This window comes from Podarcis cretensis (assembly GCF_951804945.1).
Source record: "Podarcis cretensis genome assembly, chromosome: 9".
Taxonomy (NCBI): domain Eukaryota; kingdom Metazoa; phylum Chordata; class Lepidosauria; order Squamata; family Lacertidae; genus Podarcis; species Podarcis cretensis.
In genome coordinates, this window is record NC_137178.1 from 68,094,129 (window position 1) to 68,222,590 (window position 128,462).

General features: G+C 43.1%; 1 protein-coding gene across 1 annotated transcript; it reads right to left on the reverse strand.

The window, feature by feature from the left end:
* Positions 1–25,003: 25,003 nt before the first annotated feature.
* On the reverse strand, positions 25,004–93,887 carry TBC1D19 (TBC1 domain family member 19). Its single transcript, XM_079989762.1, has 21 exons — positions 93,675–93,887; positions 88,530–88,602; positions 87,066–87,111; positions 85,676–85,751; positions 83,824–83,898; positions 83,589–83,652; positions 80,726–80,772; positions 78,120–78,230; positions 75,678–75,750; positions 73,820–73,858; positions 69,146–69,258; positions 56,420–56,494; positions 52,679–52,741; positions 44,361–44,445; positions 41,344–41,388; positions 39,189–39,221; positions 37,873–37,982; positions 35,772–35,863; positions 33,168–33,283; positions 32,229–32,299; positions 25,004–26,915 (listed from the first exon to the last, which is right to left on the reverse strand). The coding sequence occupies exons 1-21, from the start codon at positions 93,771–93,773 to the stop codon at positions 26,841–26,843; spliced, it is 1,581 nt and encodes a 526-aa protein (XP_079845888.1). The 5' UTR covers positions 93,774–93,887; the 3' UTR covers positions 25,004–26,840.
* Between the last annotated feature and the right edge of the window lie 34,575 nt (positions 93,888–128,462).

Genomic DNA, 128,462 nt, shown 5'->3' on the forward strand with positions numbered 1-128,462 from the left:
CTTCTATTTGCCAGGAGGTGATGGGCCCAGTGGCCATGATCTTAGTTTTTTTGATGTTAGCTTCAGACCATATTTTGCGCTCTCCTCTTTCACCCTCATTAAGAGGTTCTTTAATTCCTCTTCACTTTCTGCCATCAAAGTTGTGTCATCTGCATATCTGAGGTTGTTGATATTTCTTCCGGCAGTCTTAATTCCGGCTTGGGATTCATCCAGTCCAGCCTTTTGCATGATGAATTCTGCATATAAGTTAAATTAGCAGGGAGACAATATACAGCCTTGTCGTACTCCTTTCCCAATGTTGAACCAATCAGTTGTTCCATATACAGTGGTACCTCAGGTTACATACGCTTCAGGTTACATACGCTTCAGGTTACAGACTCTGCTAACCCAGAAATAGTGCTTCAGGTTAAGAACTTTGCTTCAGGATGAGAACAGAAATCGTGCTCCGGCGGTGCAGTGGCAGCAGGAAGGGCCATTAGCTAAAGTGGTGCTTCAGGTTAAGAACAGTTTCAGGTTAAGTACGGACCTCCAGAATGAATTAAGTACTTAACCGGTCATTCTGGAGGTCCGTACTTAACCTGAAACTGTTCTTAACCTGAAGCACCACTTTAGCTAATGGCCCTTCCTGCTGCCACTGCACCGCCGGAGCACGATTTCTGTTCTCATCAGAACAGAAATCGTGCTCCGGCGGTGCAGTGGCAGCAGGAAGGGCCATTAGCCCTTCTAAAATGTATAAAATTCTGTTGGAATGGCATACAATGGATGAGGAAGTAAAAGTGGTTATGATTCAATGGGCCAAAGATTTAGGATATAACATAGAAATAGATGATTGGCAAAGAATATGGAATGAAAATCTGAAGTTTACAGCATGTATCACATTGAAAGAAAATGTAATGAAGATGGTATACAGGTGGTATATGACACCAGTAAAATTAGCAAAAATGTACAAAACTTGTAATAAGTGTTGGAAATGCAAGGAGAAAGAAGGTACATTTATGCATATGTGGTGGGATTGTAAGAAAGTAAGGGGGTTCTGGGAGATGATACATAATGAATTAAAGAAAATGCTAAAATATAGCTTTGTTAAGAAACCAGAAACCTTTTTGCTGGGAATAACAAGAATGGACATAAATAGGAGAGACAGTAAACTTTTTCAGTATGCAATCACCGCAGCAAGAATACTGTTGGCCCAAAAATGGAAACAAGAAGAAGTGCCGACTTTGGAAGAATGGAGGACAAAACTAACAGACTATGCAGAACTGGATAAATTAACTGGGAAAATCAGATTTCAAAAGGATCACAGGTTTTTTGAGGACTGGGGGAAATTTACGGAGTATTTGAAAACTGTTTGTGAGGACTGTACAACGCTAGTGTGCTTTAAAGAAGCTTTGTGAAAATACAAGGAATATTGCTAGTAAGCAAACAAGGTCAGAAATATAGTGTTTAATGGCAATATTAAAATTAAGGAATGTGAAGATAGGATTTGAACTACGAATGATTGTCAGAGAAGTTGAGGGAGGTCCAATAAGCTAAAATATGTGATGTGTAATTTGATATGATTGGAGTTTTTCATGAAAATTTTATAATAAAAATTTAAAACCGAATTAAGTACTTAACCTGAGGTACCACTGTACAGTTCTAACTGTAGCTTCTTGTCCCACATAGATGATAGAAAACACTATTAAAGGAAATTACCCATAGCCTGATAGATATCTGATCACCCTGATTAAACTTCCATCCTGTGAGCAAAGTGAAATCAACTGTCCAAATCACATCAGAATTTTTATCCCTTGACAATTCTATATTATTCAACAAATATTTATAGAATTATGGGGAATGGGATACGTTGGAACAATCTGTGGCTGCATGATAGTTAAACACTGCTAATCCCCAAACATCTGCCTGGGGTTTCCTGCTTCAGTTTTCCTACTAGAACTGTAATCCTTTTACATTGTGAGCTCCTATGGGAAATTTTATTATTTGATTTACGCCAGACAACCTATAAAGGAGGCCTAGAATTATTTGCAAGCAGGGAAGAATTCCCACTTCAAAACATATAAAACCCACATCAGGGGGAGATGGGAAGCTGTTATTTTCAAATATGATATCTAAATCAACATGTTCTCTAGAAATAGGAAGAGGGTGCATGTATCTTAAAGAAGAAAATATTTGGAAATGTATAGAAAATGGAAAGAAGCAGAAGTCCCAGCAAAGGAAGAATGGATACAAAAACTTACGGAATATACAGAAATGGCGAAACTTACCGGAAGAATAAGAAATCAAACTTTTTATAAAAGAATGGAAATGGTTTATTGAATATTTGCAGATAAACAGATAAAAACATCGGTAGGATTATCACAATAACCTGCCGTTTTATAAGAGCATATATTTGTTCATTGAGTCATCTTCTTTAAATATTAAGTTTAATATTTAAATGTTAAGTTAATTTGGATATGCAGAAGATATTAAAAACAAATTTAAGGAACCGCAGAAAGAGGGGGAAGGAAGTCAAGTTTTGAAATGTCTAAATTATTGTAAAATCAGTGAAATGTATAAATTTGAAAAGTATAAAAAAAATTTAAGGGAATGCTTTCTGTGAGAATGTCATGCCTTGATCAACATCTCAGAAGCTGGTTGAGGGATAGGGTCAAACCAGACAAATCTGGAGAAAAACGACGTGGAGAATTGATATGCCGCAAAACAATAAGCTCTTTCTTGCAGTTTTCAGTGTCCAAATGCTTAAAATGTTATATGATTTCTGTCCAGGATATACCCTGGCCCCCAAATTGCTGCAGCATCTTAGAACATGAAGGGTGGCTCTCTGTCTCTCTATCTTGCACTATCATCTCATTCATTTCCTTGTACACTATGCACTCCATCTTAACTATGGGGTTTGGCACTCTGGCTTGTTCATCCCAGCAGTTTAAAGCAACTCAAACTGTCAGCCTAGCCTTCCAGAAAGCACTCTTGAAATGGATAAGATAAATGATGTTACAGTGGTACCTCAGGTTAAGTACTTAATTCATTCCGGAGGTCCGTACTTAACCTGAAACTGTTCTTAACCTGAGGTAACACTTTAGCTAATGGGGCCTCCCGCTGCCGCCGCACCGCCGGAGCCCAATTTCTGTTCTCATCCTGAAGCAAAGTTCTTAACCTGAAGCACTATTTCTGGGTTAGCGGAGTCTGTAACCTGAAGCGTATGTAACCTGAAGCGTATGTAACCTGAGGTACCACAGTATAAGAATTCTAAGGTCCCAAATATAAAATAAACGTTCATAAATGTACAAGGCAAACACACCCATAAGTATATAAGCCACGTGTCTGAAATAGTAAAGTAAAGGTAAAGGTACCCCTGCCCGTACAGGCCAGTCTTGACAGACTCTGGGGTTGTGCGCCCATCTCACTTAAGAGGCCAGGAGCCAGCGCTGTCCGGAGACACTTCCGGGTCACGTGGCCAGCGTGACATCGCTGCTCTGGCCAGAGCCAGAGCCAGAGCCAGAGCCGCACACGGAAACGCCGTTTACCTTCCCGCTGGTAAGCGGTCCCTATTTATCTACTTGCACCCGGAGGTGCTTTCGAACTGCTAGGTTGGCAGGCGCTGGGACCGAGCAGCGGGAGCGCACCCCGCCGCAGGGATTCGAACCGACCTTTCGATCGGCAAGCCCTAGGCGCTGAGGCTTTAACCCACAGCGCCACCTGCGTCCCCAAATATAAAATATAAAATAAACGTTCATAAATGTACAAGGCAAACACACCCATAAGTATATAAACCACGTGTCTGAAATAGTACAGGATAGCAAATCCTGAAGCAATTTTGACTCTCCCAAACCATTTTGACTCTCCCAAATTGACTTCAAATATTTCTCTACAAGGAGGAAGGAAATGGGAAAGCCTCTCCATTGTGTTTTGCTTACCTGTCTTAAGGGCGTCTTTGTGTATGAATAGGGTGAGCCTGTGACCTGGATTCAGGAATTAAAGTATTTACCATCACAAAAGAATGGCCAGGCTGCCCAATTAAGCAGTCACTGGCCATTGTCAGGTATCCTGGCAGACAGGATTTCTGCTGCAGAACACCTCCTGCGATGTATTTCTGCTGTAGACATACATCATCCTTCTGTGATGTATGTATGATGCTTTGAGGTGGTGGTCTTGAGCTACAGGGTGGGCAATTTTAAAAGTCTATATAAGGGCTTGCTCACCATTGTTCTGAGTTGCTCCTCCCTCCTGCGTGTGGTAAGTGAGGACCCTGTTGCAACAGTTTAATAAAGATCAGGCTTACTAGCTGCTTTGCTTCTCAATATTCTCTGGTTGGCCTCTGTTATTTCCTCCTACCGATAGGGAACCCACTTAAGGATTCTATACGGGCTCTTTGGTACCCCATAAGGGAAAAGGAGCAGGTTTTTTTCTGTAGCAATGATGAGCTAAAAATCCAGAGAAGTTTGGATGCTAGAAAGGGAGCCTTTCTCAATGGACAAAGCTAATGCTGTTTGGGCACAAACATATATAGCTGCATCTTTTGCAGTGGGCTAAACATTCAGGGACACAGGTGGCGCTGTGGGTTAAACCACAGAGCCTAGGGCTTGCCGATCAGAAGGTTGGCAGTTCGAATCCCCGCAACGGGGTGAGCTCCCATTGTTCGGTCCTAGCTCCTGCCAACCTAGCAGTTCGAAATCATGTCAAAGTGCAAGTACCAGTCTGGCGGGAAGGTAAACGGCGTTTCCGTGCGCTGCTCTGGTTTGCCAGAAGCGGCTTAGTCATGCTGGCCACATGACCCGGAAGCTGTACACCAGCTCCCTCGGCCAGTAAAGCGAGATGAGCGCCTCAACCCCAGAGTCGTCCGCAACTGCACCTAACGGTCAGGGGTCCCTTTACCTTTAAACATTCAGGAACACTGGCTCTCTGAAATCACTCGCTCCCATATTATTGTTTTGTTGCACTCATCTCCTAGATACAGGTCTAGGAATTATGGGGATGGAGGTGCCACAGTAAATGACCTGGCCTTTATGCCACAATTCTTAATGAATATAGCGGTACCTTGGTTCTCAAATGCCTTGGTACTCAAATGCCGAAAACCCAGACATAAGTGTTCTAGTTTTCTAACGTTTCTCAGAAGCTGAACGTCTGATGCAGCTGTCGGCTATTTTTTCCAGGGCGCCTGCGCCAATCAGAAGCTGCACTTTGGTTTTTGAACATTTTAAAATTCAAACAGACTTCTGGAACTGATGAAGTTTGGTGCTTTAGTTTTTGCTATTTATTTTGCATTTTTGTTTTTGAGGCTTTTTCAGTTCGTTTTTTGTGTGTGTGTGACTGTGTGGAACCCAGTTCAGCTACTGATTGATTGATTGATTGATTGATTGTGTGACTGCGGAAATGGATAAAAGCCCCCCATCCAAACAATGAGTATCATCAGTGCAGGTAAGAAAAAAAATGTAATTTTAATTTTTATCATCTTCACTACTGTCTTATTTATTTTATAGTAGAGTACATTGTTTATTAGGGGACGCGGGTAGCGCTGTGATCTAAACCACAGAGTCTAGGGCTTGCCGATCAGAAGGTCGGCAGTTCGAATCCCCGTGATGGGTTGAGCTCCCAATGTTCAGTCCCAGCTCCTGCCCACCTAGCAGTTTCAAAGCACGTCAAAGTGCAAGTAGATAAATAGTACTGTTCCGGCGGGAAGGTGAACGCCGTTTCCGTGCGCTGCTCTGGTTTGCCAGAAGCAGCTTAGTCATGCTGTCCACATGACCCGGAAAAACTGTCTGTGGACAAACATCGTCTCCCTTGACCAGAAAGTGAGATGAGCACCACAACCCCAGAGTCATCCACGACTGGACCTAACGGTCAGGGGTCCCTTTACCTTTACCTTACATTGTTTATTGCTTTCGTTTTATGGATCAATGGTCTCGTTAGAGAGTAAAATTCATGTTAAATTGCTGTTTTAGGGGTTGTTTTTAAAAGTCTGGAACGGATTAATCTGTTTTGCATTACTTTCAATGGGAAAGCACGCCTTGGTGTTGGAACGCTTTGGTTTTGGAATGGATTTCCAAAATGGGTTAAGTTTGAGAACCAAGGTACCACTGTATTGGCAACTAAAGCAAAAGGATATGCGCTTCTCTCTGTCAGTTCCTCAAAAGAAGATTGCATAACCCTCTGCAACACAATGGAATGGTTGATCCCATTTAACTCACAAATACCCACTGTGTCGTATCATGGGGAACTTGCGGGTATTCCCTGCTGACGTTATTGTGACATGAATTCTCAGAGAACTCTATGGAGGCAAAGGAACTGCTGTTGTCTTGTTTCACATTATTTCTTGCTTTTAGTTTAGTCCACGTAGGAGTTAGGAAGTGCCTGGCGCTAATAAACTTATCACCCTCTTACATTAGGTAAAAAGGTAAAGGGACCCCTGACCATTAGGTCCAGCCGTGACCGACTCTGGGGTTGTGGCACTCATCTTGCTTTATTGGCCGAGGGAGCCGAGAAAAAAACGAGAAAAAAATAATATAAAGAAGATAGAGAAATTTCTAAAAGAAAAAAAGGTGCAAAAGATCCCGCCAGAAAAGAAAGACAGACTGAATGCCCCAATAGAGAAGGAAGAGATAGTAGAAGTTATAAAAGAGATGAAAAAAGGGAAGGCACCAGGACCAGATGGATTTACAGCAACTTACTACAAAGAAATGAGGGACTCCTTGACAGTACCACTAAAAGAAGTTATGAATAATATTTTGAAACAACAGGATATACCGGAAACCTGGAAAGAAGCCTTTATTACACTCATACCAAAACAAGATTGCGATCTCACACAAGTTAAGAACTACAGACCGATATCTCTGCTAAACACAGATTACAAGATTTTTTCGGGTATTTTGGCAAAAAGATTAAAGAAGATACTGCAAGAACATATTCACGAAGATCAGGCAGGTTTCCTTCCTGGCAGACATATGAAGGACAATGTAAGAAATATAATAAATATTTTGGAATATTTGACTGCCAGTAATGAGAGACAAGCCGTACTAATGTTTGTGGATGCAGAGAAAGCGTTTCATAATGTTTCATGGGAATTTATGTTGAAAAATTTGGAAATGATGGAAGTGGGAGAGGATTTTTATAATGGTAGAAAGGCAATTTACTCAGAACAGAGAGCAAAATTGATTGTAAACAATGTAATTACAGAGGAAGTGAACATAAAGAAAGGTACAAGACAGGGATGCCCTCTCTCACCACTGTTATTCATTACGGTTCTGGAGGTCCTGCTTAGTTCAATCAGGCAAAACGAATTAATAAAGGGGGTCACAGTAGGTCGAAATCAATATAAAGTAAAAGCCTTTGCCGATGATCTGGTAATTACGGTAGAAGATCCGACAAGTAGTTTAAACAAAGTTATAAAAGAAATCGATCAATTTGGAAGGGTGGCCGGATTTGTATTAAACAAAAGGAAAACTAAATTAATGGTGAAGAATATGGATCAAAGTCTAACAGAAGAAGTGCAAAGAGAAACAGAGATGGAAGTGGCGAAGAAGGTAAAATATTTAGGAATATGGTTAACCCAAAAAAATATTGATTTATTTCAAAACAATTACGGGACAACCTGGAACAGTATAAAGAGAGACCTTGAAGTGTGGAGTAGGATGAAATTATCTTTCTGGGGCAGAATTTCTTCAATTAAGATGAGCGTGCTTCCAAAGATGTTGTTCTTATTTCAAATGATCCCAATAATCAAGGGGACAAAGATCTTCAAAGAGTGGCAAAGAATGATTTCAAGATATATCTGGCAGGGCAAAAAGCCAAGAATACAATTTAAGTTACTAACTGATGTGAAGGAAAGAGGTGGCTTCGCCCTGCCAGATCTGAAACTTTATTATGAAGCATCTTGTCTCTGTTGGATAAAGGACTGTATAACACTAAAAAACAATAAATTATTGGATTTGGAAGGGTTTGACAACAGGTTTGGTTGGCACGCATACTTATGGTGGGGGAAGAAGAAAGCTCATAAAGGTTTTGCCAATCACATTTTTAGAGGTGCCCTAATAGAAATATGGGATAGGTACCAAAATATTTTGGAACCGAATGTACCTCATTGGTTATCCCCACTGGAGGTCATGAGTGTCAAAAAGACAAATATGAGAGAGGATTGGATGACTTATGGAGACATTGTAATTAAAGAAGGGGGGAGTGGAAACTGAAGCCATATGAACAAGTCAAAAAATATGTATATGATTGGTTGCACTACTTCCAAACAAATGAAATGTTTAAAAAGGATTGTAAAGAGAGGAAATATATTGAAGGAGAGTCTAGATTTCAAAAAGAAATAATAAATAATTATTATAAGGTACTGTCAAAAATGTACAAAATGCTACTGGAATGGCAAACAAAAGACGAAGAAGTTAAATCGGTTATGATACATTGGGCCAGGGACTTTGGTTATAGTATACAGTTAGCAGATTGGGAGAAAGTATGGAAGGAAAATATGAAATTCACTGCATGTATGACGATAAAGGAAAACATTATGAAAATGGTATATAGATGGTATATCACTCCCGTTAAACTAGCAAAAATGTATAAAACCTGTAATAAATGTTGGAAATGTAAGGAAAGGGAAGGGTCGTTTTACCATATGTGGTGGGAGTGTAAGAAAGTAAAAGGTTTCTGGGAAATGATATATAATGAGTTGAAAAAGATGTTTAAATATACGTTTGTGAAGAAACCAGAAGCCTTTTTGTTGGGAATCACAGGAAGAGAAATCAATAGAAGTGACTATAAACTTTTTCAATATGCAGTGACTGCGGCAAGAATCTTAATGGCCCAAAAATGGAAACAAGAAGAACTACCGACACTGGAAGAATGGAGACGGAAACTGATAGACTTTGCTGAACTAGACAAATTGACAGGAAAAATTAGATACCAAAAAGACCACAAGTTCACTCAGGACTGGAGAAAGTTTACGATTTATCTGGAAAATATTTGTGATGAGCAGACAACGCTAGTTGGTTTTAAAGAGGCTTTGTGAATGAGAAAGGGTATTGTAAAAGGGAAAAGAGCCCTAAAGATTTACAAACTGGCAATACAGTTATAAAGGAAATGTGGAATAAATATAAAAGTATGAGGATTGCGGAGGGAGCAGGGGGAAGTCTAAAAAAATTGTTTATCATATTGAATAAGAGTGTGTTTATATAATTTGTAAAAGAAAAATTTTCTTTAAAAATTAATAAAAAAAAGAGAACAGTTTCAGGTTAAGAACGGACCTCCAGAACGAATTAAGTACTAAACCCGAGGTACCACTGTATTTGTAAGAATGGATTATATTTTTATAATGTATTTTAACGAGGCCAAAGAGATTAGTTGCACCCAAGTTATTTCTTAATGTTCATATTTCCAAAGCTTTTGTCATTCTTGCAAAGCTTTCTGTGCTCCAGAGTAAAAGCATAATCGCCGTCGTGGAAGACAGCTATCTCAGGTATTGTATCAGCTGAGATTCTGTAAGAATTTAGTAATCCAGTACTCACAATGGGAGTTATGAGCAGGGATGGCCCAAGACATTTTGGCGCTTGAGGTGGGCTCCAAAATAGCACCAGGGAAGAAGGGGTGAGGAAAGATCAACATCAGGAACAACAAGCAGTAGGGGGAGAGAAAGATTGACCTTGAAATCTGTTGCCCCAGTGGATCCTGCTGCCTCGGCCTAACTCATGAGTGGAGCAGTCCTGGTTAAAATAAAAACTGGAACATACAAATCTCTCCCCAGAGAGGCAAAAATGGGAAGAGAGACCTTGTTGCCGCTTGGTTAAAATGCTTGTAACCAAACCCCAGATGGACAGCAGAGGCAGAGGTTGGCTTGGTGGCAACATTTCTGCAGTGAAGGAACTTAAAAAGCAGGCTGCGCTACTCTGGTGGGTTGACCCAAAAGGGGTGACACCAGAGGGACATTGGCCCTTTAGGAGTCATCCCTCTAGAAGTCTTGATGAAAGTGAGGACACTTATGCTGAGATCTTGTTTATAGTCCACAGCCTTGAACAGTGTTTCTCCAGCTGTTTTTGGACTACATCATCGCTAGCTTGCGAGATCGGTGGTCAGGGATGATGAGGACTATAGTCCAAAAAGAAGCCGGAGATCTAAGTTTGGGAAAGACTGGCCTAGATGAATGGCGCTTGGTGAGAGAGCATGGAAAAAAGGCAATTGTCTGCCGCATGGGATGAGGACCATCGATATTGGTGGGCATTAGACCCGTTGGGGTGAGAGCTGGTAGCAATGTCTGTGTTGTTCTAGGTGAGAAATGAAGCCTGGTTCTTGGATGCTGGGAGATTCGAGTCTCTGATTGATACGATTGAATGACTTGGAAACTTTATGGCGTTTCGTATACCAGGCAGAGGGCCTTCTTGGTAGTGGTGCCCACCCTAGGGAACACCCTCCCATTAGATGTCAAGGAAATAAACAACTATCTAACTTTTAGAAGACATCTGAAGGCAGCCCTGTTTAGGGAAGTGTTATGTACTGAAGTTCTCATCCTGGGCCAGCAGGGGGATACTGTAGATAGTTATGCAAATAAGGGATCAAAAGTGACGTTCAGTGATTGGATAGTTTTAGAAAAAATTTACAGTTACGTTGTACTGGAGCTCTATATAAGCAGGCTGACTGAACCCTTCAGTTCAGTTCTGTTCTGGCCTGTGAATAAACAAGAGCTGTTTGAAGAATCGCTGTGTCGTCTGATATGTTCACCCACAACTTAACAGGAAGTTTTTAATGTTTGATGTTTTATCGTGTTTTTAATATTCTGTTGGGAGCCGCCCAGAGTGGCTGGGGAAACCCATTCAGATGGGCAGTGGATAAATTTATTATTATTATTATTATTATTATTATTATTATACAATGCTTTCCTTGTGTTTGTATGTTGGTATTACTCTCTCTTCTGTTTCATTTAAGCTATGAAACTAGGTGGGTTTACAGTGGTACCTCAGGTTAAGTACTTAACCTGAAACTGTTCTTAACCTGAAGCACCACTTTAGCTAATGGGGCCTCCTGCTGCTGCTGCGCCACCGGAGCCCGATTTCTGTTCTCCTCCTGAAGCAAAGTTCTTAACCTGAAGCACTATTTCTTGGTTAGCGGAGTCTGTAACCTGAAGCGTATGTAACCTGAAGCCTATGTAACCTGAGGTACCACTGTATATGTACCCTTTTGAACAATGTTGTATGGATTTATTTATTTATTTTGTATTCACTTACTGATATTATTTCTAATTGTTTTTAATAAGTTCTTTTCATTGTTGTTGTTTGTTTGATATACAGTATTGCGAACCGCTTTGGTCACAATATTGTGAAAAGGGGGTCTAAAAAATAAGCAAGGTGGAAAGCATCTGTTATGTACTGAGTCAAATAGGATCCAAACTGTAGCAGTCTGATTGGTCCTAGAACAATAGGATCCAAAAGGCAGCAGTCTGATTGGTCCTAGAACAATAGGATTCAGAATGCAGCAGTCTGATTGGTCCTAGAACAATGCAGCAGTATGATTGGTTGGCAGGAACCACCCAATCATGCTCCAGATTGAAGTGAATCCACAACCTGATTGGCTTACAGGAGAATTCCGGAATTAGCCAATCATGTGCAGCCCATTGTGTAAATAATGTATATAAAGCAGATACTTTGAGGGGACATTCATTCCTCCTCACCACTATGAGCTAAATAAAGAGCATAAAATCACTTGGCGACTCTGAGTATATTTCACTGGCGACGAAGGTGGGATCCCGCTGAGCTGACTGCCACACACAGCACCGCAGCACCGCCACCTGCCGCACCGCTGCCTCGCACCGTGTATCCAGGCTTCAGCTCCGGGACACAAGGAACTCAGAATGGCAACCGACAGCAGCTTCTCGCCGTTCAACCCAGCATCCGGAGACTGGGAAGCGTACGCCTCCCGTTTCACCTTCCTCCTAGAAGCCAAAGGGGTCACCGATGAAGAAGACGCCAAGAAGAGGGCAATATTCTTCAGCGTTTGCGGAGAGGAGACATTTGAAATCGCCCGGGCTCTCCTTGCGCCTGAAGACGTTGCTACTGTTCCATACAAAACAATAATGGAACAGCTGAAGGGGCACTTTTCACCACAGCCCTCAGTGGTGGCTCGTCGAAATGCCTTCTATGCAAAGCGGCAAGCCCCTGGGGAAACCATAACTGGGTTTGTGACCTCTCTCCGCCAAGCCGCCCGGTTCTGCAACTTCTCAGAGCTGGAGAACATGCTTCGTGACCGCCTCGTCGGTGGCCTTAGGGATGAGAAGCTGCAACGACGCCTCTACGCTAAGAAGAACCTAACGTTCCAGGTCGCTCTGGAGGAGGCCCTGGCAACGGAAGCTGCCGAGAGGTCGACGCAAGAGGCACGGCCGAGCCAGCCGTCCCAACCGAGGGTCCACCACGAAGACCTCACCGACGACTCAGGATCTGACAGGGAGGAGGTGCACCGAGTACAGCAGCGCACTCAAGCAGCCCACATACCACAGCTGCCTCGACGAGAAGGAGGGAACTGCGCAAGCTGTGGAGAAAGTCACGAGAGGAGGACCTGCCATTTCCGCAACGCAGTGTGCAGGCAGTGCAGAAAAGTGGGACACATCGCCCGGGTGTGTCGGGCTCGGCCCACCCGATGCCAGGCATCAGATGACCAATCCAAGAACCCCAGGTCCCGGGGCCCAACGCACCAAGGCAACTCGACGGAGCTCACGGACTTCCAGGTATACCAGTTGCCCCACCCCAACGTAGAGAAAATTTATGTAGAGGTACAGATAGAGGGGGCCCCATGCCGCATGGAGCTTGACACGGGTTCAACTCTATCCATAATCTCGGCAAGGACCTTAAGGAAACTGTGTCCTAGTGGGGGTCCCAAACTCAGGCCGGCCCCATTCACCCTCCGAGACTTCCAGAAACGTAAGGTCCCCACAATGGGGGTGGGGACCTTCAGGGTGCAATACCGAGGGCGGACACGGCAACTGGACTTACTTGTGGTCAAGGGCCCCTACATTAGCCTACTGGGATTGGCATGGTTTGGACCACTGGGGCTAGCTGTCACTGGGGTAAACCACACTAGCTTACAAGTGGACGTGGACGCCATATGCAAGGAATTTCCGGGGGTTTTCGATGGGAAATTGGGACAGTATACGGGCCCCCCCATTGCTCTACAGCTTGACCCCGCAGTACGACCGGTCAGGCTCAAGGCCCGCCGGGTCCCATTCGCCCTGAAACCCCGTATAGACGAGGAATTGGACCGGCTCATGGAGCAAGGAGTGCTGGAACCGGTGCCTAATGCCCCCTGGGAAACCCCAATCGTCACACCTGTCAAGCCTAATGGTTCAGTCCGCATCTGCGCAGACTACAAATGTACCATAAACAAGGCCCTCACGGCCCATGCATACCCAGTGCCAGTGGTCAGCCATGTCCTTGCCACCCTGGCTGGGTCGAAAATTTTTGGCAAGCTGGACTTGGCCCAAGCATATCAACAGCTGCCAGTAGATGAGACCACAGCAGAGGCACAGACGATTGTGACGCACAGAGGAGCATTCAGGGTAAAGCGGCTGCAATTCGGTGTCAGCGTGGCACCAGGCATATTCCAGAATCTAATGGACTCTCTCCTTAAAGGGATTCCTGGCGTCACCCCCTTCTTCGATGATGTGTTGATTGCCGGGCCCACACCAGAGGAGTTTGAGGACCGCCTCCGCACCGTTCTGCACCGTTTCCAGACAGCGGGTCTCAAGGTGAAGCGGGAAAAATGTCTACTAGGAGTGCCCCAGGTGGACTTTCTGGGATTTATGGTGGACGCAGAAGGGGTCCACCCGACTGGGGACAAGGTACGGGCCATTTGTGATGCCCCAGCGCCCAAGAACAAGACTGAACTTCAGGCCTTCTTGGGACTATTGAACTTTTACCATTCCTTCCTTCCCCACAAGGCGGCGGTAGCGGAGCCCCTACACAGACTCCTGGACAAGCGGGCCCCTTGGGTGTGGGGCCAGCGCCAGGAGGCCGCATTCCAGGCAGTCAAGGACTTGCTTGTCTCAAACTCGGTCTTGGCACACTTCGACGAGAGGCTGCCGGTGGTGCTAGCATGCGACGCCTCGCCCTATGGCATTGGCGCTGTCCTGGGACACCAACTCCCAGATGGAAGAGAGGTACCAGTGGCATACTTTTCCCAGACACTCAACGCAACTGAGCGGAACTACTCACAAATCGACAAGGAGGGTCTGGCAATCGTGAAGGGAGTTAAAAAATTCCATGATTTCTTGTACGGGCGGCCCTTCACCGTGGTGACTGACCACAAACCGTTGCTTGGCTTGTTTGCCCCCGAAAAGCAGACCCCCCAAGTGCTGTCTCCTCGCGTCCTCAGGTGGTCAATTTTCCTTGCCAGCTACCAGTATGCACTGATTCACCGCCCTGGGAAGGCGATGGGCCATGCGGACGCCCTCAGCAGGCTGCCACTACCGGAAACAGGCCCTGACCCAGCACCTGCACAAGAGGTTATGAGCCTGGAGCTGCTTCCTGACCGCCCCATTCAGGCACAAGAAGTTGCACACCATTCCAAGAAAGATAGGGTCATCTCCCGGGTCCTGGACTGGGTGTGGAGGGGATGGCCCAGCAGCAGCCCCGGGCCAGAATTCGCCGGCTACACAACCCGCAAACATGAACTGTCGGCCCACAAGGGGTGCCTGTTATGGGGAAGCAGGGTCGTTGTTCCCCAGCCCCTCCAAAAAAGGGTCCTCACAGCCCTACACGAGACACACCCAGGGGTAGTAAGAATGAAGGCCCTTGCCAGGAGTTATGTGTGGTGGCCGGGGATCGACGGAGAGATAGAGGCCTGGGTCAAACACTGCCAGGCCTGCCAAGAATCCCGCCCGGATCCCCCAAGGGCCCCAGTCCAGTCCTGGGAGTCCGCCCGAGCACCATGGTCACGACTGCATGTGGACTTCGCTGGCCCCTTTCAGGGGAAAACATTCTTCATAGTGGTGGACTCCTACACCAAATGGCTGGAAGTCGCACTGGTACCGTCCACTTCTACGTCCGCAGCCATCCGGGTACTACGCAGGCTGTTTGCTACCCACGGGCTCCCTGACACTCTCGTCTCAGACAACGGGACTGCATTTACGTCAGGAGAATTCCAAACCTTCACAGCGCAGAACGCCATCCGCCACATCCGTTCGGCGCCATTCCACCCTGCCACCAATGGCCAAGCAGAACGCATGGTGCGGACCACCAAGGAAACCCTTCGCCGCATGACGCAAGGGGATTGGGAGTACCGCCTTGCCGCATTCCTTCTAGCACAGCACAGCACCCCCAGCTCAACGACTGGCAGGAGCCCCGCTGAACTACTAATGGGTCGGCGCCTTGCAATCAGATTGGACCGCCTTCACCCCGATAGAGCTCAGGATGAGGTAGTGGTGGGGGAAGGCAGGAACCCTCGGACCTTCGAGGCCCAGGACCCAGTGTACGCAAAGAATTTTGGAGCAGGCCCTGCATGGGTACCCGCCACAGTCACCAGGGTCACTGGCCCCGTGTCGTACGAGGTGCTAACAGATGGGGGGCAATGCTGGCGCCGCCACTGCGACCAGATACGCCGACGATTCCCGGGAGAAAACCAGGAGGAGGAGGACAGGTCAGAGGAGTCCCAAGGGAACAGTGGGGCAGTGAGGCCCATAGAGCAGCAGGGGCCAGCAGGAGAGGCAGAATCAGTAAATACAGAGAGGACCCGTGAGGCCGAAAGGACACTGGAACCAGAACCACGACTGAGCGAGCCGGTTGCGCCAGACCAAACAGCCCCATCACAGCCAGCATCCTTGGAACATGAGCCAGAACCTGAACCCCGGACCAGGGAACACCCCAGGCCGCAACGCACACGTAGGCCGCCAGCATACCTTGAGGACTATGAATGCGACCTCCCGGGCAGGACTGGAACTTAGAGGGGAGGGGTGTTATGTACTGAGTCAAATAGGATCCAAACTGTAGCAGTCTGATTGGTCCTAGAACAATAGGATCCAAAAGGCAGCAGTCTGATTGGTCCTAGAACAATAGGATTCAGAATGCAGCAGTCTGATTGGTCCTAGAACAATGCAGCAGTATGATTGGTTGGCAGGAACCACCCAATCATGCTCCAGATTGAAGTGAATCCACAACCTGATTGGCTTACAGGAGAATTCCGGAATTAGCCAATCATGTGCAGCCCATTGTGTAAATAATGTATATAAAGCAGATACTTTGAGGGGACATTCATTCCTCCTCACCACTATGAGCTAAATAAAGAGCATGAAATCACTTGGCGACTCTGAGTATATTTCAGCATCAATGTCTTTTGGCTATAAATATTCTGATGGGCATGGGTTCTAATGTCATTTAGGAATGACAGCTGGAGCAGACAGGCCCCAACCCAATATCCTAGATTATATGCAATTATGGCTCGCAAGGAAGTGTATCTCTCGTATCTAGCCAGATGGAATGGCAATTATTTCATATTAACTGGGCCTCTGCTTCCATAAAAGAGGGTGTTCTGTTTGCCCCGTGTCAGCATTGCTATAGTTCTTATGGAGTACTTTAAAAATAAAATACCTACAACCGCTTTAAAATACCTTCCTTCCCCCCTTTTTGCAGTTTAATCTTTAAGGCACCCAGCTGGGCCCTGCTGCTAATTTGTATCTCAAAATAGTATGCAACTGTACACACGCAAAAAAACTGTGGTCTCTACCTGGAATTGGGAATGAAAATAAGGAGTTCCACAGAAATCGTGCAGCGGCGGCGCAGCAGCAGCAGGAGGCCCCAGTAGCTAAAGTGGTGTTTCAGGTTAAGAACAGTTTCAGGTTAAGAACAGACCTCCGGAATGAATTAAGTACTTAGCCCAAGGTACCACTGTATCGGGAAGTTTTTAACATCTAAAGTTTTTACAATTTTTTAATGTGCTCTGAGACACCCAGAGTGGCTGGGGAAACCCAGCCAGATGGACAGGGTATAAATAATAATAAATTATTATTATTATTATTACAGTGAGGAGGGAAAGTATTTGATCCCCTGCTAAATTTGCTTGTTTGCCCTCTGACCAAGAAATGACCAGTCCATAATTTTAATGGTAGGTTTATTGTAGCTGTGAGAGACAGAATAACAACAGGAAAACCCCCAGAAACCCAGAAGACAAAAGTCAGAGATTGATTTATTATTATTATTATTGTTATGCATTGAAGTTCTCACCCTGGCCACCAGGAGTATCGTGCATATAGTTTTCACTCAGGTCCACGTCAGTTATTTTAGGTGGGAAACCCTGGGTTGTTGTTGCTACAATGTTGACAGCCGGCTGCCTATAAAAGCAGGCCGGCTGAGCTGTTTGCTGTTCAGTTCTGTTCCAGCTTACAAATAAAGAGCTGCTTTGGAGAAATCGCTGCATTGTCTCCTATGTCTACCCACTATTTAACAATTATTATTAGCGGCTTTGATTTTTTTATTAAGCAGTATACAATTTGTGATAGCTTGCTTGTACAAATGAGTCCTCACGGGTCAAACATTTATAACATCTCACAAAGCTTTTGCAGCTCACACATTCAGCTTTGAGACATCAGGTGTTGAGGAAGCCAAGTGATGAGAAACCAAGTGATGTTATTTGCATGCATGATTGTATCTCCAGCCCCCAACTTCCATACGAAGATAGTACAGTGGTACCTCGGGTTAAGTACTTACCGTATTTTTCGCTCTATAACACGCACCCGACCATAACACGCACATAGTTTTTAGAGGAGGAAAACAAGAAAAAAATATTCTAAACGAAACAGTGGATGTATGATTTTTGTGGTTCATGCTGTGGCCACAGACATGTGATCCGATGGTGAGTTTGGGGTAGCCCAATGCAAAAATCTTGAGGATCCATGTGGATCCGTGCTTTGTAACCACGTTTTAAGTGGGGAGGGAAGGAAAAGCACTCAAAGGATAAGGAGCACACGTGGGGTGTGTGGAGAAGGATGCTGCTAATAATGCAGAAGAGGGGTATAAGAGGAGAAGGCTCCTCTCCTCTCCCACTTTGCTCCTTTAAAGAAAGCAGGCTCTGCTTCTCTCCCTCCTCCCCGGCTCGCTGAAAAACTTTGCTGCTATTTAGCCAGCTGAGTGGGGAGGAGAGAGGGACAGAGGGCCTGCTTGCTTTAAAGGAGCCAACCGGACAGGAGCCGCTTACACTCGTGTAAGCAGCTCCTCTCCTCTCCTGCTTTGCTCCTTTATTATTATTTCTTTCTTTTTTTCTTTTTTTTATAAATATTTATTAAGCATCTTTTAAAACAATCAAAGACATAGGTAATAACATAGTATTTTCAAATATCCATGTTTCATGCACCTCCTTGGACTTCCTCACAGCTCTTGCTCCTGCATTCTAGACTTATAAATTTTGCTAGCAAATTATTAAATTAGTTCCATTCATATGATAAACTTTCCCCAAATTAATTCTCAAATTTCGGAATTTAAAATCACACTTATAAAATACTTAATTATAAAATACTGTTTAACCAAAATTTATCTTTTCTTCCAATTACGCTTAAATTTATGTTTTTTTATGTTTGATTTGTTGAAGCCATGTTGTTACTAATCTTACATCTTTCTTAACATTCATACAATTTACAATATTTTTGTAAATAGTCCTTAAATTTGTTCCAATCCTCCTCCACCAGTTCTTCTCCCAGGTTTCAGATTCTGCCCGTCATTTCCGCCAATTCCATATAGTCCATCAGTTGCATCTGCCATTCTTCCAGTGTGGGCAAGTCTTGAGTTTTCCAGCATTTAGCGATGAGTATCCTTGCTGCTGTTGTAGCATACATAAAAAAAGTTCGATCCTTCTTTTGCACACTCTGGCCGACAACGCCTAAAAGAAAGGCCTCTGGTTTCTTAGCGAAGGTATACTTAAATACCTTTTTCAGCTCATTATATATCATTTCCCAGAAAGCCTTCACTCTAGGGCAAGTCCACCAGAGGTGAAAGAATGTTCCTTCCGCTTCTTTACACTTCCAACATTTATTATCAGACACATGGTATATCTTTGCAAGCTTGACTGGAGTCATGTACCACCTGTATATCATTTTCATAATGTTTTCTTTCAAGGCATTACATGCCGTAAATTTCAAACCTGTGGTCCATAACTTTTCCCAGTCAGCAAACATGATGTTATGCCCTATGTCCTGTGCCCATTTTATCATAGCTGATTTTACCGTTTCATCCTGTGTATTCCATTTTAACAGCAAGTTATACATTCTTGAAAGTGTCTTAGAGCTGGATTCTAACAGTTCTGTTTCTAACTTTGATTTTTCCACCTGGAATCCTATCTTTTTGTCCAACTTGAAAACTTCTTTAATCTGAGCATAATGTAACCAATCTTGCACTTTATCTTTTATTTTCTCCAAACTCTGCAACCTCCAATTATCTCCATCTTTTTCTATTATTTCCCAATATTTCGGCCATTTGGCCTCCATATTGAGTCTTTTCGGGGCCTTAGCCTCCATTGGTGATAACCACCTTGGGGTCTTGTTTTCCAATAAATCTTTATATTTCAACCAGACATTAAACACTGCTTTTCTGACAACATGATTCTTGAAGTTCTTATGTATTTTAACCTTGTCGTACCACAGATATGCATGCCAACCAAAAGCATTGTTGAATCCTTCCAAATCCATCAGTGTTTTCAAGAAGTAGCCAATCCTTCAACCAGCAGAAAGCTGCTGATTCATAGTACAATTTTAAGTCTGGCAGGGCAAAGCCCCCTCTTTCTTTAGCATCAGTTAGTATTTTAAACTTAATTCTGGGCTTTTTGCCCTGCCAGACAAATTTAGAGATATCTCTTTGCCACTTCCGGAAACTTTCCATTTTATCCACAATCTGCAAAGTTTGAAACAAAAACAACATTTTTGGCAATACATTCATCTTAATAGCAGCAATACGTCCTGACAAGGAAAGTTTCAATCTTGACCAAACATCTAGATCCCTTTTGATTTCAGACCAACATTTTTCATAGTTATCCTTAAACAAGTTTCTGTTCTTCGCTGTTATATTTACCCCTAGATATCTTACTTTTTTGACCACATTTAATTCTGTCTCTTTCTGAAACCTTTCTGATTCTGAAAAAGTCAAGTTTTTTTTTCTAAAACCTTGGTTTTTTGCTTATTAAGTTTAAATCCCGCCACTCGACCAAACTCATGAATCAATTGCAAAACCCTTTTAGTACTAGGCTCTGGCTCCTGTAAGGTCAATACTAGGTCATCTCTGCTTTGCTCCTTTAAAGCAAGCAGGCTCTCTGTCCCTCTCTCCTCCCCACTCAGCGGCTCTTCTCCCACTTCGCTGTTTCAAAGCGAGCCACGGAGGAGGGAAGGAAGGGGAACCATGGATCCTCTGCTCACGACTGCAGCAGATCCCCCCGCCATCCGTAGGCATTCGCTCCATAACACGCACTGACATTTCCCCTTACTTTCTAAGAGGAAAAAACTGAGTGTTCTGGAGCAAAAAATACGGTAATTCGTTCCGGAGGTCCGATGGATGCTGTAGTACAACAACATCCCAATTTAAAACCTGCTTGTATGCAGAACTGATTAGTTGTAGAGAGAGAGAAGAGAGAGAGATGTAATTTCACCATACAAACGAGGTTTTATCTATGGAAGGTGTAAAAATGGGGAATGCTTCACAGTGGTCTGTAAGTACAGTGGTACCTCAGGTTAAGTACTTAATTCGTTCTGGAGGTCCGTTCTTAACCTGAAACTATTCTTAACCTGAAGCACCACTTTAGCTAATGGGGCCTCCCGCAGCCGCCACACAATTTCTGTTCTCATCCTGAAGCAAAGTTCTTAACCTGAGGTACTATTTCTGGGTTAGTGGAGTTTGTAACCTGAAGCGGATTTAACCTGAAGCGTATGTAACCAGAGGTACCACTGTATGTGTGGCTGAGAAAACAGAGACAGGGCCTAAAATGGTTTGGAAATTTCTGCTTGCACCTGGGTCAGTAGCACCGTTCGGTTTCAAAGCAGAGACCCGGATCCAAAATACTCGATCCAAGAATGTGGGATGGGGTGGACAGAATGGTTAGGTGATGGGAAGTTTTGCTTTTACACATGACTCTGGCTAAACCATTTTAAGCTGAGACATTCCTTCATCACCCTAGAATGTTCAGTCCACATTGAGTTCATGAGACATTGCATCCTGACCTGTTCTTAGTGCTTGGTTGACCACATCTACGGATGAATGCTATATATTAATCACTAGTAATAGTTTAAGTCTTGCTATATCAATCACTAGTAATAGTTTAATAAGGAGGTTTTCACGCCTGTCCAATTCTGTGTTCCCTTTCCCAACCTTTAATCTATTGATGATTAATGCCTATATGCAACCTTTGCATTGTTTGCATTGTATTTGTGTTAACCAATCAGCAACAAGCACATATGTGACAATGCTGTAATATTCAATAAAAGGGACTCCCCGAGACATGCTCGAGAGATGCCTCCCATATGACACTTGTCATTCGTCTGTCGTTTATTTCAACCCAACAGTTAGGAAACTTGACTAGTGTAGAAGAAATTTTCTAGGGCAGGAGTGATGACGTCACCTGCCAGGGGGACTGACGGACCACCCATGCTTTGACAAGTGAATGAGGCGATTACAAAGTTTTCGAGTTTGCTCATGTTAGATTAGTGCCAATAAAAGGATAAAACAAAGAAAGTAATTAGGAGAAGGCTGGTTACTTCTTTGTCGGAGTTCCTACTTGAAGCTGCCGGTTTAAAAGGTTTAAAAGGTTACACCCCTTCTCGAGATATTTCGCATTTGTCAGAGCTGCCCAAGGTCCCAGCTCACAAAGGACCAACGCCATATACAAAAGTCTTTATTAAGGTTCAGTTTCCATTTCAAAGCTCTACGTCTCAACCCTAGACCACTGAAGCTCCATCTGAATCTCCTCCCCCTCGACACCAGTTCAAGACCCTAGCCTTGCTCCACCTCCTCCTTTGCTCCTTTCTCCTCTGGGTCCTTCTGCCCGCTGGGGTGTCGCCCTTTCTGGACTCTTCTGATGCTGATTCCCCGGATTCTTCCCCCTGCTTCCGGCGTGCTTTAGGACCTGGCTCCCAATCCGACCTCCCTGCTGTCCCGCGCTCCTGTACATTTGAACTTGGCGCGCGCGCCCAGCCGGCAACCTTCCTCCTGACCGTTACACTGCTCCTGTCACTGCTTCCCCCTTTGGGGGGGTTGGCTGGGTCTGACTTCCCCTCCGTTCCCTCACTCAGCGATAGGGGCGTGGTCAGCCCTGCCTCATCTTCTCTCCCCACTGGAGGGGAAGCCGGCCCTGACGCATGGGACTCTTCCCCCCTGCTACGCCCTGGTGGGGAAGCTGGTCCCGATCTCCAGCTGCTGCTTTGGGAGTCGCCGCTGGCCCCTTGCTTCTGGTGCGTCCTTCCCGGGACCCCCCTTGCCCTGGCCATCGGTGCCCCCTTCTGGGAATCTTCCGAATCGCTGGAGAAGTTCATGGAATCTCTCGGCCCACTGTCATACTCCCCTACGCTGCCCTCGGATTGTTCCCCTTTGCTCTCCGCTTCCTCTCTCCCCTGTGCCTCTGCTCCTGAACCCCTGACAGCATTCATCATTAAAACTAAACATTTGTGTTTGAGGTGGCTGAAGTTCTTTCATAAACAAGGTGTTAACTTTATTAAAGGTGGTTTATTTGTTACACTCTGGCCCTAGGACCTCAAGCCAACAACAAATGAGAAGGTGAGAGCCTGCTGAATAAAACGCCATTTACCTTCCCACCGGAGTGGTACCTATTTATCTACTTGCACTTTGACATGCTTTCGAACTGCTTGGTTGGCAGGAGCAGGGACCAAGCAACGGAAGCTCACCCCGTCGCGGGGATTCAAACCGCCGACCTTCTGATTGGCAAGTCCTAGGCTCAGTGGTTTAACCCACAGCGCCACCCGCATCCGGAGCTTACTTGAGGGTAAATGTAATGCTATACAGTGGTACCTCGGGTTAAGTACTTAATTCGTTCCGGAGGTCCGTACTTAACCTGAAACTGTTCTTAACCTGAAGCACCACTTTAGCTAATGGGGCCTCCCGCTGCCGCCACGCTGCCAGAGCACGATTTCTGTTCTCATCCTGAAGCAAAGTTCTTAACCTGAAGCACTATTTCTGGGTTAGCAGAGTCTGTAACCTGAAGCGTATGTAACCTGAAGCGTATGTAACCTGAGGTACCACTGTATTTCTATGCATGTTTATCCAGAAGCTAACCCAAGGAGGTTGAATAGAACCAGGGCTTTCCAGGCTCTGGTTTCTAGCTGTTTTTGGACTGCAGTTCCCATCATCCCTGACCACTGGTCCTGCTGCCTAGGGATGATGGCAGTTGTGGTTCAGGGGAAGCTGGGAGACCCAAGTTTGGGAAACCCTGAATTAGACTTATTCCAGGTTAAATCTATGTAGGACTGAAACCTGACCCACTGTTTGGGGCTACTTCATACAATGCAAACTGGCTCAATTTTTATTTATTTTTTTGGTTGTAAGTCGCTCTGAGTTGCCTTGGGCAAGATAAAGCAGCTAACAAATGTACATGAGCCCAGAGTGGCTGGGGAAATCCAGCCAGATGGGTGGGGTATGAATTAATAATAATAATAATAATAATAATAATAAATAAATAAATTCATACCCTGCCCATCTGGCTAGGTTCCCCCAGCCACTCTGGGCGGCTTCCAATAGAATATTAAAACATGATAAAACAACATTAAAAACTTCCCTAAACAGAGCTGTCTTCAGATGTCTTCTAAAAGTCAGGTGGTTGTTTATTTCATTGACGTCAGATGGGAGGGCGTTCCACAGGGCGGGTGCCACATCCGAGAAGGTCCTCTGCCTGGTTCCCTGTAACCTCACTTCTCGCAGTGAGGGAACCACCAGAAGGCCCTCGGTGCTGGACCTCAGTGTCTGGGCTGAGCGATGCGGGTGGAGATGCTCCTTCAGGTATACTGGGCCAAGGCCATTTAGGGCTTTAAAGGTCAGCACCAACACTCTGAATTGTGCTTGGAAACGTACTGGGAGCTAATGTAGGTCTTTCAGGACCGGTGTTATATGGTCTCGGGGGCCACTCACAATCACCAGTCTAGCTGCTGCATTCTGGATTAATTGCAGTTTCCAGGTCACCTTCAAAGGTAGCCCCATGTAGAGCGCACTGCAGTAGTCCAAGAATTGCAGTCAGGCTGCTTCTTATCTCTGGATTCTCCTTTGGGGTCTGTTGTGATGAGCTCCTGGACTTCAAACTTTGCCACTGCACCACTGGTGATATTGGCTAAAAAAAGTGCTATATGGCATATACACTTTTGGGACTGACTGCATTCTAACAGGATTTAAAGCAATGGTGTGGAACTTGTGCTGGTGTGGATCCCAACTCCCATTAGCCTTTGCTAGCCTGGACAACGGCTAGGGATGATGGATGCTGTAGTACAACAACATCTCAATTTAAAACCTGCTTGTATGCAGAACTGCTTAGTTGTAGAGAGAGAGGAGAGAGATGTATTTTCACCTCACAAACGAGGTTTTATCTATGGAAGGTGTAAGTGGTCTGTAAGGACAGTGGTACCTCAGGTTAAGTACCGTATTTTTCGCTCTATAACACGCACCCGACCATAACACGCATGTAGTTTTTAGAGGAGGAAAATCCGTAGGCATGCCACCCGTAGGCATTCCCTCCATAACACGCACAGACATTTCCCCTTACTTTCTAGGAGGAAAAAAGTGAGTGTTATGGTGCAAAAAATACGGTACTTAATTCGTTCCAGAGGTCTGTTCTTAATCTGAAACTGTTCTTAACTAGAAGCAGCACTTTAGCTAATGGGGCCTCCTGCTGCTGCTGCGCCGCCGGAACACAATTTCTGTTCTCATCCTGAAGAAAAGTTCTTAACCCGAGGTACTATTTCTGGGTTAGCGGAGTCTGTAACCTGAAGCATATGTAACCTGAAGCGTATGTAACCCGAGGTACCACTGTATCCCAAAACTGAACAACAGATTCTGCAGCCAGCATATATATTATGAAAGAAAACACCATTTTTATTATTTCAGTTAACAAAAGGAGGAATTAAGCTCCAAGGTCAATGCAATGGAAGCTTCACAACAACAGAAAGGCTGTGCACAGTACAATAAATAAAATACTTTTAAATTATTCAACTCAACCTTTAAAATACACTTTTGGAAAATGGGCAAATATCAGTGTAGGTTGCCACCATCTTACATGCAACAGAGCATAAATTTAAATTTGGACTTGTAGTCATTTTTCAGCTTTGCTGACAGCTCAAAATCTGGATGATGAGAGTACCACACGTATCAGGTGGACAAGTGACTCTCAAGTCCCTGGTGCAAGTTTCTCTGCAGTAAGGTCTATGCTGGGGGAAAAACACATTTTGTGGATCTGCTCAAAAGCCATGCTGTTCTCTTTTCTACAAAGATTTGAATACTGCAAATGACAGACAACAACTTGGAGCCGAGGAACGTTCATAAAACTTCCTTCCGATGGGGAAAAAAAGTATTACAAGTTACGTCTTGCAAGAGCAAAGTGGACCTCGTGAAACAAATTGGCCCACAGTAACGCAGCATATCAATGATACAGCTTTACCGCGAATGAGGTCTCGACATCCAATCTTGGCCAACAGCTGTATGTGGTTAAATTAGAACAACCTGGTAATCAATTAGGATTTTAGGGAGGCTTACTGGAATCCCTGGAGAAAAGGGGGGGGGGGCAAGGAATCATCATCGGTAAAAGACTGTCTGTCCCGACGGCAGCGCGACTCAAGTCATGCAGCAATACGAGCTTAGACTCAGCGAGTTGATACACAAGTTCCTGGACCAGCAGGGGCTAGGGAAATGGCAGATGCAGCACATTCAGCTCCTGAAGAGGAGGTGGGAGCTAGGGGGGAGAAAACTATTGACGTCATTCACAAGCAACTGCTTTGGCTCACGTTCAGAAAGGCTTTGATAGGTTCTGAAGAAAGCTGCGCCGAGGCATTTTTGTCTGTAATATAAAGCTTTGCAAAGCAGAATCACCACGGACCAAGGATAAAGGGTTGAAAATAAGTTGGTCAGGGCTAGTTTCTTTCACGGCACGGAAGGTTCTATGATAAGGACAATTGTTGCTGATCGGTCCTGCTGTCAGCTCCAAAACGAACAGGTTTTGGAGGTTTTTGGAGGTGTTTCAAAAACTTACAAGACCTGTTGGTCCAAAGAGAACAGCAGGGGAAAGGGAGTACGTCACAGAAAAAGGATGTCTCCATCATACCACCTTCAACTCTAAACTCGTCCTCGGCCTCCAGCCAAGAACAATAAAACAAGATGCTTCTTCCATCAGGAATGATATAGAAAGGTTGCAAAGAGAGGTATTGCTGCGATTTTTCAAAGGAAGTGTTATTATTACATTTTTAAAGTTAAATACTTTACAGAAATACTTTTTTTCAAGTATTGCAGGACTTAGAAGATGACTGGATAATAGATTATAACTGAAGACATCCTTCCCCCACTTTACAGCGTCAGAAGGCAGAATTGAACTCTAGAATGATTATACGCTATTTCCTTTTTGGTGCATTTAATTGTACATGCATTTGGGGGTTATCACTTAGGTGGATTGGCTGTTATGTGATTTGCATTACATCCAGGTACTGCAGTTTGGCTAAAATTCAGCAGCATGCAGCAGCGCTAACTTGATATGCAAAAAGCATTGGGGGGGGGGTTCCATATGAGAAGTGCAGTTTTAACTCTTGCAGAATTCCGCCCATAGAGCCCATAGAGCTCGATTTTAATGAAAGTGTTGCATAGTTTATTATTAGCGTCTGATGAAAGTCTAGCAGTGCAGCACAGCAGCTCTGAGGAACATCAAGTGCCGTTGGCGAACAGAAAAATCTGAAGAAGAGGCATAACTTTCAGAGTCGAAAGATCAGCAAGTACAGCCTGGAATAAAAGGGGAAAATGTCACGTTATGTTTATAACTAAGAAATAATTGTCGCTTTAAATTTTTTTTTGCAACATCTCCTTAATTTACCTGCTTTTGCTTTTATCTACAGAAATTCTCTTTAATTCTGAACCGTACTATGAGAGTCCTATACATAGTGGGATCAAGTACACTGAGGATTTAGGCCTCATTCAAATATATGTGGTATCATGGGTGCGGAAGACAGTCTAACATTTCACCTTGTCTCTAAAAATAATTGTACGTTCGGAACCCTTATCCTGCTTGCCTGGAGTAGTACTTGTGGAATAAGTCTTGATTTGTAAGAATGCTTCACAGTGAGCCTTCTCAGTGAGAGCGACATTTATTTTTTTAAATCTTATTTTAAAGTAAGAGTGCTTAGCATAATCATGTACAGATGACCCACTTTCATAAAGGCAGCAAAATGCAAAGATCACTCTCCCCAATCCAAATATTTTGAGGGACATTTTGTTCAGACGAAAATGATCCCTGGACAGAAAAGGTTATACCATGCAATCTATACAATATCATGAAACTGTTAAGAAGTGGGACGGGCTGGGGGGTAGGGATGAATGGAAGGATCATTTATGGAAACATAATAAATCATAGTTAATCTTCTCATGGCAACAAAGGTGTTAATCTTTAAAGCTTTAGAGCCCAAGTCTTGGATATTTAAGTAACCATATCCTCTGACATTTGTCTTCCATTTTTTTAGTTTTGGAATATGGCCTTTTCGCAGGTGGCATCACCATCTGAAATAGAGATGATCACTACTGATATTAGGGACTTTTCTGTGGTGGCTCCATGGTAATGATGTTTCCTTCCATTAGAAATATATGAGATCTGTATAGCCAAAGGTTGTAGGATGACCGTGGATCCCCCACAGCAGAACTTTAGATTGTCTGCCTTAGATAGGGAGTTTCTGTTTCTGTATTGATACCATGCCATTTTAATTTTTGGGGGACAACAGTTTTTTTCTAATCATAAACAAATGAAAAAAACCTGCTGTTTTAAAAAATGTTCTAATAAACCTAATCAAATGTGGACCACTTGGGGACTAAAAGGGCTTAAAAATGTATTAGTAACAACAACAAAAAAAGCAATAGTACAAAACTAGCAAGGGGAGGGGGGAGGAAGAACCAAACACCATGAGCATCTGTGGTTTCTGAAAATATATGACGATGCAAATACTGGAAAGTGTACTCATCAGCTCAAAGTTTTAAATTGCATAAGGGCACGACTTATGTCCTGCAGAATGAGTATGGATGAACCTTTTAAATATAGCTCCCTTAATTGATTTAGGCAAATAGCGGATGTGTGGATAACTCTTGAAGCATTGAACACAGAAAGAAGGTGATTGGTTATGAACTGGTTTTGCATTTTCTTTAATATTACCTTGCTCAGGGGTTCAGGACGATCCACTATTATTTAGTAATGTTTTAAAGAGTCTCTCTCCCCCCCCCCTCTCTCTCTCTCTCACACACACACACACACACAGAGGTTTTCTGGCTTATCACTGTTAACTGAGAACAAGAGCATTCCTGTGTACAGCCTGATCACTCCCATTTAATTTCCCCCCGCTTCTCAATATGAGTGGGATAAACCAGGGGTATTTCCAAAGCCCATATTGTGGATTTTTTTTTTGCTCCTTAATAAGTCATGAACAGCAAGCCAACAAAAAACCACGGCTGTAGCTTGGCTAGAAACTGTTGCCTGTTAAGAGAGCCTAGTATGATCCCTGGCTCAGAGATAACACAAAGCCAAGGTTTGTTTTGTTCTTACCAGGGGAGGAGCGAAGTGAGAGCCACCTGGCAGCCCATATAAACACAGAATGGATTCTCGGAAAACCACAGTAAGTTAGAAAAATGCCTTGTTATGTGTGAATGGGGCCGTAGTACAGTCGTACCTTGGAAGTCGAATGGAATCTGTTCCGGAAGTCCATTCGATTTCCAAAATGTTCAGAAAGCGCTGCTTCTGATTGGCTTCAGGAAGCTCCTGCAGCCAATCGGAAGCCACGGAAGCCCCATCGGACCTTCGGCTTCCAAAAATAGTTTGCAAACCTGATCACTTCCAGGTTTGCGGCGTTCGGGAGTCAAAACGTCTGAGTACCAAGGTGTTTGGATCCAAGGTACGACTGTATATGAAAATTTTCTTGCTGTCATTGCTCATTAGTTCATAAGGTAAAGGGGCCCCTGACCATTAGGTCCAGTCGTGGCCGACTCTGGGGTTGCGGTGCTCATCTCGCTTTATTGGCCGAGGGAGCCAGCGTACAGCTTCCGGGTCATGTGACAAGCATGACTAAGCCGCTTCTGGTGAACCAGAGCAGCGCACGGAAACGCCGTTTACCTTCCTGCCAGAGCGGTACCTATTTATCTACTTGCACTTCGTGCTTTCGAACTGCTAGGTTGGCAGGAGCTGGAACAGAGCAACAGGAGCTCACCCCGTCGCGGGGATTCGAACCACCAACCTTCTGATTGGCAAGTCCTAGGCTCTGTGGTTTAACCCACAGCGCCACCCATGTCCCTACCTCAAGTTATATTTATTTGTTTGTAATATCACAGCCCAAAGGCAAAATGTCAAGAAGGCAGCAAAGAGTTGGACAAGATAAGCACCTGTGCACATATTAAATTAAGCACAACCTACATTAAAGTTGATGTGGGTGGTGCTGTGGTCTAAACCACAGAGCATCCCCACGACTGGGTGAGCTCCCATTGTTCGGTCCCTGCTCCTGCCAACCTAGCAGTTCGAAAGCATGTCAAAATGCAAGAAGATAAATAGGTACCACTGCGGTAGGAAGGTAAACGGCGTTTCCGTGCGCTGCTGCTCTGGTTTCACCAGAAGCGGCTTAGTCATGCTGGCCACATGGCCCGGAAGCTGTACGCCGGCTCCCTCGGCCAGTAAAGCGAAATGAGCGCCGCAACCCCAGTGTCGATCGTGACTAGACCGAGCGGTCAGAGGTCCCTCTACTTTTACATTAAAGTTAAACCAGGGTTAGAACAGATTTAAGAACAAAGCCCTAAGAAGTTAATCCTGCAGCAATTTACAATTTTTTACCTCTACTCTAGCAATTAAGACAGATTAGGTACAGATAAGCCTTAACGGAAGCAAAGTCTGGAAAGAGTAAAGTTAGCATATTTGAAGTGAAAAGCTCCAAGTACAGATTTAGTTCAGCAGTAGAATATAGTTTAGCTGATTTCCTGGGAGATTTAAAAAACTGAAAACTAAAACTGTAAGTTTAGCCAAGGTGAAAGAGAGCCATGTTTCTGGGCTCTAACACAGGTGCAGTACAAACCTATGTATGTCTACTCTTAAGTCATAATCAATCAATTTATTGCATGTAGCCAAAGGCATTCACAATAAAATCTGCCCCATTCTTCCATGGGACTGAATGTGTTTGGATATGACCTTAATCATCTTTAGCTGTAATCTTGTTCATGCCTGTTGAGCTTCATAGCAGCCAAGCCACCTGAATAGCTTTGCGGCTGTAAACTAGCCAGGTAAAAGGACCCCTGACCATTAGGTCCAGTCATGATCGACTCTGGGGTTGCGGTGCTCATCTTGCTTTACTGGCCGAGGGAGCCGGCGTCCAGCTTCCGGGCCATGTGGCCAGCATAACTAAGCCGCTTCTGGTGAAACCAGAGCAGCAGCGCACGGAAACGCCGTTTACCTTCCTACCGCAGTGGTACCTATTTATCTACTTGCACTTTGACATGCTTTCGAACTGCTAGGTTGGCAGGAGCTAGGACCGAGCAACGGGAGCACACCCTGTCGCAGGGATTCGAACTGCCGACCTTCCGATTGGCAAGTCCTGGGCTCTGTGGTTTAACCCACAGCGCCACCCCTTTTTTGAAGGCCAGTCATTTTACCTAACTGGGGGAAAGCTAGCCATATTTAGTAAAAGTCTGGAGAGAGCTCTGCAGATGAGCTGGACCCCTAGAGATGAAGCATTGAATTAAGGAGTTGGGAAAGTTAAGAACTTTTGCAAGTTTGCCAACACAATGGGGCCAGGAAGCTTTTCAGTAAACCTCACCAAACCTCACAGCACTGGACTCAGCTTTAAAAAAAAAATCCCAAAAAGGAAAATCCGAAATTAGAATGTCACCCAGATTGCCACATGTACAACTATCTGCCTGTTGGGTACAACTTGTGTCGACATGATGCAATAACTGAAAAACTAGCTCTTCAGGACAAAGTTCATTCCTTTGAAGGCAAGGTGACTAATACAGGTAAGATGAGAGAAACAAAAAGGGAGACCTTTAATGATACAGTAAGGAAATGCCAGTTTCCTGTTGGTAGTTCTGCTGCTCTTAGAGAGAATTAGGGTTTGGACAAATGGGGAATAAAATGGGAAAATGTGATTCAGTGCAAGTATGTATAAAGTGTCATACATTGGGGCAAAATAATAATAATAATAATAATAATAATAATAATAATAATAATAATAATAATATATTTATACCCCGCCCCTCTGGCTGGGTTTCCCCAGCCACTCTGGGCGGCTTCTGGGCAGGAAGGCAAACGGTGTTTCCGTGTGCTGCTCTGGTTCGCCAGAAGCGGCTTAGTCATGCTGGCCACATGACCCGGAAGCTGTATGCCGGCTCCCTCGGCCAATAAAGCGAGATGAGCGCCACAACCCGAGTCGGCCACGACTGGACCTAATGGTCACGGGTCCCTTTACCATTTATTAAGGAAACTAACATGTCCCAAAATAGCCTTTATCAGGCTAGATGGTAAAACAAAGCAACGAGGGAGAAAGGCTTATTTGAATACTTGCTACTTCCTCCAATATTCTGGAAGTCTCTTAGCAGATGAAGATTCCGAGCTTCACCACCAGCCAATTTCTATCCTCTCCACTTGCCTTGTTCAGCCTCTGCCCTGACTGAAGTTCAGCAGCACTCGAAAACTTGCACGTTTTGATTGCCTAATAAAAGTATTGCCCTAAAGTAGATTTAGGAATTTCTCTAGATATTCTATCATTCTTCTCAGAACAGTGGTTGCACATTTTAAAAAGCGTACACTCAAAGTATATGAAAGGCCCTAAGTGTATTTGAAAAAAATAATTCAATTATTTCCTAATGTTTATAACCCAGTTTAAACATTCTTCTTTGTATTTGTCATAGGAGTATCATGAGCTTCATGCATATATTTTCATAACTTCCTTTGAATATTTAGCCGAGATAAGAATTTCAGCAGAGCCTCACATTGCATGCTATGTGCACACGAAGCTTAAATTACTGTGGTTGGCAAGATGTCACAAACTATTTCCATTTTCTCCCACTGAAACTTATCCTTACTTCAGCTGCAGCCAGTGATGTCACCTCCATTAGATTCACAGCTCGGAAAGCAAACACAGCAGCTGCCAGGACTGAAAAAGAATGCACAATATTTAGACTGGCGGCCTACTAATTAGTTGCTGCAGATATTTTGGTCTAGCTATTCTTTACATTCAATTCAGTAATCACTTAGTTTGGGAAATACTATATAACCAGCTTAAATGCGCCATTCTAGTCAATTTGTGACAGTTTCATTTTAAAGAAAAGACGTACGAGAAAGTCATTTAAAGTGCACAACAAAATAAATATATTAAGAATTTCTTAAGTTAAACGTGATCTTTGCCTTACTTGTAGTTCTATAAATCATGTGTCAACATGAATAGAAGTTATTAATATTGCAGCTGTTGTATAAGGGATTATTATTTTGACCAGAATATAATTGAAATGAATAAGCTTCTAAAACGCAGAAATAAAGAAAATCATCACACCATTAAAGCTAGCACGCGGGGGACTACCTAAATTATATAATGTACTATTTGAATGTTTGGTATTAGTATTTGTATTATAAATGGGACACAGGTGGCGTTGTGGTCTAAACCATAGAGCCTAGGGCTTGTTGATCAGAAGGTTGGCAATTCGAATCCCCGCAACGGGGTGAGCTCATTCTTTGGTCCCTGCTCCTGCCAACCAAACAGTTCAAAAGCATGTCAAAGTGCAAGTAGATAAATAGGTACCGCTCCGGTGGGAAGCTAAATGGCGTTTCCGTGTGCTGCTCTGGTTCGCCAGAAGCGGCTTAGTCATGCTGGCCACATGACCCGGAAGCTGAGTTGGAGGTCACACAATGACTAGCTACTGAAACCGTGCAATTGCACATGAGGAAACTGAAGCCTCTTGTGTTGGTATCATTTTTCTTTAAAAAGGGAGAATGTCAATACCATCAACAAAATATGTTTTCATTACCGGCAAGAATTTCCAGAGAGTTGTATCCCAGAACTCTGTCCCACAAAAGCAGAAGCTGATCTGTAGCTAAGTAGCCGGAGAATGCTCGTACCATCCATTTAAATGATATCCTTAGACTATGAGTGGGAAAAAACACACACTATTATATTTCCCCATAACATACAATCACAGTGGATTTGCCTTTTGCCTTAGATGTGCTTATGTGGATTTCTGAGCCTCAAATGGAAAGGAGTGCAGCTAAAGCCAAAGCCAACTAAAGAAATAATTCTTCTTAATGCTAAATCTGGCATGATACACTCAGTTCACTAATTCAGAATCTATTTGCTATCTGCTTCTTGAGCTTAACAGTATTTCAATATTCAAAATCGAAAAAGAAACTACTGTTTAGCATCCATTGTAAATGCATTCTCCTTAGGGTAACAGCAAATGTTATGTGTCTCCACGCAAAGATGTCAACCTTGATTTTTGTTATTCTGAGTTTGTACCTTGAAGCAGGAGTCTTTAACTTTTTCAGACCCGAAAAACATCTTCAACCCAAAAACATGTTTTGGGACCTGCTTCTTAATTTTTTAGCCTGTATTTGAATTGTGATATTTCTGGTGTTCCTACCCTCATTAGACTCTAATTCAGTAGTGTATCCCAACAAGTTAGACACCGCTGGGAGGAATGATATACTGTACTTTTCGATGTATAAGACTAGGTTTGTTTGTTTTTTTACTAAAAATAATGTTAATAAGAGGGATAGACTTACACATGGGGGCAATTTCCCCCCATTTTCTTAATTCTGAGTCTCCAAAAATAGGGGACATCTTATACACGGAAAAATATGGTTCAATATATCGTTTTTATTTGATTTTACAAGTTATAACAATACCAAATACATATCCATATAATGAGATTTCTCTGAATCTCAAGATTTCCCACCATCCCCTCCCTAGGTCCTATTGTCAACATTTTCAACTGCATATTATTTCACAAACTATATTTTGTATCTGTCTATAGTGTTTGTTACATTACAAGTGTTATTAGAATCCTGCCAATGTTTTCATCTGCTTACAGTGGTCTCCTAAATAAGGAAGGAGCGATCATTTTTAGGACATTCTGAATACAGTCAGAATATAAAATATTTACTTTTATGGACGTTTAAAATTTCAATACGTCTCATGGCCATCCATGAGTCCCGGGAGACCTTTTTCTTCCTGGCTTGACAGGACGGGGCTCCAAGTGCAATAGCTGAGGCTACTGAAGAGACTCTTGGGCTGGGATATTATTGCTACTATTTTTTCATCTTTATAATAATAATATTTTTTTATTTATACCCCGCCCTTCGCGGTTCAAAAACTGGGCTCAGGGCAGCTAACAACAAATTTAAAACACTTAATCGTAAAAGCAGCATAAAATACAGTATAAAAACATGAATAACAATAAAATTCAAAGTTCAGAAATCAATTTAGGGGAAATCTGAGCTTCTGTTTCTACCATTGCACTGCTAATTTGCGTCCCCCATTATAACTGAAACCTTACGTTTCTGTTTTTAACTGTTGCGCTGCTAATTTGTGTCCCCCTATTGTAATTCAAGCTATCTGTTTCCGACTGCAGTGTTCTGAGGTGGTATTTGGAGCTTATATTTGGTGCTTTTGTTTTTGCTATTTATTTTGCATTTTTTTTGTTTTTGAGGCTTTTTCGGTTCATTTGTTTTTGTGACTATGTGGAACCCAATTCAGATACTGAATGATTGATTGATTGATTGATTGTGCGACTGCAGAAATGGATAAAAGCCCCCCATCCAAACATTGACTAGCGTCTCCACCCCCATCGTTTTGCCCGAACACTGAGGTCCAGCACTGAGGGCCTTCTGGCGGTTCCCTCATTGCGAGAAGCAAAGCTACAGGGAACCAGGCAGAGGGCCTTCTCAGTAGTGGCGCCTGCTCTGTGGAATGCCCTCCCAGCAGATGTCAAAGAGATGAACAACTACCTGACATTCAGAAGACATCTTAAGGCAGCCCTGTTCAGGGAAGTTTTTAATGTGTGACATCTTAGTGTATTTTTGGTCTTTGTGGAAGCCGCCCAGAGTGGCTGGGGAAACCCAGCCAGATGGGCGGGATACAAATAATAATAAATTATTATTATTATTATTATTATTATTATTATTATTATCATCATCATCATCATCATCATCATCATCTTCAGTGCAGGTAAGGGAAAAAAATAATTTTAATTTTTATCATCTACAATACTGTCTTATTTATTTTATAGTACAGCACATTGATTATTGCTTTCATTTTATGGATCAATGGTCTTGTTAGATAGTAAAATTCCTGTTAAATTGCTGTTTTAGGGGTTCTTTTTAAAAGTTTGGAGCGGATTAATCCATTTTGCATTACATTCTATGGGAAAGCATGCCTTGGTATAGGAACGCTTTGGTTTTGGGACAGACTTACAGAACGGATTAAGTTTGAGAACCAAGGTACCACTGTATTTGTAATTTAGTATACCTTTTCAAGTTGTAAGCTGCCTTGAGCATGATTTTAACTACAGAAAGGTGGCATGAAAATACAATGATGACAATGGTGTCAGTTTTTAAATATAAGGGAAAATACTTACGGCTGCGCTCCAATTTCTCGAAGGTGATAAAACAGCTGTGGTAGATGGGTTTGGAGAAGGGTTTCAAACAGCAAACATAATGATACAATGCCCTTTAAAAAAGAAAGAACATAACAATTCACTTTTTAAAAAAGCACAACTATACAACAAGTGTACCTCTTACTACTGCTGAGTTTTAAATATAGATAGTGAAAAAATACCCAATGTATTTCATGCATAGATTGAAAACATACATATAACAAGTCAAAGGAGTACAGTAAGATTTGATAAATTGAGCTTGTGGAATTTTTCACATTAAAACATTGTCGGTTGCAGACACAGACAACAGATTCTTTCCTAGATACATGCAATGAAGGGCATTTAAGGCCAACAAAATTAGTGTCTAAAGATAATCTTGATTTCAGCATGAGTTTTCTTAAATATAGGTTTAAATCACAAAATCAGCACTTCGTGCACTCCACACTACAATACGAAAAATTGAATTCTGTGATGGATATTAGTTTTACAATATAGCAAAGCTTCCTTTTTTCCTGTTATGTTGCCATTTTTACTGTTTTACATACCGTAAGTTTTTCCGGTGTTGTCTGTCATGAGGAAGTTGGGATTCCACCCTACTTTCTAGCATTCAGTAGACACTACATCTTCCAGCATTTATTTGCAACCAAAAGCATGAGAACTATGTTTTTGTTTTGTTTTTTAAAATGAAAACTAAAGGATTCTTAGGAACCCAAATTTAGTACCTAATGCTTGTATACATGCTGAAAATTATATTATAATAAGCCTTGTAATGTAATATGATAATGTTTACCGATGTAACATAAGAACGTTAATAAATAAATAAAACTCAAAAATAAAATAAAACACATAACAAAAACAACTCAATAATCTCTCCCCCCCATAGGGCTTTCCCTCCCTATCCTCTCTCTGTGTACCCCATAAACCTGTGCTGGAAATTCTCCCAATGCTCCAGAGCAGATTTAGGGGTTGTGGCAACACCCAAAGGGAGGGGAGAATCTTGTTCCATGAATGCAAAAACTCATTTGAATCCCTCTCTGAGCCAACCTAAGTTAATCCCCTGGATAGAAAATATCAAACTTCTCCAGAACATTTAATGCGTGGAAAACACTCTGGCCCGATTCAGACATAACACCTTTCTCCCTGCCTAGATTTTAAGTTGCAAGCAACTCCTGTTAACCCTGGATAAAATTAACCTGGGTAATTTTGCATCAGGTAATTAAATTACAATCTCAAACTGAAAAGGATGTTGTCATTGAAGGCTCAGTATGTTAGCTACGGTTGAACATGACCCAAGGACTGCGAGACTTTGTTTCCAAACTCACTCCCATTTCTGAAATTCTTTTCTATCCCTGTACGTATACATCTGTCAAATTTTTTTACAATGCTTTACAAATCTCACAAAGAGGACCCTAGCTCAAAAAAAGCTCAGGCCGCAAGAAATGTGTTTGCCTTTTAAACCGACACATGGTAGCATAGTTTTGCATGCAAAATGACATGATAGATTGTATTTTAATTTTCTGCTGAAAACCACCCAGGGTGGCTGGGGAAACCCAGCCTGATGGGCGGGGTATAAATAAATTATTATTATTATTATTATTATTATTATTATTATTATTAGGTCCCAGGTTGAAACTCCAGATCTCTGGTTAAAGAATCTCAGCAGGATTGGAAAAGGCATCCAGCTGAGGCTTTAAACTGTTGCTTCTATAGCTCAGTTGGCTAGAGCATGGTTTACACCAAGGTTGCAGGTTCGATCCGTAAAAAGGACACCTGCATGTTCCTGCATTGTAGAGGGCTGGACTAGATGATCCTCAAGGTCTCTTCCAACACTTGTGATTCTTATCCCTATGAAACAAGCCAATAAACTGACAGTATAAAGCTGTCTTGTATGTTCATATTTAATACGCAAGAGATTTTATCAACACAGAGGTCTACATTTTAAAATATTTTTGTACAAGTCAAACAAAGCGAAGGTTTGCATAGACAGCTGTCCTGAGTTTTTAGAACAGGCACGGTAAAAAGAGACAGGCATATTTTAGTTCGTTGCGTTTTGCATGTTCAGATTTGTTCAAAGCAAACTTACGGACGGGTGAGAAGAGATGGAATGAAGTCGGAAGAAATAGCGCACGTATATTTCGCGAAACATCTGATACAGCTTGGAAGGTTCGTTATACAGGAAACAAAGCGGAGCGACTGAAAGGATAAAAGACATTTGTTACCACAACACCACTACTTGTTAAAATCACAAGATGCATGTCAAACAAAACCTGCATATTCTGAACAAACATCAGTTCTTTGTGGAGGTAGAAATAAGAACAATACGTATGTTAATGTAGCCGCAGCTATGGAATAATCATGGAATAACAGTCATTCAAGTATTGCCTTTTTATTGACAAGTGAAATAACAACAGGCCACTTTAAACATGTGATTACTTTGGGAATGCCAGCCTCACAGCTGAGACAGATTTGCTTGAAGGCACAATGCTGTTAATCAGGACCAATGCATGGGTTGCACATACAATTTTATTTATTTATTTGGTAAAATAACCAGTGAAGAAACTGGGGTAGCCACATAAATACTATTCCATAGGTAAGTACTTCCATGCAACCCCAACCTGGTTGCAAAATATGAACCAGCCCAGAACCTGCAATCATCACCTGAAGCCCTTCTTTGTGTACTCCCTCCATGAGAGATCCCAAGGGCGGCAACACAAGAATGGACTTTTTCTGTGGTGGCTCCCTGTTTGTGGACTGTTCTCTCCTGGGAGGCTTGCCTGACACCATCATTATATCTCTTTACACACCAGACAAGAACTTTCTTCTACAACTAGGCCTGTGGCCTTTAACGATCTGTGGCCTTTTAGAAGTTGGTTGGGTGTTTTAAATGTATTTTTTAACCTTCATTTTAATGTATCTATGGTTTGTTTGGTTACTTGTTTGGTTGTAAGTTGCTTTGAGTTATCTTGGGCAAAATAAAGTGACTAACGTTTAATTAATAATAATAAGAAGAACAGCAACAATAGAAAAATTAATAAAAAATCAGAATTAGCCTCCTGGGCAGGGGCAGAATGTGGAAGAAGAGTCGTCTTCCTCCAACAATGAACAAGAGGCCTCATTACTTGCCAAAGATTAACCGGGTCATAAGGCTATAAGATCCAAGCCAAACATAGGAGCCCGACAGCTCAAACAACTCCCTGGCCCCATTCTCCAGAAATCCCACCTATTGAAGTGCTGGAACTAAGACCAGCAATCCAACTTAATCCCCACCAAAGCTCCAGGTATGATAGCTATGATAAACACAGACAGATATTATATTGCAACAATATAAACTGACTTACTTATTCAATTAATCAAACTTCCAATTTTTAGCTCCAGTGCTAGTATTGAAGAGTCACTTACCGTACATCGAAAAGCCATGGAAAGGGATTACACCTGCAAAACAGAGACATTCCAGTTTACTGTGAGGACTGTTCATGATTCCACAGTTCTTTAAGCTTTGTAGGGGAAAAACCCCCAGACAAAAGTACACCCAGGGAGAATTCCACAAAATATTTCAGAACTTGATTCTTTTCATGTGCATAAACATATCTTTACCTCTAGAGACTGAACTAATAACTGCTCTCCTGGATCAATGAACTTGTGACCCAGCTAGGAGAATGCTGTCCACCTCTGACTTATGATTGCTAACCAGTGGCTCAATAAAATCTCCTTCTTCAAATGCCAAAAACAGAAGGCCTAACAAGCCTAACAACAGATGGTTGGCGAGCTGCGTTCAGTGTAAAGGGTCAGAAATTCCGCAGGCTTCTTTTAGTTCAGAGTTGATGGCTTTTTTTGAGCCAAATTTAAAGTTGGCCACCCCCCTAAGTGCTGCATGTCCACAATGCGCACACAATCATTGCACATATATGTTCACCGCATACACTCGCTACACATGCAGGCACACAGTGTTCTCTCTGTGTCTTGCACTTCCCACTGCGATTAGGAATAATAATAATAATAACAATTTTATTGTTTACACTCCGCCCATCTGTCTGGGTTTTCCTAGCCATTCTGGGAGGCTTCCAGCAAAATATAAAAAATAATAAAATGTCAGACATTAGAAACTTCTCTGAACAGGGCTGCCTTCAGATGTATTCTAGAAGTGGTGTAATTCTTTATCTGCCTGACATCCACAGGGAGGGTGCCACCACCAAGAAGGCCCTCTGCCTGGTTTCCTACTGAAAACTCAGAAGTGGAGCCACTTGTGACAGTTCAGCTGTGAAGGAGTTCTAAGGATGTGTTGGTGCTATTTGTCTGGGGTTGTATTATACTGTCTTGCAAATACACCTCTTCTCCTTCTGGTGCAGCACCATTACTAATAATGATGATGATGATAATAATAATAATAATAATAATAATAATAATAATAATTTATTTATACCCCTCCCTCCCCAGCCAAGACTGGGCTCAGAGCAGCTAACAACCAATAATAAAAACAAGTTGATTAAAATACAATTTAAAAGATTAAGATACAATATTAAAACAATTAGGAGCAATCTCATCATAAGAAGAGAAAGGAAAAAGAAAAAGGGGGAGGGAATCAAATTGATTCTGAGCCAAAGGCCAGGTGGAACAACTCTGTCTTACAGGCCCTGCGGAAAGAGATCAGATCCCGCAGGGCCCTGGTGTCAAGAGACAGAGCGTTTCACCAGGCCGGAGCCAGTGTTGAGAAGGCCCTGGCTCTGGTTGAGGCTAATCTAACTTCCTTAGGGCCCGGGACCTCTAGGGTGTTGCTATATATGGACCTTAAGGTCCTCCGTGGGGCATACCAGGAGAGCCGATCCCGTAGGTACGAGGGTCCTAGGCCGTGAAGGGCTTTAAAAGTCAAAACCAGCACCTTAAATCTGACCCTGTACTCCACCGGGAGTCAATGCAGCTGGAAAAGCACTGGGTGAATACGCTCCCATGGCAGAGACCCTGTGAGGAACCTCGCTGCAGCATTCTGCACCCGCTGGAGTTTCTGGGACAGCTTCAAGGGCAGCCCTGCATAGAGCGAATTACAGTAGTCAAGCCTGGAGGTGACCATCGCATGGATCACTGTGGCCAGGTCGGGGCGGGAAAGGTAAGAGACCAACTGCTAGAAAGTCTTAGCGCAGGGCTGCCATATTCCAGTCCCCCAAATACGGGGGGCCTGGTTTGCAAATTGTGCAACTCACTTGCACAATTGCAAATCGCATGGTGAGTTGGGAAAGGGTTCAGCAAGCCTGCTCCCACAGACTTCCAACTCCAAACCATGAGCTAGTGGCAGAAAGGCCAGCTCATGCTGTAAAAATTGTACTACAGCATATGCAAAATATGCTCAGCCAAAGACAATGGTGGGATTAAGCATGCCCAAACAGTGGCTAGAACATGATAAAACATGGTCAATTCTCTAAGAAAAGAGGGAAACCTCTTCCTGTCAAACCCTGTTGTGTTTCCAGTTGTCCATTACATAAATCAGGAGAATTCGTGGTCTTAGAAATTACTACAGTTTCCCCTTTCCCCACTAGAGGAGGCAACAGGATAACTGTTTTACCATTTGGTGGATAAAAGACAGCATATTCTTCCATGCCAAGTTTCCCTGTGAAAAGAACAATCAATGGAAAAGAGTAAGTAACAGACATACGGGAAGAGAACACAGACTTTTCCAAATTGAAAATGTAGATCTGATACAGTTAAGAAAGTGGAACGGCAGCGGGAGGTTAGGAATGATTATGGTGTAAGGCTACAGAGCTGTAAAACAGACCAATCTACAAAATAATCTTCTAAAAGAATGAACAATGAATGAGATCTATGCAAATACGTGAAACATGTCTTACTCAAACTTTTAATAGCCATCTACTGGATTTCTTAATATGAATTTTGGGGAAACAACCCTGCTCCCATTTCTGACTTTGCACACAGACAAGCAAGTTGGACAGGATTGATTGATTGATTGATTGAATGATTTTATATACCACCCTATACAGTGGTACCTCGAGTTAAGTACTTAATTCGTTCCGGAGGTCCGTTCTTAACCTGAAACTGTTCTTAACCTGAAGCACCACTTTAGCTAATGGGGCCTCCTGCTGCCGCCGCGCCGCTGGAGGACGATTTCTGTTCTCATCCTGAAGCAAAGTTCTTAACCCAAGGTACTATTTCTGGATTAGCGGAGTCTGTAATCTAAAACGCCTGTAACCTGAAGCATATGTAACCCGAGGTACCACTGTACCTGGAGGTCTCAGGGCAGCTCACAGACCAAGTGAGTGAGTGGTTTTCTCAATTCACTTGCCATTTAGCAACAACAGTTTAAATACTGAGCACCAAAGCGGATGTGATTGATGGTTCGGTTCTCTCATAGCTAGGTAGATTTAATTTAAAACAGTCGTGTGAGGCTGGTAGTTTGACTGGCAAACTATCACTGGGTGCTTAACCCTTTCTTTCTACGGCATTTCCCTGCTGTAATTATCCTACTTCATATCTATTTCGGAGGTGGGAAGGGACTTAAACATCCCTCCCACAATCACAGTTAAACTAGCAGCTGATGCAGCAACTGTGGAGTAAAAATGTCGCTGGGAAATCCTCATCACGGATCTTTCCCATCACATTTCCTTTGCAGTTAGGATTTGAACCTGCCGTTGCTCAATTTTAAGTGAAGGGAAAAGCTGACTCATTTTGGCATACTCTCTCCACAGCAGCACAGAGATACGGGACCCAAACCTGCCTCCATTCCCCTCTTCACCCAGATGAGCTTCTGAAGGAAAATGCCATATATCAGGGCTAAGAAGAAAAGGACTAAGCCCTCTCTGCAACGCCACTTCCCTGGTCAAATTAAAGTTCCATGCAGCTGTTAGGGAAAGGAAGTGTGAGGTCCTGATCATTTCTGCCCTGGGTCACATCAGGCAGAGGAAGGGAAGGGAGCAAAAAGTGGTGAAAACTCTGCTGCCCATTCAGTTAAAGGGCCACCACTTTTCCTCTCAAGGCATCAAGGGGAATAGAGCACACCATGGTGTTTTTTTTTTGGGGGGGGGGATCAGCTGAGACCTTCTACTGGAAGGAGAAGAGGATCTTAGGCTGTTCTACCCAGCACAATACAAAACTGCCTTCCTGCCTTCACTTTCTGTGAAGACAGATTTCCATGACAAAGCCAAGCGTCATTCCCTCTCCCCCATCCCTTCTGCCTAGTATCAGTAAGGCTTAAAAGAAATTAGCAGGACTTAAAAAGTGCTTTGCTTTGAGAGGATCAAACCCATTATTTAAATCTAGAGCGCAGAAGCATTATTTGAGTGAAACTGCTGTTTTAGCATATGCCTACATGAATTTTAAAACACAGTGGTACCTTGGATTACATACACTTCAGGTTACAGACTCTGTTAACCCATAAATAGTACCTTGGGTTAAGAACTTTGCTTCAGGATGAGAACAGAAATTGTGCCCCGATGGCGCGGCGGCAGCAGGAGGCCCCATTAGCTAAAGTGGTGCTTCAGGTTAAGAACAGTTTCAGGTTAAGAATGGACCTCCGGAACGAATTAAGTACTTAACCCGAGGTACCACTGTAGGGTCATTTTCTCTCTCTGAAGTTAAGCAGGGACCTATGATGCGATCTGGAGAGAATGTAAAAGATGACAGTCATGGTTGGTTTTAGAGCCTTGGGTTTTATGGTAGATGAAAATGCTCTCTAGTTCTGCTTTTGATCTGTTTTTGTCTTTTCTGTGAACTGCCCTGAGACCTCTGGGTATAGGGCGGTATATAAATTCAATCAATCAATCTTTCATATATACTGTTCATGTGCAGAATGTTTAGCAGTGAAAATCTAATCCGCAACACTGAATCCTGTAGGATTTTTTTTAAAGCTGCATTATAAAACATAATTAGCAATTTTAAAATGTAGTAACAGTTGGGCACAAAGTCACAAGCCTTCTGTTGGCCAGGGAATATACATTTGTAGACTTCCTACTTTTATGGCGGGGAGAGAAATCCTATTATATAGTACAGCTGTTTAAAGTATTGAACTGCCTCACATGTAGGCAACTGAAAAGAACGCACAAACACACAGCCAGCTGCCTTTACAGCCACCATCAAAAAAAGTATGGGTACATGTTATTTTTCCCCTCTGCAGGGATAACTATATCAGTGGGTGAGATTTGTCAGGAGAAAAGCACTGCAAGAGGGAATGACCCTCTTCCCCTGGTCTTCAGCTTCAAATTGCAGCCTCAGTATATAGAAGGAGGCAAAGCATGGAGAAAGAAACACAGAACTACACATAATGTCTAGTTCCGCTCTTTGTCAGACTTGCGCAACACAAGACTTGCCACCCCGAATGTAGCCCACTGGCTATGCTGCCAAGTGCTCAACCCCTGCAACAAAAAAGCGAATTAAAAAATCCACCTGTTTTTTCAGGCAGCACAAAAGTAGGTTATTTGTGGTGAGCCACAAATACAGTTTGCATTGTAGTGCTAAGACCTGGACCAGAGAAATCTGGTTTTGAGTCCTGCTCAGCCGTTGACGATCACTAGTGGAAGTCACCAACAATAATCTTTTATAAATACCATCAATAAATATTTGTTTCTTTACCTCGAACGTATGACTTGGGTGGAGTAGCACTATTGTACGCAAAGTGTTCCAACACTGAAGTGTCTCGTGAGAAACAAAGTAATACCTGTAAAAACAACAACAGGAATATCAGAAACTGTTCAATGAATAAAATCACCTTGAAGTTTGACATGAAACTGCCATTTCCTGCAAAATAAAAATACAGGCAAATAAATTTGACTAGGTTAGCCTCTTCATCCTCTCAAGTTGTACTGGTCACTTTGAGAAAGGTGAGTTAAATCCTTGAGTTTCTCTATAACATGCAAATTGTCTCGCCAGTTCAGAGGAGGGTATATCTAATTCAGATAACAGATTTGTCCGTACTTTTACAGCAAAACTAAATGTAATGCAAGAGATCCAGGATCAGACCTCCCATTTTCTTGGTTTTCTTAAAAGCAGCTAACAGGGAACCTCAAATTGAAGAGGGGGGTTAATATTTTCCATCCATGTCTCTGTCTGTCTCTGTCTCTGTCTCTGTCTCTCTCTCTCACGCACACCCACACCCACCCACCCACACCTGCTATTTGTCCAGCTGTGGAAAACACGGGTGAAAACAGAATTACATTTCCAGGAGTGCTTCCATCTCTTCAAAATCTAAACAAAAGAACTGGTCTTTTAGAGACCAAGTTTGAGGAGGAAACAATTTATCCTGCCTTCATTCTGAATAACAGCCAGAACTTTACTTTTCTCTTTGTATTCGCCTCTGTTGTTATAAATTAGCTTTTAATTTTTCCTGTTTATTAGTACTTTGTTGAGTGTACCATGCTTTGATAGTTTAGATAGGATCAAAAGCTGGTAATGAATAGTGTTGGTTGTAAAGTGTGTGTTTAAGATAAAGGCCCTTTTGTCATCCGAAAAAAATGTTAATCTGCAAAATAGTAAGCTGCTCAAGGAGGTAAAAGCCAGAAAATTATTATGTCCTTTGTCAGAAGCGCAGACATTTCCCCAAGACATTTTTGCTTTTGACAAATGTAATTATCGAAAGTCTGTGTTTACAAAAATATTAAACAAAAAGGAGCTGTCTGAGTGGATGATGTACAGTGAAACATTGCCATGGCATTCCAGGTAGAATGAAGGCAAGATAAACTGTGTTTCCTCCTCAAACTTGCATTAGTTGTCTAAAAGAACAGTTCTTTTGTTTAGATTTCGAAGAGATGGAAGCATTCCTGGAAATCTAATTCTGTTTTCACCTGTGTTTTCCCCAGCTGGACAAATAGCGGGTGGGGGGGGGGGGAGGGAGAGAGAGAGACAGTCGGACATAGACATGGATGGAAAATATTAACCCCACTTCTGCAATTTGAGGTTCCCTGCTAGCTGCTTTTAAGAAAACCAGGAAACTGGGAGATCTGATCATGGATCTTTTGCATTACATTTAATTTTGCTGTAAAAGTTTGGACAAATCTATGCAGCTGCATAGCAGACAGGAAGCAAACGTATATGGATCTGCATTCTACCTAGAACGCTTTCAGTGCCATGGCAATGTTTCACTGTACATCATCCACTCACACAGCTCCTTTTTGTTTAATATTTTTGTAAACACAGCCTTTCGATAATTACATCTGTCAAAAGCAAAAATGTCTTGGGAAAATGTCTGCGCTTCTGACAGAGGACCTAATAATTTTCTGGCTGAGATATGGTTTTTACCTCCTTGAGCAGCTTACTATTTTGCAGATTAACATTTTTTCAGATGACAAAGGGCCTTTATCTTAAACACACACTTTACAACCAACACTATTCATTACCAGCTTTTGATCTTATCTGAACTGTCAAAACATAGTACACTCAACAAAGTACTAATAAAAAGGAAAAATTAAAAGCTAATTTAGAACAACTGGGGTGAATACAAAGAGAAAAGTGAAGTTCTGGCTGTTGTTCAGAATGCAGATACACACACTTTTGCTTCCTGTCCTGTTTCCTGCCATTTACATTCTCAGATTTCCCCAAGAACAGTGAAAGCCTTATATTTCTAGCAATAAGCAAAGCTGAGATGACCCATCCCTGGGCAGAGAGGCCTGGGCAAGCCACAAAGTCCTGCCAATTCAAGAATAGCTCTTTAGCAAGAACACTGTAACTCTTTAAACAAGAATAGTCAGGTTTTACGTCACTTTATTTATGTGTCGTGTAAATTTCATTTTACGTCAGCACTTGTTCAGATAGGGACCCATCAGAGAATATTGCAGTTCACCAAGGAAATTCAAAATGTGAAGTTTGTGTTTTATTTTGGTTTGTGTCCATTGCTATTGGCTGTTAGGTTTTACACTGATATATAACTCCCTTGCTTTTGATAGTCTGATGGCACCTATAAATGAATAAATAAATGAATCTGAACAACAGTCAGCAGTGCAAGGCTACCTCTCCTGCTAAGCAATGACTTAGTTTTAAAGAAGCTGGGGAGGATATGACTTGATCAGTCCAGACATCGCATGCAATCCATTCTCTCCAATCTCATCACTGCATTTGCTTGTATGAGACACAGAGAAACATCTGTAATGAGACATTAAGAAAACTGGCGGTTTTCTTTGCAGATAAAACACGCACACAGACTTCATTATATTTGTATAGTTATCAAGGTGTTTGTAGGGACGCAGGTGGCGCTGTGGGTTAAAGCCTCAGCACCTAGGGCTTGCCGATCGAAAGGTCGGCGGTTCGAATCCCTGCGGCGGGGTGCGCTCCCGCTGCTCGGTCCCAGCGCCTGCCAACCTAGCAGTTCGAAAGCACCTCCGGGTGCAAGTAGATAAATAGGGACCGCTTACCAGCGGGAAGGTAAACGGCGTTTCCGTGTGCGGCTCTGGCTCGCCAGAGCAGCGATGTCACGCTGGCCACGTGACCCGGAAGTGTCTCCGGACAGCGCTGGCCCCTGGCCTCTTAAGTGAGATGGGCGCACAACCCTAGAGTCTGTCAAGACTGGCCCGTACGGGCAGGGGTACCTTTACCTTTACCAAGGTGTTTGTGCTGAATCAAACCTAATGCCGTAGTACCACAAATGTCTGTATTTAGCCAAAATGAGATGGGAAAGACAAGTCCCTTCATTCTCCCCAAACAAAGGCTTTGCTCCCAACAGAACTTATACATTAAACATATGTCCTCTGATGGTTAAGGTGAACGTGGGAAGCAGATTTGCAAAGGAGAATCAAGTAGGCAGGAGGAAGGTACCTTGGTTCTTGAGCAGAATCCGTTCCGGAAGTCCGTTTGACTTTGGAAAACGTTCAAAAAACAAATCACGGGTTCTGATTGACTGCAGGAGCTTCCTGCACTCAATCGGAAGCCGCCGAAGCGGCGTCGGACGTTCAGGTTCCAAAAAATGTCCGCAAACCGGAACACTCACTTCCGGATTTGTGGCGTTTGGGAGCCAAAACGTTCGAGTCCCAAGGGGTTTGAGAACCAAGGTACGACTGTACTTGCTGTGCCAGCCAATAGTTCCCTGAAAATTCCACTAGGCCGTTTTCTCCATAGGCGGGCCTGGCTAAACGAAAAAGAGCAAAAAACAACAACATGTCTCCAAGGATAGAGTAACATTTCCAGGGGAACTGGGGGGGGGGGGAGCATTCAGCAACCCCTTCCACCAAACGACACTCTATTCTAAGTGTCCCTCCCCACAAGGCATATGCAGTTAGAGCCCCAGTTTTCACTTTCTAATATGAATTTTTACTCTTAGATAGCTGTCTGCTATGAGGTATAGGAGTGACCACACCTACAAGAAAGTTTAATTCTGTTCATTTCCTGCCCATTCGTTTGTTCTCTGCACTGGTCAGTGTTTCCGTTGATGAATTAGATGAACGAGGACACACACCATTTTTGCAAAATGATAACTTAGTACTGCCCTGCAGAGAGCAATTTATGGGTAACTGACTTATCTGTATTTATCCCCAGGATTTTGAATGACATGAGATTATTTACTCTGACAGAGACGAGTTCGCACTGTCGTTAGCATTTCAGAGCTAACTGATTCAGAAAGTGGTGTTTGAGACTTCCATCAGTCAAAACTGTCAAGCGACCACTGACTGGAAAATACTTTTCATTCTACCTGCTGCCAGTGCAGAAGCTACTTTTGATTATGAAACAGATTTTTGGATTAATTTTGCCTGCCCAGGACTGCCCAGGTCCAAAGTATGGGGGTACTTCTTGTTCCACCTTTGTCACTGGGGGCATAGGCAGCCTCGGTGGTTGAAGTGCCTTTTACCAGCTGCACTGGGTACAACAGCTACAACCAGGATAACTTGACCACAGCAGTTTAGGCATTACAGTGGTGCCTCGCAAGACGAAAAGAATCTGTTCCGCGAGTCTCTTCGTCTTGTGGTTTTTTCGTCTTGCGAAGCAAGCCCATTAGCGGCTTAGGGGCTTAGCGGATCAGCTGATAAGCGGCTTAGCGGCTTAGCGGATCAGCTGTTAAGCGGCTTAGCGGCTTAGCAGATCAGCTGATAAGCGGCTTAGAAAAAGGGGGGAAGGGGGAAAAAACGCAGGAACTCGCAAGACATTTTTGTCTTGCGAAGCAAGCCCATAGGAAATTCGTTTTGCGAAGCACCTCCAAAACGGAAAAACCTTTCGTCTAGCGGGTTTTCCGTCTTGCGAGGCGTTCGTCTTGCGGGGCACCACTGTAGTGCCATGCACTCTCTGTGGGGCTTCCCTTCCACTTGACCTGGAAACTGCATTTTTTCGCAGAATACAGCTGCTGACAGCTGTGGGACTCTGTCACCATGTAACACCTCTGCTCATAGATATTCACTGGTTGCCAGTTTGCTACCAAGCCAAGTTCCAGGTGTTACTGTTGGTAAAGGATAAAAAAGGTAAAGGACCCCTGGACGGTTAAGTCCAGTCAAAGGTGACTCTGGGGTTGCAGTGCTCATCTCGCTTTCAGGCCAAGGGAGCCGGCATTTGTTCACAGACAGCTTTCCGGGTCATGTGGCCAGCAGGACTAAACCGCTTCTGGCGCAACGGAACACTGTGATGGAAACCAGAGTGCACGGAAATGCTGTTTACCTTCCTGCTGCAGCGGTACCTATTTATCTACTTGCACTGGTGTGCTTTTGAACTGCTAGGTTGGCAGGAGCTGGGACAGAGCAATGGGAGTTCACCCCGTCGTGGGGATTCGAACCACCGACCTTCTGATCAGCAAGCCCAAGAGGCTCAGTGGTTTAGATCACAGTGCCACCCACATACCAACAGTAACGTTACTGTAGGTATATAAAACCGGTAACAACTTGGGACCTGTTCAAATCAGTCTTTTAGTGTTGTGGTACCTGCACTTTGATGCTCCCTGTTAATAGACATTTAGATAAATACAGCTTTTGCTGTATTTTTTTGGCACATGATCAAAACATTCTTATTTAGACAAGCCTATCAAAACATCTATATGGGAAACACTGGACTATTTTTGAGGTTCTTCCCCACATTAAGGTTGTTTTTAACTAACTTTTTTTGTATTTCTGCAAACTGCAGGCTTCCCCTGAACCTGCTAATACTTGTATATAGGTGCTGCTGCTTTGACTAGATAAGGACTCGTGCTCAGATCATGAGTTTTCAATTAGTACATTAGCATTACTAGTAAAGATGGATAGGGAGGTATAAATTCTGCTGTAGATTTTTAATATTTAAAAAAACAGCATCATACATATCACACACAAAACAGGAGTCCTGATTATTGTTAATTTCTAGCATTCAGAGGACTAAACAAATCAGTCTGTCCTCTAAGGAGGGATACATTCAGCCACCAATATATTTCAGCTTGTTTTATGTAGCTATAATCGACAAAATGACAAGCCCACCCTAACAGCTGTGACTAATCGAGTTGAAAGTGCCATAGAAATGTGAAGCCTCCCCCATGACATTTATGTAGACACTGCAATCAAATACACATTAGGAAATTTGCAAATGTAATAAGCTTCCATTTAAGGAGACTAAAAAGAAACAATATATGCAAGTCCACACAAATTAGTTGGCTCTCCTTTACTAGAAGCAAAGGTAATAAATTACGGATGCTTGTTTACTTAAGACTAGCACTTCCCCATCCTAAGTGTTCAAAGTCGGAAACAGTATTGTATAAATATAAGAATACAACATTTCCTGTGCAGAGCTTTAGGACAAGAGGTTGCTTAATACTATTATATTTTAAAACTAGCATTTCTCTCTGGGAGTTCCTCCCAAAACTCTTATCTCACACCTTTCTCAAAACTCACCTTTTCTTTGCCTTTTAATCTTCATCTCCAGCTGAAACATGGTTTTAGCACATCTAACTGCATTTGCTCACATTTTTTTACCCTCCCATTTCCCTTCCTTCTTTATGATGCCATCAGTGACAAAATTTAGGTTGCAAGGTCCTTGGGGTAGTCCACCAACCCCTTTTGCTCATGTCATTCTGTGTAGCACCATATATATCTGTAAGGTAAAGGTAAAGGTACCCCTGCCCGTATGGGCCAGTCTTGACAGACTCTGGGGTTGTGCGCCCATCTCACTTAAGAGGCCAGGGGCCAGCGCTGTCCGGAGACACTTCCGGGTCACGTGGCCAGCGTGACATCGCTGCTCTGGCGAGCCAGAGCCGCACACGGAAACGCCGTTTACCTTCCCGCTGGTAAGCGGTCCCTATTTATCTACTTGCACCCGGAGGTGCTTTCGAACTGCTAGGTTGGCAGGCACTGGGACCGAGCAGCGGGAGCGCACCCCGCCGCAGGGATTCGAACCGCCGACCTTTCGATCGGCAAGCCCTAGGCGCTGAGGCTTTAACCCACAGCGCCACCTGCGTCCCTTTTCTCCTGCAAGTCCCATAGGACCCCAATGTGTACACGGTTTCGGCATGCAGAATCTGCGCCAATATCTTTCAATATCTCTCCACAGTTGCTCTTAATAAGCTAGGTAGCTTAGGGCTCATCCATACTGTTGTTTAATGTGGATAGCAAGCTGGGAGTGGCCGCCGAGACCATGTAACACAGGTCCTGAAAGACCTACATTGGCTTCTGGTACGTTTCTGAGCACAATTCAAAGTTTTGGTGCTGACCTTTAAAGCCCTAAATGGCCTCGGTCCAGTATACCTGAAGGAGCATCTCCACGTTTAGAAGACCTCTGAAGGCAGCCCTGTTTAGGGAAGTTTTTAATATTCGATGTTTTATCGTGTTTTTAATATTCTGTTGGAAGCCGCCCAAAGTGGCTGGAGAAACCCAGCCAGATGGGTGGGGTATAAATAAATTAAAATTATTATTATATTATCATTACTGCACCTCCATTAATTCTCAGTTGTACACATCACATTCTCTTACAAATTACTGCCTTTCCACTTTCTGCTCCCTCAATCTGGCTTTTCTTATACCAAGGATACTCCAAAGAGGAGACGGTATGAGAAAATTCAGAGTGTTCTGAAAGAGTATGCCGTAGGGTCAAAGAAAATCAATAGAGGTCCAGAATTACTGCTATAAGTATTCGCCGGTGCACATCAATGGGCAGTACAGAAAAATCTAGCATCTCAAAATGTAACCCTTCCCAGGGTATTCAATTTTCAGAGAGTCTTAGATCCTTATCAGCTAGGGCTAACTTAGTGAAACCAGTCATCCAAACATTGTGGCTGCACAATGAATAGGAGTTTGACTTAGCCTGCTAGTTATCTTTAACTTTTCTTTTTCTTTTCTTTTTAATACATTTTTATTAATTTTAGCATACAAATTATAAAACGTACCACACAAATTATTACAAATATACTTTTTTTGGACTTCCACCAGCACCTCCGATGACCTTCTGTCTTAACCTCTTTTTATGCATTACTTAATTTTATATTGTCTGTACCTCTCTTAACTTATCATCTCCCCTTTTCCATTTTTACAATATTTCCAACAATACTCCTCACAGAACTTCTTGCAAACCTAGAAATGTCGTCTGATCATCACAAATACTTTTCATATAGTTCGTAAATTTACTCCAGTCTTTGGTAAATTTCTGGCCCCACCGGTTTTGAATCCTTCCTGTTAATTTGTCTAATTCTGCCTAGTCCATATCTTTAACTTTGCTGGCTGAAAGTAAAAGTTAGCCATGCACAGGCATAGCTTAGTGATTCTGGACAGTGACTGATGGATCCATGTAATTGAGGCACTAAGTCATCCAGGCTGTAATCGTATACACACTTCCTTGAATGAAAGCCCCACCGAACATAGTAGAACTTCTGAGTAGGCATGCATAGGTTTCCACTGCTGGTCAGCTTAGTGCAACTGTAATTCACTACCAGTTTTACTGGGCTTAAAAGACACCTGGAACAAATTGTACCAAATTTGCATGTCACTTTTTCCCACTGACAGGCTGCTGCAATAACAGTAATTACTTACCTGATATAAATAATCCTCAAACACGAAGTAGTAGTCATCATTGCTGGCTGTCAGCTTCACATCCTGTAAATGAAAAACCATAAAAATTTGAAGCTGAGAAGTATATTTTCCAGCTGGGAAGCTCCTGTGGTGCATTAGCATAACAAGATATTATTGTTGTCATGCTACTGAGTTAATAACTATGCACTCCACCTGTTGTCAACTTCACATTTCCTGCACACAGAAAAAAATCTATTAGTATCATCATAACACTAGGCACTGATATCCACATGCTATATTTGAACACGTCAGTTCTAATTAGTTTTCATCAATGGGAGTTTCCCCACTCTTTCAATGGGAGAGGGAATGCAAATTATCTCCCAATTAACATTTTAACTGCATTCCACAGTCATCAAAGAACTGAAAAACTAATCATGCACCCCTTTGAGAGTTCTAGGTTTGTATTTCTCAGACAATAAGCTTTCCTTTGCCATGGCACTTGGCAATCTCTCTGAGAACTGAGGAATGGTTTTGAAGAAGTTTGAGACAATGCATGGAATCAAAGAATTTTAGAGCTGGAAGGGACCCGAGGGTCATCTAATCCAGCCCTCAGCAATGCCATACCAAAAATGCTTGCGGATCCCAGCTGAAAAACAACAGTAAAACTATGCATTTCTAAAACAGTTTGCATTTCTGTATGCCCTTCCTATCACACCTGACACACGAAGAGGCCAAGGAATCTGTTCTTGGTGGTTTGTAAATTGTTACAGTGTCTGTGTCTTACAGTGTCTAATTTATATATATATGTATATATGTATGTATATGTGTATATATATATGTATGTATGTATGTATATGTATGTATATGTGTGTACAGTGGTACCTCGGGTTACATATGCTTCAGATTACATACGCTTCAGGTTACACACTCCGCTAACCCAGAAATAGTGCTTCAGGTTTAGAACTTTGCTTCAGGATGAGAACAGAAATTGTGCTCCAGCGGCACAGCAGCAGCAGGAGGCCCCATTAGCTAAAGTGGTGCTTCAAGGTAAGAACAGTTTCAAGTTAAGAACAGACCTCCGGAACAAATTAAGTACTTAACCCAAGGTACCACTGTGTGTGTGTGTGTGTGTGTGTGTGTGTGTACATGTGTGTGTGTGTGTGTGTGTGTGTGTGTGTGTGTGTATGTGTGTACTGAATAAAATAGCTACACAAACCTATGATCCAGATGCCATTTCTCTGGAAAATCACAGGAAACCACCTAAATAGTCTGAGCCAGTGAATTGTGAAGATACATCACAGTTTGTTCTAATGTAACACTGCTGTGGCAGAATGTCACACTGGTACACCACCAGAGACACAGCAAAGGAGCTTATCAGGGGAGGAGTCAGACTCAGAAAGTTTATATCCCATCCCAAAGTAATATGATAGAAAAAGAGATGATCTACATTAAAACACTCTGAACTCAGCAGAGAGCCAAAAACCATTTGCCCACTCTATTTGCCATGCTTTTCCTATCCATTCATGACAAAAGTACAGATGTCTGACTAACAGCCAAAGTAGACAATGTATAGTCCTGTTATTGTTGGTTGTAAATTAAGACAGGCTTTGCATTAAAAAAAAGTAGCTTCAGAAGCACTCTCATAAATCAGGGCTGTATTGAAGGATGACATTTAAGACAGACCCTCTCTCTATTCAACCCCAAATCCAAATCTGAGATCCAGCACCGAGGGCCTTCTGGCGGTTCCCTCATTGTGAGAAGTGAGGTTACAGGGAACCAGACAGAGGGCCTTCTCGGTAGTGGCACCGACCCTGTGGAACACCCTCCTTTCAGATGTGAAGGAAATAAGCAGCTATCCTATCTTTAAAAGACATCTGAAGGCAGCCCTGTTTAGATGGGCGGGGTATAAATAAATTATTATTATTATTATTATTATTATTATTATTATTATTATCTTCTCACATGCTTATAGAAATCGACTCTCAACTTCTGTTTCCTCCTGAGCAAGTTGTGCATATAATTGTTATGCTGGAAGAGTTGAGGCAACATTTCTTTCCGGAGAAATTGTCTGAATATCTTCTCTCCGCATCACAAAAATCCGTCCACTTTGCAGAAGTTTCTCCACCATTTATTGATGTGGCTGATCAACCCACCCGCAAACACTGTGAAACAGGACATTGTGAAGGATGCAAAATATTGGCCAGGCTGCCACCACACTTGCAAGATAAAAACAACCTGCGATAGCAGCAAGGGCTGGAGGAAGCTTAAGGGAAAAATGGAAGAAGCTGGGCTAATGCCACTGCTAATGGTGTCCCAAAAAGGAAGCTTGCCCAACCCCTGCCTGTTCTTTCTTTTCCTTTCCAAAATAATTCAACGGGTGCAGGGGGAGCAGCAGAAATATTAACTATTGCACTGAACCACTGCAGATATACTTCAGATACATGCAACTTTAGATGAAACCTTCCACAAACTATAACAGTTATAGATAGGTAGCCGTGTTGGTCTGCCATAGTCAAAACAAAATAAAAAAATTCCTTCCAGTAGCACCTTAAAGACCAACTAAGTTAGTTCTAGGTATGAGCTTTCGTGTGCATGCACACTTCTTCACACTTCTGAGTGTATCTGAAGAAGTGTGCATGCACACGAAAGCTCATACCTAGAACTAACTTAGTTGGTCTTTAAGGTGCTACTGGAAGGAATTTTTTTATTTTGTACAAACTATAACAGTTGTTTTTCATTTGAAAGTACAGTGGTACCTCGGGTTAAGTACTTAATTCGTTCCAGGGGTCCGTACTTAACCTGAAACTGTTTTTAACCTGAAGCACCACTTTAGCTGATGGGGCCTCCTTCTGCCGCTGCGCCGCCAGAGCACGATTTCTGTTCTCATCCTGAAGCAAAGTTCTTAAGCTGAAGCACTATTTCTGGGTTAGCGGAATCTGTAACCTGAAGTGTATGTAACCCAAGGTACCATTGTAGTAAAATAGAGATTCTGACACTGTGGTCAGTCAGCAAATAGATACAGATACAGTAGTACCTCGGGTTACATGCGCTTCACGTTACATACACTTCAGGTTACAGACTTGGCTAACCCAGAAATAGTGCTTCAGGTTAAGAACTTAGCTTCAGGATGAGAACAGAAATCGTGCTCTGGTGGCATGGCAGCAGCGGGAGGCCCCATTAGCTAAAGTGGTGCTTCAGGTTAAGAACAGTTTCAGGGGACGCAGGTGGCGCTGTGGGTTAAAGCCTCAGCGCCTAGGACTTGCCGATCGAAAGGTCGGCGGTTCGAATCCCTGCGGCGGGGTGCGCTCCCGCTGCTCGGTCCCAGCGCCTGCCAACCTAGCAGTTCGAAAGCACCTCCGGGTGCAAGTAGATAAATAGGGACCGCTTACCAGCGGGAAGGTAAACGGCGTTTCCGTGTGCGGCTCTGGCTCGCCAGAGCAGCGATGTCACGCTGGCCACGTGACCCGGAAGTGTCTCCGGACAGCGCTGGCCCCTGGCCTCTTAAGTGAGATGGGCGCACAACCCCAGAGTCTGTCAAGACTGGCCTGTAAGGGCAGGGGTACCTTTACCTTTACCTTTACCACTGTACAGAGACAGAGAGAGAAACCTTCTAAATGGAGATCATTATCCCAGTTGGTATCTGCATTGGGCAAATTGTTTCAGGATGCCTCATGGAAAGAGACTCATAAGTAAAAATTGATGATGATGATGATACAAACCACATCAACAACAGATAGCGATATATAAATTAGAAATACTCACTTTATAAATCAAATTGTCCACCAAAAGGTCATGCTGAATCACATTAGACTTTAGTTGTTCATAGTATAAAACATCCTAGAACGAAATAATGCTAAATATTATTCGTTGTGTGAGACTTAAAACAAATGACACATTTCATAGTGGTGTTTTGCTTATTTTAAGACCATATAATGTTAAAGTTGAAAATGGAGTAAACAGCTTAAAAAGAAGGATATCAGGACACAATCGGAAAGATACTGTTGAGTATATCCCATTAAAATAAATGGGATATACTTTGTGCATAAGTCGATCAAAAACTAAAATCTTTTTCAAACATCCAAATATGATACTTCCTCAAGTTGCTTCCTTCCGCACAACCAGGCAATGAAAACTATCAAGTCTTCATGAAGTGTGGTAACTAATTCCTCCTGGAGCCAAAGGACAATATAAAATTGCTTTACAAAGGAAAAAAATATGGCTCCATCTTTGCAAGTTTTTAAATGGATCTTAAAAAGCATTTTTATTTCAAGATGCATTTAATTAGGATGCTATGTGTTAACAATTGATGCTTTTGAATTATGGTGCTGGAGGAGACTCTTGAGAGTCCCATGGACTGCAAGAAGATCAAACCTATCCATTCTTAAGGAAATCAGCCCTGAGTGCTCACTGGAAGGACAGATCCTGAAGCTGAGGCTCCAATACTTTGGCCACCTCATGAGAAGAGAAGACTCCCTGGAAAAGACCCTGATGTTGGGAAAGATAGAGGGCACAAGGAGAAGGGGGCGACAGAGGACGAGATGGTTGGATAGTGTTCTCGAAGCTACCAGCATGAGTTTGAGCAAACTGCAGGAGGCAGTGGAGGACAGAAGTGCCTGGCGTGCTCTGGTCCATGGGGTCACAAAGAGTCGGACATGACTAAACGACTAAACAACAACAACAACATGTGTTAAGCTCTATATTGTTTTAACGTGCTATTGATAGTTTTGGATCTGTATAATGGTTTTATATATTTTCTAAATATTCTCAGTTGAATGAATGAATGAATGAATCTTTATTGCTAAAAGCTATAAGCTTAGGATACAAACAATGCGTAGGATACTGATTTAAAACTGAACAGCAGCAGCAACAGCAGCGAAGCAAACATGAAAAAATCATTCTTGCATAAGTTATCCACTCCACGTTTCACACTCCCCCTTATGATACTTGTCTTGGTGCCTAGCTCTCAACTTACTTGCAGCCAAGGCAAATTTTGCAACCCGTGTAGTAATAAATGCATTATTGCCAGCCAGCAAAATGGAGATTTTCTAAATAATTAATTATTATTTTTTACGTGAGCCACCCTGGAGGGCTTTGCTCTGAAAGTCAGCATACATTGGGGTAGCAATCCATCCATCCATCCATCTATCCATCCATCCATCCATCCCTCAATCAATCAATCAATCAATCAATAATATTCTAAGTATACAACAGAAGAAGGTGAAACTTAAAGAGCCTATAAAATAACCTGAGGTGGGGAAAAGGAATTCTGCTAAATTCATGAGGCAAGAAACTGGAGGGCAACAGTTAACAATTTTTCCCAAGAACGTCAGTGGTATTCCTCTAAATAATTTATGCAAAGCTATAGCCTCTTCACAAACATAGCTGGCTAGAAGCAGACTCTAGCCAAGCAAAACCTAGAAGCAGAGATACAGCCATAAACACAGCTCACATGGATCCTATCAGGGAGACAGAAGCCACAGCTGGAAGAATACAATTAATGACTTGGCATACAAATGTCATGATGGCTAACATAGTTTTGGAGGTGGTCACTGCAAGCACTTTGGCATAAAGAGGGGGGGAAAGAGAAAGATAATAGTAACTTGGTTCTCCTTTTAAGGCAGCATATGAAAATATAATAGTTGTAAAATATACACATCACAACTGTGTTTATTGTATTAAATTATCTGCTTTTTCCATAAACACATTTTGTTCTATTTTAGGATTTTGAAGTTGATGATAGGCAATTGCACATCATTCCACAGATGGAAGAAGATGTAAAAAATTCAACAGTGCAAAGGACAAGACTTAACGATGAAAAGGAATGTGAACTAGATACATTCAGAATATATATAAATAATCCACTTATCAGGTATACAAGCCTTTCTCCCAAACACAGTGTCCTGTCCATAGAATGGGGGTTTGTATAACTAGAATACAAGTTACGTATGTTGAACTATGAAGAACTGATCTCCTGTTTTCGAAATTTAAAAAGTTTTCACATGAATGTGAAAGTGGATTTGTTATTTATATAGCATATCACATGAATAAGCAACACTATGTCGGTGCCCTCTAGACATGGCTTAATTTACAAGTTTTTTTAAAAAAAAAAGTTCCAAGAATGTATGGCGTTGAGTCGCTGGATGTTTCGGCAACCCTGCATTAACGGGAAAGAGCCAAGATCCAAAATATGAACCTGACCATGGGGATGAAAAAATATTACATAATATTATACAAGCTTCATAATTAAAAACAATATACAGTAGTACCTCAGATTAAGTACTTAATCCATTCTGGAGGTCCGTTCTTAACCTGAAACTGTTCTTAACCTGAAACACCACTTTAGCTAATGGGGCCTCCTGCTGCTGCCGCGCCACCGGAGTACGATTTCTGTTCTCATCCTGAAGCAAAGTTCTTAACCTGAAGCACTATTTCTGGGTTAGCAGAGTCTGTGACCTGAAGCGTATGTAACCCGAAGCGTATGTAACCTGAGGTACCACTGTATACATACTACATTGGTAGCAATGTTGCAACAAAACAAAAGCACCAGCATCTTTGTGGCAAGTTCTACCTCTCTCAGCATAGCGTCTATAACTAGGGGCATTTATTTTGTGCACTGGGGGGCTATTACACCGACAGCTTCCGAGGCCCAAATCATGACACTGGCCATATTTGGTTTGCAAAGTCCACTTTGCTTACTAGAAACCCCAAACCCACCAACTGGAGTCAGGTGCAGAATAGTGGATGGGTAGAGGAAAAGCAAAATGCTAAGTAGGGGGGCAGAACCAATTATCAGCTGCTGACGAAATCACACAAGTGAAATACTTCAGATAAGGTCTGATGTGTGTGCACTTTTAACTAGTTAATATACTAAGCTGCCTTAGTAAGTTGCGTCACGGTGTTCCGCCAGAAGCAGTTTAGTCCTGCTGGCCACATAACCCAGAAATCTGTCTGTGGACAAACTTCGGCCTCCTCGGCCTTAAAGCAAGCTGAAAGCAGCAACCCCATAGTCACCTTTGACTGGACTTAACTGTCCAGGGGTCCTTTAAAAGGTAAAGGTAGAGAACCCCTGAAAATTAAGTCCAGTCGCAGATGACTCTGGGGTTGCGCCGCTCATCTTGCTTTACAGGCCGAGGGAGCCGGCGTTTGTCCACAGACAGTTTTTCTGGGTCATGTGGCCAGCAGGACTAAGCCACTTCTGGCACAACGGAACACCGAAACCAGAGCAGTGCATGGAAACTCCGTTTACCTTCCCGCCAGACTGGTACCTATTTATCTACTTGCACTTTTGGTGTGCTTTCAAATTGCTAGGTTGGCAGGAGCTGGGACCGAGCAACGGGAGCTCACTCCGTCACAGGGATTCGAACCGCCGACCTTCTGATCAGCAAGTCCAAGAGGCTCAGTGGTTTAGACCACAGTGCCACCCGCATCGCAACCCCATAGTTACCTTTGACTGGACGTAACTGTCCAGAGGTCCTTTATCTTTATCTATATGAGTTATATCATTGGTCCATTCAATTCATCACTGAAGGACAACAGTTCTCTTAAGCAAGCCATTCCAATAACAACTACAATATAATTTCCTTCCTGGACTCGTAATCTTTCAATTATTGATATATTATTTTTTTAAAAAATTGAATAGGCTGTCACACTTTTCAGTTAACATAGAATCACTGGGGAGCTTTACTCATGCAATGGCACTGTTGTACAAAAGGAATGCTGGCCAAAAACCTAAACCTTTTCCCTGAAACCTTTAAAAACCCCAAACACACACCTTACTTTGCTCCCCCAAAATAACATAAAATAATGCCAGGAGTTTCACAGTTTCAATGTCACTTTTGGTGGCATCACGTGGCAAAAGGCAAACAAAAAAGTTATATGAATATTTATTATCTGCTTATCACATGAAGGAAGCTTTTATTATTAATTTCAAACTGAAGAAGCATAGCAAACACAATTATAAATAAATTACAGTATAGATAACAACCCAAAGAAGTCCTTCATGGTGACTAGTTAGTCTATAGTACAGTAGAAATACAAATCTCATCTCATCAGGTTTCCAGAAACTAAATTTGAATTATTCATTACCATGACAAATATCTTGTTATACTGTGTGTGTTTTCAATCATTTAAAGGTCTGTGAAATTCAGTTATAGCAGATCCATAGCTCCTTCGCTTGAATTCTACTTTTCACTGAAACTAAAATAAAAATAAAAACAGGGGCATCCTCTCAGAAAATCAAATTGATATTCTTAATGAAAACACACGCAATGATATTACCATCGCTCAACAGCTTCCCTTACTGGGCTGGCCGAGGTATCCCAAATGTGGTGTTGGAGGAATCCCGAACAATAACTGGGTGATTTCAACATCCATGGCAAGCTGAGGCTGCTGTTGGATTAGCTCGGGATTTCATGGCTCCATGGCAACCATAGGACCATCTCAGATTGTTCCCGGCTGAATGCACAGGGCACGACATACCCATGATTTGGTCTTTGCTTCAAGTGGGCGGGAGGTAATCTGGAAATAGAGGGGTCTCTGGGGATCCACTGTCATGGTCAGACCACTCCTGGCCACCAAGGTCACGTGGACCTCTGGTGACAGAGGCAGATCAAGGAGGATGCCAGACTGTGTACCTGCTCCTTTGGAGAATACAGCTCCAACCAGTTGATCTATCTCCTAGACACAGGAACCACATACCCACAAGGTCATTGCTATTTGTCTTCTGAAAACAAGATGAAGATATCTTTTTAAGCAACTGGCATGTATTGATGTTTTTAATTATGTGTTATGGATATTTATGGGCTGATATTCTACAGCGAGGGACGCGGGTGGTGCTGTGGGTTACACCACAGAGCCTAGGACTTGCCGATCAGAAGGTCGGCGGTTCGAATCCCCGTGACGGGGTGAGCTCCCGTTGCTCAGTCCCTGCTCCTGCCAACCTAGCAGTTCAAAAGCACGTCAAAGTGCAAGTAGATAACAAGGTACCGCTCCAGCGGGAAGGTAAACAGCGTTTCCATGCGCTGCTCTGGTTCTGGTTCGCCAGAAGCGGCTTAGTCATGCTGGCCACATGACCCGGAAACTGTCTGCGGACAAACGCCGGCTCCCTCAGCCAATAAAGCGAGATGAGCGCCGCAACACCAGAGTCGGTCATGACTGGACCTAATGGTCAGGGGTCCCTTTACCTTTTATTCTACAGCCATACCTCGCCTTACGTTTGCTTCACGTTGTGGCTTTTCAGGTTACGAATGCGGTAAACCCGAAGTACACTTCTGGGTTCACCGCAAGCACAGAAACGATCTGCACACTTCGTGCATGCGCAGAAGCGATCTGCACGCTTTATGCATGCGCAGAAGCACTCTATTGCGCTTCACACATGCACAGTAGCGGCGCTATACTTACGGACTTTTCGGGCTGCGAACAGCACCCCAAAATGGATCGCATTCGTAAGTAGAGGTACCACTGTATTTTGTATTATGTAAGCCAAATTGATACACTTTATGTGTGGCTTGTAAATATTTATAAAATAAAGTGGTACCTCAGGTTAAGTACTTAATTCGTTCCGGAGGTCCATACTTAACCTGAAACTGTTCTTAACCTGAAGCACCACTTTAGCTAATGGGGCCTCCTGCTGCTGCCGCGCTGCCGGAACCCAATTTCTGTTCTCATCCTGAAGCAAAGTTCTTAACCTGAACCACTGTTTCTAGGTTAGCGGAGTCTTTACCTGAAGCATATGTAACCTGAAGTGTATGTAACCTGAGGTACCACTGTAGATACATCTGGGAAATTTGGTAAGGGGTATGACTGGAAAAATGGTTGCTTCTAGCAAATAAATCATCCTGACTATTGTACAAAAATGATACATAATGAATTGAAAAGGATGTTTAAAATAACGTTTGTAAAAAAAGAAAAGCCCAGAAGCTTTTCTTTTGGGAATTATAGGGACAGAACGACCTAAAATGTATAGAAACTTATTCATGTATGCGACTACAGCCGCAATAATGTTACTCACCCCAAATTGGAAAGAAGCAGAAGTCCCAGCAAAGGAAGAATGGATACAAAAACTTATGGAATATGCACAAATGGCAAAACTTACCAGAAGAATAAGAAAACAAGGTAACAAACTTTTTTAAAAAAGAATGCAAATGGTTTATTGAATATTTACAGATAAACTGTAAACAGATAAGAACACTGGCAGGATTACTGAAATAACCTGCAGTTTTATAAGAGTATATATTTAACGTAGATGAATAAATGAAAAAATTAAGTTAATTGGGATATGCAGAAAGTATTAAAAATAAATTTAAGGAACTGCAGAAAGAAGGGGAAGGAAGTCAAGTTTTGAAATGTTCAAAATGATTGTTAAATTGGTGAAATGTATAAATCTGAAAAGCATAAATAAAATTTAAAAAAAAATAAAAAAATAAAATGTGTATATTTTAACAACACACAATTTGTTGTGATTATTTATATCTCATAATAGCCACAGAAGGGGAGACTGCTTTCAACCAGCCTGGCTCAAAGCTGCCCTAGTGAGCATCAATTCTTCAAGAGACAGTATGACATGAAATCTGAAAGGAACAAACCAGAGAGTGCTCCTTATTCTAGGCATTCAGTCATACCTAACAACATAATATGCACTTTTAGTGTTTTCCTATCAGGCTAAGACTTGCAATACTGCCAGCAGGTGTACATGCACAAACTCCCTGAAATGCTATAATTCTTTGAGAACAATACATCTGGCGTTTCAGTGTTCTCTTGTTAATTTCAGTGACAAACTGACTGGTTCAACTGAATATTCAGCTTCTTGGAACGTGGACACATTTTCTATTATTAGACATAGAGAAAAACCCTAATAGATTCTAGAGTTCCATGTGATTTTAATATACGTACGGTACTTCCCGCCTTTCAAATACATCATCAACGTGTCCTATGAACTTGTGCTCATATATCCAAAGAAGTCTGTAGCATGAGCACGTTAGCCTTTTGCTTATTTTTATATTTGTGCCCCTGTAAACAACCTATTTGTATAATGTTGTTCTAAACTGCAAATTGGCATCTGTACCTAAACTTCGTGGAACACAAATTGGTTCAAATTAGATGTTCTCCTCTGAAATGAGTGTATTTGAATGTTCACACACTTCTCCCAAAAAGCTTCTGCTGTCCCTTTCAGTGTCTTAACAAAATCTATTTCTCTAAGTAAGATTTAGAGGTTCAAAAAGTCTTCAGTTTGTAAATACAGAGAAGGAAACTGACATACATTAACAAAGAAACAGTAGCTCAGCCATTTAGTCAGTTACAAATGGCACAAGGGAGAATTCTAGGACCAAAACTTAACAGTACGGCTGAATTAGAAAGACATACTTCTAAAAATTACACTATAAATATATATTTTTAATTGTGCAATAAATATACATATCTATGACAGTCAAATTTATCATACTAAAATATACTTGATAGCCATAGCTAGTGTGATTTGAATTTTTTAGGATGGGGAGGGGAATTGAGTAAGTGAAAGAGTTTTGTAAAATTATGCAAGCAGTGACTCACCCCTTCTCAAAATATTAGAACCCAGGTCAGTCAATAAAGTGGAATGGTGGAAGATTCAGGAGAGATTAAACAAAATATTTCTTTCTCTGGCTCCCTCAAGATGTGGCTTTCAAGGGGCATTAGAAAAAGTCATGGAGGATAAGTTGATCAAGGTCATGGTAGCTATATGCTTCTGCGAGGATCACAGATCCTCTGATTGCCAATTGCTGGAAAACACAAGCAGGAGTCTACTGCTACCCCCATGTCTTGATTTTGAGGTTCCCATTGGCTTCTGGTCATCTCCTGTGGGAAACAGACTGATGGGATTAGAAAGGGTTTTGGTCTTAATCCAAATAGATTCTTCTTGTGTTATCAGATTAGCCATGCCAGAAGTTCTCAAACTATGGACCACTGGAGGTATGCAAGTTCCATTCAGCAGTCTGTGAAAAGGCTTCACAGTACAGTTGTACCTTGGAAATCGAACGGAATCCATTCCAAAAGCCCATTCGACTTCCAAAACATTCGGAAACCAAAGCGCTGCTTCTGATTGGCTGCAGGAAGCTCCTGCAGCCAATCGGAAACCATGGAAGCCCCGTCGCACGTTCGGCTTCCAAAAATAGTTCACAAACCGGGTTTGCAGCATTCACGAGCCAAAACTTTTGAGAACTAAGCTGTTCAAAAACCTAGGTACAACTGTAGTTGAGAATATCTTCATCCCATCTGACACAATTTATTTTTAAAAATCAGAGCCAGATTATCAAACAGGCTAAGGTGGCTTTAGTCTTGGGGAAACCTTTAGTCAAAAACCTAGGTACGACTGTAGTTGAGAATATCTTCATCCCATCTAACACAATTTATTTTTTAAAATCAGAGCAAGATTATCAAACAGGCTAAGGCGGCTTTAGTCTTGGGGAAATGATCTTCATAATATAAATGCTGGAACAGTTGACTTATTTCCCCTAAAAGACTATGGTAACCTAGATGTGTACTTTAATACGTTCAGCAAAGAAAAAAATATATATTACATGGCCTAGACTCTGGCAATTTTCAACTAGTCCACAGAAAAAACAGTTTGTGAGCTAACATATTGGGTTTTGGGAGTTTCACATTGACTTACAATGACTCCACCATAACCGTTAGCTCCCTACCCCGTAACATTTCTTGCTATGGGCAAGGTTCATACTTGGTTGCTTGTCTACACAACACTGTAAACAGCTTCTAGCTATGATTGGCAAGATTAAGTAAGGGCAGATCATCTGATAAGACAGAACTGCATGGCAGTGAGCTAGGGCACTGTTGGAGCAGTTTCAAGTAGTTGCTGTGTGGCAATCTGAACTGACCATTTCTTTAGATATACTTGACAAATTAAGACAAAAATACCACAAATATGGTACCACTACTGTGGTATGTAGTGAAGTCAGCCAATTACAATTAATCTCTCTCATCTGTTTACTATTAGAAAAGAGGAAATAAGCAAGGCTTTAACTGTCAGAATAATTTGGAACAATTCAGAGTTAATTAGCCATCACAACATTGGTACAATGTTTTTCATTATGACAAAAGCAGCGCTTTCTCTTTCAACAATGTATAATCCATTACTTCTTGGATTATTTATTCTTGATGGTCTGATGTAAGTATATGCACCAAAAAGCCAAACATTTTCCCCTAAGCTTAGCAAAATCTTTTCCAATAGTGCTTTTAAAATACTGAAGTCTGTTTTCATCGTTAGATACAGCTATCATCTTATTGTCAACCCACTCCCAATCATATATAACAAGGAATAATATAAATTCTTTCTCTTTCTCATGCACCCATGCATGCCACTTATTCATCATCTGTCCATCCCTTACAGTACTCTTAATTTCAATTAACTGAAAATAATATCTTCATATCTGCAGTATAAAGCATGTAGCACGATACTCTGACTAATAAAGACTAATAAAGTCATGATCTCTTTAGCTAGGCTGTGTTGAGCATTTTAAAGAAAAATTAAGGCAACGTTTACTGCAGCACAGAGGTAGAGCAGCACATCAACCAAATAGTAAACATAAAGCAAAATGAGCAAATGTAAAGTAAAATGAGCAAACCAATTAAATATATGGTCATGTTGTGCTGATGCCTGATTATCGTCTTTCAAAGAAACTACTCTATTCCGAACTTAAAAATGGAAAGTGTAATGCTGGTGGCTCAACAAAAGAGGTTTAAAGACTCTCTCCAGGCGAATCTTAAAAATTGTAGTATAAACACCGACAACTGGGAAACACTGGCCTGGGAGCGCTTCAATCGGAGAACAGCCTTTACCAAAGGTGTCATGGGTTTTGAAGATGCTCAAACTCAGGGCGAAAGGGAGAAACGCGCTAAGAGGAAGGCATGCTTGCCAAACCCTCACTGTGATTAACTCTCACCTGAAAACCTCTGTCCCCACTGTGGAAGGACGTGTGGATCCAGAACTGGCCTCCACAGTCACTTACAGACTCACTGTTAAAACTGTGTTTATGGAAGACATCTTACTAGGCTACGAGTGATCGCCAAAGAAGAAGAAGATACAAACACACACACACAAAACAGAATATGCAAGAAGGGAAGTTGTGTGGCTTATCAGTAATGATGTCACAGGCCCTACCCGATAGCTGAATGTGATACTTATGCCACTGCCTAATGTGTGCAGGGAGGCCGCGTGAGTACAGGAACATATGAGGAAGACCTGCACATATTCAAAAGCAGAAGGAAGCAGCTACCCCACAGTGCTGTAGAAAGAAAGGAAAGAAGACCTATGGAGAAGCCCATTTCCAATAGGAAGAAGGCGTGATGTGGCAAGAAGGCTCGGGAAATTATCTGGAGCAGTAGAGGAAGAAAGCAAGGCAAATGAATAGAAGCACAGGCTAGGTGGCATGTTCAGAAAAAATACTGAAGCAAAAAGTTGGGCAGCAGAGACAAGAACAGAAGCTGAAAAAGTATTGGGGAGGCAAGAGAAGTGGTGTTACTCCAGAGGGGAGGTCATTTATGTCATTCCATGGCATGCCAATTTTTCACAGCAAGGAATAGGTTTCTCTTATTTGAAATGTTCAACTTACAGTGGTACCTCAGGTTAAGTACTTAATTCATTCAGGAGGTCCGTTCTAAACCTGAAACTGTTCTTAACCTGAAGCACCACTTTAGCTAATGGGGTCTCCCGCTGCCGCCGCGCCACCAGAGCACAATTTCTGTTCTCATCCTGAAGCAAAGTTCTTAACCTGAAGCACTATTTCTGGGTTAGCGGAGTCTGTAACCTGAAGTGTATGTAAGCCGAGGTACCACTGTACACAGTTCTACATACACACAGACATAATTTTATTTGGATGCTGCCTTTCCGCAGTTCAAACTATGCTCAAGATGGCTTACAACATGGAAACAATGCATAAAAACAACACAACAAAAGTCATAAACACTAAATAAAACATTAAAAAAATACAACACCAAACTGAATAATTTCTATGCAATCGCAACAAAATCTAAAATAAATATACAAAAAAACCAAACGGCAGCAAGGTCTGTGACTTTTGTAGAGACAAGACACACATGGAAAGCGTAACACAGCAGCCGTGGCCTATGGGGATCGAGGCACGGGGGCAGTGAAAGCAGTCTCAGCATCCTTGCAGAGCCTCTGCACTTGTGAGGATGGGAATGAGGCAGGGCATAGTCAAGGGAGCTCTAGGAAGTGGATGAGCACCTGCAGGGCTGCCACGCCGACTTCACAGTACAGTAATATGTGGTCCAAACGTCTTCTGCGCTTGCAATGGCAGGGTGCCCTTAAACCTTCCAGACTGAACTACGCGGTGGTAAAAATCAACTGGGTCATCCACTCTGCGATTATACGTCTTGGCGGCCGAGTGGTTCACCATGTGGACATCAAACCCAGCAGAGTAGAATTATTCAGACCGGACGGGGTGGACCTGACCACCTTAGGGAATGAACTCTGGTTGGACGGTATCAGGAGTTGCCTGCAGGATTGGTTGTCAGGATGCTGAGGGGTTTTTTTTCAGCTGTAGGTTGTCTTGGTGGCGAGACCGCAATATCATGGTCTCGGGTAGTGGTTTTAGGCCTTGGGCGGAATCTTTTCATCTATCATTCCTAAAGGGGGGCGTGCAGTGGTCACACACACACACACACACACACACACACCGCGGTGGCATTTCAGGGTTCCCGTTTAAAGGGTTTTGTGTGAAGGGAGTCACTGGCCGTAAGGTGATAGGTTGTCAATAAACCAGTTCTGCGGGGGGGGGGGGGTGTGTCTTGCTGTGTAAATACCGTATTTTTTGCTCTTTAAGACTCACTTTTTCCCTCCTAAAAAGTAAGGGGAAATGTGTGTGCGTCTTATGGAGTGAATGCAGGCTGCGCAGCTATCCCAGAAGCCAGAACAGCAAGAGGAATCGCTGCTTTCGCTGCGCAGCGATCGCTCTTGTTGTTCTGGCTTCTGAGATTCAGAATATTTTTTTCTTGTTTTCCTCCTTCAAAAACTAGGTGCGTCTTATGGTCTGGTGCGTCTTATAGAGCAAAATATGTGTTTTGCAGTGCCCCCTCTGATCCAATTAACCCTGCTGTGCCTCTGTCCCCCGGGCTGGGGATCTGAGAGGGATACACGCCCAATGCCTAAGCCAAGGTTTCCTACATTTGAAACTGATAATAAAGTTGTGGCCATTTTAAATCCCAAAACACGTTGTCATGTGTGTTTCATTGCTCTCGGGCTGTCTCTCGGGGGCGCAGGGGTCTCCACCTGAGCACGCAAAATAAACTAGGGAGAGAGAGGTTCAGATAAAAAAAGTCAGAAAAACACTGTTAAATGAGCACAAACACCCTTGTGTGACCTTGTGCACAATAAACCAAAACTAGCATCACGCTTAATAATGCAGCCAAACGTTGTTTATAATTTAGCTATTGAGTATGTAGCTGCTGCAAGTCTACATTTTTACTTTTGCTACTTACCTCGGGTTGACTGGAAACGTTCAGAATCAGGGCCCACAACTCAGCTCGTAGCAAATTTGGACATCCCTGCCGGACATACTGCTGAGCTGCTGCACTATCCTGCTCCATTAAAACTACAAGAAACGCAGGTGTTAATAATACACATTAAAGACATACAAACACATTTTAGCTTTATATTTTATTAGCATTTCACTTAAGTGTTCCCCCGAGACAATTTAAGATGGCAGGGGGGAAAAAACCTATCATTTTTTGGCTATTCCACAAATATGAATATGAAGCCTGTGCAGAATTGGAGGCTGAATCACACAAAGCAAGTTTTCAAAATTAAGGGGATTTTAAAGCTAAGAATACCATATTTGGTTAGAAGTCACATTTACAGCACGGTTCTATACACATCTACTCAGAAGTAAATCACACTGCGTTTTGGGAGGCTTACAATGGTTAATATGTAGGACTGTACTCTCAGTTAACGTAATGATAATAAATGTCTTGAATCACCAAGCTGATTGCCATGGATTAGTAATTTTAGTTTCAGACATTATTTAGTATTTCTAAAAATAAATTCTGTGTGTTCTCTTCACTTCTGGCACGTTCACACTATTTTTCAAACCTTTTCCAACAGTGGCACTACAGCTATAGAACCTGTTGCCAACTGTGGTACATAGTGCCTCATTACTGCTTGCCTTTAGAAAATGCTTTAAAAACCTATTTGGGGGCTATAGAACTGAATTTGATTTAGGTTTATTTATCTATTGGAGTTTGCTATTTTACTGGACTGAATGCTTTTTAGTATTATGGCTGGTTCTATTATTGTTTATTTTAGTGCTATGTTTTACTGTTTTGAGGTTTTTGTTACTTCCACCCTGAAAAAGGTAAAGGTACCCCAACCATTAGGTCCAGTCGCGGATGACTCTGGGGTTGCGTACTCATCTCGCTCTATAAGCCGAGGGAGCCAGTGTTTGTCATGTGGCCTAAGCTGCTTCTGGCGAACCAGAGCAGCGCATGGAAACGCTGTTTACCTTCCCGCCAGATTGGTACCTATTTATCTACTTGCACTTGATGTGCTTTCAAGTTGCTAGGTGGGCAGGAGCAGGGACTGAGCAACGGAAGCTCACCCCATCATGGGGATTCGAACCGCAACCTTCCGATCAGCAAGCTCTAGGCTCTGTGGTTTAGACCACAGCGCCACCCGTGTTCCTCCTCCCTGAAAAGAGGCCTATAAATATTTCAAATTAAATACTACTCTTATCCATTTGTTTTGTACAAATATTCCATTGTGTGAATGGCAGGTATTTCTGCAGCTCACCAATTCTCTACCATCTGCACGTCCCTGAACCCTCTGAAAAGTCACTTTCAAGAATCTCCAAATCTTTCATATCCATAGTGTCTGAGGTGTGTTAGGCTGCAAATGGTATGTGTGAAAAATTGGCGAGGCAACTGATTGTGCAATTTAGGATTCAAGCCACTGATCATAAGATTTCTGAAATACTTATTAGGTCTGGGGGGCTACTTAAAGGAAGCCTTTTCAGTTTGGAAGTGCTTTTGTCCTTTATGTTAGGCCAAAGGAGTTTTAAGTAGAGGTGTGGAGTTTTATTAATGCCACCTTTCAATAGCATGTGCCATATACAACAAAACAGATGTGCATGGAGTCATCACATGTATGCCCAGTTTGCATATTATCTCCTAAACTGAGGGGCTCAGCTCACTTGTAAGTGGCTGAAATGAATAGCAGATGTGATTGCCCATATTCAGGAAATATATATTAGCATGAACACAGTACCAGCTTTTTTTTTTGTGTTCTTTTTACACCTCAAAACATCCCTAGAATCAAGGATGAAGAGTATTTGTTCTCTAATGAAGCACTTTAACAATTATGGGGACGGATAATTGTTCATAAGTCTTCCTCACATTTTACAAAGGAGATTTTAAAGTATTTAGGAAGAACACATTTGATAATTAAGTATCAGCAGATAGTTCACAGTGAAGAAAGAGGAAAAGAACCGCCTTTCTGATCTTTGCCCAGATGAAGTTGAGAAATACTTAGCAAAGAGAGAAGGTGAGTGAGCTCTTATCCTGAGAGATGAAGAATCCATAGCTTAAGGTTGGTGTACAGTATGTCAGAGAATGGACATTTATACAAAGGGAAAAGCAGTTGACAGTGATCAGTTAACAAAGGAAACTAGTAATTTATATCCAGAACAACAAGAGCAGACTGTGGTTTCTGGTGCAGAGTAAACTGCTGTCCCTTAAGGTCAAAAAGGTGGCAGAACAGCTTTGAAATTTCTTTCTAGGGGGAAGACAAAAGGAACTGGGGGCCATCCAATTCAAAGTGCTCAAAGTCCGCTAAATGGGAATAGAGCAGCACTTGACAACAAGCTTACAGCAGGACATGACAGGCAATTAAAGAAACCAAGGGCATAAAAGAAATTGAACATGCTAAAGGACTTTGGGGGAAGTGCTGAAATTCAGTGGCAGGGAACGTCTTGTCTGAAACCTTAGATAGTCACTGCAAGTTATGGCAGACAATACTGTACTGAGCTAAAAGGTAAAGGGACCCCTGACTATTAGGTCCAGTCGTGGCTGACTCTGGGGTTGCGGTGCTCATCTTGCTTTCTTGGCCGACGGAGCCGGCGTACATGTGGCCAGCATGACTAAGCCGCTTCTGGCAAACCAGAGCAGCGCATGGAAATGCCGTTTATCTTAACGCCAGAGCGGTACCTATTTATCTACTTGCACTTTTGACGTGCTTTCGAACTGCTAGGTTGGCAGGAGCAGGGACCGAGCAATGGAAGCTCACCCCGTCGCAGGGATTCGAACCGCCGACCTTCTGATCAGGAAGTCCTAGGCTCTGTGGTTTAACCCACAGCGCAACCTGCGTCCCTGTACTGAGCTACATAGAGCAAAAATTTAACTCAATGTAAAACAGCTTGCTACAAGAGGAATGCAACATACTGATGCATGTATGATTTAGTTTGGTTTTGCAGATCTCTACTCCTGAAGGTACCTTTGAGCCACTTAACTTGTTTCTTCCTAACATCTGAATTGCAAAAGAGAAACCGAGTATTCACCCACAAAGTAAAGGTTTGAAAGAGACAATGCTACACCTGGCAGTAGATAGGGATAGCACTAGTGAAAATGCTAACACGGGTATGCTTATGCTTTTCTGCTTCTTGGCAAGGTATACACAAACCAGAAATAATTTCCTGGGGCTGTCAGCCAAGATAATACATGGCATTTCCTGGCAAAGCAAGTGGCACGAATATTAAGGCTACCCAATTAGCAGCAAGTCAAAGATAACTCAGTTAGTAACAGATGCCTGCTTAAAGGCTATCCGGGACCATGGAAGAGCTTCTGTTCAGTATGAACTTTGATGCCAGCCCCCAGTAATTAGGACATTGCTGGAAAAACAAAACAAAACAAAACAAAAGAAACAAAAGGCCTGCTTGAAAAGTTTACAAGTGAAGATTAACACCTTTGGTGACTAGTTTGGTCAAGCTTGCAGTGCATGAGTAACATAGTGAGATTATGGCTCAACACAAATCACACTTTCTATTTTTCTGCTGTCCACATATTTGTAACTTGCCAGGTACCTCCTGCACCCACACATTTCATTCCATTCTCCTTCCCTTTTTTGCATTTAATATTCAGTGAAAAGTGATTATCCAATATTTGTATAATGTCCAAATTCAGTTTTTTGAGGAATTGAAACAAACTATTTTTTTTTAAATGGCTTTGTACAGATCTGAAATGATGCTATTAAATCAAGGAGGTCACGGTGTCTAGGTTACTTCCATCATCATCATCTACTATTATTTATACCCCACCCAGCTGGCTGGGTTTCCCCAGCCACTCTGGGCTGCTCCCAACATAATATTAATAATATTCTATTAATTTAAGTGGTTGCCTGATCAGAAGCATGTCATTTTGGGTTTTCTCCCCTCCCACCCCAAATTATCATAGTTGTCATGCTGTCTTTTAATATAATTTAGAAGAGGAAAATGTGACATGGGCATGGCCTAATTCCTTTCACAGTCACTCCTGTGAAAGGAAAGGCAGAGAAAAAATAATTTGTTCCATGTGAGTTTGATTCCTTTTAATTAAGGCGTAGGGTTGATTTCCTTTCAACTGGTAGAATAATGACCTTATTTGAAAGGGCATAACCATCCTGCAAGCTGACTTAGTGCTACGTGTTTCATTAGGTTTTGGACTAGCGACTAACCACCTGGAAGAATGAAAGTTATATTCTTATCTGATGCAGGGACATAAACTCCATTAACACTAATGAGAGTTCTTTGTGCACAGAAGCAACTCTGGTGATTTTAAAATAGAATTCAAACTAGGATTCAGCAATTTGGAATAAAGCTGTCATAAACACACACACACACACAAACTTTGTTTTTTATCTGCCAGCTGTGACACTCTTTATCTAGAACCCATAAATCTCTAGCAGTTCCATCACGTTAAAAAGGTACAAGTTACATTTTATTTTACATCATTTACAGTGCAATTCTATGGATGTTTACTCTAAAGGAAATCCCAATGCATCCAGTGGCACTTAATTTCTGGTATTTAGAATTGTAGCCTTATTACGCTTCATACCAGACAAAACAAAGAAAACCCAAAGAAAAACCTAAAACACTTGCAATTTGTTTACAGTCAGTATCCAATTCTTACCTTTCTGACCAATACGTACATGTTCATTTTCAAAGAGTTCTAAAACAGTAAAGCAAGAAAAGAGTGCAAAGAGTTCAAAATTATTTAAACTTTACAGAAGGACGTTTGATTTAACTATCAAAAACATCTTATCTGAAAGCATGGCACCATACATGCACCAGAATTCCAAGGAGCATGCATTCATAATCCACATGTGCAACATTTCTCTCCGAAAAATGGCACCCATTTGCCTCCAAACGACTTTTTAAACCCTTACCCTTTTCGTTCGAAATGTAATTTGAAGCAAGAGTTTGTTTCTTTAAAGGAAAACAATGCTGGTTCTCTCTCTCTACTCTAAAAGGATTAGAGGGCAGTTTGAGGATACGGTGATCAGAACGCTATACGAGATGGAAATTCAGAAGATGGGTTTGTGCATGTCCTTATCTTAGCTTCCCTGTATAGCCTGTTAGTGTGCTATTTTAAAGTATCATTTTATTTCATTCTCTCCTTTTGCAAGCCACCTTAGGGGGGGAAATTAAGGTCCAATTTTTTTTTGTCTAAAATAAACAATGTTCTTCAAATGTGCTATTTCTCATTCATGAGAAAGATGCTTCAACTATAGTTATAGAACATCAGCAGTGTTATTAATTTCCACCCATTTAAATTTTGATGGCTATCTGCTCATTCCCATCATGAGACAGGTATTATTTCCAAGTGGTGAATGCATTACCAGCAAGGAAAGCTTCCTGTAATTTAGAAGTGGAGCTGAAGAGGGCATATGCTAATCTAGTTAGATAATAAATAGAACACAAAAAGATGCCTTGAGGCTCTAACTACTTTGCTGTAGTACAAGTTTTGTCCTTCATCAGTTGAATAAAGATATATCAAGATAATGTTAGGTATACAGAGTATTCTATACACAGTATGAATGCCGCTGGAGATAAAAGCCCTAGCCGCAATAACATTGTTCATCTCTAAAGCATCGCAACACTTTTCCTCTTGCTATTCTGGATTAATCTGTAGTTCTAAACTACTAGAACCATTCTGCCTGACAGCTGGTTTTCAATATGCAGGGATTTTGTTTGAAGAAATTGCTAGTCATGTGATCCCACACCTGCACTCTGAAGTGCAGACCAAAGCTTTGTTGTTGTTGTTTAGTCGTTTAGTCATGTCCGACTCTTCGTGACCCCATGGACCAGAGCACGCCAGGCACTTCTGTCTTCCACTGCCTCCCGCAGTTTGGTCAAACTCATGCTGGTAGCTTCGAGAACACTATCCAACCATCTCGTCCTCTGTCGCCCCCTTCTCCTTGTGCCCTCCATCTTTCCCAACATCAGGGTCTTCTCTTCTCATGAGGTGGCCCAAGTATTGGAGCCTCAGCTTCACGATCTGTCCTTCCAGTGAGCACTCAGGGCTGATTTCCTTAATAATGGAGAGGTTTGATCTTCTTGCAGTCCATGGGACTCTCAAGAGTCTCCTCCAGCACCGCAATTCAAAGTAATAATTCAAGGTAGGAAGACCAAAGCTTACTACCTCAGTAACAATTAGTCCTACCTTTTTTGGACTAAAAGATTTACATTCAGTAAAGGATCTGCTATTTTCCAAATCAGGCTTCTCACATTTCCTTTAATAAAAGCAGTGTTTTAAATTTTGCCAAATTCCGACCAAGAGAGGACTCCAGGAATGAAGATACTGTACTCAGAAGTTTTGGCTTTTCCTGCTATCTATACCATACAAGTTATACTTGCCAAATCTCTTCCTACCACAGTGCAAATAAAGACACAAGAATTGTCACTGGAACAGACGTTAGCATCTATATCTCACACGAATCATTGTAAGAACCAAGAACAATTTTACTACTTTAAACGAAGGCACTAACCTGGAGGCACATGTGCAGAATCATCAATATCCAGCTGGCCTGTGTTCAAGTCTAGCTCATTGAAATATTCTTTCTTGAGAAAAAATGTACAAAAAGCCCACAAATATTTTATCAGCAAAGGATATTTCTTTAAATTTTAATTAGTTGTCAACAAAACTCCAAATAGCTATCAATTAGAAATATGATCTACCGTATTTTTCGCTCTATAAGACGCACTAGACCACAAAACGCACCTAGTTTTTGGAGGAGGAAAACAAGAAAAAAAATATTCTGACTCTCAGAAGCCAGAACAGCAAGAGGGATCATCCGCTGCACAGTGAAAGCAGCAATCCCTCTTGCTGTTCTGGCTTCTGTGATAGCTGCGCAGCCTGCATTCACTCCATAAGACACACACACATTTCCTCTTACTTTTTAGGAGGGAAAAAGTGAGTCTTATAGAGCAAAAAATACGGTATACTACAATTGTCATCTAGCCCAGTCCTCCGACTTAGGAATAAATCAAGAATTAAAAGCAGAGAGGCTCAACTATGTGGGTACCCTGTTAAGATTTCTTATGAGCAGTACTGCAGTGGGCACAGCATGCTGTTAGCAGGACTCCCAACTTGATTTCAGCCACATCCCAAGCAATATGTCACCTAGTATTCTGTAGGGCAGTGGTTGCCAATCAGGGGTAATATCACAAATGTTATGGTCTGTTTTAGTGCTGTGCAATTTTTCAATATATTGGCCAAAATCGGTTTTGAAATCACACCGCAATAATGATTTTGACCCAGTGTCAGGCTTTGGGGAATCGGCTCCCTCCCCTGTGGCTGCAGATTATCAGAACAAAGGAAAATGAGTCTTCTTACCAGTTACAAACTTTAATAATCACAGCGACAGAACAAAGAACGCATCTTCTACTAATGGCAGTGCTCCCAATTAAAGAGCCCACCCCCTTCGGTCCCTATGAACCTACTTCATTTCTACGTCTCGTAATCTGAGCTTGTCCCCTCTGTGCTTTCTGTTCTGCCACTTTCTGAGCCCTTCTCGGCTTTGGGGAGGGTGGTGGAGGAATGCTGTCTGTGAATCTGTTAACCTTCTCCCTTCCAGTGTTTCTTTTCCTAGCTGTTCCCCATCCAGTATATCCCAGCTTCTGCCTTCTGAACTATGTCCCTCTGCAAACCACTGTTCCAAATCTATATTGTCCTCCTGCTCCTGAGGAGATTCAGGATCTGGATCAGGAGCAGGGGGAGGGCAAGGCTCCCACCATTCTTCCTCAGTGCAGCCCTCCGCAACACAGTCCCTGACACCCAGCAATACGCAGCACTTTGTAGCTCCTTGCGCGAGGGGAGAGCAGGGCAGTCGATTTCAAGGCACCACCAATGATCTCCGCTGGTGACGCTGCCGATCCGAGCTGCCTTCCCTCACACTGAAGGAGACCAGGGTAGTCAATTGCAAGGCGCTGCCTTCCCCTCATGCTGATGGAGACCAGAGCAGCTGATTGTCTTCACTTCAAGGCATTGTGGCACTACATTCCCTTGGCAGCCACAGTGGACATGCTCTTTGCTGGCTGCTCCGCTGAGGGTGGCTAGATGCACCCCCCATCCCCGCCCACTCAAACCATGCAGTGAGGTGACTCTACTTCCTCTCCTCCCCCTAACCATCCAATCTCCGCGGCTGCCCCTTCTCTTATTCCCACTCCTGAGCTGCACATACCCCACCCATCCGATCTCCGTGACTGCTCCTTCCCTCACGCCCACGCCTGATCTCCCATTTCAGACATCATGATATATCGGAATATCGCGATGTTTAGCTACTGATATATCACAATCCTCAAAACCAGATATCGCTCATCTCAGCCCTAGTCTGTTTTTTTCTAGCATACCTAAAATCCTTTGCATATTTTGGGTTACCCCACATTTTGTTCAAAAAATTGCTTTGCAGAGGTAACAACCATAAAGTTATCAACATTTTAAAAAGTAGGGGGTCCATGGCTTGGCTTTTGAAAAACAGGGGGTCCTCAGTAATTAGCTGATTGGGAACTGCTGCTGTAGGGGATTACTTCAACATATAAAGTAGTGGGGAAATTTCCATCAGGAAACTCACATTGGCCCTGGATGTAAATTGCTCACTCGGCTTCTTTCTTCAACACAAGGACTTGGGTCCTTTGCTCGGCCAGAGCTCAGTAAACTCAAATTCTTCCCCCACCTTCCAACTGTCCTTTCCACATTCTCCCCTCCAAAATGTTGTTCAGAGCACTAAGCAGGCAGTGGTCACAATAAAGCAAATGACAACAACACCCACTGAAAACAATGCAACCTATCTGAAGGCCCAAACAGGAACTGTGAATGTTCAGTATCTCACAGTTAAGAAAATCTAGCTCTTTTGTTCATATATACTTATTTCTACTATTTTAGAAATGCTTTTGAATGATGAATGATATTTAAAGATAATTATTATTACCAGTTCAGGGATGTCCTTCACTTTCAATGGCACCTGAATTAATCCCAGGTGGTTTCTAAAACTAGGCTGCTCACTGTTTTCATAATTCGGATTGCGAAGGTTCATCAATACCTTTAAGAAAAGCAGTAGAAGTTAGTGTTTTCTATTGGCCCGATCAAGCAGGCTGTTCTTATGTTCCCATGTTCATTCATCACAGTAAGCCACTGTCAAATATTTCTGATTGCATGCTATGGTCGTAGGAAGCTTAGTGTTCATGCATCTCTGGACTTGTGCTGTGTAAAGACAAGGTTAAAGAGACAGGAAGAGTCTGCTGTAGGTTTTTCATCTGGTCTCTTTTGTTTATATGAAACACTCCAGCTTGTACATGAATAATTTCTCTGAGTTAATACAGGATTATGGACTGAATATAAATTTGTAGATGCAGGCCAAGCACTAAAAGGTTAACATTCAAAGAATGTCAAGAGATGTCAAGAAACAATAGAAAACACAAGAGACATAACAAAACACTGTTTATTTATGCAAAGTGTTTTCATAAGGTTAAACTGAGACAGATTTAATTAGCCTTAATTGCAGATAAATGCTATAGTTAGATTATAATTCAAGGCATCCGCAAAATAAAAAACAACAACCCAAGATCATTTAAAGTTCAATAGTTCAGGCTCGCAACGTAAGCCTTCTATCTACATTTGCATGAGTGCAACAGAATGTTCATTAATATAGTCAAATTAAGCTATGAAAGAGTCAGCCAAACTAACGGCATTTGCAATGCTAAAGTGGAAAGACATTCCTATTTATACAAGGGAATTTTTCAAATATGAGACTTTCATTTACCTTCACAAACGGCATATCCATATGCTTGCTTTCTGTTCTGTTGTTTTTATTAGGCAAGCTAATACAGATATACACTGCCATACGGAAATAGTTCTTGGAAAATAAGATACCATACTATTTTCATGTTCAAAAGCTCTATCAATCAATTTTGTAGCCACTGGTTCAGGTTTCTTCTGCTCATGCTTTTCATTTTGGATTTTAGTAGTTGTTTCCTTCTCTTCTCATTAAAATATGTCGCGCTCTTCCTTGCACAACTGGATTTAGACCTCTCTCACTTCTGAAGCCACATGGTAAAACGAGGACATATGACCTTAAATATGGGGGCAGGGCAAACACATGGGAAGATTCATAATGACAGGGAAGCTTTCGTAAAAAGCATTTCCACTAATCACCACTATTGATCTTCTCCCTGCAGTGTGTAGCTACAATGTAAAGGTAAAGGTAAAGGGACCCCTGACCATTAGTCGTGACCGACTCTGGGGTTGCGGCGCTCATCTCGCTTTATTGGCTGAGGGAGCCGGCGTACAGCTTCCGGGTCATGTGGCCAGCATGACTAAGGTGCTTCTGGAAACCAGAGCAGCGCACGGAAACGCAGTTTACCTTCCCGCTAGAGTGGTACCTATTTATCTACTTGCACTTTGACGTGCTTTTGAACTGCTAGGTTGGCAGGAGCAGGGACCGAACAACAGGAGCTCACCCTGTCGCAGGGATTTGAACTGCCAACCTTCTGATCGGCAAGTCCTAGGCTCTGTGGTTTAACCCACAGCGCCACCCGCATCCCAGCTACAATGTACAACAATGCAACATATGCAGTGTTCTCATCCTGAAGCAAAGTTTTTAACCTGAGGTACTATTTCTGGGTTAGCGGAGTCTGTAACCTGAAGCATCTGTAACCCGAGGTACCACTGTACTCCATCTCAATCTGCTTCAGAGGTTTGGGGAAGATTTGGGGGATGTTGCAGAGGGGGTTCAGGGCACCGGAGGGGCAAGGAGGATCATCAGAAATGGCCTCTGTCCATGTTCCGCGGCCAACATTCCCATCTGATGAAATGCAGTCCTTATATTGACAGACTACTGTGCAACAGACTCTTAAATTGTGATTCTTACAGCTGAGCAGAACACACGAGCTGACAGAATTGCTAAACGTTTTGTTTCATTTCTTTAGTCTGTGCCCAAATTACGAGTTAAAGCTTACTGGGTGGAATTCATCTTTGCACTAATTTGATTGTTCCAGCAGTGCAAGCATTTCTGATTGCCAGAGGAAACAATCTCCCGTCTCCCCCCGCCCCACCGTTCTGAGGGTTTTCCTGGCCCATCCAGAGCAGATCTGGCTGAGCTATTTTTTGCGGGGCGGGGAAGAAGGGGACGAGTAAGCCCACTGAACTAGAAGGAAGCCTTGCACTGTCTTCCGCTAGCATGCCAGGTTAGCTGAATCCGGCCCAGTTTATGGAATTTATGGCAAAAACACTCAAGGAGGTTATGAAACAGGAAGTGGCCTGGCAAGAATGTTGAGGCCAGTCAGAGAGGAAATTCAGCCCCCAAGCCTGTGTTTCCCTACACCTGCCATATAGGAACACCACAAACCTTTTCGGCTTTTAGAGATTTCCCAGTCCTTGTTTCCCCATTTTACTTCCATAACCATGCCTGTAGTTTAAGCCGTCACTTTGAACTGGCAAAGTCTATATGAACTTCATAACTCCAATAAGACCCTCATATTTTATTGTATAAAGATCTATAAATACATAATTGAAGATCTAATTTTATTTTTTTATTACCTCAAGAAAATCTTTAGGTGCGTAAACGGGCCTGAAGAGACTTAGATCTGAAATGAATAAGATACATAAAGTTATTTGATTAAAAAGAATTGTCTTTGTGGAAAAAAATATCAGGAATGGTCCACGGCTTTCATCAGATTTTCAAAGGGGTCCAATTCGCCTAATACTAATTAAAGCAATACGTGTTCATATCAACATAAATTTTGAATATACATTCAAAGCAAATTCTGAAGCATGCAATCTTATCATCAAGTATCAGCTGAAGTGCAAAGACAGCTGTTAAAAGCTAACATAAAGGCCAGATGTTATCCACATCTACATGAGATATTGCCGCTTCCTTCCAGAATTCTGCCAGTACCTAGGAGACACTAATTTAAGCATTCTGCAGTCTCAATCTTAGGGTGCAGAACTAAATGCAGATATCATGGATTTAACTACAGCTTAATCTCCGCCCTGTCTTAGAGAATCTAGTCTAATGAAGTGTTCTGAGAAACTCAAAAGCTTGCTCACTGTTTTATGATGTTTTGGTAATGCTCAGTGGTGAACTTTGGAATCCCTAATAAATTTCATCTCACCGAGAAAGTATAAAAAAGCCTTGGCCCAGTATACCTGAAGGAGAGTCTCCACCCCCATCACTCAGCCCGGACACTGAGGTCCAGCTCCAAGGGCCTTCGGGCGGTTCCCTCACTGAGAGAAGTGAGGTTACAGGGAACCAGGCAGAGGGCTTCTTCGTAGTGGCGCCCACCCTGTGGAATGCCCTCCCCTCAGATGTCAAGGAAATAGACAACTATCTGACTTTTACAAGACCTCTGAAGGCAGCCCTGTTTAGGGAAGTTTGTAATGTTTGATGTTTTATTGTTTTTAATATTCTGTTGGGAGCCGCCCAGAGTGGCTGGGGAAACCCAGCCAGATGGGCAGGGTATAAATAATAAGTTATTATTAATGATAGTAAGACCCAGAAGCTTTTGAAATTAAGCTGAAGGCCACATGTCGCTGTAGGGCTGCCAAGCTGGACCTTCAGCAGACTGCTTTCCAGTCTGAGTTTGAGATTTGAAGCAACTTTCTCATTCTTGTAGGGTAGCCTGCACACGAAGATGGAAAAGGGAAATGCAACTCCATTAGCTGAGCTGGACCTCTCAGCAGCTTTAGATGCCATGGTATCCTTCTGGGCTATCTCTTGGGAGTGGATCAGGAGGCAATGCGCTTCAATGGCCCGAGCAATTCTGTATTATTTTTATTATAACATTTGTTAGGCTTACACATGCACATTTACACTCCAGAAGGAGTTTGGATGGAGTTTGGATTTGATATCCCGCTTTATTACTACCCGAAGGAGTCTCAAAGCGGCTAACATTCTCCTTTCCCTTCCTCCCCCACACAAACACTCTGTGAGGTGAGTGGGGCTGAGAGACTTCAGAGAAGTGTGACTAGCCCAAGGTCACCCAGCAGCTGCATGTGGAGGAGCGGGGAATCGAACCCGGTTCCCCAGATTACGAATCTACCGCTCTTAACCACTACACCACACTGGCTCTGCTGAAGTACAAAGTACTGAATGATATCAATGAGATGTATTAATTTGTGTCCCTTCACTGTCAGGCGGCAGAGGAACCAACCCCCACGGCAGGTTGCCAGGAACGGACAATACAAGGGAAAGTCCTTACCATCTGCTTTTATTCAATATTCACAGAATAATGGCGTTGTCCTGAGTGAATCTCCACCCTCTCTGTCTCTCACTTCCTCATGTGTCATCACTATGGGTGCTGAAAAGTGCCCTCTGCCTTTGAGCTCTTTGTTCTCCTACTTTCAAGGCCCGCCGGGTTCTGGGAAGGGGAGTCTGAAATGCTTTCTAAAGACCCTGAGACTGTCAGCTGTCGCCCCCCTGCTGCTGCTGCTGCTGCTGCTTCTTCTTCCTCCTCCTCTCCCAGCTTTTCCCAGCTTTTCCCCTCATCTGCCTCTGAGCTGTGACCTCCCTCAAACCCCTGTTGTAATTCTGAACTGTCTTCTTCTTCTCTGGAAGGGTCAGGCTAGAGAGGCAGTCTCCACCATTCCTCCTTTGCCCAGTCCCTGACATTCACTGACAGAAGGCTTTGTGAACTGGTGAAGGCTTCCATGAGCAGAAATGGGAAAGGTGGGGGAATTTTCACTCTTTCCCCTTCCCTCTGCACACCATCACCTACAAAGGGTTGAGGAACCTTTGGAACAGGATGGGGAGTGGCTTGAGGGATGCAGGGGGAAAAGGAGGAATTTGTGTTTCCCCTCCCTTTCTATTTATAGAAGCCTCCGTCGTCTCTGCCATTATGGAGCCAGGGCAGGTCCCTGGGTTTCTCAGCGAGCAAAATAGCAAGGGCAGATGATAACTAGAATGTAGGCAGTGGAAATCTTACAGTGAATATGACAGAGTGTGGGTGCAAGCACATAATCGTGCCTACCAGATGGCATTGGCTGTGGCAAAGAAAGCTCTTGAGCTGCACTTTCTAGGGGGATGGTTGGTTCCAACCTTTCTTCTGGGTCACTGGAACCCTAAGGCCAACCACAATAGATTCACAGGAGGTCAATCCAGTTATGTTAGGTAAATTACCTTTAAACTCTGGCCTTCAAATCTTCCTGAAATCGTTGTTAAACCAGGCACAGGGAACCTTTCTAGGAATGTTTTGTCTTGCTGCTGATTTAACATTGCAATGATTTTTATATCTTAATTTTGTTATGTGATTCTGTATTTTATATTATTATTTGTGAACCACTCTGGCATTTTCTAAATTAAGAGTGTTATGTAAATGGATCAGATAAATAATAAAAAGCCTCTCTATCAGCAGTGGGGCACAACTAAATAATGTCAAATTTGCATAAAGTAGGATTCACATACCTGGCTCATCTGTTCCCATTTCATTCCATTTACTTAGAAGTTCCTTTTGCTCATTGATTGATCTCTGTAAATCATTTTAAAAAAAAGCCTTTTGCAATAAGCCAACCAAGAACAAAAAGCAAAAGTTTCTGTTAGCATTTAATAACATGGATTAAAAATCCACCCCCACCCCATTAAATTAGGACTAGCTTTGCCTAAGTGCAGCATTCACAGTGAAATAAATTAACAAAGCTACCTTTTGTGCTAATGGAATGCCGAGTTCTGTACACATACTATTGAGGCTCTTCAGAATGCGTTTTTCCCAGTTTCCCTGCAACAGATGACACAAATCAATATAACCTTTCCATCTTTCCATCTATTTTCAATTTTTAATTGGTGTTTTGCTTTTTAGCTTAACTGTTTAATAAATAAAAAAACCGACAATAATAATTTCATTTATTTGAGATTTTTTACAAAAAAGTGCACTGACTTGCAGCACCATGAAATATGAAAGTTAGAGACAATTAACACCAAACACCAAGAAAAATTAAATATATGATATGATATATGCCGTACTTCCTCAAACAGGCAATGCACCCACTGAATAGCTGCCACCAAAATGTCTTGTAGGGGGAACACACAGGCTGACAGCAAGTTGGCCTGGCCTAGTTACTGTTCCCAACTGCCAATGATATGGTTTACCATGCTGTTCACCAAAGCCATTGAGTATGCCCCACGGAGAGCCTCAAGATCCATAAATAGCAACACCCTAGAGGTCCCGGGCCCTAAGAAAGTTAGATTAGCTTCAACCAGAGCCAGGGCCTTTTCAACACTGGCTCTGGCCTGGTGGAACACTCTGCCTCATGAGACCAGGGACCTGCAGGATCTGATTTCTTTCTGCAGGGCCTGTAAGACAGAATTCTTCCGCCTGGCCTTTGGCTTGCAATAAGCCAACCAGAATCAGTTTGATTCCCTCCCCCTTTTTCTTTTTCCTTTCTCTTCTTATGATGAGATTGCTCTCTAATTGTTTTAATATTGTATCTTAATCTTTTAAATTGTATTTTAATCAACTTGTTTTTATTATTGGTTGTTAGCCGCCCTGAGCCCGGTCTTGGCTAGGGAGGGTGGGGTATAAATAATAATAATAATAATAATTAATTTGTGGAGGAGATTGAAATTTTTCTCTATATAAGCAATACCTTTTTTAAAAAAAGCCATAGCTTAGATCAGGGAGGTTAAGAAGACTGTAACCTTGATCAGAGCCGGAGAAAGATGCTCCATCCCTCTGATCAACATTATAGCCTTCTAAAAACTTTTTTTTAAAAAAAGGAGAAGTCACAGAACACATGTATGCAGCTGCATGTTACATATAGTGTCAGCCCCAGAACCATCACTTTAAAATAGAGAGGTGCAATCGTGCTAGCTTGGCAGCACTCCTCTGGCGCTTTTTTCTCTAAAAATTCAGAACTGGAGTACTCCATATTGCAATATATTGCGTATAGGTCCCACTCAGAGGACGTTTAGCAGAGGTGGGCAACCGATGGCCCTCCAACTTCCATCAGGCCCAGCCAATTTGGCCAATGCTCAGCAGTGATGGAAGCTGCAATCCACAGGTTTCCCATCCCTGACATACAGAGACACTTCCATTAAAAAGGTAAAGGTAAAGGACCCCTGGATGCTTAAGTTCAGTCAAAGGCAACTATGGGGTTGTGGTGCTCATCTCGCTTTCAAGCCAAGGGAGCCGGCATTTGTCCACAGACAGCTTTCCGGAACATGTGGCCAGAATGACTAAACCGCTTTTGGTGCAACGGGACACCATGGCGGAAACCAGAGCACACGGAAATGATGATGACCTTTCCGTCGCAGTAGTACCTATTTATCTACTTGCACTGGTGTGCTTTTGAACTGCTAGGTTGGCAGGAGCTGGGACAAAGCAAAGGGAGCTCGCCCGGTCGTGGGGATTCAAAGCGCCAACCTTCTGATCGGCAAACCCAAGAGGCTCAGTGGTTTAAACCATAGCGCCACCCATATCCCTATTAAAAATGTTTACAAATACAGTATGTATGACAATACTTAAATACAAATAGTAAAATTAAATCAAAGCAAACCTGGGCTTTCCTCATGTAAGCCAAAGATTCTTTGGTGTGTTCAGGAGGGGCTGATGGGTGGCATGGTAAAGGGAACCTTGAGGAGGAAAGCAACAACAGGTTTTGTTTTTACTCCATTTATTACTTTGATTCTCTCTTCAGAGTTAATGATAAAAGATTGAGTGCATCACCACCACAATCATTTTCAGAGACACTAATGAAATAACAAGCAATCATCCTCAATTCACAGCCACCAGCCTTGTGAAACATTACTACATCCCATTACTTAACTCTGCGTTGAACAAAATATATTAATTTACTGGAAAAACAAACCCACGATGGGCCACTCAGACACAGGCACAGTCATAATACCAGATAATTTCAGCCTTTTTTGGACTGCATATCCATTTAAAAAAACCTTAAAACAGCAAAACATACTTGAAAGGGGATGCAGGGAGTGAATTTATTTCTTACTCCATCAATAAAAGATTCTCCTGGTACTCTGTCAGAATTATGTTCAAACAAAGCATGTCTAATACCATGGTTCAAGTCAGGCATAGGCAAACTCGGCCCTCCAGATGTTTTGAGACTACAATTCCCATCATCCCTGACCACTGGTCCTGTTAGCTAGGGATGATGGGAGTTGTAGTCCCAAAACATCTGGAGGTCCAAGTTTGCCTATGGCTGGTTCAAGTCATGACTATTCAGTATATATTTCCTAACACATCAAGCCATAGTACCAGGCCACTAGACATCTGAGATTGCCAGGTTGTTTGACTTGGGAAACATATCCCCCCCCCATAGCTAAGATGTTAGGGTGCAATTGTCCTCTTCTCCCCACTACAACTGTAACATTGCTTACACCCAACTCTCAGCTAACCCCACCCCTCCCTCCAGGCTGAAAAACTCTTCCAGCATTAAGTGAAAGATAACTCCAAAACCTCTGCGGTATCCACTCACTTAATACTGAGAACATTTCAAGCTTCAGAGTGAAGCTTGTGGTGCTATAATTGGTCTACATAAATAAAAGCTATAGAGTGACAAAATAGGAGCCATTTAATAGGGAATAAATTGGCTAAACAAAGTCTGATTGGACACTACTATTACAGCCAGACTTCAACAAAATACACTGAATTAGAGACCAACCTTTCATCCGCCAGCAAAACCAACTCTACTTTTATTAAGATGATTAAAACAAAAAAGGAGTATGTCTCTTTTGTGCCATTTCCCTATTCATTTCTGCGGCATTCTCTACACAAAGCAAAAATTATAGTCCATTGCAGATTGAAAAAGGATCTGGCTGGGCCTTCTCTGATGTACACATTAAGTGATATTACAAATAATGCATGCAGATAGGAAGGCAAGAAAGACTATGCCCCATCTCTAAAAATGCAGACAAAAACAAACTCACACACTGAGTTCACTATAAACAGCATTTTGCAGCTTCTTTTCCCATCCTGGTAAAATAAGATGTTAGAAAATGAAAGTTAGAGGAACTCATATTATTAAAAAAAATACCATCAAACTTCTATGTGCACTTGGGAGTAAAAACCTTTGAAGTGAAGTAAGCATACAGAGGTTCCACTACCAAAAGCACTCTAAAAGCACAAGCCCCCGCTCATTTATTCCAAAATTGTTTAACAGTACTACCCGATAGTATTTGTTTTATAGACTGCAGACTAAAACCCCAATCCTAAACACATTTGCTCAGTAGATAAGTTCCCTTGCACCCACAGAACTTACCATATTTTTTGCTCTATAAGACGCACCTTTTCCCCTTCAAAAATTAAGGGGAAATGTGTGTGCATCTTATGGAGCAAATGCAGACTCCTTGGCTTCAGCAATAGCAACGCGAAGCCTCCGAAGCACAGAGGGAGAGCTCCCCCCGCGCTCCGGAGGCTTCGCATTGCTTTTGCTGAAGCTGCCTGAAGCCCCTGGAGCGCAGCGGAAACTCCCGCTGCGCTCTGGGGGCTTCAGACAGCTATCCGCAAGCCTTTGGAGCGCAGAAGGAGTTCCCGCTGTGCTCCAAAGGCTTGCGGATAGCCGTCTGAAGCCTGAAGAGCGAGAGGGGTCGGTGCACACCAATCCCTCTTGCTCTCCAGGCTTCGCTTCGCTGGAGAGGCGCTGCACAGTTTTCCCTCTCTGCGCAGTGCCCCTTCAGCGAAGCGGGAGGAGAAATGGAAGGGGCTCCGTTTCTCCTGCTGCTTCACTGAAGGGGCGCTGAGCAGAGAGGGGGAGAATTTTTTCCCCCCTGTTCTCCCCCTCCTATGGTCTGGTGCGTCCTATAGAGCGAAAAATACGGTACTTCTAAGTAAATGCATGGGACTCCAACTCAAGGTTGTGGCCCTCACTGCACATGACATCAGTGCATACTGTTAGCATGCAAACCATCTGCCTCAGCACAAGCCTACATGGCTAGAAGACTGTATAAGCGAGCTGGCAGGCAGAGGAGCTCCAGAGTCAAATTAAGGGGTGAGTGACTGATTCGGTCACACTGGGCACAGAGCCTCGAGGGCACCACAACTATGAAGTAGACTGGAAGATGAGAGGCTGCCACTAAAATTTGAGACCCCAAGGTCCGCCACTGGTAGCTTGGAAACTGGAAAAGAACTGGCTGTTTGTTTTTCCTTTCAGATGTTTACTCTTGCTGTAAGTGACTAGCCAAGATCTGTGTGCCAGTAACACTGGCAAATTTATTTACAATACAGGGGTAAAGCAAGCTTCAAGTATGTGGATGCTGCCCCAATATTCAGCAGGGGGCAGGCTTAATAATAATAATAATAATAATAATAATAATAATTTTATTATTTATACCCCGCCCGTCTGGCTGGGTTTCCTTAAAAGATTTTAAAAGGTAACAAACTAAAGAACAAACCTGATGTCTTCAGAAATTCCTTAATATCTTCCTTCAAGGATTCTAGCTTAATTTCTGGATTGTGTAGACTGAGCTAACATAAAAGATTAAAAAAAAAAAGTCAGAAGCGTAAGTATTCTTTAGAAAAATTAAAATTTTTAAATTTTAATAGAAACGCCTATAGATATATTGGGAAACAATACCCTAAATATTCTTAAGGCATAGCAAATGTTGAAACCTGCAAAATGTATTGTGCTGCATCACAAACAACTCCACAGGATGTCACAAGCCTAGGCATGAGGTTTGTAAATGTCTGTGCAGCAGACCTAGGAGCAAGGGAAGAGTGAAGCAGGGACTTCTGAGCATCATGAATATGAACCAGCATACAGCTCATTCACATTAAATGATAGTTAAATATCAATTATGGCTTAACATGCCATGCTAACACAGCCACTATGAGCAAAGTCAAAGGCATGTTTTGACTTTGATCAAATGGAAGGTGTGAAGGGGAATCGGCAATGAAAGGCTCCTATGAAATTATGGCCATAATTTTTTCTGTCTGTATTTTTGTGACCATTTGAAGTTAAGTGATCCAATGTCTGAAACAGTTTCCTTTCCAGGACTTTTCCTTCTAATTTTGCAATCCACAATTTTTTACTAAACAAAATTGTTTCTAAGTAGGTAAGCTACTAAAACAAAGTGCAGGACAGTAAATGATGTGAACCATCATATATTAGATATTATAAAGGACTGAATGTCCTGGACATCTGATTTGACTTGTCAATTAAATTATGCATCCTAGCTGTGGAAAGAATGATGTGCCAGAAGGGAGCACTTTTCATGTTTAAGAAAAACATCCAAGCTGATGAAATGGAAAATAGCTTTAAAAACTTTAAAAAAACTAGCTCTCTCACTCATACATAAATAATTTTGAGTATCAGAAAATTGAAATAACTTCAAAGATTATCTGAAGTGTCTGGAGTCCTTCATGTTGCTAGCTATCAATAAGGAAACAAATATATAAAGTATTTCACATATACATTACTAATAGGCATCTCTTATACATACTTTTGAAGCACCACAAATTGGTACTCAACTTAGTGTTACTTGTTTTGTGCTGTAAACATATAGCATCTATCAGCTGGCAACTAACTAATAATGATAACAATTTTACTTTATTTCTTAATTTATCAGGTATTATGCTTCAGGGTGTGTTATTTTCTATAAATTTCAACATAAAGGTGTACTGTAAATATTATCATTTTCTACACCACAGATTTCATCTGAGGAAAAGATTATTCTTCTAATAGCAGATGCTTCAGGAGACAAATGAGGGAGAGCAGGGAATGACTGTAAGTAGTTACTGCTGTAGTAATGGAAAGCAATAACAGGCATTTATTGCAACTCATGTAAAAAAATGCCCCCTGACTTAAAACTGGTAGCAGGTAGCACTCTAAACTAAAAGAAGGAAGTAGTGAACTATATAGCATACAAAATTGCAGGGATATCAGCAAAAGGTTTACCCTCTGTAAGTTACAACGTTTATGAAACATTAATAACAAGTAAACTAAGAAGAAACACATTGAAGGAAGAATTGGGTCCAGCTACTATTCTTCAGTAAGAAGACAAATTCTTCAGTAAGAACAGTATCTCCTAATTTTAACATAAGGGAAAATTATCACAAATTAATCAATGGCCTTAATTGCAGGAAGAATATATAACATACATGAAACAGAATATAGAACATGTATAAAACAGGTCAGAAAATGCATTGGAGGTACCATTAGCAGATGAAGGCTCATTACTCTGGGATAATCCAGTAATGTCCACCTTCTTGAAAAAAATAAATCTGCTTGTGCAAAGGGACTTACCGTTTCTCGTCTTCCTGCTCCAGTCCCTGTGTACCTCCTGAATCTGCTTGAGGGGCCCCCAACCCTTCCCAACAGATTTTAGGGGTGCACAGGGGACTGCAGGATGGTGGAGAGTCCCATTGCGTGAGTGGGAGCCCACTCAAACTACAGTAGATCTTAACCTTCGTAATTTTATTAGGTTGCTTGGATTCATCAGTGACATTGGTGACAATGTTTCCAAACATATTCTCTCAACTTCAAAAAGTTTACCCCATATTTACATGTCTCAGATTAAAAGAGGAAGAAACCCTATGACTATAAAGCTGAACACAAAGGAAAAGAAAACCTGTTTTTTCTGCTTGAGGCATCCAAGAACAAATACATATCAAGCAAAACTGACTTTTAAGGCTTCTCCAGCCGTATATGTTTACAACAATTTCTTGGACCAAAGATATATACTGTATTGGCCCGAATATAAGCCGCACCTTTAAAATTCAAGGGTGGGGGGAGACAATACAGTGATACCTCGGGTTAAGAATTTAATTCATTCCGGAGGTCCGTTCTTAACCTGAAACAGTTCTTAACCTGAAGCACCACTTTAGCTAATGGGGTCTCCTGCTGACGCTATGTGATTTCTGTTCTCATCCTGAAGCAAAGTTCTTAACCCGAATAGTTCTTACTATTTCTGGGTTAGCGGAGTCTGTAACCTGAAGCGTATGTAACCTGAAGTGTCTGTAACCCGAGGTACTACTGTACCCGAATATAAGCCGTTCCCTTAAAATTCTGCAGGCACTCACACCCGTTCCGTTTTACCGTATCTCTGTTTCAGCAGCAATATTGTAAAAGCCTATTTTTGTAAGGTCGCGAATTTAAGCCGCACTTTAACTTTTCAAGGTTGGAATTTGGGGGGAAAGTGAGGCTTATATTCAGGCCAATACGGTACTAGGCTGGGAGCCTGAAGCTTTGTGAGGATCTGCTGGCATTGCTTGACACCCTCTTCCCATGAATGCACTGACATGGCATTGCCGAGTGGTGAGATTACATTTCATTATCTCCTGTATTCCTTAATCCACACATGCATATTAGTTAATTAATTAATATCCCACCCAATATGCTTGGAAATCCTCTAGCCAGGTAGCCTAGAACTGGGGCCTAAAGCCAGCAGGTACAAAATCCATCAATATCAGAATAAGCTTACCTAAAAACTTATTTACAATAGGGATAGCAAGCAATATTCTGCAGCTCTGAGTCCAAAGTGCCCAATAGAAAAATCATTATAATTGAAGATCAAACTAGGCATGGTATTGAGCAGTATTCAACTAACTTGTCCTGTCAGTTGAGAAGCAGCAACATGTCATCCAAACCCTCTCAAGCTATTAACACTGGGGTTGTGCTCTTATTGTGAGGATAACATAAGAAGATAGGATTTGGGATATAAGTTGCAGGAGAATCACTATGACTTACTTCTGTGTAAACATTATTAGGATTAGTATACAGGCAACTCTGAATTTAGGTTCCAGGGATAGTCCATAAAGCCCAAATCGTGTATGGGCAAAAAACAAATTGAGTTCAATGGCGGGTGGGATTGCCAAAGTCCTTTTTCCGTGGATGCCTCCCCCTTCCTTCTTTAAAAAAAAGAAAAAAAGAGGCAAGCGTGTAAAGTTGAATGTATGCAAGTTAAGTGTGCTTAATTTGCGAGTTACCTGTATAGTACTGAAAGAATCTTTGCACATTAAAAGGAATTATTACCATCCTGCACAGCAAAAATAGTTAAGTTTCATATTTTTTCAGCACTAACCAGCTAGATTTTTCTGAAGAACTTACAAACAATAACCCTGTTCACTTCTTTGTTCCCCAAACCTGCTGTTCAGACAAACACTGCTTCTGACAATGGAACATCCATGCTGCTGATGGACCTTCCTCCATTCTATCATATTTTCCAGCATTATATCTCTGCCCTCCAAGTTACAGTATTTAAAGCAAATTCCATCATTATATCTTTCCTTTAAACAGAAACGGCACCTTTATGTCAAGGATTTTTTTTAAAAAAAATAGCAAAATGAACTTCGGTTGAGAGGGAAGGGCTGCATAAATTTGAGGGGCCAAACTAAAGTGGGATTTTTCAGAATCCTTATCAGCAAAACTAACATTAAATAAAGGATGCCAAAAGGTGATAAAATAAATTTGAGGAGGAGAAATGAATTGCTGTATCCTTGCAAAAAGAAAAAAAAGACATGGTTATTACACAAAAACACAAAACAGAATCTTCTTTTGGCACCATGAGCATGTCAAGGAAGGCTGTTAACAGTTCTGCGTAGTAGATGGTGGTGGTGGGGAGAGTGGGGGAGAGAGATTTGGCATCAAGTTAGAAAAAAAGGAAAGAGGCAAGACAAAGGAAGGCAGTATTTCAATAGGAATAGGAAAATAAGAGTACCCCTAAATGTGTTTTTTTTAAGAAAAGAGCACTGGAGATATAGATATAGATATGGTTGCAATAATGGAATACTGAATGGTACAGTTTTTGTAAAATATGCAGGGATTTACTATATGTAAAATGAAATATAAAGAAGAGACCATTACAGTTTAAGCATTATGAAACTTTTATTATTTCTCTATGTAAGGTGTGACTGATGGTATTTTCCCTATGGTTTATTTTGTCTTTTTTACTGTGAGTTGGGCAAATAAAATAAAATTAACCATGTAAAATTAACCATATGTAAGGAAGACTGGAAAATGTTTACGGATTATCTGGGTGAAAATTGTGTACACTTAAAAATGCTGGTAGCATTAAGATAAATTCAACTGTAAATAAGTTTCGATGTATGTAATAATGGAATGCTGAATGGTATCGTTTTTGTAAAATATGCAGGGATTTATGATATGTAAAATGAACCATGGAAAGAGAAGAAGGGAAGTCATCGATATCTCATGGACATAAAAATTAATACTTTAGAGTGTAAAACAGGAAATTCAATAAAGATTATATAGAAAAAAAGAACAATAATTTCATTTACATAGTGTTGTGTTGGAATGACAGTGGGGTTTCCACCCAATAATTTCATTTAAATACTGTTGTGTTGGAATGACAGTGGGTTGTTTTTTTTCCAAGCTGGCTTTTCTTTCTTATTTTATTTTCTTCTCACTTTTATTTTGTTTAACTGAAGAATTGAAATTATATATATATATATATATATATATATATATATATAAAAGCTAAAGGGGAGGAAGAGGAGAAGGGCGAGGAAGGGGCAGGGCGTGAGGGGACCGAGGAGGCAGGAAGGATGCTGAGAGAGAAGAAAGGAGGCAGCCAGCTCACCCGGGCCTGTCGCTCCAGCTGGGCGTGGAGTCCGGAGCCCTTCAGCCTCTGCACGATCTGGGCGATGGTCAGCGAGAGGCCGCCGTCCTGGCCGAGCATGGTTCCCCTTCCCGGGAGCCGGCGACGGGGGCTCCGCTCTCCTCGACGCCCCTCCAGCCGCCGCAGGTGGGGGTTGGCGCAGCGGGCGGACGGGTTTCAGCGACGCACACGCGCCTCGCCCTGTCTCAAGCCGCGGCGTTGCCGAGCAACGGAGGGGAGCCGGGGGCGCGGGCGGAAAGAGGTTCCGTGGGAAACGCCGCCTCCGGAAAGAAACGTTCCGATGGAGAAAGTCCTCGGAAGCAAAAATCACATAATCAAAAATTATGATATGTACAGGCTTACAATCCGAAGCATCCCCCCCCCATATATATATCTCCATACATATATATATATATATCCATATATGAACTGTGTATTGATTTGTAATGATTTGTTGGGTCTCTGGACCGTAATAAAGATTGTTGTTGTTGTTATATATCCATATATATATATATATATATATACACACATATATATACATATATACCATATATATATATACACACACACATATATCTACATATATGCACATATATATGTTGTTGTTGTTTAGTTGTTTAGTCATGTCCGACTCTTCAGGCACTCCTGTCTTCCACTGCCTCCCGCAGTTTGGTCAGACTCATGTTTGTGGCTTCAAGAACACTGTGCCCAAAGACAACAGGCATACACGTATATATATTCATATCCATATCCATATATATATATATATATATATATCCATATATATATATATGGAAATAGCATATATATATGCTTTTTCTTTTTTCTTTTTTCACGTATTTAGATAGATAGATAGATAGATAGATAGATAAATTTATTGTCATTGTCCGTATATACACAGTATACACAACAACGAAAATCAAACACCCAAGACTGGATTCACATACACATTTGCACGTATCTCCAACACTCTCATCCTATTCAGACATAATCTATTAAAACATACATAATCCAGAATATAACATAACCTATTAGAAGCATAAAGGTAAAGGTAAAGGTACCCCTGCCCGTACGGGCCAGTCTTGACAGACTCTGGGGTTGTGCGCCCATCTCACTTAAGAGGCCAGGGGCCAGCGCTGTCCGGAGACACTTCCGGGTCACGTGGCCAGCGTGACATCGCTGCTCTGGCGAGCCAGAGTCGCACACGGAAACGCCGTTTACCTTCCCGCTGGTAAGCGGTCCCTATTTATCTACTTGCACCCGGAGGTGCTTTCGAACTGCTAGGTTGGCAGGCGCTGGGACCGAGCAGCGGGAGCGCACCCCGCCGCAGGGATTTGAACCGCCGACCTTTCGATCGGCAAGCCCTAGGCGCTGAGGCTTTAACCCACAGCGCCACCTGCGTCCCATACATTAGAAGCATAGCATAACCTAAAACCTATCTCATTCCTTACTACTCACTGCTTGCTCCATTCCTCCATTCCTCCCTTGCGGATTAACTGCATGAGATTCCCCTCAGTTAAAGTGCACTACATCTCATTGCACTTTTAGGCAGATGCTTGTCAGGCAGGTGCCTTTTAGGATTCTGTTCTAGTTTTTCATATATATATGACCTGTCCTTGTAAAATGTTTTATGGAGGAACAGAGTATGTGTATGCACACACACACACGCAATATTTTTAAAGCTATTATATAATATTTTTAACGCTACTATAGCCAGTACTCATTGACATATACTTTCTCCATAGATCATTGGTCTAATAATTTTTTAAAGATAGCTAATGACCGGCGAGCCTTGCAGTTATCAATTTTTAAAGCTATTATGTGATGTATGAATAAGCACTTTCTTTTTTATGTATCCTACATCTGATGCTAGCATTTTATTGGATGGCCCCAAGTTTTAATATTATGAGAATGGAAAATTAGTCTCTATTCCTTTCTGTTAATTCCCTCCAGTTTATTACTTTATAAGCCTCTATCACGCCCTTCTGTTTGTAGCCATATATATATTCTTTTTCTCACATATTTACTCCATTCCTCCCTTGCAGATTAACTGCATGAGATTTTCCTCAGTTAAAGTGCACTGCATCTAATTGCACTTTTAAGCAGATGGCTGTCAGGTGGGCGCCTTTTATAACTCTGTTATGCTTTAGTTGAGATTCCTTGCATTGCAAGGGCTTGGACTAGATGACCCTCGGTCTCCCAACTCGACAATTCTATGATTCTACGATTTGATTTTTAGAACTGCATGGCTTTTCACTATCTCATATTTCCTCTTATTGAACTGACTGATCACAATGAAAGATGGCTGCAGTCTATCTGGAAGAGCACATTATGGCATGTAAGCGATTTATAAATTAAACCATAATAATCGCTGGTCTCCATTTCATCTCAGATCCACCAAAAGCAATAGAATTTAAGCTGCAATACCTGCAACTAAATAGGACTGACTTCTGAGTAGACAGAATTAGGATTGTGCTGTAAATTCATCATGGTTTCCTTCTCCATTGGTTCTAGTGGGGTTTAGTCAGAAGTAACTTTAGCAGGTTTACAAGCATGATATCAAGTATAAAATCCATACGTAATTAAAATGCGCAATAAACCCAATACTATCAGAACATTAAAAACACCCATACTTAAAATATACAGTAAAACAAGCGCATGAAAAAGCATTACTGTTGTAAGCCAAAAAACAGCTTATCTCCTGAGTTTATGCCAATAAAACTCAGAAACGTGAGGAGTTAGGAGTCCAGTGTTGTTTATTGCAAAGCAATAGGTTACAATTGGATCGTTCCGCAAAACTGCAACCCTGCCCAGTGGTTGAGGCAGTGGTATTTATAAAATTTCAAACAAAGCATTTCAGTTTCCACCAATCATATACATCATTACCTCATTTCATGTTTAATACACAGGCGCAATAAGCACTGGCACTTTCTACTGATTAAGTTCTGACTCCCACCATGTTGTGTTACATTGTGTTAGTGTGCATGTTGGGAACCTGTGCTGCATGTAGCCATTTGTACCATGTAGCAACTTATGTTCTAGCTTTGAGCTGTATCTTTGGGATTCACGTATTAGCTGTATACTTATATTATATTATATTAATGTATATTAGCTGTAACTTGCAAAATCATCAGTTTCATAAAGTAACAGGCTACCATAACTTCTCTATTAGAAGCACACTCAAGGATTTACAGGGGTACACTATCACATTTATTGTGGCCCTTTGGGCCACTGCCACATCACAACCAAACAGTTTTTAAAAGATAATTAAAACAATTGGGTCAAGATCAGTTATATCACCCATCTCTACACTTTGGCAAATAGTGGTTGTAAGGTGGAAGATGGCATGGGATAGGAGGACCTGGTGCTGTTTACTTAATCCTGCTTTCCATATATAAATTGCCCTCCCCAAAGTTGCTGTTTTTCATTTTAGGGAAAGTGTTCAGTGAAGTGAAGCCCTCACCAGGAAGATACTGGGAAATGATGCTAATATTTATTTATTTACAACAACTTTCTGCTCAAGTGTTATGTATCGGGTTTAACACATTTCATGTTACAAGGCGCGTTCTAACCAATCGTAGAAGCGTTGGTAGTCGAATGTTCTAATGGCAAGTAAGTGCATGCACTTTCAACTGTCAACTGTCAACGGTCAGTTCATGCTTGGATTATTATTGTGTTGTCCAGTCTGTTGAGGAACTTATACAGTGTTTTAAGTATTTAATTCGTTCCAGAGGTCCGTTCTTAACCTGAAACTGTTCTTAACCTGAAGCACCACTTTAGCTAATCGGGCCTCCCACTGCTGCTGCGCTACCATCGTGTGATTTCTGTTCTCATCCTGAAGCAAAGTTCTTAATCTGGGGTACTATTTCTGGGTTAGCGGAGTCTGTAACATGAAGCGTATGTAACCCGAGGTACCACTGTACTGCCTTGGACTTCTGACTTTTCCCGAATATTTAACATCAAGTGAGCTGCACCCCACCCCTGCCTGCTTGATTTTGGGTGATTTCTCCTCCTTCTGCAATCCCTTCCATGTAACATCCCGGGAGTTTCCTGGGGTCCCCAAAAACCTCATAGAGGCTTTTCTGGGGTCATAAGGGGCTGCACTGGGGAGGAAGGAACTGTAAAACTGTAAAGTAGCTTTGTGCAAGAAGACCTGTTGACACAACGTTAGATATTGCTACCTGATCTATTCAGGCACCAGTGCACAGGTGCCTATAAACCCATATCTTACACTTATACAGTGGTACCTTGGTTTATGAACATAATCCATTCCGGAAGTCCGTTCTTAAACCGAAACAGTTCTTAAACCGAGGTGCGCTTTCCCTAATGGGGCCTCCTGCCGCCGTTGCCCTTCCACCATTCGGATTCCATTCTTAGACCGAGGTAAAGTTTGAAAACCATGACACTGCTTCTGGTTTTGTGGAGTTTGTAAACTGAATCGTTCCATTCTTAGACCGAGGTAAAGTTCGCAAACCATGACACTGCTTCTGGTTTTGTGGAGTTTGTAAACTGAATCGTTCATAAACAGGACTGTTCTTAAACTGAGGTACCACTGTAGTCTTATAAAAATTGAATTAGAGGGAATTAGAAATGCTACTCTTGAGCTCTTTACTGGTGACGACTTTAGCAATGACCCATAAAAGCCAATGTGACCACGGTTTGATTCAGGGAGTTAGCAATAATAACACCATTGTTAGAATATTTATTCACAAAATGACTTTAAATGGAATAAAACTCCGTAGCTTGAACTGTGAGTACAGAACCGGAAAAGAGTACAATTAAAGGTTGCAAGGGCTATTATGTTACTATTGCAGAGACAGAAAGTAGAGTCTATATAGCTACTTAGTACAGTACAGTGGTACCTCGGGTTATATACGCTTCAGGTTACAGACTCCGCTAACCCAGAAATATTACCTCGGGTTAAGAACTTTGCTTCAGTATGAGAACAGAAATCACACGGCGGCGTGGCGGCAGTGGGAGGCCCAATTAGCTAAAGTGGTGCTTCAGGTTAAGAACAGTTTCAGGTTAAGAACGGACCTCCGGAACAAGTACTTAACCCGAGGTACCACTGTACTGGAATACGAGGCGCAGTATTGAAGGCCAACCTTAGCAATGGAGAAATAAAACCAGGAAGTGGAAGAGTTCACATGCAAAACATTAGATTTCAGGTCTCATAGGATTTGCAACCAAGGACCTTTCTTTTGACCTATAGGAACACTCACATGATGAATCGCCTAATTCCAACCAAGTGTGATTTTATTTGGAAGAAATATTGAATTTATTTGACCCTTTGTCTCCTCCTTGTGTCCTTCAAACTTTCCTTTCTTTTCCTCTTTTCTGTTCTGTTCTGTCTCACTAGTATTAGTAGTTAGTACTTTTGCTTCTTAATGATTTTGCGTTCTTTGTTTCTGTACGGTTATTTTTGTGTGCTGATGCCCTTTTTGTACATACTGTACATGTTATACGAATAAAATAGACTAAAAAAAGGTCTGCAAGCAGACAAGACCCATAAAACAAGAAAGGCAGAGAGATGTGGAAATGTTAAAACAGGAGAATATGTTGACAAATTATGTACCAATACTAAGGAATCTAGCTTATCATAGCAAAGCAGTTTGTGCTTCAACATTGGAAAGGCAGAACAGCACCACCAATTATGCAGTGGGCTGCAAGTCTTAATGAGTTAGCAGCATTTGAGAAAGTGGCCTGTTGCAAGCTTCATCAATAGGAAGACAAATATTTAGACATCTGGACTCTGTATATGGGCTTGTTTCCATGATGTGCTGTTGGAGTATGGACTGTAATGGTGGCAGGTGTTGATGTTTTTTAAAAAAGGACTAGCGGGTTCTAGGTCTTCAGTCTCATCTTGTACCCCCTCCCCCAGATCTGTCCTTGCTGAAAGAGAGGGACTTATATTGTTCAAGAAAGACAGAAGAATGAATTTGATGTAATCAAGGCATGATATGCTTGTTGGAGGAAATCCACTGACTCGAAAAGGAATGAATAGTTCCTGGATTGTAATCATTGTCTGAATCAGATATGGTACAGTGGTACTTCAGGTTACATACGCTTCAGGTTACAGACTCCGCTAACCCATAAATAGTGCTTCAGGTTAAGAACTTTGCTTCAGGATAAAAACAGAAGTTGTGCTTTGGCGGCGCAGCGACAGCAGGAGGCCCCATTAGCTAAAGTGGTGCTTCAGGTTAAGAACAGTTTCAGGTTAAGTACAGACCTCCGGAACGAATTAAGTACTTAACCTGAGGTACCATTGTACTGGGTTTAAGGGATTCAGTTAGGATCCCAACTGTTGCGGGCACATTCAAAAAATTCAGAAAAGCGTTGTGGTGGTGGTCAACAAAAGAGGTTTAAAGACTGTCTCAAGGCAAATCTAAAAAAAGTAGTATAAACACCGACAACTGGGAAACACTGGCCTGTGAGTGCTCCAATTGGAGAACAGCCTTTGCCAAAGGTGCCATGGGCTTTGAAGATGCTGGAACTCAGGATGAAAGGGAGGAACGAACTAAGAGGAAGGCATGCTTGGCAAACCCTCACCATGATCAACTCCTGCCCGGAAAACTATGTCCCCACTGTGGAAGGACGTGTGGATCCAGAATTGGCCTCCACAGTCACTTACGGACTCATTGTTAAAATCGTGTTTATGGAAGATAATCTTACTCGGTTACAAGTGATCACCAAAGAAGAAGATTCACAGAATGGCTGCTGTGGTGGGCAGCCGGCTGTCAACATTGTAGCAACAACAGCCCAGAGTTCCCGCCTAAAATAACTGACGTGGACCTGAGTGAAAACTATCTACAGACCTGAGTGAAAACTATAAACAGTGGCCCAGGGTGAAACTTCACTACATAACACCCTGGCCCAGGGTGAAACTTCACTACATAACACCCCTCCCCACCGAGATAAGGCGTTAGTTACAATCGTAATGGTTTTCTTATATACAGCAAAACACGTAATGGTTCAATTACGCACAAAAGCATATCGGTTACATTTCACCTACTTCCATTAGACTGACAGTATTACATGTCCAACAACATAGTCCTTTAAATAAGTTGGGCACTTGGAAACTCTGCCAGACCACCGGGGAGCGGTACCCAGGGTGAGAACTTCAGCACATAACAGGTAGAGTTATGAGACCAAGACCAACACAACCAAGAAGAAAATGTCATTTCCCCCCCTGCGCACAGGGCTGGCCTAGCACATTCCACACCCCAGTTCAGTTTGCATTGTGCTACAACCTTTATTTACATCCACAAGCCAGTAAATTACTACTAGTGTTACACCAGCTCAGTGTATAATAGAAATCACCTGCACCGAGGCTATCATTAGAGCCTTAAACTTCACATCAGGCTGACAACTGCAGCCCTAATCTTATTCGTCACTGCAAAGCTTTATTGATTTGTTTGTATAGAGCCACAGACATGCCCTATAATATCTATGTATCTCGTTGCATAAAGCACAGCATCATATCTTCCTAAAATTTAATGCCTTCTTTATAAAAAATAACCAGTTCACGGGTATCAACATAATGAGATTTTTATCCCTGTGCTACAGACATAATCTTCAGAGTATAGTTGGGGATGGATAATGCATGTTGACATACCACAGAAGAAAATATATGCCGTTGCTGGTATTTCTTTGTGAAGAGCACCAGTTTTTATTAATCAGTGAATGAATCTGTAGACTAAATTTCACTCTCAAAGCCTTCAAAACTCAGCACTTGCATTCATAGAATTATATGGCTTTAGTTCTAGATTTTAGCGATATTATTGTATTAATTTCGTATTTGAAATAGGATAAGGATTTGGCTTTCTGACAGAAGTAATCTCGTGACTGCAGCTGTCAGTCTGCTTACTTGTTCTAAAAAACCGTAATATGGACTTCAATTGGATTACACAGGTTGCAGATCAAATAGGTTAGATATTGTGCACCAAGTGTCATTGAATGGAGTCAGGATGGAGATGGCCGAACTGCGTTCCTAGGTTCAATTCCCTACTAAGCCATGAAGCTCACTGAGTTAGCTTGAGCCAGTCACAGCCTAGCCATGCAGAGTTGCTGGGAGGATAAATGGCAGGGGGGAGGAAGGCGAAAATAATGCCCATCACCAAGCTACTTGGAGGAAAAGTGGAACTTAAATAAATAAAATTTGGATCCTTTATTCTATCAATATTATTGCAAGCCATTAAACAGTCTACATTATGTTTTCAGATTTTCTACTAAATAATAAACATTAAAAGAATCTTCATTTTCTCATGTCCCTGATTTAGTTGTTATCATTGTGTTACCACAATTTAAGCAAACATTTAAATGGTAGGTACTTGTTTATTTATATTTTTTATATTTTTTTTTATAGGGACGTGGGTGGCGCTGTGGGTTAAACCACAGAGCCTTGGGCTTGCTGATCGGAAGGTCAGCAGTTCGAATCCCCGCGATGGGGTGAGCTCCCGTTGTTCAGTCCCTGCTCCTGCCAACCTAGCAGTTCGAAAGCATGTCAAAGTGCAAGTAGATAAATAGGTACCGCTCTGGTGGGAAGGTAAACGCCGTTTCCATGCGCTGCTCTGGTTCGCCAGAAGTGGCTTAGTCATGCTAGCCACATGACCCGGAAGCTGTACGCCGGCTCCCTTGGCCAATAAAGCGAGATGAGCGCTGCAACCCCAGAGTCGTCCATGACTGGACCTAATGGTCAGGGGTCCCTTTACCTTACTTGTTTATTACAACTCTTAATTTTTCACATCATAAAATATGGGGCTGGCTTGGGGGCATGATATTTGCCCCAGATGCCAAAATGACTAGTTCTGGCCCACAATGATAGCTTAGCTCCTGTTTACAACTCGTAGGCTAAGAATATGACTAGGACAAATTTCAATGGATTCTAGTCATTTAATGTCAAATTATAATTAAATGCACGGGCTAGAAGAAACACGGGAAAACACTCTTAATTGCCTAATTGCGTAGCCTAGCAACCGGTTGTTGGATTTTCTCACGTAGAATTTTTTATGTGAAGAATTCAGTACTGTTTCCCTCATGAGCAGTTCAGATGTGGGAGCATCCCTGATATTCACGTCCAGGTCCCTGCCTTGATATTTTGGGATCTGGAGGAACGGATAATGCTAGCTCACCCCCTGCGCAACCGCCAGTCCCCTTGATGCTTAATATCACCTCCCCCCCTGCCCCCTGCATGGCTACTGTACTAAATAACCAGAGTGACAATGTTCCAATAACATGTTCTATAACTAAAAAGGCAATGCATGGTACAACAAGGGCAGCAGACCAAAGTTAGCAATGCGTTGGGTATCTAGCCTGCTAAACATATTTCTTAATGGACTACATACTGACACTAATATCTGCAAAGCCAGCCAGCGGAGCATTCCAGACTAACACAAAGGCATGCCACTATTCATTTCACTTTCCCCCTTCGCTGTGTTAACAGATGCTTGAATTTGAACCATTGCGCATACACAGGTCCATAAATTTCGCCCGGTTTGTCCAAAAGGGGAAAGCATCCAGCCTCTAGGCAGTGAAGAAGTCTGCTGATCTTAATTAGCAATTAATGAGTTATCTCGGTGAACGGTGAAAGTTGATTTTGATTTTGAAAGGAAAGGAAAGGTCTCTCCTAAGAGAAAGAGGTGAGGAAATGTCCAGGAAAAGGGATCGTGTGACAGTACACCAGGTACCTCTTTAACGTTAGTACAAAATGGTAACCGATTATGGGGTTACCATTTACTTATCTGAACAGGCATTATATGGAAAACTTCGTTTTTTAGAAACTCTCACAAATAAATTAGTACTTTATAAGCAGAAATGCATGTAACGTATTTAGTCTGAGGAGTGGAATCTTCACTTCTCTGGAAGTAAGGTAAAGGTAAAGGGACCCCTGACCATTAGGTCCAGTCCTGACTGACTCTGGGGTTGCGGCGCTCATCTCGCTTTATTGGCCGAGGGAGCCGGCGTACAGCTTCCGGGTCATGTGGCCAGCATGACTAAGCCGCTTCTGGCGCACCAGAGCAGCACACGGAAATGCCGTTTACCTTTCTGCCAGAGTGGTACCTATTTATCTACTTGCACTTTGACGTGCTTTCGAACTGCTAGGTTGGCAGGAGCAGGGACCGAGCAATGGGAGCTCACCCCGTCGCGGGGATTCGAACCGCTGACCTTCTGATCGGCAAGTCCTAGGCTCTGTGGTTTAACCCACAGCACCACCCATGTTCCTTCTCTGGAAGTTAACATTCACTATATATATTATAACTCAAGATTATCCAAGTGACCATGGCTAAGCCAAATGTCAGTTATGAATCTTTTGAGTAGCCTTGTCCCTATTACACATCTTCAGCCTAGGATTGTTGCAATGATCAAACCTGGCAGGCGAGAATAGTGTACACTGCTTTGAGCTCTTAGGAGGCAAAGTGGCATAAAAAAGCAATTTATAAATATATAAAACACTGCAATGCTCTGCCTGCATAAGCAAGAATTGTTCATTCAGAGTAACAACCTTGGATCAACAAAGGCTGAAACAGCACTGAGCTTCTTTCTTTCTTTCTGCAATTCTTATCATACAGGTAGAAAAGAATTTGGAGAGTGCAATTTTTAGCAGGTAAGCAACAAGAACAAGAAAGGGTTAAGCAGATTTTTGTCGTCATCATTGATGTTGCCAGTAGATAAATAGGTACTGTTCCGGAGGGAAGATAAATGGCGTTTCTGTGCACAGCTCTTGTTCACCAGAAGTGGCTTAGTCATGCTGGCCACATGATCCGGAAGCTGTGCCCCGGCTCCCTTGGCCAGTAAAGGGAGATGAGCCCCGCAACCCCAGATTCGTTCGCAACAGGACCTAATGGTGAGGGGTACCTTTACCTTTAAGGCACCGAGGGCTGATTTTTTTTTATTTTTTTTTTGCCTGCAATAAAAGGTACTGTTTACACTGCCAATCCTTGCAGGGGAGAATTTGCAACAGTTTGGCACCATTTTTGAGTGAATTGGAGAACGTCAGATTTTTGCTGAAATTGAAGACCTAAGTATTATGCTAAAGGCTAAGAGCAAAAAAGAACACATCTAGAAGCCTTCCTTTTATAAGAAATGTATGCAAAACATCATTCTGAGCATTTGGGGAGAGGTGAGAACTGGCGCCCAGCTTTATTCTCTCTCCAAAATTGTTTACCCTTACAGTGGTACCTCAGGTTAAGTACTTAATTCATTCCGGAGGTCTGTTCTTAACCTGAAACTGTTCTTAACCTGAAGCACCATTTTAGCTAATGGGGCCTCCTGCTGCTGTCGCACCGCCGGAGCCCGATTTCTGTTCTTATCCTGAAGCAAAATTCTTAACCTGAAGCACTATTTCTGGGTTAGCGGTGGGTGTAACCTGAAGTGTATGTAACCTGAAGCGTATGTAACCTGAGGTACCACTGTACTGACTTCCGCAGGCTTGCGGTTGTCAGTTCCGTTCCTACCTCTAAGTGGGAACAGATTGTCACTAACCAATGCGTAAGCAACCACTCTCATACTGTAAGTCAATAAAGTTGTGGCGAAAATTATCCCCAAAACCAAAACCAAAATGTTGTGTGAACTGTGTCTTTATTTGGGGGTGTCCTGGGGGGCCTGGACACACAACTAAATGTGCATGCTAAGTTCTGTAAACTAAATATAAGTGATTCAGCAGCTACACATTTATTGCAACCCTACTGAGCGTAGAAGCTGAGTACCAGGCTATGGCAAAAATAGTTCAGTTCTGGATGCAGGGAGGAAATTGTATAATCTCTCCAAGTTATAAATACTTATTTAGAACACAGATGTTTAATTTAGTAAGAGACTCACTTGCCAAAGTTAATATAACCTCTACAGGTGCATTGTCTGATATTGCAATTGGGTCAGTCTCACACAAAAAACTCCAGTAGAATAGCACTGAAAGAAACAGGAATAATGTCACTGTGACACAGACTTGAAATGTAATTACTCTTAGTATCAGGTGTCATCTTATTATGCCTCCACACACAACTGTTTTGGACTCATTCCACAAGACCTGTGCCTGCAGCTAGGGACTGGAATCACTTGTTATTTGAAATATGTATATCAAACCACTCTACCTTCACTTTCAAGGTAGCTTTCGACAAAATTTTAAAAATCTATAAAATAAGTAAAACCAATAAAACAAAAGGATGTTTCTGTATATGCTGGAAGCTGCCCAGAGTGGCTGGAGAAACCCAGCCAGATGGGTGGGGTAGAAATAATAAAATCATCATCATCATTATCAGTGCTTTTTTTCTGGGGGGACGCATACACCTAAACATTTTGTGAATCTTTGTACTTTGGTCATTTACTGTATGGTACTTATTTTCCCAGATTTGAACGAGAAAATGGTGATTTTCTTGAGTCCAAATGAGAGTACCCCTAAACATTCATTTAGGCAGGAAAAGCACTGGTGTTATTAATATAGCTAAACTACCCTAAATAATAGGACGTGGGTGGCGCTGTGGGTTAAACCACAGAGCCTAGGACTTGCCGATCAGAAGGTCAGCGGTTCGAATCCCCGCGACGGGGTGAGCTCGTGTTGCTCGGTCCCTGCTCCTGCCAACCTAGCAGTTCAAAAGCATGTCAAAGTGCAAGTAGATAAATAGGTACCGCTCCGGCGGGAAGGTAAACGGCATTTCCGTGCACTGCTCTGGTGCGCCAGAAGCAGCTTAGTCATGCTGGACACATGACCTGGTAGCTGTACACCGGCTCCCTCGGCCAATAAAGTGAGATGAGCGCCGCAACCCCAGAGTCGGCCACGACTGGACCTAATGGTCCTTTACCTTTACCTTTACCCTAAATAATAACAGAACAAAACCAGAAGCTGCATACTTCAAAACCTTAAGATGCATCAAATCCTGTAAGTGAATGCCTAAAAAACCTTGGATTCCTTAAAAGCTTAAATGAAGAAGAAGAAGAAGAAGAAGAAGAAGAGGAGGAGGAGGAGGAGTTTGGATTTGATATCCCGCCTTTCACTCCCTTTAAGGAGTCAGTCTCAAAGCGGCTAACATTCTCCTTTCCCTTCCTCCCCCACAACAAACACTCTGTGAGGTGAGTGGGGCTGAGAGACGTCAGAGAAGTGTGACTAGCCCAAGGTCACCCAGCAACTGCATGTGGAGGAGTGGGGAAGCGAACCCGGTTCCCCAGATTACAAGACTACCGCTCTTAACCACTGCACCACACTGGCTCTCAATAAATAATAAACTATGGATTTAACTGCTGCAGAAAGACTATGAAGGAAGTGCTGAATGAATGGGGCAGAGAGAGGATGCTCCTCAGTTATAATGCCCCAGCCAAAAAGGCCCTGACTTCTGTTGCTACTTGGCTGCCAGACCTCCATTCTGACCCCACGTTTGCCTATCCTACTCCAGGTGCCAGGTAGAAGGCTTGCATGTTCAAGAAAGTTAGAGGCATTACATAATAAAAATTTCACTAAGAAGGCAATTTGTGCGACTTGCAAGCTTCAGCCAAGCAGGAACAATTAAGCCCTTCTGGCTGGAAGAAAGTTGGCTAAGCAGGTGAGAAGGAAGCACTATTTTTATTTTTATTTTTTTGCAACAAAGTAAGCTGAGGAACCTCCTGGCCATAGAGCATCATAGGCCAAATAAGCAGCTTATTTATATCTTGTAAACATGTTTTTCTGTCCTTTTAACACCCTATAAATTGGATTTACCTATATGAATTCAAATTGACCTTTTTATTATAATCCAGTAGCTTCGGTCCCCTCATACCAAGTCCAACCAAGCCCATTTTTGTAAACGTGCCACTAGAATGTTTGACAAAGAATCAAGGGGTGTGTGTGTGTGTGTGTGTATTAGTTCTCCAAATTTTAACAAATCCATCCAAATTATTTAATTTTAATACATTTTTTTTAAAAAAAATAGGTTTCCCACTCCAGTTACAAACATATGTCCATTACATTCCTGATGTTACACATTCATTCTTCTTCTTTAATTACCTTCTCAACCTTCTACTAATTTTAATCAATTTTCATAGCCAGCCAATCTTGTTACCTTGCAATCAGCACCATTGTTGTTTCCAAAACATATAAAAAATAATCAAGGTTTTAATAAGGTGCATTCCAGCTACCTGTTTAAATCCTGCAGTGATGGCAGCTAATTGAATTTCGTTTGCAGGTTCCGTGACACCTCAGAAAACCATTGACGATTAAGCAGGAAATTAAGAGGAATAACCCTGCTCCCTAAGTTTATCACACACAAACACCAATTTTTAGTTCCAAAATCTTCTCTGACCAAGCAGGGCTTTCAAAATATCGCAGAAACTGTAGTGGAATAAGTGTTGGGTCTCCTTTTAAGACGATTAGCAGAATCTTTTGCACAAAAATAAATGTGCTGTCACAATAATAGAATCAGAGAGCGAAAAACTGTCAGGTTTTTAAATTTCCAAATAGCATCAGCTCATAGGCGTTTGGTATATTGCACTTTGGCTATGGAGCTTTCTCCCTCCTGAGACCCAGTTGCCCCCATAGTTGGTCATCTTTCAATGCCAATTAAAAACACTATTATTCCCTCAGGCTTTTTCTGCAGATTGATTTGTTACAAGCTGTATGCCCTGTCTGCAGTTTTGGTCGGAGACAGACTGATGTCGAATGATTGAGCTGGCTGCTTTTATTGGATTCCCTCCCCCCCCCCCATTTTAATTCCAGTTGTTTTATGCATCTTACCATTTTGCAACCCAACCGATCATAGGCAGGGTAATAAGTAATTAATGAATTAAATAATAAATTAATTAATATCAGAATAGAGGGGGAAAGGTGATCCTTTCCTTCCTGGCTACAGTTTAGAGGAACATCCCTTCTCTCAAGCTGCTGTTTGTTTTGGGGAGAAATTCCCCATCGACATTGTGATAGGAATTTTGAGGTCTTAGATATATGGAAATGTTCATAAATGTACTAACCAAGCATGTACATAGATGAGCACAGGAAGGCCAACCTGGAACCATTTTGATTCCTAAACTGACCAAATGTTTTCTCTGCAAGGTCAAAGTGGGAAACCTCCCCATTGTCTCTTTCCTCACAAATCCTGTCTTAAGGGCACATTTAAGATATGAATAGGGTGTGAGCCTGTGACCTGGGCCCAGGAACTAAGTATTTATCATTACAAAAGACTGGCCAGGCTACCCAGACAATCCAATCAAATAACCTGCCAGACAGGAGAAAAACAACATTCAAATTTCTGTTTAGACCGCCTTTTCTGTGATGTAGGTGTGATCTATCTGAGGGGTGGTCTTGATCTACAGGGTGGGAGTTTCAAAAGTCTTTATAAACCTTGCACGCCATTTTTCGGGGTTCCTCCTCTCTCCTGCGGGTGAGGGGAGCACCCTGATGCAACAGATCAATAAAGATCAAGCTTACTAGCTGCTTTGCTTCTCAATATTCTCTGGTTGGCCTCTGTTAGCTTCTCCTACCAATAGGGAGCCTATGTAAGGACTCTATATGGGCTCTTGGATACCCCATAAGGGAAAAGGGCAATTTTTGTTTACAACAACATCAGTAATAGCAGGGGAGGAAAGAGTTAAATTACCCCTTTGCCTCTCCTGCAGCTGAAGCTATTTGCATTTTTTTTAACAACACAGCTGTACAAACATACACTAATGTACATACATACATTAATGTAACATTAATTACAAAGATGCATTTAGTGTTGTGTCTAGCTTGGCCCTATAAATGTCACACCAGGACTCAATGGGACAAGGGGTCTGCCTTCTTTCCATTTTTACTGAATAAAAATGTTATGTACTAAGCTTGGCTCCTAGAACAATAGGCAAGTAGGATCCTAGAATGCAACAACCGACTGGCTTGCAGGAAAAGACCAATCAGGTTCCAGGAGGAAGTTAATCAACCTATTAGGCTGGTAGGATTGAAGAATGCAACAACTGATTGGCCTGCAGGAAAAGACCAATCAGGCTCCAGGAGAGAAGCAGAATCAGCCAATCAGACGGGACTCAAGTTGTTATGTACTGAGTTGAATAGGATCCAAAATGCAGCAGTCTGATTGGTCCTAGAACAATAGGATCCAAAATGCAGCAGTCTGATTGGTCCTAGAACAATGCAGTATGATTGGTCTGCAGAAGCCACCCAATCTAGCTCCAGGTGGAAGTGAATCCGCAACCTGATTGGCCCACGGGAGAATCCCGGAATTAGCCAATCACGTGCGGCCCATTGTGTAAATAATGTATATAAAGCAGATATTTTGGGGGAACTTTCATTCCTCACTACTATGAGCTGAATAAAGAGCATGAAATCCACTCTTGACTCCGAGTATATTTCACATTGTGTAAATAATGTATATAAAAGCCTGAAGTTTGAGAGGGGGGGCAATTCAATCACTGTTTTACAAGCTGCAATAAAGAGTATGAAATCATGACAGGACTCCGAGTATATTTCAAAAAATCTACCGAAATATTTGCCAAGCACTGGATTTCTAATGCTCCTTTGGTGGACAAGAAAGTAACCTTGATTGATTCTCTAGGTAGTTCCAATTTCCACACTGCAGTTTGGAGAATGACCAGCTTCCATAAACGTCTGAAAGGTCATATAACACTGACAAAAACAAAAAAATAATTGTTCCTGCAATCAAGATTTCCCAGACATTCTCTGCTGTAAATCTAGCACTACACTCGATCTTTTAAAGGGGAATTAGGATTGCTTCAAAGGTAAAACTTAATAACAGAAATATAACTAAATAGAGTAGTCCTCCATGAAGGCACTCTCCTTCCCTTATTGGGGAAAATGCTTCAGTGCTGGGCAACAAATGCAGTAACTCATCATTGAGGGAAGCCAGTGAACTGTTCGGCTTGTTTTGGAGGCTGCTGTAGCTTGCCTCCTGCACAAATGAGAATAAAAGTAGAATTAGTTGGCGCTGCCTATAATTGGCTCTTCCTCCCAGGGCTGTCTTTACCCGGGAGTGCAAGAGGTGTGGGGCACCTGGGTGCCGAATTCTGGGGGGTGCCAGGCGCCCGCCGCTGAAGCCGCCTAAGCTCTTAACTATCTACCTGTCATGAAATAATAATTTTGATCAAGCAAAAAACAAAAACATAATACATATATACCTAGTGTTATGTACTGAAGTTCTCACCCGGGGCCAGCAGGGGGACACTGTAGATAGTTTTCACTCAGGTCCACATATGCAAATAAGGAATTGAAAGTGACGTTCAGTGATTAGATAGTTACAGAAAGTTGTTACTGTTGCTTTGTAGTTGAGCTCTATATAAGCAGGCTGGCTGAACCGTTCAGCCCAGTTCTGTTCTGGCCTGTGAATAAACAAGAGCTGTCTGAAGAATCGCTGTGTCGTCTGATATGTTCACCCACAACTTAACACCTAAGTATTACCAAAATGTATATCTATTGTTTCACTAAAGGACTTTTGACTTTGTGTGCTCATTTACCAAAGACGTGCTGTGCCAGCAGCAGCAGTTGCGTGTTGAGGTTCCCAAGCCACCCCCTAAATAAATCACAATTCACACCAACATTTTTGTTTAAGGTTTATGGCATAATTTTGGCCACAACTTTATTAAAATGCATAATGTGAGTCGTTGCTTAGGCATCGGTTACGACTATCTGTCCCCGCCCAGGGACAGAACTGACATCCGCACACCTGTGAAAGTCAGTAAGGGAAAACATTTCTGGAAGAGAATGGAGCTGGGCACTAGACCCTCATCTCTCCCTGAAAGCTCCCAGGGGCTCTTGCATGGCCCTAGCCCCGTGCCAGGGGTTGAGACAAAAGCATGGCGAGCCCATAGCTGTCAACTTACAGATTTGAAAATAAGGGACCAGCAGCCTCGAAAATAAGGGATCAACAGCCAAAATAAGGGATTTTCCAAGCACAGGTATGTTCAACTTCTGAGCCCCTCCAAGCCAAAGGCAGAAAGCCCAGCCAGCAGCCAAATGAAGCCTCAAGCGGTGGTTCCCATGCACAGCAACCCAGCAAAGGGGATGCAGCAAGGAAAACCACCGTCACCTCTCCGCTGGGAAGCGCTGAGCAAAGGCAAGTCCCCAGGCAACGTGGCCGATTTGATCGGCGCAAGGCATGCAAGCTCCACCCCCCCAGCTGTTCTTAGACTCCTTATTGGGTGAGCAACGCAGCCAAGCAACACAGTTGGAGCCTCCCTCCTCCCTGGCCAGCAGGGAGGGAGGGAGAGGAGCTGCTTCCTTTGAAACACGGGAAATTTATTTATTTTTTAAAAAATATATTTATTTTTCAAAAAAAACCCCAAAAACATCAAAACATCACAAAACATCAAAAACAATACACCATATAAAAAGTAAGAAAGAAATAAAAAGTTAAAAACAAAAACTCCAGTTTTCAGACTCATGTTTACAAAGCTTGGTTTCTTGACCTCCTCACGCCTCCCTTTTTTGTGTTCCTCTTTGTCCAATCAAATACAGCAAATCCTTACCCTTCTTCAAAACTTATTTCTGGTTATTGTAATCACCTCTATTATGTCTCCAATCTTTCCTCCTTATACTTAAACACCTTTAACATATTGTTTACTTTGACGTTGTTAAGTTGTGGGTTGACATAGCAGACGACACAGCGATTTCTCCAAGTAGCTCTTTATTTTGTAAGCTGGAATAGAACTGACTGCAAACAGCTCAGCCGGCCTGCTTTTATAGGCAGCCGGCTGTCAACATTGTAGCAACAACAGCCCAGAGTCCCCGCCTAAAATAACTGACGTGGACCTGAGTGAAAACTATCTACAGACCTGAGTGAAAACTATCTACAGTATCCCCCTGCTGGCCCAGGGTGAAACTTCACTACATAACACCCCTCCCCACCGAGATAAGGCGTTAGTTACAATCGTAATGGTTTCCTTATATACAGCACTACGCGTAATGGTTCAATTAGGCACAAAAGCATATCGGTTACATTTCCCATACTTAGACCAACAGTGATACATGTCCAACAACATAGTCCTTTAAATAAGTTGGGCGCTTGGGAACTCTGCCAGACCGCCGGGGACTGGTAGCCAAGACTGGAGGGCTCCACAGTTCTTGCTGAGGCTGTGGTGCGACCCTAGGTGGCGTTGGAACCAACTCCCCTGGATCCGCTGCTGTGGGTGGAGCCTCCGCAAGTGGAGTGGTCTGAGTCTGTGGTAAGTCTGGCAGACCCTCTGAAGCGGCTTGGTTCGGCTCCACGCTGGCAGTTTGCGAGGGAGGTGTAGGTGGGGCCTCGCCATCTGTACGTGTCTCTTCTGGAGCCGCAAACGGAGTTGGGGGCACCTCGGTAGTGTCCAAGTCCCCAACCCTGCGCCTAAGCTGGTCTATGTGCCGTCGCCACAAGCGTCCGTCTTCGAGTGCCATCTGGTACGAGCGAGGTCCAGTGACTCCCACTACTGTGGCTGGCACCCAAGGAATGTCCCCCACATAGTTCCGGGCAAAGACCTGGTTTCCTGGGACAAATGACCGTGGCGCGTTGGCACAGCCTGGGGGTTCAGCCACGGCAAAGTCCGGGTGTAGCCGGTCGAGCGGTGACCTGAGGCGGCGGCCCATAAGCAGTTCAGCAGGACTCCTCCCTGTGGCCGCATGAGGGGTGATGTGTTGCACGAACAAGTATTCGGCGACCCGCTCATGCCAGTCTCCCCGGTCCAGGTGCGCCAGTGCCTCTTTTGCCGAGCGCACCATTCTTTCCGCTTGCCCGTTGCTGGATGGATGAAAGGGTGCCGTTAGGGCAGGGCGGATGCCCAGTCCCAAAAGATACCGCTCAAACGTGCCTGACGTGAACTGCGGTCCGTTGTCAGAGACAAGGACATCAGGACACCCATGCGTTGCAAACAGGCCTCGCAGCACCCGGATGACAGCTTCGGTAGTGGTGGAGGGCATCAGGGCGACCTCCAGCCATTTGGAATAGGCGTCCACCACTACCATAAAGGTCCGGCCGTGAAAGGGGCCAGCCAGATCGATGTGCACCCTCGACCAGGGTGTCTTTGGCGTCTCCCAGGTGTGTCCCTTAGCTGCCGGTGGTGCAGGCCTCGACTCTTGGCACGCTTGACAGGCGGACACCCAGGCAGTGATGGCATCGTCCATATTAGGCCACCAGACGTAACACCGAGCCAACGCCTTCATTTTGACAATTCCCGGGTGGCCAACGTGCAGAGCCTCCAGGACGCGCTGACGGAGTCCCTGGGGAATCACGACGCGGTCTCCCCACAGCAGACAGCCGCGATGAGCTGAGAGTTCATGTTGTCTGGTTGCGAAGGGCTGGAACTCCGATGCAAAAGGCCCTTGTGGCCACCCCCTCCACACCCAGTTGAGCACCCGGCTGATGGTGCGATCCTGGGCAGACGCGGAGGCCACAGTGGCAGCCAATACAGGCGCTGCTGGAAGATCCTCAATCAGAAGGAGCGATGAAGCTGGAGCCGGGTCTTCCACAAATGCTGGAAGAGGGCAACGGCTGAGGGCGTCGGCATGGCCAATCGATTTTCCCGGGCGATGGATGAGCCGGTAGTGGTAGGCAGCCAGGAAAACAGTCCATCGCAGCATGCGTGGCGAGAGAACCGGTGGAGTTGGACGATCACCGGCGAGGAGGCCCAGGAGTGGCTTGTGGTCAGTGATGAGGTCAAAAGTCCTGCCATAGAGGTATTCATGGAACCTCTTCACTCCAGCCACAAGTGCCAGTGCCTCCTTGTCGAGCTGGCTGTAATTCCGTTCCGTCGGAGATAGCGTCCTGGAAAAGTAGGCGAGCGGTGCTTCTCTTCCGTCTGGAAAACGGTGACTAAGGACAGCACCAATGCCAAAAGGTGAGGCGTCGCAGGCAAGGACCAGTGGCCTGGATTCACTGTACTGTACCAGCACACTGTCTGATGAAAGGAGAGCCTTGACCGCGTTGAAGGCCGCCGTCTCCCGATGACCCCAGGCCCAAGGCGTCTTAGTGCTAAGGAGTCGGTGAAGAGGCTCAGCCACTGTGGCTTTGTGAGGCAGGAACATGTTATAAAAGTTCAGCAGCCCCAGGAACGCCTGCAACTCCGTCTTGTTCATTGGGGTGGGGGCCTGCTGGATAGCGTGGATCTTGGATGTGGTCGGGTGAAGGCCGGAGGCATCGATAAGATAGCCCAGGAACTCTACCTGTGGAACGGCGATCTGGCACTTCTCCCTCTTTACCTTGAGCCCGGCCTCTTGGAACCTGGTCAGCACGGCACGGAGGCGCTCGAACAGCTGCTGGTGTGAGTCTGCAGACACCAAGACGTCATCAAAATATGGTACCACGCCCGGAAGCCCTTGCAGGAGACGCTCCATAAGGCTTTGGAAGATGCCAGGAGCCACACTCACCCCGAACTGCAACCGGCGGCAACGGAATGCCCCCCGGTGGGTGACGATCGTCTGGGCTTCAGCAGTGGCATCATCGACTGGCAGTTGTTGATAGGCTTGGGCAAGGTCCAGCTTAGCGAAGACCTTACCCTCACCCAGGGAATGCAGCAGGTGTTGGACAACAGGAACCGGATAAGCGTGCTGCTGAAGTGCCTTGTTGATTGTGCACTTGTAGTCAGCGCAGATTCTCACCGACCCATCTGGCTTGACAGGCGTGACGATAGGGGTTTCCCACTTGGCGTGGTCAACCGGCTCCAAAACTCCTTGGGCGATCAGTTTGTCCAGTTGTTCGTCCACCTTAGCCTTGAGAGCAAAGGGAACCCGGCGTGGCTTTAGCTTGATGGGGGCGACTTGTGGATCAAGGCTAAAGGAGATGGGCGTACCTGTATATTGCCCCAAGGTGCCGTCAAAAACCTCGGCAAAGTCTTTGACCAGACCCTCAGTCTCTGCGTTAGAGATGCAGTTGATGCCGATGACTTCCAGGCCGAGGGCATCAAACCAGTCTAGCCCTAGGAGGCTTGGCCGCTGACCTTCGACCACCACCAACCGGAGCAGGCCCGAAAAATCCTTGAAGGTGATCCGGAACCGGCCAACGCCTACCACGGGAATGTTGTTTCCCTGGTAGTCTCTCAGGTGTACGCGGTGAGAGTCGAGTTGCCTTTTGGACACTCTGGATACCAGTCTTTTGATGGTGCTCCATGACACGATGGACAGGGCAGACCCGGTGTCGATCTCCATGTCACATGGAGCTCCTTCAATGAGCACCGTGACGTTCAGCTTGCGTCGCGTAGGCGAGTCGGTTTGGCCAATCGTGGTTCCAGACGGGCAGCGGCAGTTGGTGAGAGCGAAACAACTTTCCTTGGCAGACTGGAGTGAAGACTTGGACTTGCGAGTCGATGAAGGGGGGGTGTCAGACGGAGCCGATCGGCAGACCTTAACGATGTGGCCCCTTCTGGAACACTTCCTACAGATGGCGTCTCTGAATCGACACTTGGCACGGGAATGGTTGCCTCCGCAGCCGGCACATTCCGGTTGGCCCTTGGACTTCTGTTGGAACTTCCTGCGCTCCCGCTTTGTCTGGTGCACGTCATCTTCTTCACTGGAGGATGCCTCATCACTGCTGGCCTCTTCATGCTGCACCGGAACTGGCTCCCTAGCAAGACGCGGGCTGCTGGACTTGCGGATCTCCTGGGCGGAGCGTTCAGCAGCTTCTGAGGCCACAGCCTCCTCAATGGCTTTCTGTAGCGTGAGGTCTGGCTTGGCGAGGAGACGCCGTTGCAGATGGATGTCCCGGACCCCGCAGACGATTCGATCCATCAGGGCATCGTCTAAGTCTCGGAACTCACAGTGCATTGCAGCCTGTCGCAGGGCGGTGGTGTAGTTGTTGATTGACTCCCCCTCTGCCTGGTTCCGGTGGTAGAACGCATGGCGGGCAGCAATCTTGGACGGCTTTGGTGCGTAGTGGTTGCGGAGCTTCTCTTGGATCGTGTCCCATGGTGTTGCCTGGACTGCTTCAGGCGCAACCAATGCTCGGGCCGTCTCAAACACCTCAGGCCCACAGAGGCTGAGGAATAGGCCCCGCTTCCGATCCTTTGATACTGCTGTCAGCTCGTTGGCTTGGAGGTAGCAGTCGAACCGAGCAAGGTAGGAGTCCCATGATTCAGAGGCTGGCGCAAACGGCAGTAGAGGCACAAGTGAAGCCATGATTCCAATGCCGGCGTGAAGGGCGATGGATGGAACACAGTGCTCTTAGCCAGAACAGTCAGCTCTGAATTGGTTCTGTCCAGTGATTTCGCTCAGTGATTTCGCTCTGTGATTCAGCTCAGTGATTCAGCTCAGTTCAGAGGCTGGCCGCATCTGGCTGTGTCCATCGATCCCACCTTCGTCGCCAGTGTTAAGTTGTGGGTTGACATAGCAGACGACACAGCGATTTCTCCAAGTAGCTCTTTATTTTGTAAGCTGGAATAGAACTGACTGCAAACAGCTCAGCCGGCCTGCTTTTATAGGCAGCCGGCTGTCAACATTGTAGCAACAACAGCCCAGAGTTCCCGCCTAAAATAACTGACGTGGACCTGAGTGAAAACTATCTACAGACCTGAGTGAAAACTATATACAGTATCCCCCTGCTGGCCCAGGGTGAAACTTCACTACATAACAGACGTAATATAACCTTGTTTTTTCACCCTTTTTCTATTACATTTTTTACATTTTTTTTAACACTGTACCACTGATGCCGTATTATTTCATATCCAACATCATTTTAACATTCGTACACTTTACAGTGTTTCTGCAGATAGTTCTTAAACTTCTTCCAGTCCTCTTCCACCACTTCCTCTCCCAGGTCTCGGATTCTGCCAGTCATTTCTGCCAATTCCATGTAGTCTATTACTTGCGTCTGCCATTCTTCCAAGGTGGGCAAATCTTGTGTCTTCCAGTACTTTGCAATGAGTGAAACCCAGGAAATTTAAGGGACATCATCAATAAGGGACAGCAGCGGGACACGGCGCTGGGATAAGGGAGTTTCCCACCAAATAAGGGATGGTTGACAGCTATGGGCGAGCCCCTGGATTCCTTTAACAGAATTCCCTTGCAGCAGCAGCATTGGAGGGGTAGGCACAGCCAATCCTTACCCCTCCACCAACCAATTTTTAACCAATGCCTAACCACAACCTTACAAGTTGTGACGATTTGCTACACAGTAGGCAAAAACCAAATGGCACCAGCCAATCAGTCAAATGGACAAAATTCCTACCAGGCCCCTGCCCCAACAGCAGATGACCCCATGACAGGCATAGCAAGGTCAAACGCACAAGCCCTAGATTGGGGAGGGTGGGCGGGTGATCCGATGCATGCAGCGTGATCCGATGCACTGTGATACCTTTATTCCAGGAAGGTAGCTCAGTCAATAGAGCATGAAGCTCTTAATTTCAGCATCATGAGTTTGAGCCCCACACTGAGCAAAAATATTTCTGAATCGCAGAGGATCAGACTGATGACCCTCATGGCTGTTTTTGACTCTACAATTCTATGATTCTGTGTAGCATTTGGCCTGCCAGACTGATAACTTTCAGGTGATTAACTCTCAAACTAAAAAGGATGTTCTCTTCTCAGCCTGTCTTCATTTTCAAACACTCATGGTTGTTTTGTTTTATTGTATTTAGCTGTTCGATAGAGGAAAAGAAAAGGAAGAATTGCAGCTGGTGGCACCATGAAGTAATCTTTTGGGAGCACCCAGATACAGCCAGAATCATGCAGAGGCACCAACTGTATGAACTGTAGCCCTCCACGGGATAATAACAGGCATGCAGTTGGTGTGATTTATAGTTTTGTGGCGACTCTTCTTTATTTAGTGACATAATTTATTTCCCACACCTTTGACATCAATTTAGGTTTCCAGCACTGCTTTGCAGAAACAAAAAAACCCACCTTGGACTCATTGGCAGGATTTAAATAAACATTTACAACTTTATTTACAGAGAACAAGAAATATAACAGGTGATAACAGAACATTATGTATAAACAGCAGAATGTAACATTTGGTTTAACAAACCAGATATGGAAGTTGGGGGAAATCAACAGGGAGGGGAAAAACTGGAAAATGAATGCTAAGTGATGATATTGGATATTTGTTATGAGGAAAGAAAATCAATAAAAAATATTTTTTTTAAAAAAAGTTTCCAGCACTGCCAAGTACAGTCATACCTCAGGATGAATACGCTTCAGCTTAAATGTTTTCAAGTTGCTCTCCGCGGAACCCAGAAGTAATGGAGCATGTTACTTCCAGGTTTTGCTGCTCGCGCATGCACAAACGCTCAAGATGACGTCATGTGCATGCGCGGAAGCGGCGAAACGTGACCCGCAGACACGTCTTACGTTTGCTTCAGGTTGCGAACAGGGCTCCGGAACGGATCCCGTTCGCATCCAGAGGTACCACTGTATTAAGAAACAATAAGAGCACAATTTAAAAACAACAACAACAACAACAGAAAACGATAGTGCAAGGCATAAGAAGTAAAACTAAAACAGCAACTCCATTCAGCTACAGGGTAAAACCAGGTGCGAAAAAAACTAAAGTTAGCAGCTCTAGAAACCCTGGGGAAAAGAGATGTTTTTGTCAGCAGCCATGAGGGTGCAACCAGCTGGACCTCCTAGGAAGGAACCACCATCAAGAAGGTTCTCTCTCTCTCTCTCCCTGGACTCCACATGTCATGGCAGGGCACCCAGAGAAAGGCCTCTGTTATGTACTGAGTTGAATAGGATCCAAAAAGCAGCAGTCTGAATGGTCCTAGAACAATAGGATTCAGAATGCAGCAGTCTGATTGGTCCTAGAACAATGCAGCAGTATGATTGGTCCTCAGGAGCCACCCAATCCAGCTCCAGGTGGAAGTGAATCCACAACCTGATTGGCCCACAGGAGAATCCCATAATTAGCCAATCATGTGCGACCCACTGTGTAAATAATGTATATAAAGCAGACATTTTGGGGGGAACTTTCATTCCTCACTACTATGAGCTGAATAAAGAGCATGAAATCTACACTCGGCTCAGAGTGTATTTCAGCCTCACATAATTATTTAAGTGAAAAGAAGTTTGGGAGAAGGCAGTCCAACAGGTATTTGGTCCCTAAGCTGCTTAAAGGTTAAGACCAACCCTTGAAACTGAAATCAGAAACATACCAGGAGACAATGGAGATGTTTCATTATGAGTTGGGCTGGGACCTGGGAGTCTAGGTTTTGAATCCCCACTCAGCCATGAAGCTCATTGGGTGACCTTGGGCCAGTCGCCATCTCTTAACCTTGTCAGTTTGCATTTCTTAGTGCAGAAAGTATTGATCTGATGTGTAGAGAACTTTCCTATTTTAATTAATTCAAGAGGGTTCTGGAAGCTCCTCTGTGTGAAAGAAACAAGCAGAAGGTTCGTGATGTTTGGGTTACTCCTTCAGAGAAGCTGAGTACAGCTGGCTTAAACTGGTTCTCTTATCTCTTCTGTCAAGGTCATGCTGACTGTAATAAGAGGACAGAAGGAGCCTGGGTTTTACTTTTCTCTTTCTATCTTCTTTCCTTCTGGTGTGCTGTTCTGTACATAGTATGCTTAGTGTAAGGTGTAGACTTATTATAAGTTATTGTAGGTTTAAGTTAAGTCCGCTGAAACTGGATTTCTTATGGACAGTGCCAGTGCTTTTTTTTCTGGGGGGGACGCAGGACGACGCATACCCCTAAACATTTTGTAAATCTAAATTTGGCCTCATTGAGGGGCAGTATTTCAATATGAGTAGGAAAATGAAAGTAGCCCTAAACATTTTTTAAGAAAAAAAAATCACTGGACAGTGTCAATCCTGATTGTATTGGATTTGTGACCATGATGCTCATTTGCCTTCCGTAGCAGTAAAGCTCTGCTGGATGAAATACAATTGCCTCTGGTCTATTTTGGGGGGATCCTGCAAAGCATGTTCTCCTTCATGGAGAGCACGTGTTGCAGTGGGGGCCACCAGGATACTCCAAAGTTGGGGTCAGGCTAATTGATCGTTGGCCACTGATGCAATTGGGGCTTCCCTTGTTGTTGGGAAGAAGTTAATGTTGCCATTTGTTGATTGACAGCCAGAAATGCTAAAACTCCTTGCACGAGGCTAGGGCTTCCTCTTTTCGCCCCATGCATCGGATTGCCCGTCCCCCCCTCCCTAGAATTAGAGTTGTTCGCTTTGACCTTGCTATGCCTGTCATGGGGTCGTCTGCTTTTGGGGCAGGGGCCTGGTAGGAATTTTGTCCATCTGTCTGATTGGCTGGGGCCATTTGGTTTTTGCCTACTGCGTAACAAATCGTCACAACTTGTAAGGTTCGCGGTTAGGCATTGGTTTATGGCTTGGTTGGTTGAGGGGCATAGATTGGCTGTGCCTGCCCCTCTAATGCTGTTGCTGCAAGGGATTCCATTAAAGGAATACAGGGGCTAACTATTGCTTGTCCACTCTGTCAAGGGGGCTCGGGCCATAGCAATGAGCTCCTGGTTGCATTTGGGGTGGGCTGAGGGCAGGTTCCCTGCTCCGTCGCTACCTCCAAGTGTATTCCCCTTTTCTGACTTTCGCGTGCGTGCGGAATGTCAGTCTTCCCCCACGGTGGGGTCAGATAGTCACACCCAATGCCTAAGCAACCACTCACATGTTTGTATTTTAATAAAGTTGTGGCCAAAATTATGCCAAAAGCCTTAAACAAAAATCCTGTGTGATGTGTGAGTTATTTGGGGTGGCCCTAGGGACCTTGACACGCAACATGTTTAAGTTTTTACTCTGCTAACTATACATTGGAATCTGCTCTGGATCAATATGAGGTCTTTAAGCAGAGGCTTGACAACCATATGTCAGGAGTGCTCTGATGGTGTTTCCTGCTTGGCAGGGGGTTGAACTTGATGGCCCTTGTGGTCTCTTCCAACTCTATGATTCTATGATTCAATATCAATGGGGAGGAAGAGAACCAAGTACATCTCCTTGAGATCCTTGGAAGATAAATGGAATAAGTGAATAAATGAATAACCAGCCTTTAGCTGCAGCGTTCTGGGATGAGCTGCCGTTTCTGGACTTCCTTCAGTGGCAGATCCACATCAACCTCTTTACAGATCTGCAACTTAGAAACACCAGGGCATAGATAACTGTGTCCAGACTAGCTCTGCCCAGGTCAGGGTTGCAGTCAGCATGTACCGTATTTTTCGCCCTATAGGACGCACTTTTCCCCTCCAAAAATGAAGGGGAAATGTGTGTGCATCCTATGGGGCGAATACAGGCTTTCGCTGAAGCCTGGAGAGCGAGAGGGGTCGGTGCGCACCGACCCCTCTCGCTCTCCAGGCTTCAGGAAGCTCTGCGCAACCCTTCGGAGCCCGGCGCAAAGCCGCGCCGGACTCTGGAGGGTTGCGCAGAGCTGCCTGCGCTCCCAGGCTCCGCGCAGCTCTGCGCAACCCTCGGGAGCCCAGCGCCAAGCCGTGCTGGGCTCTGAAGGGTTGCGCAGAGCTGCCTGCGATCCCAGGCTTCCTGCAGCTCTGCGCAACCCTCGGGAGCCCGGCGCCAAGCCGGGCTCCGGAGGGTTGCGCAGAGCTGCCTGTGCTCCCGGGCTTCCTGCAGCTCTGCGCAACCCTCCGGAGCCCAGGGCCAAGACGTGCCGGGCTCCGGAGGGTTGCGCAGAACTGCCTGCGCTCCCGGGCTTCCTGCAGCTCTGCGCAACCTTCAGGATCCCGGGGCCAAGCCGCGCCGGGCTCCGAAGGGTTGCGCATAGCTGCCTGAGCTCCTGGGCTCTGCGCAACCCTCAGGAGCCCGGCGGGAAGCCACACCGGGTTCCCAAAGGTTGCACAGAGCTGCCTGCATTCTGAAGCCTCGGGCGCGCTGAAGAGTGCGCCCAGGCTTTGCGCAGCAGAGCGCACCCAGGCTTCGCGCAGCTCTCCGCAAGCCTGGGGAGACCGGCGCGGCTTCCTAGGCTTGCAGATAGCAGGCTGTTCTGGAGGCTGGGGTTGGGGGAAGCTCGGGCTTCCCCCGTGCCAGCCCCGTGCCTGGGGGGATTTTTTTTTTGTGTTTTTATTCCCCCCCCCCAAAAAAAACTAGGTGCGTCTTATAGGGCGGTGCGTCCTATGGGGCGAAAAATACGGTAAGTCTTGACAGACTGAAGATCCTTTGTGCTACCAAGACTACTTGAGTTTTAATTCATAGAGATTAACCAAAATGCAGTCTCAGAATGCACACCCGGTCCTTTAGGGAAGTGCAGTGATTTCTGAAGCTGATTGCTCAAGTCCATTAGGACTCTCCAGGACCATTTCCAGTCCATCGTAAGAAGCAGACGTGTGGAATTGTTGCGTGTCACATGTCTGTTTACATTCCAGCACAGCTTGGTGGGAACTTCCGTTGTGTAAAGCTTTTGTTTTTGCTGTTCTCTCAGAGACGACATGAGAGAGATCCGACATGCTTCTTTGTTCTGATTTATGTTTAATAAATCTGTAGCTGTAGCATGACTTCACAAGCCTCACACCTATTCTGTGTGCGCAGTGCACTCTGCTAATAGCGTGCCCTGGCTTTTGAAGTCCAGGTCACTGATTTATGTTGGAGCACGGGCCGATGGATGGAGACGGCACAGCTGGGGCTTGCCAGCTGGCCTCCTGGCCCTCTGCATGTCAACAACAAACAGTCATCATCATCGTCATCATCATCATCATCAGTGTCATCTTCAGTGTATCAGGAGCAGTTTTTTAAACTAGCATGAGTCTACAAAATCCGGCAGCAGCATGTCACTCTACCTGGAGGCACCAGTGTGCTAAATACCTCATTACTACCCAACATTTCTCTCTGATGAAAATAGGGACGTATTTAATAATGGAACGTGGGTGGCGCTGTCGCCATGCTGGCCACATGACCCGGAAGCTGTACGCCGGCTCCCTCGGCCAATAAAGCGAGATGAGCGCCGCAACACCAGAGTTGGCCACGACTGGACCTAATGGTCAGGGGTACCCTTTACCTTTTACCCTCTACCTCATTACATCATTACCGAGTTCTTAATGAACCCGCCATGGCGATGGGGCAGTGGAAGGAGAGAGTGAGAAGAAAATGGGAGGTAATAGGGGCTATGGGTGGAGGGATGTGTGGTAAAGTAAGTTGAAGTTGGGGTGAATGTTTACCTACCCCCTCAGCTTCAGTCTTACCTTCACGACTAGATATTCAGGATGGAATTTTTCACTATTTGCAGGCTACCTCAGTGCATGTTCCCATGGATTGGGGGGGGGGAAGAGAAATAAAATAAATCAGGCTAAATTATTTCCACGTAACATCATAATAGAATTTGATCCACCAGCTGTCAAGAACAAAAGTTTCCAGAGTCTCGCTATGGATTAATTTTGTAGATTACACTATCGGCCTCCACAGTAATGCTTTTGTCTATATTATTCTTAAGAAAATGCAGCCCTAGGTAATCTGGACTGTGTTCTGTGTTTATACACTATTATATTGTGCAGGCAATAAGTAGGACCGGGAGGATGTAAATGTTATATTTGTTCCCATTAGCAAGCCTTCATTTATGTTTCGGCATTTTTTAAATAGCAGCCAAAGTGAGATGGACATCGGTCAGTGACAAGATAAAAGCAGGGCTTAAGAAGAAAGCAGACATTCTGCAGGGGACGACCCAAAGGATTGTTATAAACGGATCTTCCGTTAATTAGTCTTGCAGGATTTGACTCTTTATTGACTTGCCAGAAGTATCTAGGTCTTTGTTTGGAAAGCTAGCCATGGTAGAGACCTTCCAGGGACATCAGCAGCAAAGCAGCCTGGTAACAAGGTCTCTCTAGAGGTCAAGGAGAAGGTGAAATGGCAAGTTAGCAACCCATGACTTAGGGAGAGAGAGGAGATAACAGAGCAGGAGAAGAGAATGAGGCAGTTCTGCCGAAATGGCAAAACTGTCCGGAAAGCTCAGGAACCAAGAGTACCAAAGCGTCAATAAAGAATGGGGAAAAGTTATAATTTACTTGAGAGAACACTGTAAGCAGATGAAAACATGAGCAGGATTGCAATAACAGTTGTAATGGAGAAGATATCATGGACAAAATGGAGAGACATAAAATTTGGATGATGAAATAATAATATGCAGTTGAAAAGGTTTATAATAGGACCCAAGGAGGGGAAGGTGGGAGGTCTAGAGATTCGGAGAAATCTCCCAATATGGATATGTATTTTGTATCGTAACTCTATACTTGTAAAATCAAATAAAAATTATTTAAGAGAGAGAGAGAGAGAATGAGGCAGTTCATGAAACCAGGTGTCCCACACAATGGCGCCTGGGAACTCACAGGGCCACTAAATGGCCTATATGATCTATCCAGAATAATGTGGAGATACAGACCCTCCAAGTGTCCCTATTTCCCAGGGACAGTCCCAGATTTACAGAAGCTGTCCTGGTGTCCGATTTGATCCTGGAATGCCCCACTTTTCCTTAGGATGTCCCTATTTTCATCAGAGAAATGTTGGAGGATATGGAGTTATGTGACCCACGGGCCAAGGAGATAAGTAACTATACAACCTTCAGAAGACATATGAAGGCAGCCCTTAATAGGGAAGTTTTCAATTTTAATTTTACATTTTTATTTATACTTTTCAGATTTATACATTTCACTGATTTTACAATCGTTTTGATATTTCAAAACCTGACTTCCCCCTCTTTCTGTGGCTCCTTAATTTAAAAAAAATCTTCTGCATATCCTAATTAATTTAATTTACTCATTTATCCATCTTCTTTAAATATATACTCTTATAAAACTGCAAGTTGTTACAATAATCCTGCCAACATTTTTATCTGCCTACAATTTATCTGTAAATATTCAATAGAAGTTTTTAAATTTTTAATTATGTTTTTATGAATGTTGGAAACTGCCCAGAGTGACTGGGGCAACCCAATCAGATAAGGGTATAAATAATAAAATTATCATTATTAAATAACGGGACTCCTGACCGTTAGGTCCAGTCGTGTCCAACTCTGGGGTTGCGGCACTCATCTTGCTTTATTGGCCGAGGGAGCCGGCATACAGCTTCCGGGTCATGGGACCAGCATGACTAAGCCGCTTCTGGCGAACCAGAGCACTGCACGGGAATGCCGTTTACCTTCCCGCTGGAGTGGTACCTATTTATCTACTTGCACTTTGATGTGCTTTCGAACTGCTAGGTGGGCAGGAGCAGGGACCGAGCAACGGGATCTTCCCCGTCGTGGGGATTCGAACTGCTGACCTTCTGATCGGCAAGTCCTAGGCTCTGTGGTTTAACGTTTTATCATATGTGGTAAAAGGGCAAAAGAGTATAGGGAAATGATATATAATGAACTGAAAAAAATGTTTCCAAAAAACCAACAACACAGAGTCCTTTTTGTTGGGGATAATTCAGAGGGAAATTCCCCGGTGTCAAAAAAGATTATTTACGTATGCTACTACTGTGGCTCGTATTTTGCTAGCCCAACAATGGAAAACGAGTGAGGTCCCAAGCAAAGAAGAATGGCAACTTAAACTGATGGAATACGCGCAGCTTGCAGATTTAACATACGGAATAAGAGAACAGGAAGACTATATATTTAAAGAAGACCAGAAAATGTTTATGGATTATTTGGGTGAACATTGTGTAGATTTTAAAATGCTGGTAGCATGAAGATAAATTCAAGAGTGTAAATAAGTTTTGATGGATGTAATAATGGAATCCTGAATGGTTTAGTTCATGTAAAATACGCAGGGATGTACGGTATGCAAAATGAATCACAGAAAGAGAAGAAGGGAAGTCATTGATTTAAGGTTGTCCAAATGAATATCATGAAATGTAAATCAGAAAAAAAATATAAAAACTATAAAAAAGAACTTCTTGGTGACATCCGTTACAGAAGACAGAACTGTGTTTTGAAAGGCTGAGTCTTGTATTTGGAGACATTTGATTTTAATAGAATTCTGGATGAGACCACAAAACAGACAAGAAGGGGTCTTAAAACTATCTATACATTGCCATTGTCATGTAAATTTGTGTCCTCATTTGTTCTGTTTTCTGGTGGCATGTTTCCTCTTTCTTGACAATGCATAAGTGACCACCCTAAGCGCCAGTTAATACATTTCTAAGGCTGTCCCAAAGTCTTTTAGTTGATTAGTCATCTGAATGAATTAAATTTAAATGTCCTTGCATGTTGCCAAATCTTTGATACAAGCGCTTTTTATGGACACTGAAGAATATGGGTGATAACATTTTGCATCACGAACAAAGATCTGTATCTCCTTGTCAGACGCAAACACTGTCTAGCATTTTCATTTAGAGCAAAATGAACCACCTCGTTTTTTCCTCCAGTCTCAGCCACCCTAATTGCAATTTGCCTCCATGAAAGTTTTACAAGCTTAATCCACCAATTAAATTGATTAAAGCATTTGCAGCTTTGATCCAGTACAGACTTTACAGTTTTCTGCCCAGATGAAGATGGAGGAGCCGCTTGGGAAGGATGGAGGCATTAAAAATGAATGTTCTTCCAAAAATGTTGTTCCTGTTTCAAAATATTCCGGTAATCCGAGGGCTTAAAATATTTAAAGATTGGCAGAGAACCCTCTCAAGATTCATATGGCAGGGAAGAAGACCGAGGATCAAATACAAACTACTCACAGACCGAAAGGAGAGAGGGGGCTTCGCAGTTCCAAACTTGAGACTATATTGTGTGGCTATTCCCTCCCCCCCACAGGTGGAATAAATGAAGACAACGGACACAGAGTTTTAGGTTAATGGGCGAAAATGGCCACAACTTTATTGATTACAGGAAAGAAGGGTATTGGCTTTAGGCATTGGCCCTAACCGACTATCCGGTCTGACCGGGAAGGGTTAAACACCAACAGGGGGAGCCACCCGAGATGCATATCCCTAGGCGCTCCCCGAGGGGTTACCGCTCGGGGGCGCGCTTTAGGCCCTAGCCTCCGTAGGTTTCGGACGAGGCGTCGCCCCTCGGAGTCCTTTAACGAACTACCCTTCAAGCATTGGGGGAGGTGATGGCGTTCCTCCCCCCCAACCTCATCTGCATGATAATACCCCGGCCAATGCCTACCGCCAAAACCGAGGGAGTTGTGACGATTTGCTACGAGGTAGGCGAAAAAACCAAGTGGCTCACAAAACCAGCCAATTAGCCAAATGGAAAAACTCCTACCAGGCCCCTTGCGGCGACCAGCCGAAGCCCATAGCAAGGTCAGTGGCAAAACCTAAAGGGCGGGTGGGTGGGAAACTGCGTCGTCTCCAGGGAAGAAAGGGGGCGAGCCAGGGGCTGCCCTGACCTTAAGTGGCCCTACGAAGGCCCGCCCCTGCCGCCAGCCAATTGGCTGGCACCACAGGGTATGCTAATTGGGTGAATCCCTGTCTCCCGCGAGGCTGACGCCAGCCTCGCGAGAGTGAGTGTGGGCGGGGTCGTGATCCCACAACCCCCCCTCCTCCTGAAGATCGGAAGGGGCATTATGAAGCGGCCTGCCTATGCTGGGTCAAAGACTGGATAACCCTAGAAAATACCGACTTATTAGATCTGGAGGGATCTAACAACAGGTTCGGCTGGCACGCCTATTTATGGTCAAACAAAGAGAAGGTTCATAAAGGGTTCTCTAGCCACATCGTTAGGGGACCCTTGTATGAGGTCTGGGAAAAAAATAAAAAATTGCTAGAGTGGAAAACACCTTGGTGGCTGTCCCCAACAGACATCCTAATAATTAAGAAAGCAAATATGGAAGAACAGAGATTGACATATGAAGATTTATTGATAAGATCTGAAGGCAGCTGGAAATTGAGACCGTATGAAGACCTGAAAGGAAAATTAACAGGCTGGTTACAATATCATCAAATAAATGCAATATGGACAGAAGACAAAAAAGTAGGAATGAATGAAAAGAAATCCAAATTCCAGATTGAAATAATTGAAAGTAAAACTAAGTTA

Coding starts and splice junctions, on each gene's coding strand:
- TBC1D19 (XM_079989762.1), bottom strand. CDS start 93,773: ATGCTCGGCCAGGACGGCGGCCTCTCGCTGACCATCGCCCAGATCGTG. Junction 75,751..78,119: donor TGAAGGACATCCCTGAACTG/GTAATAATAATT, acceptor TTTTTTCTCAAG/AAAGAATATTTCAATGAGCT. Junction 69,259..73,819: donor TGTACGTATTGGTCAGAAAG/GTAAGAATTGGA, acceptor CGTTTCTTGTAG/TTTTAATGGAGCAGGATAGT.